The 144,179-nt window shown below is 42.0% G+C and overlaps 1 protein-coding gene and 1 pseudogene across 2 annotated transcripts; both read right to left on the reverse strand.

Annotated features, from left to right (window-relative positions):
* Positions 1–2,232: 2,232 nt before the first annotated feature.
* On the reverse strand, positions 2,233–107,692 carry FAM124A (family with sequence similarity 124 member A). 2 transcript variants are annotated; one of them, XM_047723338.1, is made up of 5 exons: positions 107,464–107,692; positions 98,914–98,945; positions 80,367–81,100; positions 41,714–41,785; positions 2,233–5,650 (listed from the first exon to the last, which is right to left on the reverse strand). In XM_047723338.1, the coding sequence occupies exons 1-5, from the start codon at positions 107,526–107,528 to the stop codon at positions 4,838–4,840; spliced, it is 1,716 nt and encodes a 571-aa protein (XP_047579294.1). In that variant the 5' UTR covers positions 107,529–107,692; the 3' UTR covers positions 2,233–4,837. The 2 variants fall into 2 exon arrangements, with proteins under 2 accessions (XP_047579294.1, XP_047579295.1); XM_047723339.1 differs by lacking the exon at positions 41,714–41,785 and having other exon boundaries at positions 107,464–107,691.
* LOC125096390 (ADP-ribosylation factor-like protein 8B) lies at positions 19,976–20,800 on the reverse strand (annotated as a pseudogene).
* Positions 107,693–144,179: the final 36,487 nt, after the last annotated feature.

Raw genomic sequence — 144,179 nt, forward strand, 5'->3', positions numbered from 1 at the left:
TGCCCACTCCTCCAGGTCTTATAAATTCCAGCCTTCCATCAAGAAAGCTATCCTCTTGGACCAAACCCAGTAACCTTTGAGACAAAATCCCTCATGGAAATCCCCTTCTGAGAAAGTAATTTTAGAAACTGTGCTAAGAAAAACGTGGTTCCCACTGAGGAATAACCTTGAGACAACGTTAAGTTAACAATGAGGATAAGACAATGTCGCTAGATCTTCAAATCCCACCGGGGAACTGCGTTATTCATGTTTCCCTTTTTGCTTTGGCTCTTGGGAAGGTCTTCCCCAGCAGTTACGTTTTTATCGTTGGTGTATTTATGGACTCTTTTCTCCCTAGCCCTGATTTTCTACTTCTATCTTCATTGTCTTAAGTCCTTGTGATTTCAGTTGCCTCAGTACCTTGTAGAAATAATTAAATGCAGAGTAATAAATGGAAGAAAAATGGTTCCTTTTTGTTCATCTGGGTGGAGCCGTCTCCAGGAAAAGGGGGGCTGCTTGACCCTTCCGGCTAGGGCGGCCACCAGGTGGCACCAAAGCCTCCCCACAGCTGGCCTGCACCGTGACTTGGCCCCAAAGTATTCTATTCACCAGGCCCTTTTTTGGACAGTGCCACGAACATGTAGAGCTGTTCCTGCCCAAAAGGCTCCGGGTTTTGTTCTGGAAATTGGGCAGGGCTGACCTAAGGAAGCCTGGCTGGCTTCGTTCATTCGACTTAAAAGACAAATGTGTCAGATGGGGTGGTTGTGATGATTCTTACCCAGACCACGCCAGTTAGGGGCTGTGCCCCATGTGTGGAAACATTTTTTCTATGCCATCTTAGGCAACAGGAGGTGGGACCCTCATTACAGATGGAGATATTAGGGAGCATGTCGTAAGGGCACAGAGAAGGGGCCTTTTCAGCTTCACCAAATACTCTGGTTACTTTTGTTTTGAATGGATATATTGATCCTAATTCTGAGCACATAACTGGATAATAGTTATCACATCTCTAAAACAGAAGTTGTTAAAAAAGAATCAAGTGTGCCGATATTACCATTAAGGTTTGCTTCTGTTATTCATCTGATGGGATTTAAAGACATTTTGTGTTTGGACTTCTGTTCCCAAAGATTAGAGAAAAGACTTCAGTGAAAGTTGGAAGAGTGTGATTATATAAAAATATATAAATTCAGCTTCTTTACCCTTCATGAACCCATTTTTATAATGTGATGTCAATTTCTCATGTTATTGTCTCAAACTTCTGCCGGATCTGATCAATTGTATTTCCAGAGAATTAAAGAGAAACAGAATCCTATAAATCCTAGGAGACATCTATGTTCAGACCAGGAACACAGAGTAATGTGGTGGGCAGGGAGGGGGAGGAAGACCATTGGGCTGTTCCCACTGCTCTCCTGAAATGCAGACATGAGATCATTGACCATAACTGGGTCATGTCCATCTGGGGGTTTGGGAGGCAGAAGCTCTCCACAGTTATATTTACCCTCAAAAGTCTCTTCCAGGAATTCTGAGTCTACTTAGGTGTTTCTTACCTGATGAATAGGAGAATTCATTCATCTACAGAAAGCCCTGGAGGAGGATAGATTTCTCCTGCATGTCTCCTAAATTAGGCGGACTGACGATATCAGCTGTGGGCTCAGAGGTCTTCCCAGTAAAAGTAAACATTTGGTCTCACCTGGAACACACTAGACAGTGTAGTCCAACTGGCTTCCATGTAACTATTCCCTTGTGTTGGGTCACAGGGCTCAAGGGACACCCAGCACTATAACCCATTTTGTACAACCACATGTCCACGCTCCCAGAATACAAGTATCTTTGGTAGCTCACCACTCCACCCCCATGGGTGACCCGAGATGACTTTTGCAGGGCTTGGTAGGTCAGTTAGGAACTGTCTAAGAAACATCTCATCTTTATAGTGGCTCCTTGGTGGTGCTTAGGCACCATGATGGGATCATGAGCAGTAACTTGGGAAGTCTTTTTGGAGAAGAGACAAGGGATGGGTTGTGAACTAGACTGGGACACTTAGTAGACCCCTTCCCCTCCCCCCTCCCCTGGGCCATGCTGGGGGGAGGTGTAAGGTCAAGATAAGAGACAGGGTTCCATTAAATGACAAAAAACAAAAAAACCCAAAAACCACAACAAAAAAACCCCCAAAAACCTAGGGCTAAAATCTAGATTTCCTATACCTCAGAACCCAGTCCAGGAGAGAAATAATTTGAGATAGCTTCATGTTTTTTTAATTGAACACATTTATTGAGCATTCACAGTAGGCCAGCCTCCATTACAACAACAGCAGTCCAAGAGTCAGGATCCCCCATTGGGTGTCAGGAGCCTTCCTGGATGAGGAAAATAAATACTAGTGGCCAGAAGTGGAAGCCAGGCTTTTGTCAGTATGTCTCTGTGACATTCTTCTGCACAGAGGGTACTGCCGCTCCCAAGCATAGCCTGGGAGGGAGGCGGGAGAATGCCTGAGTGTGGTCTATGCTGGGTTCCTCCATTCTCCCCTCATGTTCTGAGGGCATCTTGCATTTCCTGCTTTTGAATGGTGTCCCCGACATCCTTTGGGGCCCCTCAGTTGGTAGACTGGACTGTGCTGAGGGTGGGTTACTAAGAAGAGGTGGGACTGGAGAGCATCAGGGTTTGGGTTCCGAAGTAATCCTAGGGGTGCATGCAAGTATATTAAACTAAACTAAGGGCACGGATGGGGCACACCAGGAGGAGCCATCACTGGACGGTAGTCCATTTGTTTATGCCTCACTGACCTTTGCTGCTCACGAGCTGGTGTCAACACCTTGGAGTTATTTTTCTCCTTCCTAACACGAACCTGTGGTTTTTCATCCCCCTGCTGCCTTGAGTCACATTTCCGGATGGGAGGTGGATGGCTGGTGGCTTACTAAGAACCATCTCTGCACAAAGAAGCCCCTCAAGGCCCTGAGCCCTGTGCTTCTGGGGTCACCGGCATGACAGGAGGACCCCGTGGCAGCAGAGGGCTGCAGACGCAGATCCCTTATTGCTGGCTGCGCCCGAGGTCCTAGATCAGCCTCTCTCCAGCCCAGGGTTCCGTCTGTTCTCATAAATAAGATTTGATTGGAACCCAGCCACTCCCGCTCACTCACACATCTCCCCTGGCTGTTTCCATGCTCCAACGACAGAGCAGGGTCATTGCAACAGAAACCAAATGGCTGGCAAAACCTACCACGTTCGTTATCTAGCCCTTTCTAGAAAGTTTGTTTGCTCCTGGCCTAAAAGTAGAAGAGACCATGTTTTTATTTACTTAACTTGGAGAATCTTATCATTTGGATGTCGGGGGCAGGATCTAAGGTTCTCACTGCAGGAATGGCAAAGGCTTCATGGCTGCCTGGAGAGCAGTGTTGAAAGGGATCCTGAGGCCATTTCCAGACTGGTGTGGAAGCTTTCAGAGAGGGGAAAGCTGGACCAGGAGTCACGGAGGCAAGGAGCACCAGACTAGGAAGTGAGCAAGGCCAGGAAGTCCATGCTCCTGTTTCCCAAAGGGAGGTAGCAGGCAGGCACGGTGTCACCGTGCCCCGTGCTCGGCACTGCTGAGGTTGGGGCTGTAAACATGCCCTCACTGAGTGGGAGAGAGGTGCTATTTAAATATCATTCATGCTTCGACAGAAGCAGAAAACAGGCAGAAAAGGTTAAGGTTGGGCTAGAGCGCCAGCTTTAATTAAGGCTTCTATGCACTTGTGGAAGGCTGGCAATGAAACAGGGTCTGTCCAGGACAACGTTTTGTATAAAACTTCCCATTTGGAGAAGATGGGGGCCTTTATTAATTTGTGCCATCAAAGTGCCACTGAAAAAGTTTGCAGATTGTTTAGAAACAGAAAGATCAGGGTGTGTGGCAATACATGTTTACTGGAGAGAGCAGTATAAAGTGTGGCTCCTGTCCTTTATATACATACATATATACATAGCCCTTGGATGGTGGTTTTTAAAATGGAACTGTCTTAAGCCTAGCTACCCCTATGACCAATATCCTGTTATCCTGTGACTCCAGTGAGCGGTTCCTCAGGGAGCCACATAAATCCCGGGAGTGGAGTGGTCCTCTGTAGACTCCACTTGTTACAGGGAGGTGTTGAAAAGTGGATGCAAATCTCGTTTTTGGAACTCAGATCATATTTTGATTCCACCATGAGTCTGTTACTCAGGATAAATCCTTATAAAGTATATTAGCTACTTTTGCATAAATTCAGATTTTCAGATGCGCATGGCATCACAGCGAGGCATTACCGTAGCCTGATAGGTGTTTTGCTGTTTTATCAAGCTGACTTTTCGCACTGTATCAGCACTACTTGGAAATTCTTAGGGCCACCGTTGCCTGGTGATGCAAATATGTATGCAGAATCCAGTAAGCCGTATGTTGTTACTGTGCACTAATCTCTCATACAGGTCACTTAGTAGCTTTCCTACATTCAACATTTTGGCTTTAATTGTTTTTCCTTCACAGTATGAAAAATTGCCGAATCAGCTCCGGCTGACTAGGTTTTCTTTTCATTTCAAATAATGATATGAGGCATTTAAATTGTATTAAGTGCACTAAACCATATCTCAAAAGGAAATGGGTATTCGAAAAAAGTTTTACAACTTAAGCTCTAGAATTTATTTGCATAAAAATGCGAGCGTTTTTCCAGCAAGTCTTTAAAATGTGCCACCTCTCAGGTAAGAAAGGGTGGTGTGGCACCTGTGCTAGTGAGCCCGTGAGACGGATGGATTTCCAACAGACCTGGGGGAGCGGGCTGAGCGCACGCACAGGTGGTGTGCAGACCCCAGTGGGGCAGTAGGACCTGAGTCTGTGTGTCTGGAACACAAGAGCAGAGGGTGTTCAGATGTAGAATTCCTCCATGTCATTGTCCAGAGGTCCGGCCAGCATTGGGGGCAGCGGGGCGTCTCTGCCCGAGGTCTGCTCAGTGCGGGGAGCATCACAGGGAGGCTCTGGGGAGGACTCTGTGCGTGAGGAGGGGCCACGAGTTGGGGGAGCAGCAGTGGCAGCTGGGGCTGAGGAGCTGCAAGGCCCTTTGGTGAAGAAAGGGAGGCAAGCCCAGGCGGTCTCTGTGCCCCCCCCACTCCCAGTGGGCAGCGGTCCTTCTCTGAAACCCTTCAGCTTTGACCAGTGGCTGCTGCACCTTTCAGGCGGGAGGGTTGCTTCCACGGTGTTGCAGAACCGACTGGGCGCCGAATAGGCAGAGATCACAGAGAGGTCTGAGGAGGACAGCCGGAGGCCCGTGTCCACATCGGTCTCCTGGGCCCCCTCCAGGTCATCGATGGAGAGGAGGTGGCTGTGCCTCCCCTCCGTCGCCCTGTGCCCTGGGCCATCTGTGTTTGAAAACCACTGTGGTAGAGCTGAGGAGCCTGGGAAGGAGTCTCCTGTGGGCAGACAAAACAAGGACTTGCTTCTCTGGAAGGACCAGGGGAGGCTGGGAGGGCTGCTGGCTTGTCTGGCAGCTTCTTGTGGATGCCCCTTCGGCCGGTCTATCTGGCCAGGGCCCAGATGTGAGCTGTCCGGTAGGGGCTGCTGGCTGCTGCCAGGCGTCTGGCTCGGGGCGGTGGTGCTCGGGGAAGGCGTGGAAGGAGGTTTTTGCTCCGACACGTGGTGGCTTCTGCCAGCCTTAGGAAACCTCTTGTGCACCCTTTGTGCCTGTAGGGGAAGAGGGCACGTCATGTTAGTGTAGGACCAGGGTCACTGGCGAGGAGGATGTTAACTCGAAACTTCTAGCAGTGTCGTGGCAATCAAACGTTACCAGACATCTCATTCTCCAAACTCTAAAGCCAAGAGGTAGCAGAGTTTGGGTGAGTGTGGACCCGAGTTCTCAGCCTGAGGAGACCTCTCTGAACCTGGGAGGAGATGCAGGCCTTGGCTGCCATATGGGCTATTGTTATTTCAAGGACATAGGGAGGGCTGCTTGCTGCACGGATTCGCCACAAGCATGAGGGCCTGGCCGAGCGGAAGGATGCTGAGATGAGGATACCAGTAAATACAAAAAGAACATTTGAAGGGTGTGTCTCTCTTCAACCAAAGCAGCACTGTTTGAATGTAACTGATGGGAAGATGGGGGCGATCAGGGTAGGGTATCACAGTCTTAAGTCAGGTCAACATGGGACTCCATTCCAGTATGTGTGAGATTGCCAGGCTATATCGTACGGGCAGTGGCCCATGGCTCAGGGTGGTAAATCTTTGACGAGGGAGGGGCTATCAGGAAATTAGTATTTATTCTCTTGCTATCTGGAACCAGACTCTTCCATACACTCTGCCCTGCAGGGACTGGACAGGAGTGGGTGCTGCTGACTACTGCCAGATCCCACCGAAGCCCCTTAGGGCTTGGACAAGCATTGTCATCCTCTAACACCTCACCCTGTTCTGCTCTTCCCCCCGCCCTCCCTGCAGCGCACCAGGGACCTGCTTCTGTTCTGTGGAACTGGGGACCTCTATATGAGACAGAGTCTCCATCCGGTCTAGCTCAGTGCCCAAGCCTGCAGGCCAAACTTACTATGCAAAGTTTCCATTAAATAATGGATTTGGGGACAGTGGCTCTGGCCCTATTTAGTATGGATCATCTAATTTATGAATCCTTGAAATAAGGGTCCTGAGTATGGTTTACTATCAGGGATCTTTCCTGGCACCCAGCAGGCCCTTCCCTATACAACAGACACCCTTGCTTCCCTATTAAATGGGAACTAGGTTTTCCCACAGCTGCTTGAGAGATACGGGTGAATATAAAATACATTTATTTTGTATCTATTACAGGTGAAGGAGGGGAAACTAAAATGAGACTCCGTGTTTGACCACATGAAGCTTACATTTCATTGAAAGATAAGAGAAAGAAATCGCTTGGGCAAGAACCTGATGACAGGCACAACGACAGGGCTGTGAAGGAGAGACCAGGCACACCTGCCCCGTGGGAGCAGAGGAGTCTCCAAAGGAGGTGGCCCCTCAGGTGAGCCTTTGAGATGCACAGCTGGCCTCCTGCTGGATGGCATCGGTGGAGGGGAGGCTGTGCTGGAGAGAGGCCAACCCAAACAGGCTGACTGTTAGCAGGTAGGCAACAAACGGGGGCGGGGGGTGTGTGGGGCTGACAAGCAGCTGGCTTGATTACAGTCAAGGTGTGTGAAGAAAAGCAGTGATGAAGTTCACATTGGGAATGGAGTCTAGAGCTGTTCTGGTCAAGGACACCTTGACTAGGTAAGAAATCTACATACTCATTCTTACGTTGCAGTCTTAATTCTGTTATTTATGTATGACCATTCCTTCCATTGATTTCTAAGGTCTTTGCCTACTTGCAGATCTCTCCTAATCTTATACAGTCTATTCATTCTTTCAATCTCAACACTAACTGAGGGTCTTCTCCATGGGTGTGTTTGAGTTTTGAATGGGTTATTAAAGGTGCACCAAGATGCTGCTCTCTTTTACCAGCAGCCTCTTGCATCACAGAAATATTCTAGTTATCATTTTTTATGGGATCTTTGGTGAGAAAAAGGTCCGGAGGGCCAGGCACAGATAATTTTGAACAAGACATAATCTAAGCCCCTAACAATGAACAACACAGTGTTCAAGGATGATAAAGTGAGCCATGATGAGAAAGTGAGTGACAACATATGGACCATGTTTGGGCACAAAGGAGGGAGAGGCTGATTCTGCTGAGAGATGAGGCAGCATGGGGAGAGGGTACAAAAAGCTTGCCTTGGGCAGTCATACTTGGACAAAATCTTGGAGGTACACGAGGTGCCCTCCAACTGGAGGGCGACCAGTGTGGCATGGAAGCACACTCACGCACAAAAGCAGCCTGATCAGAGGCTGTAGGTGTGAACCAAAGCAAGAGATAAGCCCTGAGAGGTGAGAGGAGTCTCGTCAGGGTGGGCCCCAAATCATGTGTTCATGTAAGTCCCCTGCACTTTAAAACCGGAAGACTTGAAAGCAAGTTGGTGACACGGCCAAGTCTGTGGCTGTGGCATAAAGGAGAAAGGATTGGACAGAGAGGAAGACCGGTGGTAGAAAGCATTTTAGAAGATACTGCTGTAGTCTTTCACTTTGTAAGATTTGTGACAAGCCACATTCCCGGTTGCTTGCCCGAGTATCTTCCCAAACATCAATTCAGATATTCAGGTCTTTGTATGAATTATCTGTCCAACCTCCTGAGCCTTTCCTTAAATCTCAGTCTCTATATTCTGTGGTGTGTGTCCCCATGGCCTGATGATTCTAGTCTTGCCCTTTCTGTACAGCCCACTGAAATTCCCAAGTCATTCTGCCAAGGGTGGCTTAAGGAGCCAAAGTTGAAAGTAGCACTTATGGAGATTTTTGATGGTCCAAGTTATAGATCTTTGAAGAACATGGTGCAAAATGCTTTTGGTACAGCCTGTAAGTGGGTGCAGTATGGTTCTCCTGATGGTCTCAATCATTTGAATTTGGCTAAACAAGAAAAGATAAGTCATGACGCTCTTGAGAGAAGGAAGTCCTCCGGTATGGAGGACTCTTTGGGAGGGGAGAGGCAATGTTAATAAACATTAATCAAGATGTGAATCTAGGATTTTCCCCAAGGGCCCATTCCCCTGGGTGCCCCGATGTATTTCTTATTTGGTAAATGCACATGACCCTATAACTTCCATCTTTGGAGCCTTACTCGAAGAGCATGCATTTGGTAAGCGTGTTTGCATTCTGAATCTGCCTGAAAAAGGAAGCCTCCATGAGGATTGCTTCATGAGCATCAAAAGGCCAAGGTTGCCATGAAAGAAACTGCTAGGGGACATCTAAATCTTCCCAATATCAGGGGGCAGAATGGTGTTAAATTTGACTTAAAACCAGGAACGACTGGCACAGGACAAACAACTGCTGGTTTTGCAGGGATTTTCACCACTGTGCTTGTTCAATGGAAAGCTACCTGTGCTCTCTCATTTTGGCTCCCTCATGAAGGCAGGAGCTCAGATAAACCAGAAATTACCTGCCTTGAAGACAGAACACACCCCATGTTGGTTACTAGTGCTTCCACGGTGCACCTGGGCTGGTGGGGTTCCAGCTGGACCAGCACTGGCTGGTGGTAAAGGCAGGGTCGGGGGCAGGGAGTTGCAGGAGGGTGGCTGCGAGCCTCCACCCCTCCCTCCAACCCAGCTGCCACGCTGAGCGCATGGGGGATGTGTTTGCAGCAAATCTGGTGGTATTCTCCAGCTCTGCAGAGAAGTCAGCTTCAAAAGCAGCATCTGGTCTATCTTAAAGACAACTCACGTAGACACTGGATGGAGCTTCTTTATGTGCCCTGCTCCTGGCTGTGCCTCTGTTTCTGGCCTCTCTGGTCTGCTTGTCTAACTTGACCAGGAACACTACAGGCTGAGAATGAATCATTTAGATGTTTCAGGAAACTCTTCCCCAGGTGACCTTTCCAGAGTAAAACTTCACCCTGTGGGCCCTCCTTCCAGGGAAGCCTCTCTCCGCCTGGCCTCGGGCTCTCAGGGTTGCCTTCTGTGACAGCAGCCATGTGCCTTGGAGTCCCCTGCCTTTCTCTCTGAAGCAGTGCAGGCTGCTGACTCACTGGAAGCCAGTGGGTCCTCCCTTTGCTATTTATGGAACAGAATAGCATTAGATAAATGAATCTGCTTCAGGCAACTAGCCAGGGAGATCTGGTTATGTCTCTGAAATCACAAAGCAGTGACATGTGGCAGTCACCCCGGAAGCTTCTCCGGCAACTTTGAGCCTAGGCAGTTTGCAGTTAGGAACGTGAAGAAGTCTGAGTTGAGGCATCTCTTTCAGTGATCTGGGTGTCAGTAGGCTCATTTTCTGGCACATGGGTAGAACCCCTGGTGAAGGGGACTCTGCCCTGACCCAGTAACCCTGGGCAGTGTCACACTGGAATTCTCCCTCATTCTCACACCTCCTCTTTCTGAGAAGGGTCATTTCCTCTTGTGTCCTTGGTGCAAATACAACCAGGGTGGCAATGTGTGCTGAGTAATGAGACAGCAATCGAAATTTTAATCCAGCGACTAACAAAAACATTAGGGGCAACTCAAGGAAATTGGGCAATGGGTTCACATGAAAAATCAGATTTTTGTTCTGAAGAAAAACACATCTTGCTTCCCATTTCACTGTCCTCTGGGAAGTTTTCATATAGCCTATGTTCTCTTTGAAATTATTTAAAACATTAAAGTTGTTTAAAAACTTACTTTTTAAAGATTTTATTAGGGAGCATGAGCAGGGGTGGGGGAGAGGCACTGGGAGAGGGAGAAGCAGGCTCCCTGCTGAGTAGGAGCCCAACGTGGGGCTTGATCCCAGGATCCTGAGATCATGACCTGAGCCAAAGGCAGATGCTTAACCGAATGAACCACCCAAATGCCCCTAAAAATTATTTTAAATAGAAATGATTAAAATAATTCTTGAAATATAGTTGATACATAAAAAATAGAATAATTGTGCTGCACTAATATTACATACTGTGAAATGATCACCATAATAAACCTAGTTAATCACCACACATCCCCGATGAGCTCAAAATGGGAGCTGGCTGTGGTGGGGGGAGGCTTATGGCCACATTCCTGCAACCCCTTCCCCAGCCCTTGCCATTACCACCAGCTAGTACTGGTCCAGCTGGAACCCCACCTGCCCACCTAGCGCTTCCACGGTGCACCTGAGCCCCACTCTGGTGACCAACATCAGGTGCATCCTCTCTTCAAAGCAGCATAATTTAGGGTTTATCTGAACCCCTGCCTTCATGATGGAGTCAAAAATAAGATGGCACAGGTATTTTTCTGTTAAACAAGCACAGTGGTGAAAATCTCTGCAAAACCACCAAGTGTTTGTCCTCTGCCGGTCATTCCTGATTTTAAGCAAAAAAAAAAAAATTTTTTTTCTTGTAATGCAAACTCTTAATCTGCTCTCTTAGTAGTGTTCAATATACAACCCAGTATTGCTAACCAGTCATTAAGCTGTGTCACATCTCCAGGGCTTATGTATTTTACAACTGAAAGTACACCTTTTGAACAGCTTTACTCCCCAGCCCCCAATCCTGGCAACCACCCATCTGTTCTCTGTATCTGTGAGTTTGTTTGTTTGAATTCCACATAGAAGGAAGATCATATGGTACCGTTCTCTGACTTGTTTGCTTAGCATACTGCCTTTGAAGTCTATCTGTGTTGTTGCAAATGGTGGGATTTCCTTTTTTATGGCTGAAAAAATATATTTTTCTTTATACATTCATCCACTGATGGACACACAGGTGGCTTCCGTATCTTGGCCATTGTAAATAATGCTGCAATGTACATGCGGGCGGGTGCAAGTTCTTTTTGGGGGTTTTCATTTTCTTTGGATGAATACTCAGAAGTGGAATTGCTGGATCTTCTGGGAATTCTATTTTTAGTTGTTGAGGAACCTCCATAAGGTTTTCCATGGTGGCTGCAGCAATTTCCATTACCACCAACAGTCTTCACTCCACATCCTCGACAACATGGTATTTCTTGTCTGATACTAGCCGCTCTGATGGGTATGGGGTGGCATAACATTTGGTTTAGATTTGCATTTCCCTGATGAGGAGCGATTCTGGGCACCGTCTTATGGACCTGCTGGCCATCTGAATGTCTTCTAGAGAAAAATCTCTATTCAGATTCTCTGCTCATTTTTTAATCAGGTTCTTTATTTGCTACTGAGTTATGTGAATTCTTTATCTGATAAGCGGTTAATATCCAAATACATAAACATTTGCAAATATTTTCTCCCACTCAGTAGGTTGCTTTTTCATTTTGTTGATGGTTTCCTTTGCTGTGCAGATGCCTTCTCGTTTTGCCGACCCACTGTTTATTTTGGCTTTTATTGTTTTCCTTTTGGTGTCAAATTGAAAAAAAAATCACTAGGACTGATGTCATGCAGCTTACCTGTTTTCTTCTAGGGATTTCATCATTTTAGTTCTTATGTTCAAGGTTTAATCCACTTTGAGTTCATTTTTGTGTATGGTATAAAACAGTGGTCCAGTTTCATTTTTTTTAATGTGGCTGTCCAGTTTTCCCAGTACCATCTGCTGAAGAAACTGTCCATTCCACATTGTATATTCATGGCTCCACTGTTGTAAATTGACCAACCATGTATGTGTGAAATTATTTCTGGGATCTCTATTATGTTCTTGGGTGTCCGTATCTGTTTTTATGCCAGTATCTTTTTTATGGCTAGAGCTTTGTAATGTAGTTTGAAATCGGGAAGTGTGATGCCTCTGGCTTTATTGTTCTTTCTTAATTAAGATTACTGTATGGTGACTAACATAACACAGTAAAAAAAATAAAAAAATTTAAAAAATTAAGATTGCTTTGGCTCTTCAGAATTTTTTTGTGTTTGCATATCAATCTTGGGATTATTCTAGGTCTATAAAAAATACCACTGATATTAATAAGGATTGCACTGAATATATAGATTGTTTTAGATTGTATGGACATTTTTACAATATTGATCCTTCTAATCCATCAGCATGGAATATCTCTCCATTATTTGTATCTTCTTGCGTTTCCTTCATCAGTGTCTTATAGTTTTCCATGTATGGCCTTTCACCTTGGTTAAATTCATTCTTAGGTATTTTATTCTTTTGGTAAAATTAGAAATAGGATTGTTTTCTTAATTTCACTTATGGTTATTGGTGTATAGAAATGCAACACGTTTTTATATATTGATATTATATTCTGCAACATTATTGAATTCATTTACCAGTTTTGACAGTTTTTTGGGGGTTTGTTTTATTTTAGTATAGGCTTAAGGGTTTTCTCTATATAGTGTCATGTCGTCTGCCATTAATGACAGTTTTACTTCTTCCTTTCCAATTTGGGTGCCTTTTCTTTCTTTTTCTTGCCTAATAGCTCTAAGACTTACAGTATTATGTCAAATAAAAGCAGTAAAGTGGGAATCTTTGTCTTGTTTCTGGTCTTAGAGGAAAAGTTTTCTGCTTTTTCACAACTGTGTATGATGTTAGTTGTGGGCCTATTATATATGCCCTTTATTATGTGGAGGTGTTTCTTCTATATCCAACCTATCCAGAATTTTTATTGTACCTGTTGAATTTCGTCAAATTCAAATGTTGAATTTCTTTCTGCATCAATTTAAATGATCATATAGTGTTTATCCGTCCTTTGATAATATAGTGTGTAACCCTGATAGGTGGATGTTGAACCATCTTTGCATCCCTGGAATAAATCCTACTCAATCGTGGTGTATCGTCCTTTTGAAACTCTCTGGACTTCTTGGATCTGCAGGTCTGTTTCCTTCCCTAGGTTAGGAGAGTTTTCATCCATTACTTTGTCAAATAAGTTTCCTACTTTTTCTCTCTCTCTCTTCTCCTTCTGGGGACCCTTATAATGTGAGTGTTAGTCTGCTTGCTGTTGTCCCATAAGTTCCCAAAGCTCTCTTCGCTCTTGTTCTTTTTGCTTTTTGCTGGTCTTATTGGAGGAGTTCTGATGCCTTGTCTTGGAGTTTACTGATCCTTTTTTCTGCTTATCTAGTCTGTTGCTGAACCCCTCCAGTGCATTTTTCAGTTCAATTACTATTTCTTCTGCTCTATGACTTAATATATGGTACTTATATTTTCTTTTTGTTGAAATTCTCACTTTGTTTGTCCATTTTCTCCTGAGCTTAGTGAGCATCTTTATTAGGTAAATTCCTTACCTCTATTTCATTAAGGTCTTTTTCTGAGATTTTACTTGTTCTTTCATTTGGAACATGTTCCTTTGTTTCTGCATTTTCTTTCATTCTCTGTGTTGGTTGCTATGCATTAGAAAAAAAAGCCAAATCTCCCAGCCTGAAGGAGCGGGATCATGTGGGAGATGAAATTATTATTCAGTCTTGCTCTGGCTTTTCACTGTATCTCGGAGCTTTGCGTTTGTCCCAGCAGTCTATTTTATTCCTAGTGGCTTCAAATAATTGAGGGTGCTCTAAGACTTGTGAGTGTCCCAAAAGGAGGATATCAGTCAGAGCCTAGATTCAGGCTGGTTGAAAGCAAGACCCTCAGGCAGCAGAGTTTAAAATATGCAAATATAACTCTTTCAGGGGAAGACTGGGAGACAGGTGTTGTCTGCTTTCTCTGCACCAAGCCCCAGCCCGCCCTGGGATGATAGCCATTTAAGAAGCATTTCTTTGTTTGCTACCATCCCATTGACTCCGTGAACACAAGCCCTGCTGGGTACCAGGGTCAAGCTATCAAGGAATGTTTTCTCAGGGTGGCAGACACAAGAGGTGGGACACCAAAAAAAGTATATAAGCAGTTCCTTTCTTGCAACCTGGGGCTAGGAGGAGGAAAAGCATGAAGATGGAGAGCATAAGGATGGTGCCACCAGCCTTCCCAGTCTCTGGAGAGGATTATAGCTCCCATACAAGTATTGAAATAAAAGCATACCCCATAGGCCACAGCTATAAAGATACAGTAATAACCTGCTTTTATAGAGAGAGTGGGAATTTCAGTCTGATACCTCTTTGCCCTGTGGTATAGTTGGTTAAGAACTCCTTTTCAATTTGTTATAGTCCTCTGGAGCCTGCAAAGGTTCAGGCCTGCTGGCCAGCAGAGCCAAGCAGCCTCCCCTGGAGGACAGCGGCAAAAACAGGGCACAAGACAAATGCACAAACTCCTTTCTGGGAGATACTGGTGACCCGGAATGAGGCAGAGGGAAGAGCACAAAAATAGCACCCACAGGCAACTGTTTCGTAAAGCATTTCAGTAGGTCCCTGGATATGTGTTAAATTAGATGTGCCAGCCCTTAGGTGAAGCTTTAAGATAGGCAAACAGGGTGTGGTTGTTTTGTTTTGTTTTTTTAAAAGAAGACTTGGTGCTTTTTAGTTCACTGTCTCTCTGCTAGGTCCTGAGGGTGGGTAATTCTGGATAACCCTTTAAGAACTATTTCTAAAAAACAAACAAAACAAAACAAAAAAACTATTTCTCAGGTTCTGATAGCCTTGTGGGTCTTTTGGACAGGAGCCCCGTGGGTTTTCAAACCTAGGTGTTTTGGGGACTCATTTCTCAGGTACAGACTTTAAAAAGCTGCAGCACCACAAGAGGAGTTAAATCCCTTACTCCCCAGGGAGAGATCTGACTTGTGAGATCCCTCTTGATGGTGGGTTACTTTGCCAGGACCGAGTTTCATTGTGAGACTGTCTCAGCCTATCCTACCATTTTTTTTTTCTTAATTGAAGTATAGTTAACACACAATGTTTCATTAGTTACAGGTGTACAACATAGTGATTCAACAAGTCTAAATGTTATGCTGTGGTCACCACAAACGTGGCTACCATATGTCACCATCCAACACTATTACAACCACACTGACTCTTTTCCCTATGCTGTACCTTTCATCCACATGACTTACTCATTCTGTAACAGGAAGCCTGTACCTCCCACTCCCTTTTCCTCTGGCAACCATCAATTTGTTCTCTGTACTAACGCGTTTGTTTCTGGTTTTTCTTCCTTTTATTTCACTTAGCATAATGCCTCCTAGATCTATCCATGTTGTTGCAAATGGCAATATCTTATCCCTTCTTATGGCTCATATTCCATTGTGTGTATGTATGTTTGTGTGTAAACACACACGCTTCAATCCATTCATCTCTCAATGGACACTTGGGTTGCTTCTATATCTTGGCTAATGCTACACTAAATATAGGGGTATTACATCTTTTTGAATTTGTGTTTTTGTTTTCTTTGGCTAAATAGTAGTGGAATTACTGGATCATATGGTATTTGTTTTTAATTTTTTTGAGGCACTTCCATACTGTTTTCCACAGTGTCTGTACCGATTTGCATTCCCAGCAAGAGTTCACAAGGGTTCCTTTTTCTCTATATTCTTGCCAACACTTACTTATCTTTTTGATACTAGCCATTCTGATAGGTGTTGATATCTCTTTGTGGTTTTGATTTACATTTCCTTGATGATGAGTGATGTTGAGCATCTTTTCATGTATCTATTGGCCATCTTTGTTTTCTTTGGAGACGTTTCTATTCAGATTCTCTGCCCTTTTTTTAAAAATTTTATTTATTTATTTGACAGAGAGAGATCACAAGTAGATGGAGAGGCAGGCAGAGAGAGGGGGGGGGGGAAGCAGGCTCCCTGCTGAGCAGAGAGCCTGATGCGGGACTCGATCCCAGGACCCTGAGATCATGACCTGAGCCGAAGGCAGCGGCTTAACCCACTGAGCCACCCAGGCGCCCCTCTCTGCCCATTTTTAAGTTAGATTATTATTATTTTTTGGTGTTGAGTTGTGTAAGTTCTTCATGTATTTTTGGATATTAACTCCCTATCAGATATATCATTTGCAAATATGTTCTCTCATTCAGTAGGTTGCCTTTTCATTTTGTTCCTTGTTTCATTTGCTGTGCAAAAGCTGTTATTTTTTGGTATAGTCCCAATAGTTTATTTTTGCTTTTGTTGCCCTTGCCTTATAGGAGCCATACCTAGAAAAATGTTGCTAAGGCATGGCCATGTTCAAGAGATTACTGCCTGTGTTTTCTTCTAGAAGTTTTACGGTTTCAGGTCTCACACAGTTATTAGGTTCCTTAAAAAAAAAAAAAAAAAAGATTTGTTTTTTTAGAGTTGGAGAGGGGGAGAGAGAGAGAGAACCAATGCGCAGGGTGAGGGGCAGAAGGAGAGAATCTCAAGCAGACTCCCTGCTGAGCATGCCCACGCCCCCCACACCGGGAATGGGGCTAATCCCACTATCTTGAGATCATGACCTGAACCAAAATCAAGAGTCAGATGCTCAACCAGCTGAGCCACCTGGTGTCTCCTCACATTTAGCTTCATAATCTATTTTTGTTTATGGTAAAAAAGTGGTCCAGTTTCATTCTTTCACACGTAGCTGTCTAGTCTTCCCAGCACCATTTGTTGAAGAGACTGTCTTTCCCCTGTTGTATATTCTTGCCTTTCTGCTTGAGATCAATTGACCATATACGCATGGGCTTATTTCTGGGCTCTCTATTCTGTTCCATTGATCTGTGTGTCAGTTTTTGTTTCCAGTACCATCCTGTTTTGATTGCTATAGCTTTGTAGTAGATCTTGAAATCAAGGATTGTGATAGCTTCAGCTTTGTTCCTTCTCAAGATTACTTTGGCTATTGAGGGTCTTTTGTGGTTCCATACAAATTTTAGGATCATTTCTTCTGGTTCTGTGAAAAATGTTGTTGGTATTTGGGTGGGATTGCATTGAATCTGTAGATTACTTTGGGTAGTACAGACATTTTAACAATATTCTTCCAATCCAGCAGCATGGAATGTCTTTCCATTTGTTCATGTCATCTTCAACTACTTTCGATCAATGTTTTATAGTTTTTAGAGTATAGGAATTTCACCTCCTTGGATAAGTTTATTCTTACTACTTAAGTTAGTAAGTTTATTCTAATTAACTCTTCTTTAAGTGTTTGGTAGATTTGGTAGATTCACGGGTGAATCCATCTGGTACTAGACTTTTGTTTGTTGGGAGTTTTTTCTTCAACAATTTAATTTTGTTACTATTAATTGGTCTTTTCAGATTTGCTGATTTCACCTAATTCAGTTTTAGAAGGTAGATAAATTTCTGGAAACCTACTATTTCTCCTGGGTTGTCTCCCAGTTTGTTGGCATGCCTTTTTTTTTTTTTGTGGTAGTCTTGTATAACCTTTTGTATTTCTGTGGTGTTGATTTTCTTTTTTAAAGATTTTATTTATTTATTTATTTGACAGACAGAGATCACAAGCAGGCAGAGAGGCAGGCAGAGAGAGAAGGGGAAGCAGGCTCCCCGCTGAGCAGAGAGCCCGATGCGGGGCTTGATCCTAGGACCCTGAGATCATGACCTGAGCCAAAGGCAGAGGCTTTAGCCCGCTGAACCACACAGGCACTCCCGTGGTGTTGATTTTTACTTCTCTTTTGTTTCTGATTTTATTTGGGACCTTTCATTTTTTTTTTCTTTTGAGTCTGGCTAAAGGCTTACTTTATTTACATTTTAAGGAACCAGCTCTTGGCTTCATTGATCTTTTCTATTTTTTTTTTTTTTTCAGTTCCTATTTCACTTATTTCTGCTATGGTCTTTATAATTTCCTTCTTTCTACTAACCTTGGGGTTTGTTGTTTTTCTTCTTCCCTTGGTTGTAAAGTTATAGTTTGAGATATTTTTTCTATTATGTTCAATTAGCCAACATATAGTACATCATTAGTTTTTATTTATTTATTTTTTTTTTATTTTTTCAGCATAACAGTATTCATTATTTTTGCACCACACCCAGTGCTCCATGCAATCTGTGCATCATTAGTTTTTGATGAGATTTTTCTTATTTCTTAAGGTAGGCTTGTATTACTATATATTTCTCTCTTAGACATGCCATCACTGTGTCCCAAAGATTTTATAGCATTGTGTTTTCATGTATTTTTTGACTTCCTTTTTGATTTCTTCATTGACCCATTCATTGGTTGTTTAGTAGCATGTTGTTTAACTTCCACATGTTTGTGTTTTTTCCCAGTTTCCTTTTTTAAAGATTTTATTTATTCGAGAGAGAGATTGCAAGCACTCAAGTTGAGGGAGAGGCAGAAGGAGAGGGAAAAGCATACTCCCTGCTGAGCAGGGAGCCTGATGCAGGACTTTGAAATCACAACCTGAGCTGAAGGCAGACACTTAACTGACTAAGCCACCCAAGCACCCCTCCAGGTTTTTTTTTTTTTTTTCTCAATTCTTGTGATTGATTTCTATTTTCATACTATTATCACTGAAAAAGATGCCTGACAGCATGTTTTCGTTGATTTATTGAAACTTGTTTTGTGGCTTAGAATATGATCCTGGAGAATGTTCCATGTGCACTTGAATGTTACTCTACTGTTTTTAGATGTGGTGTTCTGTGTATATCTGTTAAGTCCATTTGGTCTAATGTGTTATTCAAAGACGTTGTTTCCTTATTTTCTGCCTGCATGATCAAACCACTGATATACGTGGAGTGGTAAAGTCCCTACTATTATTGTATTTCTGTCAGATCTTCTCTTTATGTCTGTTTAAAGATACTTTATATATTTAGGTACTCCAGTGTTGGCTACATAGATATTTATAATTGTTATATCCTCTTGTTGAAATTGGTCCCTTTATAATTATGTAATGACCTTCTTTATCTTTTGTTACAGTGTTTGTTTTTTGACATTCTTAACCCATTTTATTACATTGGCTGGAATGCTCTAAATCCATGAAAGCCTTTAAGAAAATCTTCAATTCCCAACCCTTTAAAAAAGTATGTTGATTCCCTCGCCCCCACCAAAAAAGAGAAAAAGAAAAAGAAGAAAAAGTAGAGAACTAATGATCTGGACAGATCCACAACAGCATGCCTTAGTTCCTCTCATATCCCCAACTGCTATCTGTGATGAAGAATTCTCAGAAAGCAGACGTTTTAAGAATTCATATATGATCTCACCAGTGTAAAAAACGATAACAACACTGATCTGGTGCCGTAGGTCACGCTTTGCAGACCATTTTTTTTTTTTAATTCCTAAGGTGTGATTATACATTTCACATGCATTTGTGAGATATGTAAACATTATGTTTATATCCCACATGAGTCAAGCTAAAGGTTTTCTAAATAATGTGTGGCACTAGAAACTTCATGTTGTTATCAAGTTAGTATCAGTATTAAGCGAATGGATTCTACAATGAATTATCATAGACATTTACTGAAAACTAATATAAATCTGGCCCAGAAAGACCAGAACAGAAATATGCAATTTTCTTCATTTAAGATGGTCAAGTGTTTTTGTTTTTGTTTTTTAAAAAAAGGCTCTATACATTGTTTAATACAAGTATGTATAAGAAGCTTTTGTGTGTGTGCTGACTTTATCATGACAACTCTAGCTGATTCTTTATGAAGGATTAGGGATACACATCTTCAGCAGTGCACAAGAGAAACTCTGGAAAAGGCAATTTCTTGGGTTTAGGAAGGACTGTATTCTGGCAAGTACTTCAGGGGAACGGACAGTAATTCTAGGATTACAGCCAGGAAGTACTGGAAGACTTAAGGAGATGCTTCAGCTTCTTCTAGGTTTTCAATGTTGAATAAGCCACTGAAGTGTGATATCTATGTTTTCCTTTTCTTTGCAAGAAATTGAATAACAGCAAATTCCTCTATACTGAATAACAGGTTCATTTTTTCAGTTTTCTGTTTCTCATCCAAGGCCTTAGGAAGCTCTCTCCTGCTTCCAAGTACTAGCACTGGAATTCCTTGTAACTGTGGCTTATCTAGAAGATTATGTAGTTCATTTCGAGAGTCTTCTATCTTTTCACAATCAGCAGCATCTATCATGTAAACAATGGCATTGACTCCCCTGCAGTACTGTTCCCACATGCTCTGGAATTGGAGTTGTCCTCCTATGTCCCAAATCTTTCTTGTGATGTTATCTTTAGTTACTTTCCTCATGTTAAAGCCCACTGTGGGTATCCTATCCTCACTGAACTGACCTGATGCGCTGACATGGAAGAAGATGGTCTTGCCCGAGTACTGCAACCTCACCAGCGTCAGGGCCATCTCCTCCTTCCAGAAGAGCGAGCGAAACCAGTCCAGCAGGTGGGAGATGAGTGCCAATATGATGTCTGCCGGGAGGTAGAATGGACGGGCGGGCGGGAGGACAGCAGCAGCGTCGGCTCTCATAAGAGCGGGCCTCAGCCCTGACCCCTCAACGGCTCCTCGGGGCCGCGGCACACCACTGGCCTTGTTTTAATGTCTATTATGTCTGATACAAGCATTGCTACCCTGGTTTCTTTGCTGCTGTTTGAATGGAATATCTTTTTCCAGCCTTTCACTTTCAGTCTTTAGGTGGCTATAGATCTGAAATGAGTCTCTTGTAGGCAGCCTACAGATGGGTCTTTTTTTGTTTTAATCTATTCTTTTACCCTATGTTTTTTGATTGGAGCATTTAGACCATTCATTTAAAGTAATTACTGATATGTATGTTATTACCATTTTCATTGTCTTCTGGTTGTTTTTGTTGTCTTTCTCTGCTCCTTTCTCCTCTTGGTTTCTTTCCTTGTGATTGGTGACTTCCTGCAGTGTTACGATTGGGTTTCTCTTGTGTGTGTGTTTGTGTGTGTATGTATTATAGGCTTTTGATTTATGGTTACTGTGAGCTTCATATATATTATCCTAAGTATACACTAGTCTATATCAATTGGATGGTCCCTTAAGTTTGAGCACATTCTAAAAGAATTTTTTTTACTCTCTCCTCCCCTTTTTATGTATATGTTGTCATATTTTATACTTTCCTTCTAATTGTGGCCTTTCCTTTTCCACTTAAAGAAGTCCCTTTAACATATTAAGGCTTGTTTAGTAGTGATAAACTCCTTTAACTTTTGTTAATCTGGGAAACTCGTGCTCTCTCCAGTTCGCAATGATAACTATGCCAGGTAGAATATTTTTGGTTGTACGTTTTTATCCTTTCAGCACTTTGCAAGCCAGAAGGGAATAACATGATACATTCAGTTTCTGCTGAAGAGTCAGCTAATGGCCTTATGGGGTCTCCCTTTTGCTTCTTTCTTGCAACTCTTTAACTTTCGGCATTTTTATTATTATGTGTCATGGCGTGGAATACTTTGGGTTCATCTTGTTCATCTCTATTATTTCTTCAGATAAGTTTTCTACACCTTTCTCTCTTAATCTTCTAGGACCCCCTATAAATTGAATGTTTGTTTGCTTGATGTCCAAGAAATCCCTTTATCTATACTTTTAAAAATTCTCTTTCTGGTGTTCAACTTGGGTGCTTTCTGCTACCCTTCCAGATCACTAATCCATTCCCACTCTTCTGCATCTGCTAATCTACTATTGATTTCCTCCAGTGTATTTTTCTTTCAGTTATTGTATTTTTTTTTCAGTTATTGTATTCTTCAACTCGGTTTCAATCTCTTTGTTGAAGTTCTCATTGAGTTCTTCCCCTTCTCCCTCCAGTCCTGCAAGCATCTTCATGTATCACTAAAGTTTTTAAGATTTTATTTTTATTTATTTGACAGAGATCACAAGTAGGTACTTTAAACTCTTTATGAGGCATATTGCTTACCTCCATTTCATTTCCTTTTCCGAGATTTTTTTTTTTTTTAAATTTGAAACCTGTTCTTCAGTCTCCTCATATTGCTTGAATTGCTGGATCTGTTTTCATGAATTAGGTAGGACAGCTACTTCAAAACTTGAAGGAATGGTCTTGTGTATGGTCATTCCCTGTGTAGACTGTGTGGGCCTGGTAACTTTGGCTGGAGCTGTGGCTTGTGTGGATTGGGTTCCCAGGGTGCTCTGTGATGGGGCTGTGGGGGTGAAGTGGGTGCAAACCAAGATGTCCTGAGGCTTTCCACTTGGAGGGTACCCGGTAGGGTCCCTGCTCTGGATCTGAGACACGGTACAGGCTGGGGGATCCTGGGGTGCTCTGGCAGTGTGGCTAGAACTGAGGCAAGCATGAGCACTCTGTGCTGGGGGTACCTTAGTAAGCCATCTGAAGCTGAAGTGGTATGAGTCTGGGGTATTCCAGGTTGCTTGTGCTACCTTCCTGCAATGACTGGAGATGTAGTAAGTGCTGCACAGGGGTATCCTGGTGTAAGCAGCACTGTACTGACGCCATCTTGGTGGGACAGCTGGGTGTGGGTTAGGGGCCTGGAGGTCACTGAGGTAGGCAGGCTGTCTGGGGCACCTGAACCCTGTTTCTACCCATACTGTCAAGCTTGGGGGTGGGGAATTTAAACCATAGTGCTTGTCCACTTCTTAGACCCAGAGAGTTCCAGCAGCTCCCCCACCTTCTGGCTGGTGTCTAGGGCTTGTTCCTTTATATTCTAGTTGCTCTGCTAATCTGTAGTCTTTTTTCTTCCTGTGCCCTTGGACATAGCCTCTTTGTGAACTCAAGTGGGAGAGGTAGTACATTATCAAGGGTAGGGGTTCCTGTCATACCTCCATCTCTCTTGATGTTCTCGGTCTTTTGTTGTACAGAAGCTGTTCATCCAGTCTTCAGTTGTTCAGAAGGAACTGCTTCATAAATAGTGCAGATTTGGTGTGCCCATAAAGGAAGGTGATTTCAGGGTCTTCCTACATTGCCATCATGGATCAACCCCCCCCACCCCACTTTGATGTGGATGTTTTTGGGTTTCCTGCAGAAGAATTTTTTTTTTAAATATGTAGCTGTAGATTCAGTGTGTCCATGGAAGGAGGTGAATTTGGGATACTCCTATGTCACCATCTCAAACTGAAAGTCCATTTTTTTTAATGGTCCTTAGAAATAAGGACAATTTAGAGGAAAAATGCAAGTTGCATAGTAAGGTAAAACCTGTGTACATTTGGTGAAAAGAGTGACATTTCTAGATAGGACACTTGAAAATTGTCAGAATGGTTTAAGCACAGATTTGCTTAACCACTCATCTGTTCATTTCTTATAGAATGACACACCAGGATAATGCAGAATATAAGAAAAGTACTTATTCTCCAGAACTGGCAAAATGGCAGCAAAGTGATAAACATCCATCTGACCTCCTGCTAACTGTTACATAGCCTCCCTAACTTCACTCCAATGCACCGATCTGAACAATCTTGATAAGTACAAATCTGACCACATCCCCTGGCAGAACAGACCCATTAGCAAGCTCTGCAATACTCTACTCCTTCAGCCTTGTATCTTTCTGGAATTGTAATCTATGTGGTCCAGCTGTTTGGAACTGACATTTTCCCCCAACACATCAGGTTGGCTTATATCTCCATGACTTCATGTTCTTCTAAATGCTTATCTGCTTACAGGACACCCTATCTTCAGAGACCAAACTCAAGGCGATGCTGTGAACCCTCATCTGGCCACCTGCCCTCCTTTGTGAACAATGTGCACTCACTTCTCTTGGGCGTATATCTAAGTGTGGAATTGCTGGGGCACAAGGCAAGTTTTTTTTAAGCTTTATAAGATTATATCAATGTATAATTGATATACAATTATACAATGTATAATTCTACCAGGAGTTTTAGTTGCTTCACATCCCCATTAACATGTGGCTTTACTGTTCTTTAAAATTTTTGCGATTCTGGTGGGTAATGATGGGTGGTGGGAAATTGGCATTTCCCAGATGACTGATTATATTGAGTATCTTCTTATATTTTTATTCTTCTTATATTTTTAATGGCCACTTGGATATCCTCTTTAGTGAAATGCCTATATATATATATATTCTGGATTCGATATATATACATTACAAATATCATCATTCATCTTTTAAGGCTGGTACTTACTGTGCTGCATTTTAAGAAATTGTTGCTACCCATCTAGCGGCTATTCTAAATCACGGGGGGGGGGGGGGGGCGCCAAACAGAAAAAAACTTGGAACCCTGAGGACTATGGGCTGCCATATAAGAGAGAGAACTAAGCTTGTATCTAATAAAGCCACTATTTGTCCTTTCATGAACCTGATCTTAAAGATTACCAAAACATAGACATTTTGCAGAAATGTACATTGAATAGTTAGAGGAACTGGGTTAACTGCAAAATCTTTACTTGCTGGTGTAAGGCTTTTAGCACCCTGGCTGAATGACTTCTAATACCTGCCCAAATGTTCATATTGGCACATACAAGCACACAACAAATTCCTACTGAATGAAGGAATACAAAAATACATGTCAGGTAAAAATACATCTCTTCTAAAAGTGCTTATTATCAAGGGAATATTAAGTATGTACAAATATCTGTAAACCACAAATGGTTTTTATAGGAAAAAAATCATGAGGACTGTGATATTTTGAGAAAGTGGCAGCAACATCTATGGTAAAAAGAAAATTTTCAAGTCAAGAAATGCCTTAGGGACCACCTTGTTCAGTCTCAGTATCAGGTCTTGGGAAAGTGGGGTAAGTATCACAGAAGATGCTAGATAGAAAGGGACTATGACCACCTGGAACTGTTAGTTCTGATTGACCTGGTGTATATTTAAAAAGCTATCCATTTGAGGATCAACGGACAAGGTCATAGATCTGAGAAATAACTTTAATGAGAGAATCTATAAATCTAAAAAACAATTCATGAAAGGAGCATATCATGCCCAATTTAAATTCTTCCCTAAGTTCTATGTTTTTCCCTGATTATTTTCAGTATGACTTATGCATTACTATACCATTGGCTATAAAATAAAAGGGTAGACTGAACTGATTTTTGCATTAACAAAGGGTTGTTACAATTTGCTAAAGTGTCACTGATTTAAGGAATTGCAGGAGAGATATATTCCTTATCATACTTCAATGAACAGATCTTAGAAGCAGCTGACTGAAATAATTAGTATCAACTTAAGAAAAAATCCCATTTTTGAAATTAGAATGAAAAAGCGTGAAGAAATCCTACTTGAACTGTGGAGCATGATAAAAAAAATATCTTTTGGGGACTTCCAAAATAAGGATAAGAGAGGGAGAAAGGAAGAGGAAACTTAAATGGCTGAAACTCCCCCAAACTGGGGAGGCATATGGTCATCCAGGCACAGGAAGCTCGAAGATCAATTTTCACCAAGACACCTTATAATCAACCTCTGAAAAATCAAAGACAAAGAAACTTTAAACCAGCAAGAGGAAAGAAAACCATTACATACAAAGAAATCCCAACAAGGCTTTCGGCAGAAACCTTACAAGTGAGGAGAGAGTGGGGTGACATTCAAAGTGCTCAAAGATAAAAAAAAAAAAAAAAAAAACTCAGAGACACAAATGATGAGAAAGAACTAGAGCAAAGCACTACAAAAAATGATAGCAAGAAAGGAACTTAAGACAATCAGAAAGCAATTAACAAAATGGCTATAGCACATCCTTATTTATCAATAACTATTTTAAAAGGACAGTATTCACAGGGGCGCCTGGGTGGCTCAGTGGCTTAAGCCGCTGCCTTTGGCTCAGGTCATGATCTCAGGGTCCTGGGATCGAGCCCCGCATCGGGCTCTCTGCTCAGCGGGGAGCCTGCTTCCTCCTCTCTCTCTGCCTGCCTCTCTGCCTGCTTGTGATCTCTCTCTGTCAAATAAATAAAATCTTTGGGGCGCCTGGGTGGCTCAGTGGGTTAAGCCGCTGCCTTCGGCTCAGGTCATGATCCCAGGTCCTGGGTTCGAGCCCCGCATCGGGCTTTCTGCTCAGCAGGGAGCCTGCTTCCTCCTCTCTCTCTGCCTGCCTCTCTGCTTACTTGTGATTTCTCTCTGTCAAATAAATAAATAAAAAATCTTTAAAAAAAAAAATAAAAGGACAGTATTCTCCAATTAAGGGACACAGACTGGCTGAATGGGGGGGGGGAAGACCCATCTGTATGCTGTCTACATAGGATTCACTTAAGCAGTAAAGGACACTCACAGGCTGAATGTAAAGGGATGGAAAAAGACATTGCAAGCAAATGGAAACCAAAAGAGAGCAGAGGTAATTAAATGAGACAAAATAAACATTATGTCAAAAATTATAACAAGAGACAAAGAATGTAATTACATAATGATAAAGAGGTCAATTATCAGGAAGATATACAATTCTAACTATCTATGCACCCAATATGGGAGCACCTAAAAAAACCCAATTGTTAACAGATCTGAAGGGAGAAATAGACAGCAATGCAATAATAGTGGAGGACTTCACTATGCTACTTCAACAATAGATCACCCAGACAAAAAATCAATAGGGAAATGGATTTGATAACCAAATCAAAGCTTGGTTCAAACTTTGGTTCAAACCCATTTCCCTTAGATCAGACATAATAGACATATAGAGAACATTCTACCCAACAGCAGCAGAATACATATTCTTCTCAAGTGCACACAAAACATTCTTTAGGATAGATCACAAAAAATAACTTAGCAAATTTAAGAGTAAATGATACCAAGTATCTTTTCTGACCATAATGGTATAAAACTAGAAAATAGTAGTAGGAGGGAAGATGGAAAATTCACAGTTGTGGAGATTAACATACGCATGAAAAACCAATTGGTCAAAAAAGAAACCAAAAGGGAAGTAAAAAATATATATATATGAAGACTACTGAAAATGGAACTACAACATAGCAAAACTTCTAGGATGCAGCAAGAGCTGTACTAAAAGTTCAGAGCCATAAATGCCCACATCAAGAAATGAAAAAGATCTCAACCAATGTCCCTCTAACCTCAAGAACTGGAAAAACAACAAGCTAACACCAAAAGCAGAAGGAAAGAAAGATCAGGGCAGAAATAAATGAAACAGTGACTGAAAAGTTAATAGGAAAAATCAATGAAACCAAGAGTAGTTTTTGTAAGATAAATAAAATTGACAAACCTTTGGCTAGACTCACCACAGAAAGAACTCAAAACAAATGAAAGAAGAGGTGTTAAAATGGATATATTACTAGAAATATCCAATCTACCATGATTGAATCATGAGGAAATTACTGGCAAGGAGACTGGAGATTTTTGATTAGTGATTCAAATAAAAAAGTCTGGAACCAGATGGCTTCACTAGTAAACTCTACAGAACATTTGAGGAAGACTTAAACTCTTTCAGAAAAGAGGAGAGGAGGGAACACTTCCAAACTCATTTTATGAGGCCAGTATTACACTGATACTAAATCAGATAAGGGCACTAGAAGAAAAGAAAATCATAGACCAGTATCCCTAATGAACATGGATAAAATATTCCTCAAAACTGATTTCAACAATACTTGAAAGAGTCATACACCACGATCAAAGAGGAAGAGATGGCTGATTTGGGGTTCAAATGCTGTATGTATATGTTATAACAAAAGTTTATTTACAAAAATAGGTAGCAGGCCAGATTTGGCCTATGGTTCTGCTTTGTTGAATCCTGTCATAAAAGCATTTCATACAGACTTTTAAACCAATTATCCAACTTTACTAGCCCCTCACCAAAGCCAAAAACACTGCATGCACTCTGGTTCATCTCCCTTGGTCATCTTCCTCCTGCCTCCTTCCTCAGGGCAAGACTGGGTCTGAAACAGCAAGTCTTGGCCATTCAGTGGCTCAGAATGATAAAAACAGGAGACTATCATCCATTAGGCAGGTAGGGAGTACAGTTAATGGACCCTTGATCTTGGAGGGAACAGAGGGGCTGTGTTGTCCCCTATTGACCTGACATGGCCCCAGTGCTCCTCTATGGAGATGGGAGTGGAAGGAATTCCAGTTCTGCTGAACTGGGGCACCCAGGATCCCTTGAAGAGGGAAATGGTTCATCTCACAGTTGGAGTTTCTCTGAACTTAAAGTGTGGGGTACTTCTTTCTCTTTGTTTTTTTTCTTTGTTTTTGGCCTGGACTCTAATCACCAATTCAGGAATAATTCTGTGTTATTCATAGATATTATTATGCGTTATTCATGGATAACTCTGTGCTCCTCACCACTTTCTAACATAAATCAGTAAGAATGAATTATTAAAACTGAAAGGCAGCGGTATTTCAAGTCTGACTTAGTTGCCCATATCTGACAAGGAACCACACCTAAAATAAGGCAACACGGAGTCATGTCTACAAACCATCTTCAAAACCTCCCAGTGGACTTGGCAATATATGTTATTGCCAGACTACTGCTGGTCATGTTGGTCCTCTCCTGGCCATTCTCAACTTTGCAACCCGCCCCCCACCCTGCCGCCAACCACCACAATCAGGATCACTGAATACATGTGTTTTCCAGTACAGATTTAAAAAAAACCAAACACTTATTTGACAGAATAGTCCTCAAAACCCAGGCTGTCTTAAAATCATGCTGAAAGCAACAAAAATGAAAGCAGAACTTACTGTATAATATAATAGGTCAGTTTAACCTGGCAGCTCATAAGAATTACTTGGGAAGCTTTAAAAAAAAAATCCCACTCTAGAGCAACTGAAACAATCTCTGGTGTGGGAATCAGTTGAAAAACTTCCTAGTTGATTTTATTATGAACCCAGATCAGGGACTACTGTTTTAGGCCAATTTCCTGATCTACTCTTATGCCTAGCTTTATGTTTTCTATGCCTGGGACTCATACTTATTTTTATGGCTACTGAAAGTATATATTTTCAGGATTCTGTGCTTTTCTATATACTAACAATGTAACTGTAGAAAGAGAAATTAAGGGATCAATTCCATTTGCAATCGCAACAAAAACCATAAGATACCTAGGAATAAACCTAACCAAAGAGGTAAAGGATCCATACTCTAGAAACTATAGAACACTTATGAAAGAAATTGAGGAAGACACAAAAAGATGGAAACACAGTCCATGATCATAGATTGGAAGAACATTGTTAAAATGTCTATCCTGCTCAGAGCAATTTACACTTTCAATGCCATCCCTATTAAAATACTACTGGCATTCTTCAAGGAGCTAGATCAAACAACCCTAAAATTCGTATGGAACCAGAAAAGACCCCGAATCACCAAGGGAAGGATGAAAAAGAAAATCAAAGCTGGGGACATCATGTTGCCTGACTTCAAACTATATTACAAAGCTGTGATCACCAAGCCAGCATGGTATCGGCACAAAAACAGACACAGACTAATGGAACAGAATAAAGACTCCAGAAATGGACCCTCAATTCTATGGTCAACTAATCTTTGACAAATCAGGAAAAAATATCCAATGGAAAAAAGACTGTCTCTTCAATAAACAGTGCTGGGAAAAATGGACAGCTACATATAGAAGAATGAAACTGGACCATTCCCTTACACCACACACAAAGATAAACTCAAAATGAATGAAAGACCTCAATGTGAGACAGGAATCCATCAAAATCCTAGAGAAGAACATAGGAAGTAACCTCTTTGACATTGGTCACAGAAACTTCTCTCAAAACACATCTCCAAAGGCAAGGGAAACAAAAGCAAAAATGAACTTCTGGAGATTTCATCAAGATAAAAAGCTTCTACACGACAAAGGAAATAGTCAACAAAACTAAGAGACAACCCAACGAATGGGAGAAGATATTTGCAAATAACACTACAGATGAAGGGCTGATATCCAAGATCTATAAAGAACTTCTTAAACTCAACACTCAAAAAACAAATAACCCAGTCAAAAAATGGGCAGAAGACATGATAGACATTTCTCTAAAGGAGACCTACAAATGACTAACAGACACATGAAAAATGCTCCACATCATTTGGCAACAGGGAAATACAAATCAAAACCACGCTGAGATACCACCTTACACCAGTTAAAATGGCAAAGATTAACAAAACAGGAAATAATTAAAGTTGGCAAGGATGTAGAGGAAGGGGAACTCTCTCACACTCTTGGTGGGAATGCAGACTGGTACAGCCACTCTGGAAAACAGTATGAAGTTTCAAGATGTTAAAAATAGGGCTTCCCTACGACCCAGCAATTGCTCTACTACATGTTTACCCCAAAGATACAGGCGTAGTGAAAAGAAGGGTCACATGCTCCTCAAAGTTCATAGCAGCAATGTCTACAATAGCCAAACTGTGGAAGGAGCCGAGATGCCCTTCAGCAGATGAATGGATACGGAAGATGTGGAACATATATACAATGGACTATTATTCAGCCATCAGAAAGGATAAATGCCCGCCATTTGCATCAACATGGAATGAACTGGAGAAGATTATGCTAAGTGAAGTAAGTCAAACGGAGAAAGACAATTATCGTATGGATTCACTCATATGTGAAACGTAAGCAATAGTATGGAGGACCATAGGGGAAGGGAGGGAAATCTGAATGGGGAGAAATCAGAGAGTGAGATGAGCCATGAGAGACTATGGATGCTGTTTCTCAGTGTTTCAGAGAGGAGGAGGGGGGAGGGGTAACAGGGTGATGGGTATCCAGGAGGGCACCTGTTATGATGAGCACTGTGTGTTATATATAACTAAAGAATCTTTGAATACTACATCAAAAACTAATGATGTACTATACAGTGGCTAACTGAACATAAAAAACTTTAAAAACCCTTTTCTATTGCTGAACAGTTGATAGAGTAGGAGGACCCTAAGCTCACCTTATCCACATTCACAATTAGATAACACTCACATCAGTAAGTAACCTAGAAAATGACCTGAAGACTGGCAGAAGAAACCCCACAAATAAATGTAGAGAATAGGCCACACTGAGGAGGGTAGGAAGGGTAGGAGACACACTGGGGAGCTAACTGAACTATATGGTCTATGAGAGGGAGGGACCCATGGACTCAAACCGGAGAAACTGATTATCACACCAGTGAGCCTGTGCTGGGAGGATGAAGATCCATAACATTTGGCTTTAAAAACAAGAAGGGCTGAATTTTATGAGTTCTTACAATCAGCAAGACTTAAAAACTGGAATTTTAAAAATCAGCAGGCTTAGCTATGGGAGAGCTGGTAGGGCAAGAGGAAACAGCACAAAAAACAGCCTGTGGAGATATAGCATAGAAGCAGCAGTTTGAAAAACACCTGGGGTATACGAGAGTGAGAGTCATTTACTAATTTCAGAGGCTGTCCTGGAGGGCCAGAGATCACTGGGAGATTCTTCCAGAAACAACGGAGCTGGAAGGTGCCCTTTTCCCCCTCCGCCCCCTCCCCAGACATAAACAAATGGCCACCTGCAGGAACCAGTGTGGCACTAACACTTGCCACCTAACTTGCTAACACCACACTTCCTTCTTTACTTCAATGGATCTGCCTGCTCTAGACAGGCCTGCTTCAGTCCCAGTGCTGCAGGTTTCCCTCCCTGAGACCAGTGCAAACCTTCCTAACACTGTGTATCCTTCCATTGCACATGCTGAAGATTTGTCCTCTTCCATAGACTCCTGGTTGGAGTCTATCCACAGCAGTGCTGCAGGCTAAGCTACTTAGCAAGCCTGAAAGCAGTCCTGATAGAGGCTAGCACCACTCCCAAGTCACTCTTACCCCAGGGAGAGGGAAAGATTATCACACACATCAGCCAGATTGTGGCTCCAGCAGTGGGTGGAAGGGCAGATAGCTGGTCTGACGATAGGCCCCACTCACCAACAAAAGCTTCTCAAGGGACATCACAAGGAAAGCACCCTGCAGTTTGGTGCTGCTGCATTTCTGGCAAATGCCTGGTCTGACTTGTCAAAGCCCGGCCTGGCCTACTAACACAGGGACCAACCCCTGCCCCAACAGGCAAAGAGAGTCATTACAGATGACTGAAGATTAAAATAACTCAGCTGCAAGAGGAGGGCACATGCAACACACAGAAGGGAGAGCCCTGAAGCACCACGTTCTAGGGAACAAAGGACATTGCACCACAGGGCAACACAGGACCACCACAGGCCACTACTTTCAGGAGTAGGAGTTGTAGCTCACTTACTAATACACAGAAACAGACACAGAGTCAGACAAAATGAGACACAGAAATATGTCCCAAATGAAAGAAAACAAAATCATAGCAAGAGACCTAAATAAAATGAAGCTAAGTAATATGCCTGACAGAGAATTTAAGGTAATGATCATAAAGATACTCACTGGACTTGAGAAAAGGGGAGGACATCAGTTTATGTCTTTAACAAAGACATAAAAAAACACATTAGATGGGATAAATAGACTAAAGGAAGAAGGAGAATGAATCAGTGACCCGGAGGACAGAGTATCTGAAAGTCACCAAGCTGAGCAGATGACAGAAAAAAAAGAAGTTAAAGGAATTCATGACCACTAAACCAGTCCTACAAAAAATGTTAAAGGGAAAAAAAAATGTTAAAGGGAACTGTTTGAGTGAAAGCAAAGACCATAAATAAGAGTAAGAAAAGCAGGAAGAACACAATCAGTAAAAATAAGTATATCATAAAAAGTGAGTCAAGGGACTCACAAAATAAAAAGATGTAAAGTATGATACCATATATCTATAAGGGAGTGGGGTGGGGGAGAGAGGTAAAGAATGGGTTGAAATTTAAACCACCATCAACTTCTGCTATATGCAGATGATGTTATATACAAACATAATGGTAACCACAAATTAAAAACCAGTAATAGCTATGCAAAAAATAAAGAGAAAGTAATCCAAATATGTCAATAAAAAGCCAACTGATCATGAGAGAGGACAGAAAGGTAAGAAAGGAACAAAGAACTACAAAATCAATCATAAAACAAGTAACAAAATGCTAATAAATACATAGCTATCAGTAATTACTTTCAATGTAAATGGACCAAACATGCTAATCAAAAGACATAGGGTGACAGAATGGATTAAAAACAAAACAAAACAAGACTCCTCTGTATGTTGCCTGCAAGAGACTCATTTCAGACCTAAAAAGACACCTGCAGATTGAAAGTGAGGTGATGAATAGGCATTTATCTTGCAAACGGATGTGAAAAGAAAGCCAGGGTATCAATACTTATATTGAACAGAATAGACTGCCAAACAACGACTAACAAGAAACAAAGAAGGATATTATCATAAAAGGAACAATCCAACAAGAAAATATGACAACTGTAAATATTTATGCACACAACATGGGAGCACCCAAAAACAAAGCAGTTAATAACAAACACAAAGGAAGTAATCCATGGTAATATGATAATAGTGGACTTTAACACCCCCTTATATCAATGGACAGATCATCTAAACAGAAAATCAACAAGGAAACAATGGCATTGAATGACACATTGGACCAGAGGGACATCATAGATATACTCAAAACATTCCATACCAAAACAGCAGAATACACATTCTTTCAAGTGCATATGAAATATTCTCTGAAACTAGATCACATGTTAGGCTACAAAATAAGTCTCAACAAATTAAAAAAGATTGAAGTCACACCATGTATTTTCTCTGACCACAAGGCTATGAAACTAGAAATCATCCACATGAAAAAATCTGAAAGTAACACAAATACATGGAATTTAAATAACATGCTGTTAAACATGAATGGGTCAACCAAGTACTCTAAGAAGAAATAAAAAAAATACATGGAAAAAAATGAAAATGAAAACACAATGGTCTAAAATCTTTGGGATGCAGCAAAAGCTATTTTAAATTTGTATATTATAGTAATACATGCCTACCTCAAGAAGTAAGAAAAATCTCAAATAAATAATCTAACTTTACACCTAAAGGAGCTAGAAAAAGAACAAAGAAAACTCAAAACCAATAGAAAGAAGGAAGTAAAAAAATTAGATACTGGTTGAGACCTGATTTGTGACCCAGGATATGATCTCTTCTGGAGAATGTTCCATGTACACTTGAGACGAATGTGCATCTGTTGCTTTAGGATGAAATGCTCTGAATATACCTGTGATGTCATCAGGTCCAGTGTGTCATTTAAAGCCCTTGTTTCCTTGTTTGATCTTCTGCTTAGATGATCTGTCCATTTCAGTGAGGGGGGTGTGTTAAAGTCCCCTAGTATTATTGTATTATTAGCAAGGTGTTTCTTTAAATTTCTTATTAATTTTTATTAATTATATTAATATTAATTATAATATCAAAATTATAATAAAATTAAAATTATAATATATTAATATTATAAATATTTATTATATTATGCCCAATTTATTAATTAGGCATAAATATTTGCAGTTTTTAGATCTTCTTGTTGGATAGCCCCTTTAATTATGATATACTGTTCCTCTTCATCTTTTATTACAGTCTTTGGCTTAATCTAATTTGTGTGATATAAGGATTGCTACCCCAGCTTTCTTTTGATGTCCATTAGCATGATAAATGGTTTTAAACCCCTTCCAGTCTGGAGGTGTTTTGGGGTCTAAAGTGAGTCTTTTATAGGCATCATATTGGTAGGTCTTGTTTTATCATCCAATCTGATACCCTATGTCTTTTGATTGGCCCATTTAATCCATTTACATTCAGAGTAATTATTGAAAGATATGAATTTAGGAACATGACAGGGATGTCCACCTCACCACTGTTGTTCAACATAGTATGAGAAGTATTTGTCTCAGCAATCAGATAACAAAAAGAAATAAAAGGCATCCCAATCAGCAAAGAAGTAGTCAAATTCTTACCTCTGACTCTTTGGAGATGACATGATACTCTGTGGAAAACCCAAAAGGCTCCACCCCAAAACTGCTAGAACTCATATAGGAATTCAGTGGCAGGGTATAAAATCAATGCACAGAAATCAGTTGCATTTCTATATGCTAACAATGAGATAAAAAAGAGAAATTAAGGAATCGATTCCATTTACAAATTCACCAAAAATCTCAAGATACCTAGGAATAAACCTAACCAAAGAGGTAAAGGGCCTGTACTCTGAAAACTATAGAATACATATGAAAGAAATTAAGGAAGATACAAAGAAATGGAAAAACATTTCATGCTCATGGATTTGAAGAACAAATATTGTTAAAATGTCTATGCTACCCAGAGCAATCTACACATTCAGTGCAATCCCTATCAGAATATCATCGACATTTTTCACAGAGCTGGAACAAATAATCCTAAATTTTGTAAGGAACCAGAAAAGACCAGTGATATAGCCAGAGGAATATTGAAAAAGAAAACCAAAGCTGGTGGCATCACAATTCTGGACTTCAAGCTCTATTGCAAAGGTGTAATCCTCAAGACAGTATGGTATTGGCACAAAAAAAACCAGACAGATCAATGGAACAGAATATGGACCCTCAACTCTATGTTCAACTAATCTTTGACAAAGCAGGAAAGAATATGCAATGGAAAAAAGACAGCCTCTTCAACAAATGGTGCTGGGAAAATTGGACAGCCACATATCCAGGAAAATGAAGAATGAAACTGTCGTAATTAGACTGGTGCCATCCAGCGAGAGGGGATGCCACTGATGGTGGCATCTAAAACCACTGCCAAAACCCAGGATTGAACCAGGGACCTTTAGATCTTCAGTCTAACACTCTCCCAACTGAGCTGCTTGTGGAAAGAACCTAGATGTCCATCAACAGATGAATGGATAAAGAAGATGTGGTATATGTGGTATAAATATATATATATGCAATGGAATACTATGCGGCCATCAAAAACCAAAATCTTGCCACTTGCAATGACGTGGATGGAACTAGAAAGTATTATGCTAAGAGAAATAACTCAATCAGAGAAAGACAATTATCATATTATCTCTTTAATATGAGGAATTTGAGAGACAGGGTGGGGGTTCGTGGGGGGAAGGGAGGGAAAAATGAAACAAGATGGGGGACCAGGGAGGGGGACAAACCATAAGAGACTCTTTTTTTTTTTTTAAGATTTTATTTATTTATTTGACAGAGAGAGATCACAAGTAGACGGAGAGGCAGGCAGAGAGAGAGAGAGAGAGAGAGAGAGAGAGAGGGAAGCAGGCTCCCTGCTGAGCAGAGAGCCCGATGAGGGACTCGATCCCAGGATCCCGAGATCATGACCTGAGCCGAAGGTAGCGGCTTAACCCACTGAGCCACCCAGGTGCCCCCATAAGAGATTCTTAATCTCAGGAAACAAACTGAGGGCTGCTGGAGGGTGGGGGGAGGGATAGGGTGGCTGGGTGATGGACATTGTAGGGGGTATGTGCTATGGTGAGTGCTGTGAATTGTGTAAGACTGATGATTCACAGACCTGTATCCCCGAAGCAAATACTACAATATATGTTAATTTAAAAAAAAAAGAAGAATGAAACTGGACCATTTTCTTACACCGTACACAAAAATAATCTCAAACTGGATGAAAGAACCAAATGTGAGCAGAAATCCATCAAAATCCTAAAGGAGAACACAGTCAGCAACCTCTTCAACCTAGGTTGCAGCAATTTCTTGCTAGATACGTCTCCAAAGGCAAGGAAAACAAAGGCAAAAATGAACTATTGGGATTTCATCAAGATAAAAAGCTTTTGCACGGCAAAGGAGACAATTGATAAAATTGAAAGACTCCCTACAGAATAGGGAAGATATTTGCAAATGTCTTATCAGATAAAGGGCCCATATCCAAAATCTATAAAGAACTTATCAAACTAAACACCCAAAAAACAAACAATCCAGTCAAGAAATTGGCAGAAGATATGAACAGACATTTCTCCAAAGAAGACATACAAATGGCCAACAGACACATGAAGAAAATGCTCCACATCACTTGGTGACAGGGAAATACAAATCAAAACCACAATGAGATACCATGTCACACCAGTCAGAATGGCTTAAATTAACAAGTCAGGAAACAACAGATGTTGGCGAGGATGTGGAGAAAGGGGCACCCTCCTACACTGCTGGTGAGAATGCAAGCAAGTACAGCCACTCTGGAAAACAGTATGGAGGTTCCTAAAAAAGTTAAAAATAGAGGTACCTTATGACCCAACATTTGCACTACTAGTATTTACCCAAAAGATACAAACATAGTGATGTGAAGGGGCACCTGCACCCTAATGTTCATAGCAGCAATGTCCACAATAGCCAAACTATGGAAAGAGCGGAGATGTCCATCGTCAGATGAATGGATAAAGAAGATGTGGGATATATATGTACACACACACACACACATACACACACAATGGAAGTTACTCATCCATCAAAAAAATGAAACCTTACCATTTGCAATAACATGGATAGAACTAGAGGATATTACGTTAAGCGAAATGAGTCAATCAGAGAAAGACAATTATCATATGATTTCACTCATATGTGGATATTAAGAAACAAAACAGGATAGGGATGCCTGGGTGGCTCAGCTGGTTAAATGATTGCCTTTGGCTCAGGTCATGGTCCCAGGATCCTGGGATTGAGTCCCGCATCGGGCTCCTTGCTCAGTGGGGAGCCTGCTTCTCCCTCTGCTTCTAAAGCTCTCCCTTCATGTGTTCTCTCTCTCTCTCTGATAAATAACTAACTAACTAAATAAAATATTTTGAAAAAAAGAAACAAAACAGGATCATAAGGGAAAGGAGGGAAAAATAAAGTAAGATGAAATCAGAGAAGGAGACACACCATAAGTAACTCTTAACTATAGGAAACACTGAGGGCTGCTGGAGAGAAGGTGAGCAGGGGAATTGGGCAACTGGGTGATGGACATTAAGGGAGGTATGTGATATAATGAGCACTGGGTGTTACATGCAATAGATAAATAACTGAACTCTACCGCTGAGACCAATGATACACTATATATTAACTAATTGAATTTAAATATGATTTAAAAAAATAAAAATATTAGAGTAGAAATAAATGAAATAGAAATTTTAAAAAATAGATAAATGAAACCAGGAGCTGGTTATTTGCAAAGATCAACAAAATTGATAAACCTTTAGCCAGACTTATCAGAGAGAGAGAGGGCATGCTCAAGCAAAATCAGAAATGAAAGACAAGAAATAATAACCAAAACCACAGATATACAAAGGATTATAAAAACTATATGCCAACATATTGGACAACCTAGAAAAAAATGGATAAACCCCTAAAAACATATAACCTCCTAAAACTGAATCAGGAAGAAAGATGAAATTTGAATTGATTGATACCAGCAAGGAGATTGAATCCATAATAAAAAAAAAAACTCCCAACCAACAAGAGTCCAGGAGCAGATGAATTCACAGGTGAATTCTACCAAACATTTAAAGAGGTCAAACTATTCCAAAAAATAGAAGAGGAAGGAAAACTACCAAGTTCATTCTATGAGGCCAGCATTACCCTGATATCAAACCCAGATAAAGACACTATAAAAAAGAACTATAGGTCAATATCTCTGATGAGCATAGATGCAAATATCCCCTAATATTAGCAAACTGAATCCAACAATACATTTAAGGGAATCATTCACAATGATCAAGAAGGATTTATTCCCAGGTTGCTTGGGTGGTTCAATATTTGCAAATCAATCAATGTGATATACCACATCAATAAGGAAAAATGTAAAGAACATATGATTGTTTCAAAAGACACAGAAAAAGCATTTGACAAAGTACAACATCCATTCATGATAAAAACCCTCAACAAAATAGATTTAAAGGGAACATACCTCAACATAATAAAGGCCATCTTGGAAAAATCCACAATTAACATTTTATTCAATGGTAGAAAACTGAGAACTTTCCCCCTTAAGATCAGGAACAAGACAAAGATGTTCACTCCTACCACTTTTATTAAACATAGTACTGGAAGTCCTAGGCACAGCAGTCAGACAAGAAACAGGAATAAAAGGCATCCAAATGGTAAGGAAGAAGTAAAACTTTCACTATTTTCAGATGAAATGATACTACATATAGAAAACCTAAAGGGCTTCACCAAAAAATTGCTAACACTGATGAATGAAGTCAGTAAGGTCAGGTCACAGGATACAAAATCAATGTATAGAAATCTGTTGCATTTTTATACACTAATAATGAAGCAGCAGAAAGAGAAATCAAGAAAACAATCCCATTTACATTGCATCAAAAAAAAAAAAATACCTAGGAATAAACTTAACCAAGGAGGTGAAACACTTGTACTCTGAAAACTATAGTACACTGATGAAAGAAATTGAAGATGACATAAATGGAAAGATATTCCATGCTCATGGATTGAAAGAATAAATATTGTTAAAATGTCCATACTACCCAAAGCAATCTGTAGATATAATGCAATCTCTATCAAAATACCAACAGCATTTTTCAGAGAACTAGAATAAACAACCTTAAAATTTGTATGGAACCACAAAAGATCCCGAAGAGCCAAAGTGGTCTTGAAAAAGAAAAACAAAGCTGGAAGTGTCACAATTCTCAATTTTGAGATACTACAAAGCTGTCATAATCAAAACAGCATGATACTAGCTCAAAAAGAGATACATAGAAAACAGAACAGAATAAAAAGCCTAGACCTAAACCCATGATTATATGGTCAATTAATCTTTGACAAAGGTGGCAAAAACATGCAATGGGAAAAAGTCTCTTCAACAAATGGTGTTAGGAAAACTTGACAGCTACATGCAAAAGACTGAAACTAGACCACTTAGTTACACTATGCACAAAAAAGAAACTCAAAATGGACTTAGGACCTAAATGTGACACCTGAATCCTTAAAAATCCTAGAAGAGAACACAGGCAGTAACTTCTTTGACATCGGCCAAAATAGCTACTTTCTAGATGTGTCTCCTAAGGCAAGAGAAACAAAAGCAAAATAAACGATTGGGATTACATCAAATAAAAAGCTCCCACACAGTGAAGGAAATCATCAACAAAACTAAAAGACAACCTACTCAATGGGAGAAGATATATGCAAATGATATATCTGATAAAGGGTTAGTATTCAAAACATATAAAGAACTTATACATCTCAACACCAAAAAAACCCAGATAATCCAATTTAAAAATGAGCAGAAGAAATGAACAGACATTTCTCCAAAGGAGATATCCAGATGGCCAACAGATACATGAAAAGATGCTCAACATCACTGATCATCAGGGAAATGCAAATCAGAACCACGAGATATCAGCTTACACCTGTCAGAATGGTTAACATCAACAACACAAGAGACAGCGAGTGTTGGTGCCACTTGCACTGTTGGTAGGAATGCAAACTGGGCACCACAGTGGAAAATCATATGGCGTTTCCTCAAAAAGTTAAAAATAGTATAATTGTATGATCCAGTAATCACACTTCTGGGTATTTACCTAGAGAATATGAAAACACTAATTCAAAAGGGTATATTCACCCTATGTTTCTTACAGCATTATTTACAATAGCCATATTATGGAAGCAGCCCAAATGTCCATCAAGAGATAAGTGGACACGGAAGAGGTGGCATCTGCATATAATGGAAGACTAATCAGACATAACAGAGAATGAAATATTACCATTTCTAACAACAGTGATGGATCTAGAGGTTATAATGCTAGCAGAAATAACTCAATCAGAGTAAATGAACACCTTATGATTTCACTCACATGTGGAATTTGAGAAACATAGTGAAGGAAACAGAAAAGAAAACAGACAACCTCCAACACAGACTCTTAACTATAGAGAACAAACTGATGGGTACCAGAAGGGAGGTGGGTAAAACAGGTGAAGGAGGTTAAGAGTACACTTACTGTGGTGAGCATGGAGGACAGTACAGAATTGTTGAATCACTATATTGTAAACCTGAAACTAAGATAACACTGTATGTTAACTATACTGGAATTTAAAAAAACCCCAAAACTCTCCTTTGTACTTTCTGTGAAATAAATGCTTACAACCTTTCAGCTCCCCCAAATCTAGGATTCTAAAAAACCATGGAAACCAAGACCCAGAATATTGGGCCTTATAGAATTTGCACCAAGGAAGCTAGTGGGAGAGTCAGAGCTAACACAAAGGAATATTCTTTTCTCTTTGTTTTATTCCCCTCACATATTAATAATCAGAACAGCATTCACTTTTTCCTCATTTTATACACCTATTTTGGCTAAAGTATACTGTGTCCTCTCAATTAACCTTTTTCTGGAAAATGATATGAACAATGGAAACCCTAAAGAATAACTTTCCACTGCCATCTTCCCCTCTCAATAATTTTTTACTTTGTTATCTGAAAATCTATGATAATAACAAAATGTGCTTTTTAGCCTTGAATCCTCATCAGTTCCTATCATTGCTGTGACTTACGTAAGTTTCTTCTTGAAGTATTATCTGTTAACTCACTTAAAACAGAACTACTGAATGCCTCCGTAATGCTTGTGCCAGAAACACAAGGCTGCCGACATCAGAAGAGATCAACTAACCGCTTCACAGAACAAAGACCAAGGCTGAACAACAGCTCCATCGAGTCCTCCCCAGAACACACAGACGTCATTGTCATTGTACATTCTAAAGCGCAAAGATGGACCTAATCTTTTCCATAAATCTTCCTCACTGGGGAAAAATGTTGATTGTTGAGATTACTCTTGGAATAACAATGCCTCCACTCAGCACACAGAATTTAGGACAGTACCTAAAAGTTTCATGGGTTAGTAATATGTCAAGAAATCACTATTATTTGAAAAGCAGCAGTACTCATTATGTCCTTAGGTACTCTTCTGGCTAGAATGGTGCGTGGGCTTTCCTGGGCGATGAAAAGTAAAAATATTAACTTAAAAAAAATCCTGTCTTTGGAGAGCTTACTGTTCAAGACACAGATGCAGAAACAGAAGGACCTAAAGATGGAACAACTTGATAGCTATGCAACAAATACATCAATTAAATAACCATTTTTACTGAAGATGAGATGGGATACAAGTATCTTCATATTTTGTAAATGATGAGTCATTTCAGGCTTGTGTTTTCAGAAATGGCAACAACCTGGCATGTATTCAGTTACAGGCTATTTGCCTGAAGAAGTACCAGCCACTTTAACCTGCTGAAATATCTGGGCTGGAGGACATATGGGGCTGGGGTCATTGCTCCAGGTTGGGCCCACCCTGGAGTTGCAAAGGACCATCAAGGGGATGGGCCAGAGCCCAATTTCTGTGAGATCTTGGGGAGCCCTAAGTAAACAGAACCTGTCCTAGAATGCCACAAGTGGAAGTGGGTCCCCAGAACTCTCTCATTGGTCCTAAACTCACCCCATTCAGTAGCTGGGTCCTTGGACTTTCTACAGTCTTGGGGACCAACCCCAGCTTCTCACTGGGATTAAACTAATTTTCTCACTGGGATTAAACTAATTTTCCAGTAGTTATTCACTTAAAATTCTAAAATTTCAATGTAGGTCTTATCTTCATTTGTGTACAGAAAAATAACCAAAACTACTTTTGAAAAATTAATATCCAATTAAAATCACAAATTTTAAACCCAATTTCTTATATTTACTGATTTGAGTTCAAATCCCAAATCTTATTCTAATCTATCAAATTTTAACAATTAACACTTATTTTTAAAGGAGCTCTTGTAGCTTAATTAAATAATTTCCTTTAACATCATAAACTGCATTTATACCTTTAATGTAATGATTTTCTAAGTTGTTCAGTGACTGCTGATTTGAATAAGAAAACCTTTAAAATGCTTTAAAAATTCTTATAAATCTGATCAATTAAACAAACACAATGAATATTAAATCCTCTTAAATCTTTCAATTTTATGAGTTTACTAAAACTTCATCCTATATTCCTCAAAACTTAAAATGCCAAATAAAAATCAATTCTAAACTACATTTTATTTTATTTTTTAAAGACTGATTTATTTTAGAGAAAGTGCACATGGGCATATGTGCATGGGAGGGGGCAGGGTAGGAGAGGAGAGAGGGAATCCCAAGCAGACTCCCTGCTGAACATGGAGCCAGACGCTGGGCTTGATCTCAAGACCCTGAGGTCATGACATGAGCTGAAATTAAGACTCAGATGCTTAACCAATGAGCCACTCAGGTGCCCCTCTAAGCTGCATTTTAAATTGGAATAATAAAGTTGATCTCTTATTCTAAGAGAACAAATTCTCTAAAACACAACTAATTCTTGAAATATAAAACATGAACAAATTATTTCTGAACCTAAAACAGAAATTTCAATATTATATGTTTTGTTTATTATTTATGTACATAATTCTACTTTTTTCTGGGATTAAAACATAAATAGCCTCTTTTTTTAAAAAAAAAAGATTTTATTTATTTATTTGACAGAGATCACAAGTAGTCAGAGAGGCAGGCAGAGAGAGAGAAGGAAGCAGGCTCCCTGCTGAGCAGAGATCCTGATGAGGGGCTCGATCCTAGGACCCTGGGATCATGACCTGAGCCGAAGGCAGAGGCTTTAATCCACTGAGCCACTCAGGTAGCCTCTTAAGGGATAACTATATTATTCCAAATAATTTGGGGTTGCTTTTCTAGCTGACTAAGGTTACACATGGATAGCTACTTGGTCAGGAGGTGTCCCAAAGGAGGGACAAGTAGGACCCTCTTTTATGGTTGCAATAACAGAGATTCCAGGACTTAAAGGGCCCATCTCCCCAGCTGAGTCAAATCATTATGCAAATCCTCTCCACTAACAGACTTCTGCAACCTTCTCTCAGATTGTGGCTAACTTCTATTACTGCTTCATTAGGTCTGTACGTCTTTGTTTCTCTGAGGATATTTAAATGTTATCCCACTGGATTCTACATTTTTCAAGGCTTTGCTGCCTCTACAGTCCTCTGATAACCAAATGTTCTTGGGTTCATGGAGTAGAAGGGCCAGTTGAGCCTGGAAGTCCCAGCTAGTTGAAATGTCCCTCGTGAAGCTGGTGTTAAAGGGATGACCCCAAAGCAGCTGGGAACTGAAGAGAGAAGTAGGATCAGAAAAGAAAGGTGCTAAGCTGTTCATAATTCAACTATCAACATCATAAAAACTTAAGGGGGTCATGGAAAGCAATGTGAGGTACTGACTTCCAGGGCCCTAAAACATGGCACCTTCTTGTGGCCATCTGTGGGCCCGGAGGCTTCGAGAGTCTGCCTCCTCCTGAGATCATGATTCTCCTCCCACTGCCTTGGTGGGTGACAGAGCCAAGAGTGAACACCTGACCTAAGGGAAAGGAAGCAAAACACTGGACTGAGCAACTGGATTTGCTCTTCTACAAAGACACACATTCTAGGGTGGTCACATCAACAGCGTAACAGGAGTCTGAAGTTATGTCTAATAGAAAAAATTATTAGTTTTGATCTTACCCCATTTATTCTGGTGAAAAGGACATTAAAGACCTTCTTTTTATAGCATTAGAGAAGGTTATAAAACTGTTTCTTTACTTAACAGTGACCAAGCTCTGGAAGCTTCCTCCATGATCTTGCTTACTATTTCTTTGTAACAGTTTTCATTGATCCTTTCTACAACCCTTTCAAAAGAGGGTCATCAAAATTGAATTTTTTCCTATAAGAGTGAAGGTATTACTTTTTCAGTTGTCAAGGACAGAAACTCATCTCTTACTTTTTAATAAAGAAAAATCTAAGCATACTGGAGACACAGCTGCAGAAGTGCAGTGAGTCACAGGAATTAGTGGAGCTTAGGATTCACACAGAGTAAGGACCATTCTCTTCTCTTCTCTAGCCTTTTCCCATAGGTCAGTACCATTCTTTTCTCTCATGGCAGTGTGGCTTTCTCCCTCTGGTGGAAAACAGTTGCTAGCTGCTCCCAAGCTTTACATGTTAGAGCTTCAGCCACCTGGAGGAAGACTAACTTTTCTTTCCCAACCAGTACTAATTCCCCCATACCAAAATGACATCAGTGCACAAGTAGTGTAAATACATCAACTACAGGGGGGAGGCAGGATTTGGTTATCCTATCATGGTGCTTTGGATGTGCCTATGTGAATGGGGGAGGAGGCTCTCAACAATGGAGTACTAGGAAGGGAATACCTTACTTGGCCACGATGTGGAGAGGACCAGTGCCAAACAGTAACAGGAGGACATCTTAACACCTTATACTTCTAATCATTACTTAGATGGTTCAACATTAGGCTTTTTCTTAAATAAATTACATTTCTCAATTACGTTGTTTGAATGTCTTTTGAATCGAAAGGGAGAACATTAAAAAAAATCTTGTTTATATTAAGGTTAGGTGACACACCACATTGGGATCAGACTAAAATGACATACAAACATACATTTTGAATTTTCAAAGTCATATACATATATTGTCAAGTACATATGGAAGATTCTCCAGGATAGGTCATATGTGAAGCCACAAGTCTTAATAAATTTAAGAAGTCTGAAATCATATTAACCATCTCTGACCACGATGATATGCAACTAAAAATCAATTACAAGAAGAAAATTGGAAAATTCACACATATATGGAGATTAAACAACATGGTATTGAACAACCAAAGGGTCAAGTAAGAAATCAAAAGAGTTAAAAAATTACCTGGAGAAAAATGAAAATGTAAATACAACATACGAAATTTATGGGATGTAGCAAAAGCTGTTCTAAGAGAGAACTTCATAAGAATAAATGCCTATATATCAAGAGACAAGAAAGATCTCAAATAAATAGCCTCACTTTACACCTCAGCGAAGTAGGAAAACAACAAACAAAACCCAAAGTCAGTAGAGGAAGAAAGTAACACAGATCAGAGCAGAAATACATGAAATAGAGACTAAAAAGACAATTAAGAAATCTATGAAACTAAGAGGTGTTATTTTTAAAATATTAATTCCAGTGCAGTTAATACATAATGTTATATTACTTTGGAGTGTACAGTACAGCAATTCAACAATAAGAGGTGGTTTTCTGAGAGAGAAACAAAATTGACAACCTTAGAGAGACCCACCAATAAAAAAAGAAGACTCAAATAAAATCAGAAATGAAAGCAATGTTAAAACTGATACCATAAAATAAAAAAGATCAAATGATATGGCAATAAAGTGCACAGGCTAGAAGAAACAGATAAATTCCCTAGAAACCTACAACCTACTAAGGCTAAATCATGAGGAAACAGAAAATCTGAACAGATCAATTACTAGGAAAGAGATTGAAGCAGTAATTAAAACCTTCCAATCAACAAAAAGTCCAGGACCAGATGGTGTCACTGGTAAAATCTACCAAACATTTATTTATGCCAATTCCTTCTCAAACTCTTCCAAAAAATAGAAGAGGAGGGAACACTTCCAGACATTTTATGAGTTCAGCATTGCCCTGATACCAGAACCAGACAAGGGTGCCAGAAGAAAAAGAAATTACAGGCTAATACCTCTGATGAACACAGATATAAAAATGCTCAACAATATATTAGCAAACTGAATTCATAAGATATTTAAAAGATCATACACTGTGTTCAAGTGGGATTTATTCTAGGATTATAATGGGTAAACATTAATCAATGCAACACACCATGTCAACAAAATGAGGAGAAAAACTCTCAACATACTCAGTATTGAGGGAATGTACCTCAGCATAATAGAGGCCATATGTGACAAGGCAACAGCTAACATCTTACCCAATGGTGAAAAACTGAAAGCTTTTTCTCTAAGATCAGGAACAAGACAAGAATGGCCTCTCTCACTACTTTAATTCAACATAGTATTGGAAATCCTAGTCAGAGTCATTAGATAAGAAAAAGATAAAAAGCATCTAAATAAAAAGGAAGAAGTAAAACTGTTCCCTATTTGCAGATGACATAATATTATATATAGAAAACCCTGAAGACTTCACCAAAAACTGTTAGAATAACTAAATTCAGTAAAGCTGCAAGATACAAAATGAACATATAAAACTTTGTTGCATTTATATACACAAATAGCTATCAGAGAAATTTTAAAAATCCCATTTACAATTGCATCAAAAATTAAAAGAAGATTAAATTAAAGCAAGGAAATGACAAACTTGTACACTGAAAATTATGACACTGATGAAAGAAATTGAAGATCACATAAATAAATGGAAAAAGTCCATGCTAGTGGATTAAAAGAATTAATATTATTAAATTGTTCATACTATCCAAGGTTATCTACAGACCCAATGCAATCCCTCTCAAAATTCCAAAGGTATTTTTCACAGAAATAGAATAAATGGTCCTAAAATTTGTATGGAAATACAAAAGACCCCCCAAAAGGTAAAGCAATCTTGAGAAAGAAGAATAAAGCTGGAGGCACCACATTTTCTGATTTCAAACTATATTACAAAGCTATAGTAATCAAGTAGTGGTATTGGCATAAAAACAGACACATGGATCAACTGAAACAGAATAGAGAGCCTGGAAATAAACACATGAATATATAGTCAATTAATTTATGACAAAGGAACAAAAAAAAGTGGGAAGATAGCCTCTTTAATAAATGATGTTGAGGGTTCGCCTTTCTCCACATTATCTCCAACACTCGTTTACTGCGTGTGGTGGGAATGCAAGTTGGTGCAGCCACTTTGGAAAACAGTGTGGAGATTCCTTAAGAAATTAAAAATACAGCTTCCCTATGACCCTGCAATTGCACTACTGGGTATTTACCCCAAAGATAAAGATGTAGTGAAAAGAAGGGCCATCTGTACCCCAATGTTCACAGCAGCAATGGCTACAGTTGTCAAACTGTGGAAAGAGCCAAGATGCCCTCCAATGGACGAAAATGGATAAAGAAGCTATGGTCCATATATACAATGGAATATTATGCCTCCATCAGAAAGGATGAATACCCAACTTTTGTATCAACATGGACGGGACTGGAGGAGATTATGCTGAGTGAAATAAATCAAGCAGAGAGAGTCAAATATCATAGAGATTCACTTACTTGTGGAGCATAAGGAATAACACGGAGGACACTGGGAGTTGGAGACGAGAAGTGAGTTGGAGGAGATCAGAGGTGGAGATGAACCATGAGAGACTGTGGACTCTGAGAAACAAACTGAGGGTTTTGGAGGGGGGTGGTGGGGGGTTGGGTGAGTCTGGTGGTGGGTATTAAGGAGTGCACCTATTGCATGGAGCACTGGGTGTGGTGTATAAACAATAAATCTTGGAACACTGAAACAATAAAATAAAATTACCAAAAAACCCCCCAAAATCTGTGACAACCATCTAAGCTAAAAAACAAACAAACAAACAAACAAACCAACAATCAAAAAGAGGACAGCTACATTCAAAACTGTCCCACTATCTTATACCACTCACAAAAATTAACCTTAAACAGAGCAAAGATTTAGATGTTAAGGTTTGAAATCATAAAACTCTTAGAAGAAAACGCAGGGAAAAAGATCTTTGACATTGTCTTAGTGATAATTTCTTGGGTAGGCACCAGAAGTACAGGCAACAAAAGCTAAAATAAACAAGCAGGCATACATAAAAATTAACCCCAAATAGATTAAAGACTTGAATGTAAGACCTGAAACTTAGAACTCTTAGAAGAAAACACCAGTAGTAAGCTCTTGACATCAGTCTTTGTGATGACTTTTTGGTTTTGACACCAAATACAAAAGTGACAAGGACAAAAATAAACAAGTAGGACTAAATCAAACTAAAAAGCTTCTGCACACAAAGGAAACCATCAACATAATAAAGGCATACCTACTGCATGGGAGAAAATATTTGTAAATCATTTATCTGATAAAATGTCTAAAATATATAAAAAACTTTACAACTCAATAGCAAAAAAACCAATCTGACTTAAAAGTGAGCAGAGGGTGCCTGGGTAGCTCAGTTGGTTAAGCAACTGCCTTCTGCTCAGGTCATGATCCTGGAGTCCCAGGAATCAGACTCCCCACTCAGCAGGATGTCTGCTTCTGCTTCTCCCTTTGACCCTCTCCCCTCTCATGGTCTCTCTCTCTCTCAAATAAATAAAGTCTTTAAAAAAAAATAAAAATTTAAAAAAAGTCTCAAAAAAAAAAAAAAAGTAAGCAGAGATCTAAATAGACATTTTTTCCCAAAGACATATTGGTGCGCCAACAGACATAATATGCTCAATATCATTTATCATCAGGGAAATGCAAATCAAAACCACAATGAACTGTCACCTTACACCAGTCAGAATGGCTCTTTTCAAAAAGACAAGAAATAACAAGTGTTAGTAAGAGAGGACATGGAGAAGAGGAAACCCTTGTACACTGTTGGTGGGAATATAGATTGGTACAGCATCTACAGTAAACAGTATGAAGGTTCCTCAAAAAGTTAAAAATAGAACTACCTAACCATCCAGCAATTCTTTCTGGGTAATTTATCTGAAGGAAACAAAAATACTAACTCAAATAAATACCTGCACTCCCATGTTCTTTGCAGCATTATTTATAATAGTCAAGACATGCACACAAAGTTTTTTATATATTTTAGACATTTTATCATTGCTTTGTTTAAGGTTAATTTTTGTGAGAAACAAACTAAGGGTTTTGGATGTTAGGAGGTACTTTGAGGGGAGAAATGGATTCATGATTTTTAAAACCTGTAAATCAAGGCTGATTCTATTTATCAAAACATTATTAAACCTTCAAAGCCTAAGAATTTTTAGTTGAAACTTTAGTCAAGCAGTATTCGTCCTCAGACATGCTAAGTTTCATTAGAATACAGACCAAAAACTTCTAGGTCTGTGTTGAGAGTAGTGGTGCTTCCATTCCTCACAGACATTTTTACAATGGCTATAACTGTACGGTTGTAAATCATTAATCTATGTTGCCCATAATAGGCCTCATCACCCTCTTTCTAGTTAAGTTGCCAAGTCCTGCCAGAAGCAAACTGCAGGTACTTACTATGCATTACTGAGCCCCATGAGCTCAGCTAGATTTGAGGTTGGACAAGAGGATGGTACTAATTAATGCACATTAAAATGCTGCTTTAGATATCTAGTTCAAGAGTAAAGAAGCACTGTATTTTGTTTTTTATTTTACCTAGTACATTATAGCTTTTATAAATTCTAAATACAAATCTTGCAATGTCTGTGCAGTGGGCTCTAATGAAAGGCCCCCCAAACTATCACCTAAAAATGGCTGAAAATATGTGTATGTTTCTCCAATGTTTATTACTTCTTTTCAAATATACAAAAAATGTTGAAGGAATAGTACAAGGGATACCCTACCTACAACAGTTATTTTGTGTTGTTTTCTTTATCTACATGTGTACGGATATATCCTCTATGTCTATATTTTATCCTTCAGTTGGTCTATATGTATATGCATATTTATGAGAATATATTTATGAGAATATGTATCTGTGGTAGAATCTATATATAGCTTTTTGCTGAATCCCCTGAAAGCAATTTGTGGCTCTCACAACATTTTACTCCTACATATTTCAGCCTGCATGGCCTAAGAATAATTTAGGCATATCCCATTTAGGTGGCTGAGATGAGCACATGTACATATGTACCAATAAAGCATCTTGAATTCTTGTCTCAGGCAGGAAGGTGCTTTGTTATAGTCTGGAGAGAAGCCCCGAAGTTGGAGGTCTTGGTAGTCACCAATTCAGCTACTGGAAGAGCCCCATCAATACCTGTGAACCCTTAGTGAGTGAGCCATTTGTTAGCTCTGTGGCCTGGGGCAAGTGGCTTACCAGCTCTGATGATGATAGTGCTGGTGGTGATAATGATAACAGTAGCCCAGCAAACACTCAGTAGACCTTACCATGTGCCAGGACTTACTTCTAGATCTTCTTCCTAGGAGGAGCATCACCAAGCTGGTGACTCAGCTTGTTCCTGCCTTTGCTCCCCTTCCTAAGAACTAACAACTATTCATGAACAAGACACCACTGAGAAAACCCTAGAACTGGGGAGGGGGGTAAGGCTGAAGCACCCCCTGTACCACAGAAACCAAGACAGATTGATTAGAAGAGTAAAAGAAGCAACTACACCTTGACCACATTGCCCTTCCCCCAGGACAGTGTAGCACCATGCAGAGAGGTCTCCCCTGAGCCTCCAGTGGGAAAAGAAAACTTTGGATGGACATCCAGCTCCCCTAGCATAGTGGGTTGCTTGTTGGGAGGCCCTACTCCTGTCTTACCTCATGAGGATCATGAGGGAATCTGTAAAGCTTGACTGGAAATCTGATTATGATGGAGAAGGTGGCAGGGGCTCGCAAACAATCAGCACTGAGATTCTGGCACACTGGGTTTCTACCTGCAGCATGTAAGTAGTAGTCCTAAACAACTTCGCTCATCTGCAGAGCCAAGATGGTGGCACAAGATGATCAGGGAACAAGAACACAGGTCTGCCTGATTCAGGACTTCAAATGAAAAGGTTTCACAGCTCTAGAGCCTGGTGAGTCCCCTCACACAGGCAGAGAGCTGAGTCATAGTCCTGTCCACTACCAAGAATAGCTCCTGGCCCTGCCTAACCAGGAAGTCAGGCTGGAACACCTTAAAGCCGCATAGTCCAGGAACACTTGAGTGGAGTTTGAAAGGCAGAACAAAGTCGGTGGCACCATTAGCCAGGGTACTTGAGGTGTGGGTTGACTTAAGTCAAGACCACAAAGAACCTTGACAGGCTTGGAGACAGTTCTCTTTTCTACCCAGGCAAAGGAGTTAATTCATTGTTCCATCCACTGGTGAGTATAGCTCCTAGCCCCACACAGCCAGAGAGCCTTCCAGAACACCTGGGAAGTTATATGAAGTTCTCTCTCCCGCTCTGTCTGGAAGAGGAGCTAATTCATAGCTTTGTTCACTGCCGAGGGTAACTTTGGGGCATGCCTGACAGGGAGGCCTGGTACTAGTCTGGCCCAGTAGCACTACAGCACACCCAGCCAATAGTTCTGCCTGTCTTCAGAGGCAAGCTGGTGACCCAGTCTAGACAGAGTTGGGTGCACAACCAGAGCAATCAGAGCTCTGGCTGAACAATCAGAGCAAGTCTGCCTGATTAGCTCTCCAAACAAGCATCTTATCAGCCTTGAGGTATGTGCTCCCAACCCCCTTACTCCTCTGGGACAGGGAAGCTAACCTATAGCCTTGCCCAGTGCTGAATACAGCCTCCAACTGTGCTAACCAGACACCTAATCAGAGCTCCTGGGAATCTCAGCAGTTCAGTCCACAGCCCTGATTACTGTGATATTTGAACAGAAAATCCAACTAGTGGCTCTGCATCCACAGAGTCAAGATGGTGACCCTATCTGTCCAGGGAGCTTAGCATGTAGGTCTGTGTGATTTCCCAAAGAACCTTGTCAGATCTGGGGATTGTTCTCCAGCCCCAACCATGAAGGGAAGGTAATTTATTGCTACATCCAAAGCAGGAAAGAATCTCTAACACCACTTGACTTGGAAACTTAACGAGACCTCCCAGGACTCTGTATGGCCCATTTTGCAATTCCTATTATAGAAGCACTGAGTGGAGAACCTAGCCAGTGGACCACCCATCTAAAGAGCTAGAATAGTGCCCTGTCGGGCCAGGGAACCTGGTGCATAGTTCATTCTAATTTGACCCCCCAAAAATGAGCCTTGGCAGTCTTGAGGCCCATTTAGGGCCCTGCCTTGGTAAAGAAACTAAATCATAGCCCCATCCACTGCTGAATGCAGTTTTCAGCCTACCTGACTAGGGGCACCAGAGCACATGAGAAGGTATATAGTCCACTCTACAGCCCAGCTTAGAGTGGCCCATGAATGAAGAGCAGAACACAGGGTTTTCCCCATTTGCAGAGCAAAACTGGTAGCCCTGTCTGGCCAGGATATTCGGTGCAAAGTCTATCCTGATTCAGTCCTCAAATAATGAGCAGTGCGGGCCTTGAAGCCTATTCTGCTACCCCACCAGAACAGGGAAGCGAATTCATAGCCCTGCTTATTGCAGAGTATATAACCACTCCCAACTATGTGGGAAGCCTGACCAGAGAATTCAGGTAATCATGGAGCCCATTCTACAACCTTCCTTGATCAGGGAGCCAAGAACAGTCCTATCCAGTGTTATCAGCCAGTGGCAGCTCTCCCTCCCCAACACCCATCATGACCTCAGAGCCTGTTCTGTGGCCTCATCCAAAAATAGACCCTGATAGCAAGTTCCACCTGCTATCTGTATATTATCAGATGACATGTTCTGACCCCGAGCTGAGCAGACTGGTGAAGGACTGCTTGCCATAGTGAACCTACAAAGTCTGGAAAAGGAAATAGCTTACTCAAATACACACACACTAATGTAAGGAATCAGGGATCATGAAAAATCAGATAAACATGACACCGCCTAAGGAAATTAATAAAGCTCCAATAACTGACTTAAAGAAATCCATGAACTATCAGACAAATAATTTAGAATATTCTTCCTAAAGATGTTTAATAAACTACAACACACAACTAACTGAAATTAGGAGAACAATTCATGAGCAAAAGGAGTTCAATAAAGAAATGGAAGCCATCATAAAAAATATATCAGCAAAATGTACAGAAATCCTAAAGCTAAAAACTACAATGACTGAACTGGAAAATTCAATAGAGAGCTTCTAAAGCAGACTCCACCATGCAGAAGAAAGAATCAATCATCTAGCAGATAGGACATTGGGAATTATCCAGTCACAGGAGCAAAAAGGAAAAAAAAAAAGAATGAAAAACAGAGAAGAAAGCCTAGAGAATGTATGTGACACAATCAAAAGCAACAATATCCACATTATGGGAATTCCAGAAGAGAAAGAGAAAAGGACAGAAAGTAGATTTAAAGCAGTAATGGCTAGAAACTTCCCAAACCTGTGCAGAGAAATGGACATCCAGAAACATGAAGCCCAAAAGACCCCATATAGGATGAACCAACACAGGATGATACCACCACACATTATAATTAAAATTTCAAAAGTTGAAGACAAAGAATTCTGAAAGCAGCAAGAGAGAAGAGACAAGTTTCACGCAAGGTCACTCCCATCATACTATCAGCAGGTTGCTCAACAGAAACTTTTTAGGACTTCTCAGGCCCAGTTAATACGATGATATATACAAAATATTAAAAGAAAATCTCTCGGAGGAGGGGCAGAAAAAAGTGTTTGACAAGATATATCATCTGTTCCTGACTAAAATGCTTCAAAGTATAGGGATAGAGGGAACATTCCTCAACTTCATAAAATCTATGAAAAACCCACAGTGAATATCATTCTCAATGGGGAAAAGCTGACAGCCTTCCCTTTGAGATCAGGAACATGTCAAGGATGCCCAGTCTCACCACAGTTGTTCGACATAGTACTAGAAGTCCTAGCAACAGCAATCAGACAACAAAAGAAATAAAATGTATTCAAATTGGCATTGAAGAAGTCAAAATCTCTCCCTTTGCAAATGACATGATACTTTATCTGGAAAACCCAAGAGACTCACCCCCAAACTACTAGAACTCAGCAATTCAGTAATGTGGCAGGATACAAAATCAATGTACAGAAATCAGTTGCTTTCTTATACAATAACAAAGAAAATACAGAAAGGGAAGTCAGAGAATTGATTCCATTTACTATAGCACCAAGAACGATAAGATACCTGGAATAAACCTAACCAAAGAGGTAAAGGATCTGTACTCAAGGAACTACAGAACACTCATGAAAGAAATTGAAGACACAAAAAGATGGAAAAGCATTCCACGTTCATGGATCGGAAGAATAAACAGTGTTAAAATGTCTATACTGCCTAGAGCAATCTACACTTTCAATGCCATCCTGATCAAAATTCCACCAGCATTTTTCAAAGTGCTAGAACAAACAATGCTAAAATTTGTATGGAACCAGAAGAGATCCCAAATTGCTAAGGAAATGTTGAAAAAGAAAAAGAAAACTGGGGCATCATGTTGCCTGATTTCAAGCTTTACCACAAAGCTGTGATCACCAAGACAGCATGGTACTGGCACAAAAACAGACTTATAGACCAATGGAACAGATTAGAGAGCCCATATATGGAACCATAACTCTATGGTCATATAATCTTTGACAAAGCAGAAAAAAATATCCAGTGGAAAAAAGACAGTCTCTTCAATGAATGGTGCTGGGAAAATTGGACAGCTATGTGTAGAAGAATGAAACTTGACTATTCTCTTACACCATACACAAAGATAAACTCGAAATGGATAAAAGACCTCAACGTGAGGCAGGAATCTATCAAAATCCTAGAGGATAACATAGGCAATAACCTCTTCGACATCATCCAGAGCAACTTCTTTCAAGACATGTCTCCAAAGGCAAAAGAAACAAAAGTGAAAATGAACTTTTGGGACTTTGTCAAGATCAAAAGCTTCTGCACAGCAAAGGAAACAGTCAACAAAACAAAGAGGCAACCCACAGAATGAAGAAGATATTCGCAAATGACACTACAGACAAAGGACTGATATCCAAGATCTATAAACAACTCCTCAAACTCAACACTCAAAAACAGATAATCATGTCAAAAAATGGGCAGAAGACATGAATAGACACTTCTCCAAAGAAGACATACAAATGGCTAACAGACACATGAAAAAATATTCATCATCATTTGCCATCAGGGAATCAAATCAAAACCACATTGAGATACCACCTTATACCAGTTAGAATGGGCAAAATTAACAAGACAGTAAACAACAAGTGTTGGAGAGGATGTGGAGAAAGGGGAACCCTCTTACACTATTGGTGGGAATGGAAGTTGGTGCAGCCACTTTGGAAAACAGTGTGGAGATTCCTTAAGAAATTTAAAATAAAGCTACCCTATGACCCTGCAATTGGTATTTATCCCAAAGATACAGACATAGTGAAAAGAAGAGCCATCTGTATACCAACGTTTATAGCAGCAATGGTCAGAGTTGCCACACTGTGGAAAGAGCCAAGATGCCCTTCAACAGACGAATGGATGAAGAAGATATGGTCCATATATATGATGGAGTATTATGTCTCCACCAGAAAGGAAGAATACCCAACTTTTGTATCAACATGGATGGGACTGGAGGAGATTATGCTGAGTAATTAAGTCAAGCAGAGAGAGTCAATTATATGGTTTCACTTACTTGTGGAGCATAAGGAATAACATGGAGGACACTGGGAGAAGGAGAGGGGAAGTGAGTTGGGGGAAATGGGAGGGGGACACAAACCACGAGAGACTGTGGACTCTGAGAAACAAACTGAGGGTTTTGAGAGGGAAGTGGGTGAGGTGTTGGGTGAGCCTGGTGGTGGGTATTAAGGAGGGTACCTATTGCATGGAGCACTGGGTGTGGTGCATAAACAATGAATCTTGGAACCCTGAAAAAAACAAAAAATAAAATAAAATAAAAAGAGGGGCACCTGAGTGGCTCAGTGGGTTAAAGCCTCTGCCTTTGGATCAGGTCATGATCCCAGGGCCCTGGGATGGAGCCCCGCATTGGGCTCTCTCCCCAGCGGGGAGCCTGCTTCCTCCTCTCTCTCTGCCTGCCCCTCTGCCTACTTGTGATCTCTGTCTGTCAAATAAATAAAATCTTAAAAAAAAAGAAAAAAGAAAAAAGAAAAACTCACAGCCAAGAATTGTATAGCCAGCAAAGCTGCCCTTCAGAAATGGAGAGAGAGATTTTCACAAATAAAAGCTGAGGGAGTTCATTTCCATTAGACCTGTTTTACAAGAGGCTAAAGGGAGTTATTTGAATGGAAGTTAATGGACACTATTTAACATCATAAAAACATAAGAGGATATATGAAATTCACTGGTAATGGTAAATATATAGTCAAAGTTAGAGTCTGCAATATGGTAATGGTGGTGTGTACTTCATTTGCAACTTTAGCTTAAAAGTTAAAAAAAATAAGCGTAGTAAAAATAACCACAACAGCAATAATCTGTTATGGGATACAAAGTATAAAAATATGCAAATTTTAACATCAAAAATCTAAAATGTGAGTGGGAGGAAAAGGGTAAAATTTAGAAATGTTTTGGGAGTTATTTGTTTAAAATAGGGTGTTACAGGGGAGCCTGGCTGGCTCAGTTGGTGGAGTATATAACTCTTGATCTCAAGATTGTGAGTTTGAGCCCCATGAGGGGATAAGATATTACTTAAAAAAATAAATTAAATAGGGTGTTATAATTTTAAGATATTTTGTGTATGCCTCATGGTAACCATAAGGGAAAAACCTGTAGTAATGACACAGAAGAACATGATACAGAAGTCAAGGCATAATGATTCTGAAACACATTAATATATTTAAATACATCAATACATTTGAATACATATATGTAATATATACATAAAATATGCATATAAAATATGTACATAAAATATATATAAAAGCATAGGAAATAAGAAACAATGGATTTACAAAATAGCAAGAAAACAGTGAACAAGGTGGAAATATTAAGTATTAGTAATTATTGTAAATTAAATGGATTAATTTCTCTAATCAAAGATTGAGAATAGATTAATATATTAAGAAAAACAACAAGATCTAGTGATATGTTGCCTACAAGAGACTGACTTTAGCCTTAAAGATACATGTAGACTGAGAGTAAAAGAATGGAAAAAGATATTCAAGCACATATTAATAAAAACAAAAACCAAAAACAAGGACACCTATATTTATATCAGACAAAACAGACTTTAAACAAGTAATGGAAAGAAGATACAAAAATGGCCATTATATAATGATAAAGGGGTCAATCCTTCAAGAAAATACAGCAATTTTGAATATTTATTCTCCCAACTTTGGTCCACTTAAATATATAAAGCAAAACCTAATAGCAATAAACCTCAATAACTAATCATTGGGGTCTTTGTAAAACACTCTCAACAACAGACTGGCTATCTAGACAGAAAATCAAAAAGGAAACAACAGTTTTGAGCAATATTATAGAACAAATGGACCTAAAAGACATGTACAGAATAACATACCTAACAAGTGCTTCAAGCACATATGAAACATTTTCTAGGATAGACCATATGTTAGGTCACTAACTAAGTTCTTAACAAATTCCAGAAGACTGAAATCCTACCAATATCTTCTCTGAACCAATGCTATGAAACTAAAAGATCAATAATGAGGAAAACTATAAAACTCCCTAATACATGGAAGTCAAATAATACCCTCTTGAACAACCAATGGATCATGGAATAAATTAAAGGAGAAATTTATAAGTATCTTTAGACAAATGCAAATGAAAACACAACATATCAAAACTTATGCGATCCAACCAAAGCAGTAGTAAGAGGAAAGGTCATAGCAATAAATAACTACATAAGCAACAAGAAAGATATCAAGTAAACCTAACTCTGTGGCTTAAAGAAGAGCAAACTAATCTTAACTGAGGGAAGGCGATAGTAAAGACTAGGATAGAAATATATGAAATAGAAGGAAGGAAAGCAATAGGAATGATTAAAAAAATAGTGCTGGTTCTTTAAAAAGAGAAACAAAAGAGAAAAACTTTAGCTAGACACACCAAGGAAAAAGGAGCAAGGATCCAAATAAACAAAATTATAAGTGAAAGAGTAGACATTACAACTGATATCACAGAAATTTAAAAGATCCAAAGAAAATACTATGAACACTACAAACTGGACAATCTAGAAGAAATGAAAAAAACCTTAGAAACATACAGCCTGCTAAGACTCAATCATTAAGAAATATAAAATCTGGGCGCCTGGGTGGCTCAGTGGGTTAAAGCCTCTGTCTTCAGCTCAGGTCATGATCTCAGGGTCCTGGGATCGAGGCCCGCATCGGGCTCTCTGCTCAGCAGGGAGCCTGCTTCCCCCTCTCTCTCTCTGCCTGCCTCTCTGCCTGCTTGTGATCTCTCTCTCTCTCTCTGTCAAATAAATAAATAAAATCTTTAAAACAAACAAAAAAAGAAATAGAAAACCTAAAAAGACCAATTACTAGTAAGGATACCAAACCAATAACAAAAAATCTCCCAACAAAGAAAACCCCAGAACCATATGGCTTCACAGGTGAATTTTATCAAACATTTACAGAAGAATTAACATGAATTCTTAATGCTTCCAAAACATCGAAGAGAAAGGAACACTCCCAAACTCATTTTACAAGGCCAATATTACCCTGATAAAAAGCCAGAAAAAGACACAAGAAAAATACAGACCTATCCCTGATAAATATAGATGCAAAAATTCTCCATAAAATAGTAGAAAACCAAATTCAGTGGTGCAATAAAAAGATCATTTGCCGTGATCAAGTGAAATTTATCCTTGGGATGCAAGATGTTTCAGCATATGCAAATCAATACATGTGATACATTCATAGAATGAAAGAAAAATCATATGATCATCTCAATAGATGCAGAAGCATTTGACAAAACTCAACATCCTTTCATGATAAAAATTCTTAACAAATTAGGTAAAGGGACTGTATCTCAACATGATAAAGGCATTTTACAACAAGCCCACAGTGAACATCACACTTGATGGTGAAAAACTGAAAGCTTTTCTTCTAAAATTAGGAACAAGACCATGGTGCCCACTCTCATTACTCCTATTTAACATCTATATACTCCTTTATCAAAATACTGGAAGCCTGAGCCAGAATAATCAGGCAAAATACATACATACATACGTATATACATACACACATACATACAAATAAATAATTTTTTAAAAATTAAAAAAAAGATAAGCATTAGCACTAGAAAGGAAGAAGTAAAATGGTCTCTTCTCAGGTGACATGATTTTATATATATAAAAAAAATCCCAAAACACTCCCAAAAAAGTGTTAGATCTAATCAATGAATTCAGTAAAGTTGTAGAACACAAAATTAATATACAAAAATCAGTATCATTTGTGTAACAGCAAATTTTCTGAAAAAGAAATAAAGAAAACATGCTATTTTACAATAGCATCAAAACCAGTAAAATAATCAGGAATAAATTTAATCAAAGAATTAAAGTTCTTGGGGCACCTGGGTGGCTCAGTGGGTTAAGCCTCTGCTTTCGGCTCAGGTCGTGATCCCAGGGTCCTGGGATCGAGCCCCGCATCGGGCTCTCTGCTCAGCCGGGAGCCTGCTTTCTCCTCTCTCTCTGCCTGCCTCTCTGCCTCCTTGTGATCTCTCTCTCTATCAAATAAATAAATAAAATCTTTAAAAAAAAAAGAATTAAAGTTCTTTACACTGAAAACTACAAGGTGGTGAAAAAAACTGACGAGGACACAAATAGAGAGGGGTTCAATGTACATGGATGAGAAGAACTAACATTAAAATGTCCACATCACCCAAAGAGTTGTGTAGATTCAATGCAAACCCTATGATGATTCTGATGGCATTTATTGCAGACGTAGGAAAAACAATCCTAAAGTTTACATGGAACCACAAAAGACCCCGGATATCCAAAGCAATCTTGGAAGAGGAACAAAGTTATAGGCATCACACTTCTAGATTTGAAACTATTTTATAAAGCTATAATAATCAAAACAGTATGGTACTTGCACAAAAACAGACACATGGACAAACGGAACATGCCTGAGAGATCAGAAATAAACCCATACATGGTCAACTAGTATTTGACAAGAGGGCCAAGCCAAGAGTACCCAATGGAGAAAAGACAGTTTCTTCAATTAATGATGCTTGAGAAATTGGATATTCACATGTAAAAGAAAGACATCAGTCTCTAGGAATGCATCCATTTCTTCCAGACTAATTTGTTGGCATATACTTGCTCATAATATGTTCTTAAAATTGTTTGTATTTCTTTGGTGTTAGTTGTGACCTCTCCTCTTACATTCATAATTTTACTAATTTGTCCTTTCTCTTTTGTTTTTGTTAAGTCTGGCCAGGGGTTTATCAATTTTATTCTTTCAAAGAACAAGCTCTTACTTTCATTGACCTGTTCTACTGTTCTTTTGGTTACTATTTCCTTGATTTCTGCTCTGATCTTCATTATTTCTTTTCTCCTGCTGGGTTTACGCCTAACTTGCTGTTCTTCCTCCAGCTCCTTTAGGTGTAGAGTTAGGTTGTGTATTGTGACCTTTCTTGAGTTTTGAGAAAGACCTGTATTTCTATATACTTTCCTCTTAGGACTGCCTTTGTGGCACCCCACAGATTTTGAAGAGTTGTGTTTTCATTTGTTTCCATGAATTTTTAAAATTCTTCTTTAATTTCCTGGCTGACCCATTCATTCTTTAGTAGGATGCTCTTTAGCCTCCATGTATTTGAGTTCTTTCCAACTTTCCTCTTGTGATTGAGTTCTAGCTTCAGAGCATTGTGGTTTGAAAATATGCAGGGAATGATCCCAGTCTTTTGGTACCAGCTGAGACCTGATTTGTAACCCAGGATGTGATCTATTCTGGAGAATGTTCCATGTGCACTAGAGAACAATGTGTATTCTGTTGCTTTGGGATGGAATGTTCTGAATATACCTGTGATATCCGTCTGGTCCAGTGTGTCACTTAAAGACTTTATTTCCTTTGTTGATCTTTTGCTTAGATGATCTGTTCATTTCAGTGAGGGGGAGGTGTTAAAGTCCCCTACTTTTATTGTATTATTGTCAATGTGCTTCTTTGATTTTGTTATTAATTGGCTTATATAACTGGCTGCTCCCATGTTAGGGGTATAGATATTTAAAACTGTTAGATCTTCTTGTTGGACAGACCCTTTAAGTATGATGTAGTGTCCTTCCTCATCTCTTATAATAGTCTTTGGTTTAAAATATAATTTGTCTGATGTAAGGGTTGCCACCTGAGCTTTCTTTTGATGTCCATTAGCATGGTAAATGGTTTTTCACCCCCTTACTTTAAATCTGGAGGTATCTTTGGTCTAAAATTAGTCTCTTTCAGACAGCATATTGATGGTCTTTGTTCTTTAACCCATTCTGATACCCTGTGTCTTTTGATTGGGGCATTTAGCCCATTTATATTCAGGGTAACTATTGAAAGATATGAATTTAGTGCCATTGTATTGCCTGTTAGGTGACTGTTACTGTATATGGTCTTTGCTCCTTTCTGATATATGTTACTTTCAGGCTCTCTCTTTGCTTAGAGGACAGGACTCCTTTCAATATTTCCTGTAGGGTTGGCTTGGTGTTTGCAAATTCTTTTAGTTTTTTATCTTTCCTTCTATTTTCAATGACAGCCTAGTTGGATATAGTATTCTTGGCTGCATATTTTTCTTGTTTAGTGCTCTGAATATATCATGCCAGTCCTTTCTGGCCTGCCAGGCCTCTGTGGATAGGTCTGCTGCCAATCTAATATTTCTACCATTGGAGGTTACAGACCTCTTGTCCCAAGCTGCTTTCATGATTTTCTCTTTGTCTCTGAGGCTTGTAAGTTTTAAACCATTAGATGACAGGGTGTTGACCTATTTTTATTGATTTTGGTGGAGGTTCTCTATGCCTCCTGGATTTTGATGCCTGTTTCCTTCCTCAAATTAGGGAAGTTCTCTGCTATAATTTACTCCAATGTACCTTCTGCCACTCTCTCTCTTTCTTCTTCTTCTGGGATCCCAATTATTCTAATATTATTTCACCTTATGGTATCACTTATCTCTCAAATTCTCCCCTTGTGATCCAGTAGTTGTTTATCTCTCTTTTTCTCAGATTCTTTTTTCTTTATCATTTGGTCTTCTACATCACTAATTCTCTCTTCTGCCTCATTTATCCTAGCAGTTAGAGCCTCTATTTTTTTTATTGAACCTCATGAATAGCCTTTTGGATTGTGACTTAGATTTTAGATCTTTTATTGCTCCAGAAAGGGATTTTCTGGTATTGGCTATGCTTTTTTCAAGCCCAGCTAGTATCTTTATAGTCATCATTCTGATAAACTACCAAAACTGAACCAGGAGGAAATAGAAAGCCCGAACAGACCCATAACCAGTAAGGAAATTGAAGGAGTAATCAAAAATCTTCCAACAAATAAGAGCTCAGGGCCAAATAGCTTCCCAAGGGAATTCTACCAAACATTTAAAGAAGAATTAATACCTATTCTCTTGAAACTGTTCCAAAAAATAGAAATGGAAGGAAAACTGCCAGACTCATTTTATGAGGCCAGCATTACCTTGATCCCAAAACCGAAGACCCCATCAAAAAGGAGAATCACAGACTAATATCCCTGATGAACATGATGCAAAAATTCTCAACAAAATACTAGCTAATAGGATCTAATAGTACATTAAAAGGATTATTTACCACAACCAAGTGGGATTTATTCCTGTGGGCTGCAAGGTTGGTTCAACATCCGCAAATCAGTCAATGTGATACAATACATTAATAGAATAAAAAACAAGAACCATGTACTCTCAACAGATGCAGAAAAGGCATCTAACAAAGTACTTTCCTTCTTGACCAAACTCTTCACAGTGTAGAGGGTACATACCTCAATATCATAAAAGTCATCTATGAAAAACCCACAGCAAATATCATTCTCAATGGGAAAAAACTGAGAGCTTTCCCCCTAAAGTCAGGAACATAGCAGGGATGTCACTGGTATTCAACAGAGCACTATAAGTCCTAGCCTCAGCAATGAGACAACAAAAAGAAATAAAAGGCATCCCAATTGGCAAGGAAGAAGTCAAACTCTCACTCTTTGCAGATGATATGATACTTTATGTGGAAAACTCTACCCCAAAATTCCTAGAACTCATACAGGAATTCAGTAAAGCATCAGGATATAAAATCAATGCACAGAAACCAGTTGTATTTCTAAACACCAAAAATAAGAAAGAAGAAAGAGAAATTAAGGAGTCAATCCCATTTACAATTACACCCAAAACCATAAGATACCTAGGAATAAATATAACCAAAGAGGCAAAGAATCTGTACTCAGAAAACTATACAGTACTCATGAAAGAAACTGAGAAAGACACAAAGAATGGAAAAATGTTCCATGCTCATTGATTGGAAGAACAAATATTGTGAAAATGTCTATGCTACCTAGAGCAATCTACACATTTAATGTAATCTCTATCAAAATACCATCCACTTTTTTCAAAGAAATGGAACAAATAATCATAAAATTTGTAAGGAACCAGAAAAGACCCTGAATAGCCAGAGGAATGTTGAAAAAGAAAACCAAAGCTGGTGACGTCAAAATTCTGGACTTCAAGCTGCTCTGTACAAAATTGTAATCATCAAGACAGTATGGTACTGGCACAAAAACAGACATATAGCTCAATGGAACAGAATAGAGAGCCAAGAAATGGACCCTCAACTCTACGGTCAACTAATCTTCAACGAAGCAAGAAAGAATGTCCAATGGAATAAAGACAGTCTCTTCAACAAATGGTGTTGGGAAAATTGGACAGCCACATGCAGAAGAATGAAACTGGACTATTTCCTTATACCACACACAAAAATAGACTCACAATGGATGAAACACCTAAATATGAGACAGGAATCCATCAAAATCTTTGAGGAAAACACGGGCAGAAATCTCTTTGACCTCAGTCGCAGCAACTTCTTCCTAGAAACATCCCCAGAGGCAAGGAGAGCAAGGGCAAACATGAACTACTGGGATTTCATCGAGCTAAAAAGCTTTTGCACAGCAAAGCAAACACACAACAAAAACAAAAGACAACTGATAGAATGGGAAAAGATATTTGAAAGTGACATATCAGATAAAGGGCTAGTATCCAAAATCTAGAAAGAACTTATTAAACTCAACACCCAAAGAACAAAGAATCCAATCAAGAAATGGGCAGAAGACATGAACAGACATTTCTGCAAAGAAGAGATCCAAACGGCCAACAGACACATAAAGAAGGCTCAACATCACTCGGCATCATGGAAATACAAATCAAAACCACAATGAGATACCACCTCTCACACCAATCAGCATGGCCAAAATTAACAAGTCAGGAAACAACAAATGTTGACGAGGATGCAGAGAAAGAGGAACCCTCCTACACTCTTGGTGGGAATGCAACCTAGTGCAACCACTCTGGAAAACAGCATGGAAGTTCCTCAAAAAGTTGAAAATAGAGCTACCCTATGACCCAGCAATCGCACTACTGGGTATTTACCCTAAAGAAACAAATGTAGTGATCCGAAGGGACATGTGCACCTGAATGTTTATAGCAGCAATGTCCACAATAGCCAAACTATGGAAAGAGCATAGATGTCCATCAACAGGTGAATGGATAAAGAAAATGTGGTATAATTATACAATGGAATATTATGCAGCCATCAAAAAAAGAAATCTTGCCATTTGCAACAATGTGGCTGGAACTAAAGGATATTATCCTAAGTGAAACAAGTCAATCAGTGAAAGACAATTATCATATGATCTCATTGATATGAGGAATTTGAGAAACAAGACAGAAGATCATAGGGGAAGGGAGGGAAAAATGAAACAAGATGAAACCAGAGATGGAGACAAATCAGGAGAGACTCAATCTCAGGAAACAAACTCAGGTTTGCTGGAGTGGTGGTGGGTGAGAGGGATGGGGTGCTGGGTGATGGACACTAGGGAGGGTATGTGCTATGGTGAGTACTGTGAATTGTGTAAGACTGATGAATCACAGATCTCTATCCCTGAAACAAACAACACATTATATGTTAATTAAAAAAAAAAGACATTAGAGCCTTATTTTACCACTCACAAAAGTAACTCAAAATGGATCAAAGACTTAAATGTAAAATTAGAAACCATAAAACTCCTAGATGAAAACATAGGGGAAAAAAACCTCCTTGACAAGGGTTTTGGCCCTGAAATTTTGGATATGATCACTAAAGCACAAGCAACAAAATAAAAAATAAGCAAGTGGGATTATATCAAACTAAAAAGGTTCTTTGCAGAAAAAAAATCAACAAAATGAAAAGAACTCCTATGGAATGGGAAAAAAATTGAAAACCATGTATCTGACTGCTTACATATAATGTATATTGTTTTTATGTAAAATATAAAATATTTATACATTATTATATAAAATATTACATAGATATATAAGGAACTTATTACTAAATAGCAAAAAGTCAATAATCCAACTTAAAAATGGATAAAGAGGATGCTTGGGTGGCTCAGACAGTTAAGCATCTGACTCTTGATCTTGGCTCAGGTCATGATCTCTGTATTGTGGGATCCAGCCCCATTTGGGGCTCTGTACTCAGTGAGGAGTCTGCTTATTCCTCTCCCTCTATTCCTCCCCCTGCTTGTGCTCCCTCTATCTCAAATAAATAAATCTTTAAAAATCTTTTAAAAAGGATCTGAGTAGTAATTTTTCCAAGAAGGTATACAAATGGCTAACAGGTACATGAAAAGGTACTTAACATCACTAATCAATGGGAAAATGCAAATCAAAACAGCAATGAGGTATCACCTCACACTTATGAGAATGCCCATCACCAAAAGACAAGAGATAACAAATGCTGGCAAAGATGTGGAGAAAAAGAAGCCCTTACATACTTTTGGTGGGATTATAAATTGGTGCAGCCACTATGGAAAATGGTCTGGTGGCTCCTCAAAAAATTAAAAATAGAATTACCATATGATCCAATAACTCCACTTCTGGATATATATCCAAAGGAAACAAAAAATCCCTGTCAAAGAGATATGTGAGCCCCATGTGTTATTTACAATAGCTGAGACATGGAAACAACCTAAGTGTCCACCAGTGAGTAAAGAAGCTGTGGCAAACACACACAGTAGAATATTACTGAGCCATTAACAAGAAGGAAGTCCCACCATTTGCAATGACACTGATAAATCCTAAGGGCATTATGTTATATGAAGTAACTCAGACAGAGACAAATACCATGTGATCTCATCTCTATGTGGAATTTAAAGAAGAGCAAGCTCATAGAGAAAAAGATCAGATTTGTGAATATCAGAGGTTGGGTGGGAGGTGTGGGAATTGGATGAAACCAGTCAAAAAGGATAAACTTGCTATTATAAGATAAATACTAAGGATATAACATACAACATGACAGTTAACATTGCTATATGGTATGTTTGAAAGTCATTAAGTGTAAATCCAAAGAACTCTCAAAAAAGGAAGAACTTTTTTTTGGTAACTATATGAAATAACTGGTGGTCCCTAAACTTCCTGCAGCAATCATGTCACAATACATGTTGGTCAGATAATTATGCTGTACACTTTAAAGTTAGAGACTGCTGTCAATTATATCTCAATAAAACTAGAAAAAAACTTAAAAATAAATCCTTTCCCTATATTTTATTGACTTTATCCCATAACCAACCTTTAGGGCTTTGTGTTATTGTCAACTTAGCTATGCCAAAACTGTTTCCCAGAATTCCTTTCTCCATAGGATTCTGTTTAAGATTGGTCACAAGAGGAATGTGCTGGGGATGTGAAGTGGAAAGAAAGGAGCAGCCATTTCTCATGCTCTACAGGTTGGAGCAGGGTGCCAGGCACTGTGGCAGCGTGTACGTGCAGCGCCCAGCTGCTGTCTCTCCTGGAGGGCACGTGGCTGCCCCCAGGCCTGTAGCCTCCAGCTCCCACTGGCCCTCCATGTTCAGCTGCTGCTGGCCCTGGTCAGGTGCCTCTTGGGTCCACCCCGGCTCACCTTTGATCCCTGTGACTTCCCATCAGCTTTTCCTCCTAACTGTTTATCAGATTTAGGGAGATCTCCCGTCCCACGCTGAGGGCAGAGCCTTCTCTACCAGCTCCCAGGATGATGTATAGTCCTTACTCTAGATCCCTCATGTGCCTGTGTGAACATGACTTGCCTGGGATCAGAGCTATGTATCGGGAAGAGAGGGTATCCAAATGCAAACTCTGGCTCAGAGGCCAAACTTGTGATCATCATTTTTGTCAGGCCAGCAGCTTTCAGCAGCAGATGGACAGAAAGCCCCGCAGACCAGGACTGGACTTTGTCTGGGCCCTGTGCCTCCTATTGCTGGTGCCACTCCCCATAATTGAACACTCGGCTCCTTCCTGCCTTCCTTCATGGCCTACTGTTTACCCTGGCCCCCCACCTTGGTCCACATGGTGGAGGGAGAGGTCACCTAGTGAGAAAGCTGAGGGCTCCTGGCCGAGGGCCTATAGCTTTCAGGCTCCCACTGACAAGAGCAGGGGCTACGGTGGGTCCAGGAGCCCTCTCTACTTTCCTATGGCCTGGTTGGGTGATTCAAAGCTTCCGAGGCCCATTGGTGCTGATGATGTGGGACTGTTTTTTAAAAGCAGGTGTTGGCCAAGGGCCAGCTGTAGGTGGGCGCTATGATGGCTGTGCTGGTATATGTTAACTGGCTCCTCATAGAATTCCCTTCCAGACCACCCCGGGAAGAAAGGGACTCCTCTCAGGCGACAAAAATCCAAGCTAGTGGAACCAAAATATCTTGGGTGGCAAAGCTGCATGGGAGTACAAAGAAGGGGACAGAAATTCCCTCAGCATAAAGTTTCAGAGGGTCCAGGGGCTCATTCTCCTGGCATGAAGGCAAGAATCAGGGAGAAAATTCCTTAAACTCAAAAGTAATGTTTGATTTTCCATTTCACTGGTAAAAAGGTTGGAAGTGAGAAAGAGAAAAGTAACCAAATGGTCTGAAGCCTTTTAGCAAAAGGCTCTTTTCTGACATTTTTTGGGGACAGGTGAAAAAGAAAAAGTAAACACAACATGTTTTTAAAGAAAACTGACATATACCGTTTACGTGACCAAAGAACAAAATGAAACAAAAACTAAGAACCAAAAGAAAATGTATTAAAATGCTCTGTTATGGTAGCAGTAACAGAGTTATTAAAAAAAAATTCTAAGTTCTGTATCCAAAAGCTATAAAGAACTTACCAAACTCAACACCCAAAAGAATAGACATTTTTCCAAAGACATCCAGATGGTCAACAGACACATGAAAAGATGCTCAATATCACTCAGCATCAGGGAAATGCAAATCAAAACCACAGTGAGATACCACCTCACACCTGTGAGAATGGTTAAAATTAACATCACAAGAAATAACAGGTGTTGGTGAAGACGCAGAGAAAGGAAACCCTTGTGCACTGTAGGTGGGAATGCAAACTGGCGCAGCTACTCCGGAAAACAGTATGGAGGGTACTCAGAAAGTTAAAAGTAGAACCACCCTACGATCCAACAATTGCACTAGTAGGTATTTACCGAAAGAATACAAAAGTATAGATTTGAAGGGGTACATGCACCCCGACATTTACAGCAGCATTATCAACAATAGCCAAACTATGGAGAGAGCCCAAATGCCCATTGATGGAGGAATGGATACCTATGTGGTATATATACACAATGGAATATCAGCCATCGAAAGAAGGAAATCTTACCATTTGCAACGATGTGGATGGAATGAGAGTGTATTATGCTAAGTGAACTAAGTCAGAGAAAGACAAATACCATGTGATCTCACTCATATGTGGAATTTAAGAAAGAAAACAGATGAACATATGGGAAGGGGAAAAAGAAAAAAGAGAGGGAAACAAGCCATAAGAGACTCTTAACGACAGAGAACAAACTGAGGGGTGATGGAAGGAGATGAGTGGGGATGGGCTAGATGGGCGATGCGCGTAAGGAGAGCACTTGTGATGAGCACCGGGTGTTGTATGTAGTGACGAATCACTGAATTCTACCCCAGAAACCAATATAGCACTGCATGTTCATGAACTAAAATTTAAATTAAAAATTCTAATTTCCAAAACAAAATTTGGGTGATTTGGCTTCATTACTTTCTAATAAAAATTAGAAAGTATGAAAACATCAAAGAAAGGCCAATTGGAAGGTATTAAAAATATATATTAACATGGGAGGAAAATTTAGTGGAGACTAAAGTAGGTGTTTTAAGGTTAGGCCAACCTGACAGAGCTGTCAGATCACCAGGCAAACAGGATTTGGTCCAGATCTGTGAAATCTATAGCTCAGATGCCTGGATGCTGGCTCCCAGAAAGCACTGGCTGGGGTCCCGTTGTCCCTGGCCCCGGAGGGAGGTGCTGCCTGGAGGCACACCTACCACACCCCACTTGGCCGCGCCATGCTTGCACACGTCATACTCCATGGAATGGTCTGGACCAGCTGGTGAACCTGGCGCATGGGACTCTCCTGGCCATTTTGTCTGTTTCCAGTACCATATGTAGATGAGAGGAGAGCGCTGACTAACTTGAACAGCTCCCGAGAGTGTGGGACTGTCCACTTCTCTTGCAGTTTACTTCCAGACACAATGTGGTTGACCTGCAGGGGACCAGCCCATCAGTTGTCACACATGGAGACAGCAGCACTTTCTTGCAGATCTGCCACTAAACGTGACTCCTTTGGTAGCAGAGCCCTGGGCAGACCACCACACAGATTCAGTGAGACAGAGAGGCCAAGGGGAAAGCTGTTCTGAGATTAAGAGCAGAAAACATGCTTAGGATTCCTCATTTTCCTTCCTCTGCCTCAAAGATCTGATTCCAAGTCTTGCCAAGGCCTATAATCACAGTTTGCTTCTTCTTCTTCTTCTTTTTTAATTTCCCTAAAAAAAATTACTCTTCCTTCCAGGCCTGAAAGAGCTATGATGTCACTTACACATTCTGCAGGAATGCCAAACCCAGATTATGATCTGGGAAAGGATTTTCTGGGGTAGACTTTCGACCACCCTGGGTAGTCTACACAGGAAAAATAACCCAGTATAGGCACAGCAGTTTTCTTCAGAGCCTGGACTGGGAGCCACAGACCTTATGAGTATAGCAAATTGGCATGCCCCATGGCCTCCTGTTTACATGGTGTCTTCCTGCTTCCATGACTGGATGCCCTGCACCTTGGGAGACTGCACCCCCTACCCTGAGAATATTAGAGACCAAGGGGCGGGGGGGAGGACAAACTAATGTCTACCAAGTAGCTGCTGTGCGATGGACATCAGGCTTAGTGCTCAGAACAGGGTAAGAAGCTTTAGGTTTTGCACAGTGGAGGAAACCAACCACAAAACAAAAAGGCAACCCACCAAATGGGAGATGATCTTTCCAATCATATGTCTGACAAAGGATTAATACCCCAAGTATATAAATAACTTGTACAACTTGGCATCAAAACAACAAACAATCCAATTTAAAAAATGGGCAAAGGACACAAAGAAGTGTTTCTCCCAAGAAGACGTCCAGATGGCCAGCAGACACACGGAAAGATGCTCAACGTCACTCATCATCAGGGAAATGCAAATCGGAAGCACAGTGAGATACCATCTCACACATGTCAGAAGGGCTACTTCCAAAAAGTCAAGAAATAACACAGTGTTAATGAGGATGTAGAGAAAGGGAAATCCTTGTGCACTGTTGGTGGGAATGCAAACTGGTGTAGCCACTGTGGAAAACAGTATGAAGTTTCCTCAAATAATTAAAAATAGAGATACCCTCTGATCCAGGAATTCCACTTTTGGGTGTTCTTTTGAAGAAAGCAAAAATACTAATTCCAAAAGACATATTTGCCCCTATGTTTATTGTAACAGTTTTTTTTTTTTTTTTACAGTAGCCAAGATACGGAAGTAGCCCCAGTGTGCACTGTGGATGAATGGATATAGACATGGTGCATACGTGTACACACACACACACACACACAGAAATATTATCCAGCCATAGAAGAAGGATACAATCTTGCCATTTGCAACAACATGGATGGACCTAGATGGTATTATGGTAAATAAATCAGACAAAGACAAATACTATATGATTTCACTTAGTTGTGGAATCTAAAAACAAAACAGATACGGACTCATTGATACAGGAAGCAATCTGGTGGCTGCTAGAGGGAAGGGAAGTAGGGAATGGTTAAAATCATGGAAGGAGATTAAAAGGTACAAACTTCCAATTATAAAATAAATAAAACATGGGCATGCACAGGGAATACAGTTAGTAATATCACAACAACTCTGTGTGGTGATAGATGGTAGCTAGATTCATCATGGCAATCACTTCATAATGCGTATAAATGTCGAATCCTTATGTTGTGCTCCCAAAACTAATATGTCAACTACATTTCAATAAAATAAAATAAAACAATAAAGGAAATACCTTCAACAAACAAATGGCCTCCAGTGGGTTTCTAGTCACTGGGGGGAGGAAAAGAATTATTATTCTTTTTTAAAGGAAGAAAAAAACTGGAAATTCCAGTCTGATGAACACAAAACGAAACAAAAAGTTTTAGGAAGCTTGGCTCACCTTTTAGACATGTCTTGTGATGTGACTTTTTTCCCCCTTTTAAAAAAAAATTTGATAGCACCCTATTAATTTCAGTTGTATGATATAATGATTGATTCAATTCATGTGTATACTGGGAAGTGATCACCACCGACTTGCAACCTGTGTTCTTGATCTATGCCAAGCCTGCTATTAAGTATAATGATAGTACATGTCTAAAGGTGGACGCGCGTCAGGCAGCAGTAATCAAATGTCAGGCAAGTGGGTAGTCCTGCCTGAGAATAGGCTGTGCCTGGGGAAGGTGCACAGAAAGCAGTGGGCAGCAGCCCCAGGAGCTGGGAGGGGGCCAGAAATGCAGGATCGGGCCTCCCTGCACCTGCTGGACCAGTGTCTCTGCAGGGGGACCCCAGGAATCTGCGATTCTCATGCCTGCTGAAGTTTAAGTGGCACTGGCAGAGGGAATGTCCAGGCCTCTACCGGGTCCCTCGGAAAAGCACAGGGAATAACCCAGCTGACGTGCAATCAAGAATCAGACGTGCCTAGGACCCCTGACAGCCCCTGCCCAACCCACCATCCACGGCTGGTGGTAACTGGCAGCGGCAGTTACCGGGCCTAAATCTCAGGGCATGTGTCTGCAGGGCCCGGGTGCGAATGGCCTCTCTGGGTAGAAATACCGAGGGGGTAAAGAGAGAAACTGGAGTACAGTTAACCCCAAAGCGTAGCACCTTCTAAGCAAGCAATTAATATTCATGATCACATCACAATTACTTCTTGGCTAAATTCTTCCCAGCTCAGCTCGTACCCAGGTAAAAAGCTGAGCAGCTGGAGGTAGTCTGCCCCTGTTTTGGCAGCTGGGAGCAAAGGAGCCAAACCTGGAGGATGGACTGGTGCTGTGTGTGTCTTTTGGCTTTCCCAGAGATGCTGGCTGGACCTCCTTTCCTCTTTCAGGTGTCCTCAGGGAGAAGGGCTGCTCCCATGCCTGGTGGAGGGGGAGCAGGGCAGAAGGGCTCCTGTCAGCACAGCCACTGCTCTCTGCATGGAAGAGAAGTGGGCCCTGGCATGAAGGGCTGGGAGCAGCCAGGGGAGGCTGTCCATGCTTCCCCTTTGCCCTCTGCCCAGTGTTCTGTGGTTTGAGTCCCATTGGAGTCGGCTGGCACACAGTGCTCCCCTCTGCACCTCCCGGCCTGGTCTCCTCCTCTGGGCCCTCATCCGTCTGCGTCCCCCCCTCAGTGCCCCATCTCCTCCTAACAGCCGTGCCCAGGTTTTCCACTGCCCAGTCTGCCTCCACCTGGCAGGCCCAAAACAGCCCCAAGCCTCCCACTTCTCCCCCTTCTGTCTTTCTTTCTTTTATTCATTTGAACACTGAGTGTTGGATCTGTGCCAGACACTATTCGGGGCATGAGGGACACACCAGTGGGCACATCAGATAAAGTCGCTGCCCTCAAGGTGCTCATGCTGAGCCAACATGGAGCGTGTTAAAAGGAGGAAAAGCAAGCATGAGTGCGCAGGTGACAGGGTGGCTGGTCAGGCCTTGCTTATGAAGGCACATGGAATGGGGACTGAGGGGCTGAGGAAGCAGCCACGTGGCCACTGGGACTGGGGGGCAGAGTGGGCAGTGGTGGCTCCAGCAGAGGGGACAGAGAGGCCCAGGATGTTCCGAAGGCGGACAATGAGGCAGGTGGCTGGACAGAGGGAGGCGGGAGAGGCGAGAACAGCAGGACGGGGGCATAGCATTGGGTCTGCCGGCCCCCCTGGGGAAGTGGCTTGTGTTCCACGTGGGACACAATGGGTGGCCCCTGTGGGCTCTGAGAGAGGAACTGCAGGCCTGCTTGTGTTCTGAAGGGCCCTCTGCCTGTGTAGGGGAGAATGGGCCTCAGAAATCAAGAGCTGCTCAGCGGCTCCGGGGGCAACACCAGTGGTGGGGTCAGTGGAAGCGGCAGTGGCGGGAAGCAGGGAGATTCTGTGTGTACCCTGCAGGGGGAACAAACACGGGCTCCTGGAAGGGAAAACCTCAAGGTGACTCTGGCATTTTTGTCTTGAGCATCTGAACAATGGTTTGCCTTTTCTTGCGTTGGTTTCTCCCCAGAAAAACTGGTGTCCTCTGATGGCAGCCCAGAACCCTGACCACTGCCCCAGGGTCCGGCAGTCCTGCTCGGCCCTTTGTGCCTATTGCTGCCCTCAGGCTCCCCTGGATCCCCCAGACCCACAGCCACCCTTAGTTCAGCTCAGCTCAGGCATCGGTTGCTACAGAACCTCTTGGGACCCTGTGACCCTGGGCCGGCATCACCCAACCCACCCTCTGTGTAACGACAGCTACCGTTCACTGGTTCCTGGTGCTGAAAGGCACCTCAGAGGCACTCTAAGTGTCTGAGTAGCTCTGCAAGGTAAGAATTAGTAGCCTAAATGTTCAGGTTAGAAAAGAGAGTCTCAGCAATGTAATCTCACCTGTCTGGCCTCGCTCAACTAGTAAGTAAAAGAGTTAGGGTCCGACCCCAATACATCTGGCTGCAAAGCCTGGGCCATACACTGCCCCATAGGAGTATTTTAAATCACAGAATCTTGGAACATTCTGTTGGAGTTTTGGTTTGCATGACTATTCCATTTCTATTTTATTTCTATTCTATTTCCATTCTATTCTATTTGCTCTAGGCCCTCTTCCCCAACCTTAAATTCATTCATTCATTTGATAATCTAGTAGTAGAGATCAATAATATACAAGAAAACAGATATATATACAAAATAATTTTAGATAGTAGTAAGTGAAAAAGAAGACAGATGATATAACAGAGAGTGCTGGGGCCAGAGAAAGGAAGCTACTTTAAGTGGGGCAGGCAGGGAAGGTGTCTCTGAAATCTGAATGATGGGCAGGAAACTGCTATGTGAAGATCTTGCAGGAGATCATTTCAGGTAGACAGAACAGTAAGTGCAAATGTCCTGAAGCAAGAGTGAGCTTGCTACATCTGAGGAACAGAAAGGAGGCCAATATGGAAGGCATAAGGGAGCAAGAAGGGAGAGAAGTGGGAGATAAAGCTTGAGTAAGTAGTGGCCAGCTGATGTAAAATCTTAGACCTTGGTGAAGATCTGGATGGGACTACAAGGGCCATGAGAAGCCTCTGGAGAATCTTAATCTGATGCACCTTTTCCAATGATGCATGTAAACACATGCACAAAAACTGTGCTTGGGGGTCCAAGAATGGTAGGTTCAGAATTTCTGCTATAGAGTATTGTTCTGGAGTGCATGGGGGTGAATCATAATAAAACAAGTCTCATTTCAATGTTTGCTCTATTCTTTCTCACCTCCTCAAGCAGAAAATGATGTGCTGTAGCTTCACAAAGGGCAAGCCTTTCTTTGCTTTCTTAAAAAATAAGTCTCACCCTGTGCATTGCTGGCAGAAACAGAAAATGGCTCACTTGCTGTGTAAAACAGTATGGTGGTTCCTCCCCACAAAAAAAGTCAAACACAAAATTACCATCAGACCTGGCAATTGCACTTCTGGGCATATGCCCCAAGGAAGTCAAAGTAGGAACTCCAACAGGTATTTTTACCCCCATGTTCACAGCAGCATCATTCACAATTGCCCAAAGGGGTAAGCGACTCCAGTGTCCATCAAGAGATGAGAGGATAAGCAAAAGGCGCCATGTTTATAATGGAATATTCGACTTAGGAGGGAAATCCTGAAGTGTGCTACAACACCATGAACCTTGAAGACATTATGCTAAGTGAAATAAGCCAGTTATGAAAAGGCAAATACTGTATGCGTCCACTTATGTGAGCGCCCCAGAATAGTCAGATTCACTGAGACAGAAAGTGGAGTGCTGGTTGCCAGGGGCTGGGGGCAGGGGGAGTGGGGTTTTTTTAACAGGTAGAGTTTCAGTTTTGCCAGATGGAAAGAATGCTGGAGCCCAGAGATGGTAGCAGTGATGTTTGCGCCAACAGTGAAATGCACTTTACTGAACTGCACATTTAAAAATGGTTAGGATGGTAAGTTTTACCGTGACGTGTATTTTAGCACAATGCAATATTTTTACAAAGTCTCTGAGGCCCACTCAGCCCCTCAGTTGCATCCCCATCAGCATCTGTCTCCCTGCCCTAAACAGCGTGGTGTCCCCGGGTGGTCTAGTTAAGCACCTTGCTGAGACTCTAAAAGCTCTCCAGAGAAGAAAGTCCTGGAGGCTGAGGCTTGCAACTCTTAACAATTCTCTGTGTCAGATTTCTTGCCTTTTAAGTCTTACTTAAATCCTTTTGTTTTGAACTAATTGCCCCTTTTGCCTTAATGCAGACGCAAAGAACAGCTCGTGACCATCCTCTATGGGAAGAGACTTCCAAAGACTTAGATGCCGTTGTTACACTACCTTGTCTCTTTGACGATGCAGAGCCACCCGCTTTCAACACCTCCCAGCCTAAAGCAGCAGTCCTAGTCTCTTTGTGGAACTTTGAGAGCTTTGGGTGCTCAGCTGTGCTTCCGTCTGTGTGTTTGGGGGGGGGGACCCCAAATCATTTCTTAAGAAGGACTTTGGCTCTGCCCATGACATTCTCATGGCAGGTCTCCAAAGGAGGCAGGTAGCCTTCCACTGAGGCTTGTGCCCTTATCAGGTTCCTGGGGGCTCTCTAAGAAGATGTCAGCACACAGCTCAGATTGGCTGAGGTGCAGGACCTCTGACCCTGCTTGACCGGCTACATGGTACAGGTGTATGATAGGCGCTTGGCTGGGAATAGGAAAGCCAAGCTCACGGTTACTCACTATGTACCAAAGCCTGCCTAAGAGAAACAAATCTGGAGAGGTCATCTGAAGATGCATCCCTCCCTCTGGGACTGAGCCAAGTCCCCAGGAGTGGTGGGGACAACTTTGTCGTGCCCACCCTTCTTCTGTGCAGTGGTTTTTCTGCACTACGCTTGGCCAGGCACCTTGGCCCACTCTGCGGCTCCATGTAAGAAAGAGGTTTGTGAGGGCCTGGTGCAGTTATTCTAGGAGTACTGCTGAAGGTGGGCTGTTGTGTGTGGGTGTGCTGTCCACCATGGACACGGGAAGGTGGGGGGCACTGCTCCCAGGACTCAGAACGAGGAGTACTTGTGTGTCTTAAACATGGCGTATTTGTACCTCATGGACTCTAAATCCTCTTACTGATGATTTTCTGCTTTGTTTCTCCTGCTAGAGAACTTTAAGTCAAATATGGGGACTACTTCTGGAAGAATATTGTCCAACAGAACTTTCTGTGATGATGGAAATTTTCTGTATCTGTGCTATCCAATATGGTAGCCACTAGCCACATGTGGCTTAGTAAGACAGAGAAAATGTCTTTTGTATTTAGTAAGACAGAGAAACTGAATTTTGCATTTTAATTAATTCAAATTTTAAATTTAAATGGCCACATGTGGCTAGTGGCTACCCATCAGCTCTAGACACGATATGGGAAATGTGTGTGTTTTGGATGTCACCTTTGGTTTTTCCGACTTCCCTATCAATATATTCCATCTACTTCAAGTCCCTTTGCTGTGTAATTATTTTTATTAATCTTCTTGTCAGCTACCTTAAATCTTTTTAAAATGTGAGATCTACTTGTAAATATGAAAAAAATAACATACACACATTCCCAATTTCTTTGACTAGGTATCTCTTCTCCCTTTTGTGCAAAATAGAGTAATTAATAGGTTCATTCAAGGGAAGGGCGTCACAGGAGTTGGGGAGAGACCCTTTCTTCTGTTTTTCTGTTCTGTTTTTTCAGCTGGGTGTTGCTTGACACAAATGTTCAGTTTGTAAAAATTCATTGAGCTGTTTACTTATATGTACTTTTCCATATATTATTTACACTATTCTTCAATAAACAGTAAAGGGAAACATATAAAGAGAAGGTGCTGTGTCCAAAGTACAATGTTAGTTTAGCTCCGGGGGATATGGAAAGATCCACAGAACATGGACCATGACTCCAGAAAGCTGTACTTCAGCATCACTGAGCACTAGTGCAAATGTCTACGATGCATTTTTCCAGAGGGATCTCGGGCAGCTTCTGATGCTAGCAACTCTCCACCCTCCTCTTCCCTGCCTTTTCCCCCTGGTCAAGCAGTACGAAGAAAGGAGGAGGAGGAGTTTCAGGAGGGGGAAGTCTTTCTTTCCCTCTTATCAGATCTTAGTCAGAAACATTCCAAGTTCTTATAAAAGGTTGAGTAGCCCCCAGAAAAAAAAAAAAAAACCCTTTCATCTTTTGTCTTCCAGAGGAATTAAATCAGAGGAAGAGATCTCTGGAATAGGGAACATTGATGGGGCAGGATGAGGAAAGAAAACTCAATCTGTATTTTAAGCAAGCCAACTAAAAACTACCCAACCAAGATTTGTGGCAGCGTACAACTCCACCCAAGTGAACAAGAGCATTTCTATTAAGAGTTATCATTGAAACGATAACTTGGGAAACATGTACTGCTGAGGACAATGTGGATAAAAGGCATTCTCTCAAGGGGTCCCTCTCCAGGACGTAAAGATCTTAATTCTGCTAAAGACTGAGACATAAATTTTTACATAGAAGTAAGTTAAAGAGCCAGGCAGCTCCTTATTTCATGCCAGAACAGAAGGTTGCTCTCTGCAGTGACTCAGTCACAGTAACCTGTAAATGGCCATCATCAAGAATTACGAGGGGGCCGTTAGTCATTTCTGTCCACATTAATTTACCTCCTTGATATATTACTATATTGAACAAAGGCCTGCATTCCTGAGACTGAAGATACAAATCTTTTTTCTTCCTCTTTTCACACTTCGATGCTCAAACTTCAAAAGCCTCCACCTGTACAGATTTTATAATCATTTAAATGTGTGAATCTTCTTTGAAATATCCTTTGAAATCAGTGGTTCCCGTTGAGCACAGTCCAGGCCAAGCTTTTGTACTTCGTTCTTTCATTTACATGATTACAGGCATGGAGCAAAAAAGTGTTCTAATTACTGCAAAAAAGGAAGAAGTCCCTTCAAAACAATCACATTCATTTTGGCCTTTGATTATAAACAAAACCCTTCCGTTTACTTTATCAACTGCACTATATTTTGCATACGACATTGGCCGCCTTCAAACACTGAAGAATTTTGTTCTCACGTTTCAAAAGAGATTACAGAGCAGATGCGAGCTAGCATTCAGTTCACTGAATAATAAAGCGATACTTAGTTTCTTATCTGTATAGTTCAAAGGAAAATCAGAAAATAACTTGAGTCCTATAAACAGTAAACGTCTCAGAGGTGACCTTTCTGACTTGAGCAAAGTGGCCTGGCTGTAGTTTTAAACAGGTTTCTGACATGTGCCAAATTCTCACTTCATTTTATGACGTGTGGATTACAGTTCTGATGTTTGATGTCAAAGTCAAGAAAACTAGGAAGCTTTACCTGTGATTTGAGTAATTGCGATCAGCACCTTTCAAGATAATGGCCCCTGATGCACTATCAACTTCTCCTTCCAGGTAGACAAATGGGAAAATGGAGATGCCTGAGCCAGAGGTTTTTCAGAAAAATAAAGTCCTATATGCTTGGAACTGATTTACATGTCAGTTCCAGAAAGCCTGGGTGTAGAAAGCATTTATCAGGCCGGGCCAGGTGTAGGGCATTCTTAAGTCTACGTGCTGCATTTTGAATTCTCGAGTATAGTAATCAATGATCCTAAAAGAGGGTCAAGGAACCACTGGGAGGACAGGAGGAGAAAGGGGTCCAACCACAGAGGAACAGGACAGTCTACAGCATCCGTTCCCTTAAGATGCATTCAATCACCCCTTCCCAAGTTTACTGAAATCAAGAGCTCCAAAGGCATAGGTTACTTCTTCAAATATTTATGAGAAAGTAATTTTTTAAGTGATCACTGGATTTTGACAACCTATTTACTGCCTTGCAGTAGAAGGGTGGATGGGGAGACAGTGGGGAGGCACAAGAGGAGACATCTATCTTCTCTCAATATAGTTTACAGTTTTCAAAGAGCTGGGTTTTCCTGAGGGCCCTTTGGGGAAGTGAAGGATACACTGGTAAAAACTCCCTAAGTGTGAGGGAGTAGACCCAGGAATCTGAAATAACAAGGTCCCGGGGATGTAAGTGCATCTGAAATCCCCAGGGGCCACACGAGCGAGCGTTTAGTGGCGGCTCAAACAGCAGGTGAAGAGGTACGCAGAGGAACTGGCAGTTGCTGGCTGAGGCTCACAGCCAAGGCAGCCAAGTGAAAACAACCAAGGCAAAGAGCCTCCTCTTCTGTTTCAGCAGTGTAGGGACACCTTGCCTTTGTCTAAGAGCCACTCAGGGGGCCACCGATCCCTCCTTTTTCCTAACTCATTGCTCTTTACTAGGTACTGGGGTAACGGGGGTTTCTGGCAGTGCCACTTATTTCTCTGTCCTCTCCCCACGCCCCAACAGGCGCAGACACACAGACTGCCCCCCGCCCCCAGCCCCGGCCAGGTACCTGCAGAAGGATCTTGTTCCCGTCGAGGTCCTCCGTCTGCCAGCGCCCCTCACTGATGGGGCTGCAGGGGTTGGGCAAGAGAGGCACGAGCTCACCGATGTCCTTGACCCGGAACTCCAGCACCGAGGAGTCGGTGGGGATGGGGGTCTGGTCACAGGGCAGTCTTTTCAGGGAGAACTGGATGTCCACATCCAGATTGGAGAAGATGGGGAAGATGCAGAAGTCCGTCTTCCTCTGGCTGGGGCTGCGCCGGAGGATCAGCTCGTAGAACTTGAGGATGTCGGCGTAGTTGTCATGGCGACAGTAGATGGTGAAGCGCACGATTTCCTTGCCGTAGTGCACCGGCCGGATGGCCCACAGCGGGGTCCCGGGCGCCAGCGTGAAGAAGTCCTGGCTGCAGGGCAGGTAGGGCAGGAACCGGCCGGGCACGCGCTCCGTGTGGTGGTGGCGCCAGGGCGGCCGCTGCAGCGCGCGGTGCAGCTGCAGGATCTGCTCCTCGCCGTACTCCTCCTGGAGGAAGAGAACCACCGCCAGCGCTGGCTGCGCCACCTTCCAGGGCTTCCGCCGCCGCCGCGACGCCCTCCTTTCCGACACCCGGAACAGCTGCAGGTCCGGGTGGATCCAGGCCAGGACCTTGTCGATGGCCTCCTGCAGGGGCTGCGATTCCCCGGGGTCTGCGATGATGTGGATGCTAACCAGGAAAGGGTCCTGCGCCTCCTCCACGGACAGCTCACCTGGGGGCACCACAAGAAACACAAGCGAACGGTGACCATGTCACTAAAAGGGTCCTGTGATGACACACCGTGGCGACAGGAAGAGAAGCTAAGGGCTAACTGAACTGCGTCTGTGATCATTAGGATTTTCGGATCCCATGTTCTCCCCCCAAAACCCTGGCCGCCCAAAGACTAGAGAAGTATTGCTAGGGATAGGCCCCAAACTGGGCAGGGCTAGGAAAACCCCCAATGGCATCAGTTTGATTGTACCTCCTGTTACGCCGTAGAAAGTCCAATCTCCACTGATCTGGAACCCATAACACGGCCATTAGAAAAGATGCTGTCGCCTTTAGGGGACACCATTTATTTAATACTTCCCGAAGCACCTTACCCCATAAATGATCCCTCTTCCACTGCACTCATTGGATTTGCTTGTTTCAATTGGCTTCTCTTGTTCATTCACCCCACAAACATTTATGGAATCCTTTCTTCACGCCTCACGCCAGGGGCTGTGCCAGGCACTACTTGGCTACACTAGCTCAGAGGGTGAACGGTTTGCTGGTCACACTGGAGTATTTCTAATTCAGAAATGCTCAGCATAGTATCTCAGACAACCTGATAGAGTTTTCTTTTAAAAGATGGCTCTGTTTGCATCTTTACAGGCTTTATGACTCATCCAAGGGAAATTAAGAAATCTTTAAGTCTTTGTGACTTGGGGGGTTAGATTCATCTAGAATGTAGATCTGTCATCACACACATGCCTCACAAAGTCCACTAGGGTATCAGGTAGAAGTCAATCATGCAGTCAATAGCGTTTGAAGAAGTGTGATGTGATCTTAGGAACAATAACCTACATCAATTTACAAGATGAGAAGTAATTTTCCTCTAGCTTTGCAAGATATGCCAAATAGGCTTGCAGGTATATTTCATCACATGCATCTGTGATAACATAATTTCTATTTTGTTGGCTCAAAACCTGTCTGAATTTTCAACCCAACTCTGTTAACTTATTTCACTTGGGAATAGTTAATTCAGTTTGTTGTTGCCTTTCTTATTTACTCATTTATTTTAACATTTGTTGAGCAATCAATATGTATCAGGCACTGGAAAAACGAGGAAGCTGATATCATTGAGGATTATGGCAATCTGTTTATGGAGACTCTTGTGTGAATAGCGTGCTCCTTTAGAATTGTGCAGTGTACAACCTGCACACTCACAGCAGTAGCCCTGTGAAGAACCATAAGCCACAAATAACTCTATAAACAGTCATTAAAAAAATTAACATTCAATCTGATACGTGCCTATAGGAAATATAGTAAAGTAGCATTTTAGGTAGGGGTTAGATTCTAAAATTACCCTGTGGTAAAAATTATCTAGAGACAGTATCACCACTGAAAGTCTCTTGAATTTCCAATATAGTACTGAACATCGTACTTGCAGCGAGACAACACAGCCAGATAGGTGTCCCTCTGGCTGTACACCGGATGAAACTGCAGGCTTGCTGCATGGCTTATGTTACAGAAGAATAGTCTTGTACCAGTAAGGCCCAGACCGCCACTCAGCAGGCTGTGCCTTTCACCCTGCAAGAGACTTCTGAAACATAAGGATGACCAAGGTAACAACAAAGTCAAGTCTCAGTACTTCCATGATCATGGATTAGAATGGTGGGTAGCATTGTTCAAGCCCTGCCCCCTCTGGCTGAGCATGTGGTCTTGAATTTGTACGAGTTAAATATAAGCATGATGTAATTCCAATTTACTACCGCAGGGCAAAGGAAGGAGCAATGTTTCCTCCAGAGTGTTTCTGGGGAGGTTTCCTGGAGGAGGCACCATGTGAACTGGGCCTTGAAGGGTAAACAAATCTTGCTCATAATAACCTCAAGTGTGGGGGAGATCACTGCAGGAAGAGGGAAGATGGTTAATGAAGGCACAGAACTGTGCAAAAAAACAAGCACATTTGGAAGGGGGTGGTGAGTAATTCTGAAACATGGCAACAGATGCAGTGGGAAAAATGGACTAGCGCCAAGTTATACAGGGCTTCAGCTCAATTTGATAAGGGGCAGTGGAAAGTTTTAATAAAGGGATGTGGGGAGCTAGACAGGCGGAGGCAAAGTAAGAAGTCAGAAGATGAGTAAACAGTCTAGACAGATCACAAGGACTTGGCCCTGGAGGAAACTGCATTATGGGCTCTCGTTCTTTATCTTGCCCTGTCTCCTTGCTCTCTGCCATATTTATAGTTCCTCCCATTAATGGATGAAGTGCATTTCCCCACCCTTGGACTTTGGACACCCTTGATCATATGCCTAACTGTGGCCAACAGAGACACAGTGGTGATGTGTGTTTGGGCCTGCCTTCTTGTGCTTCTGATGTGTCCATGAGAAGCTAGCCAGAAATCAAGAGGTGCCAGAAGGCAGGAGGAGATCTAAATGGATCCCAGCCACCCGAGGTAAGCCCAGCCTGTATCGGCCGATCTCAGACACCCACAGAGACATCATAAGGGCTAACTAGCTGTGCCTGGTCTAGATCACCTGGCCCAAGACCTGTGAGAAGTAAGGAATGACTGTTGTTCTATGCCACTGTTTGGGGGTGGTTGTTATATAGCAATACTTACGGGTGCAGGAGGAGTCAGTGGGTATACAGAAGAGGCACAGATTTGTAGGCTATTAAGGAGGCACAGGCCACTGGCCTTGGAGCCCACAGGCTGGGGCAGGGAGCAGGAAAAGGAGAGGAGTGATGTTTCTGGTTGGATTCTGATGCTTAAGGAAGAGATACAAAATAGAGGAAGAACAGATTTGTGGGTAAAGATAAGGGGTTCCACTTTGGCCTCGCCATGTTGGCATGAGATGGTGGATTGACTTCCAGGAGGGATGTCCTGGTAGCAATGGGACCTGTGCACTGTTGAGCTCATGGGCTGAATTTTAAGGATGGATCAGTTACCTTGAGATTGTATTCTTGCTCTTATGTGGTTCTCTAATCCATGTGTGCCCCCAATGTATACTTATATCCAATATAAATTTGGAATCAGTGGAAATTCATCATGATGGCTTAAAAAACAACCAGAATTCATAGACTCTTGTGGTCCTTCTCTTTGTTTGCTCTTCTGCTCACCTGACTGCATTCTGTTTCGTTGAACATTAGCGCCATTATCAGCAGAAGTGCAGTGGAAAGAAAAGCAGTGACAAGGCAAACCAGTGCAATTTTCCACCAGTCAGTAACTCCAGGAAAGGTAGAAGAAAGTACCACAATCAAATAAAATGCGTATTTCACTTTTTCACGGTGGCCTGATCTCCCAACAGTGGGGACATGTGACATTGCTGAACATTACTGAAAGCTCAGTACAAATGGAAAGAAGTAAAACGGCCTTGAAAGATTTGGAGGATGAAGAAATTTCCTTGAGAAAGTTATGATTTCTGTGAGAGAAAAAAAGGACATATGGAGTTGAAAGAATGTTTAGGAAAAGACATTGTCAGAGCAGCAAGGCAGTCCCGTTAAGACCCTGAACCCGCTCTTCAGGGGGTGTGCGTGGCTGCGAACACAGAGACACGTTAGCTGACCAGTGCATGGTGTTCAATGTGGCCTGGCACTTACTCCATGTTCTATGTATATGAACTCACTGAATCCTTAGAAAAATCCTAGAAAGGGGACGAGATGCTATTTTTGTTCCCATTTTAGAGAGCAGAAAATTGAGGCACAGAGAGGCGAAGCAATCTGCCATGGTCACACAGCGCGTGTGTGCACGATCACGATGGCTCTGCAGAGACGTGTGCTTACCCTCTCCGCTGTATTCATTTCCCAGCAGAATGAACGGCCGCCCTGCCCCATCATTTCTGGCCATGCTGATACTCCCTCACCCTCCTCTACTGCTTCTCCGTCACCAGCCAATAGCCTCCTGTCTCGGACACCCATTTACAGCTCTTTCGTCTGGCTCTGGGTGTCTGAGGAAGAATAACCCGGAAACCGCCTCCCCATGGCACACGCCCAGCTCCGTCTATCTGAGCACGCTGCCTGCTCGTGCTCGTGCTTGCAGACAAGCGAAAAGGCCTGGGTGGGGAGGGGCCCCTGTGGAGGTAGCTTCTGCGTCTTCGAGACAGAGTTGTCAGGGTGCTCCGTGCCAAGACCCCTCCATCAGCCACACAAAGGTTTCCCAGAGAGCAGTACAGAGGCTATGCAGAAGCCTACGCGGGTGAGTGAATGTCACCACTTTGCAGAAAGGCAGGATGCCCAGCCTCTGGGCAGGGTGGGGACACAGAGAAAGGCCTCTGACCAAGTGCCTGCTCGCCTGCGCAGCTTGGAATGGAGCCAAGAGAAAGCAAGGAAAGGAGATGAAGACCTGACCCCCAAGCTCTGTTTGCATGCGTGAACCAGGGTGATCAAAGTGGCTACAGTCCAACCCTGAGAAGGAGGAGAATGGGTGGTGGCGTTAATACACTCTGGCCATCGCCAACATGCGCCCACTGCACAAGGCCCTAAAATAAAGAACCACAGCATGCAGCTCCAAACTGGCATTGGGTGCTGGGGTTATACATGCCCCAAAGAAAATGGGCCTCCTGGAGCTAGACAGGAAACCAAGTATTTGAGGGAAGGAGAGAAAATGTGAATAATTCATTGTCATGGAAAGCCTCTCCGCCTCCCTGGAGAAGCAGAGACACCGTGACTGTGGGATATGTACTGACTTTATCATATCCATTACACGTCTTCTCGAAGGACCTCAGAGAGCACCTGTTCACTTGGGGCAAGACACAGACCAAAAACCAACTGGGCAGCAGACAGACTTCCCCAGGGCTGGGTGGGAGAGGGGAGCTGATCACAAATTCACAGGTAGTAACAAAGCTCTCAAGACTACTTTGTGCTGCCTGAGAAGAGAAGGAAGATTCTTTCCCAGGGGATTAGAGACAATTACATTTTTCCTTTGATAGTATGAAACAAAAACCAACTTCAAGGAAAGCACTGCTCGAGTCAGGCCTTCCGTGAGACAGGTGTACTGGGAACCTGGATATTGGTTACATTTCTCCCCAACGTGTCAGCTCTCCTGTATATCCCTTTTGTGGTCTCTTAAGTTTTAAAGAAGACGGTTTAGACACGAATAATCATGTGTTAAGCTCTTATTATTTGCCAGAGGACTGTCCTAAGAGCTTGACAGATATAACCTCATTTTATTTAAAACAACACTGGGATAGAGGTGTATCCGCCCCCTGTTGCAGGGGAAATGTTACCGGATCTGACAAGGGCCATGCAGCTAGAGGAGAGTAGGGTCTCTGCTGCGCGCACCAGTGTGCCTGTGCCTTCTCTGCCCTCTAGCCCACCATCTTCGGTTTGTGTGACGGCTCTGACACTGCGGCTTAGCTCCTTCAGGCCATGTGGGCAGGAGAGTCTGCTGTGAGTAGAGGACTCCACTCACAGTTGGGGCAGTTTCTGGCAACCGCTGAGCAGCAGGGACACCCTAAACTTCTGTCTGGTGAAGGTGTGGGTGGGGATTGAGGTGTTTCTGCCTGTGGACAGATGTCCCAATATCAGACCTCCCACTTGGCTGTCTCAAAGCTGCCTAAGCTGGGACTCCTCACTGCCGTTCCCTGCACCCCGGGGCTTCACACCAGCCCTCCTGTGCAGTCTCCCACTGCCTGGTTCCTGCCAGGCTGGATCTCCTCCCGGAACGGGCAAACTAGTGCATGTCCCCAAAGCATTTGCTTCCCAGCAGCAGGTACGTCTACTTGAAAGTCCAGATCTCTCATTCCAAACAGAGTGCCTGGCCAGCTCTTCAGATGCAGCAAGTTCAGAGACCTCTTTCCGGAAGTTCTGGGCAATGGTTGATGTCTCTGTCATTTTATCCAGAATGTATCAGAGACAATTTGCAATTCAACCGCAATCATTTATTTGATCAAGCAGTGTTTATTGAACACCTACTATGTGCTGGGCACCGTAGGATACAGTGGGAAATAAGAGAATCTCTGTGTTATTAGAACTTAGAATCTAGTAGGGGGAGTCAGAGCATGAGCAAATATGTTAAATGAAGTCAGGTAACTCAGGGCAAGACACTTCATTGAATAAAGCTGATTGAATGTGGTAAATCATGAGATTTTCAAGGCAGCAGCCACAACCATTAACCATTAGCTGAATAAGCTGCTATGTACCAGTGCCACCATAAGCCACCAGGAGGCTAAGAGAGTCAGACGGAGGGTACCTCCAGCCGCCATAGGTGCTTGGTTTAGAGAATCTGGCCCCAGATCTTGGCTTGAGATTCTCCAACCACAGGCATGAGGCTGAATAAACTCCTTATTTGCATTTCTAAAGCCCCGCTCTAGGGCACTGAACAATTCAGGGGCTTGGCTCCTTGGTCTGGTCAAGCAGACCCTCCTGACCAAGCAGCAGAACACCCAGGTGAAGTGTGGCTTGGGTATGCCGCAAAGACACGCCAGGCGCGGGCTGCTGCTGTGAAGAAAAATTAGGTCAGCGGGCAGGAGGCAAAGAGGCTTCAGAGTGGCAAACACAAGCCCCACTGCATTGTGAAGTGTCACAAAAGGGCCAGCCTCCCCCCATTAAGCTGCCCGGTCTTCCCAGAATGCCTGAAGTAAATGCTTTCAGAGAGGGGCTTCCAAATTCCTTCTCCGGAGAGTCTATTCATCCAGAGTGTAATGAATAACCTGCCTTCATCCCTTTTTTAAAGCAGCTTTTTTTAAAAAAAAAAACCTAGTTTCTTGAACCTCTGAACTAATGAAAAAATTGAAGCGATCCCCTTTTCCCCTGCGCACCCGAAAGATAAGATTTCAGACTTTCTCAATTCCTAGTAATTTTGATTTTGACAAGGCTTTCGGTTGAGCTGCAAGTCTGAGCTGTGAAAGCGGCAAGGCTGGTCCCAGTGCCAGCCCCGGCACAAGTCACAAGTAGATGCAGGGTGGGCCTGGTGAGACTCTGACGGCAACAAGGTGACAGGCAGAGTTTTAAATGCAGGGGATCCAAACTTCGCTCATAATAACGCTTCTCCTCTCTCAGCCTGAGTCCCCAGCGCTTTCTCGTCATTGAAGAATGGAATACAGGCTGACGTGGTTTAGCCAAAACCTCTATTTTCATTTGGCAGAGGAAGACAGTGTGGGATCTTTCTGATCCTTAGGCCTCTTCCAGCTCTAACTATGGTATTTTAACTGCTCACCCTGTTCTCACCATCTGTTGCAGAAACAATGTCAGGGATCTGGATGTGTGATACCGACACGCTCTTGAGCTCATCTGAAACCAGGACACTATTGAAAAAGAAATCATAGAGAAAGGAAGGTAGATTCTTGAGATACCCTGCATTTTTTTCCCCCCACTTGAAAATGGGACATTCATTTTATTTTGTATGTCTTCCTAAGTTTCATTCTGAAACAAACCTGTAGGTGGGAAGAGGAGGGGGAAGCCAAGGCCAGCCACTCGCCAGAGAGTAATGACAAAGACACTATGAATTCTGACACAGCTTGACATAAATTCTGGAAGGGGGCCAGAAGGTTTATATGTAATTAGAAGGTACAAAGCAGCTAGAAACACTTAAAATATCTAGCGTAGTTATCTAAGCCCTCAGGACTATAATGATTTTGAAAGTTTATGAGAAGGTAACTAAGGTCTGATGAATGCCAAAGTCCAATGCTTAATAGTGTAAGAATAAGAACTTTTAGAAAGTTGAAGGGCTCAAAGTGACAGAAGAGATGCTAGCACTTCACCCAGAATCCTTTCTTCCGCTAAGTAATTTCCATGCATTCTCTACCACTTCATATAGATCTTGTCATTTTCATCAGTAGCAAAGCCACGTCAGGGCTTCAGTAAAATTCTACAGATTTGGAGATGAGGCAGCAGGGCATGCAAATAAGATTAGTATATTCATTGCGTTTTGAGATGTAAAATATATTGATCAAAACAAAACAGACAAAAGAGGAGGATGGTAACCAAAAACTATCCCAAGGATTTGTTCGTCAGTGAACCCAGACCTCTAATACCACTAGGGCTGGGTGCAGGAATCCTCCCAATTACAGTAATTAAGTTTCATTTTACAAAGGGATTTATTCTGGCAGGATGCTGAGAAATCAAACAACAAATAGCTATTACAACTGTTCTGGGGAAAAGCGTTCCATACATCCTTCTAAAATACATTCTGAATGCCACAGTAGAAAAACCAATGCTGAGATCTGGTGCTGGCTTTGCTCAGGATCAAACTAGCAATGTAGGAAATGAAGCATAGGGACTCTTTTTGTGGCTGAAAATTTGTAAAATATTCAAATTCTTGACCAGTCTGAATAGGACACTGACACGTTCCTAGTCCCTTGTTTCCGTTTCCTTAGAAATGATGTAACTTACAGCCCTTAGAAGAACAAGCTAATTGCACAGGACTAGAAAATTAGAGGTGGCAGAGGCATTTAGTCCAGCCTCCTCATGTCACAGATGAGGTCATCGACCGCGACTCAATGGCAGATCTAGAAAGAGATTCACCCATTTGGGCTGTCCCTTACCTCTCAAGCGCCTCTTGCTAAAAGCCCCAAGGACTGCAAAGCAGGAGACATGGTTCCTCCCAGAGCTCACAACCTAACTGAGGGAGCAAGGTGTTCACACAGGAGAAATGTAAGAAAAACCTAAAGTGGGAGACATATTCTAAATGACATAGCAGATGAATTTCAGAGACGATAGCCAAAGTTCCCCTTTGCCACAAATTTTCTGACTGTTTTGTGGCCCTTCACCTGTAGAGTCTGGGCTATTCATTGCTTCAGGGAAGGTGGAGGCAGATAGATCCACTAATCAAGTTTTTAAATTCATGTCTACTTTTCAGATCGTGGCAGAGAGAAGAGTCTTGAAGAGCAAGGCTCTCTATTGCAAGGGCTTGGGTTCCGGAGACAGAAAAGGCTTTCTGAGCTAAGGAAAGCTAAAAGCTTAAAGCAGAGGACTTGCCCCATGAATTGCAGCACCAGAAGAACATGTGATGCTGCAGGATGGTACTTCCAGCTCGGGAGATGCCACGTTTTGGCTTCTGGTGGAAGGAAGAAGACTGGGAGGAACCTGACCAAAGTCTAAATGCCAGGTTTCCAAGAAAGGGTGATGTGCCAACACCTCTGGGCTCAGCGCTGCATGGTTGTGGGTCCCAGAGCAGAACACACCTGTGCCTTCACTTCTAGGTGTGAGGCCGGCTCAGGAGTGATGTTGCACTTGACTATAAATACAGCAGCTCTACTGCTACGCCTGAGCATGGGACTGTGAAAATTCCCACCACAATAGGAGGTTCATACAGAGCTCTCCACAGACAGTACAAAGTGTTAGAGTGTGACTCTATAAGCATGCCAGCTCGTAGAAAGACGTGTCTGGCTTCTGAGTCTAGGTTATCTGTGATCCTACATTGTGAGGCTGCATGTGAGGCTACACACATTGTGGCCTCACTGTGCTCCAGTGTGAGGTTGTGAAACAGTAAAACTGAATCACGGAGGAAGCCCAGCTCTCTCTGTAAGGGACAAAGGGAAGACTTCTCACAACTGCTCTTGTTCCAAAGGACAGAGGAGCCTTCCAGGAGCAGGCTGCACAGCTAGAGGCACTAACAATACTGACAGTAATGTCAGAAGATGCCAGGCGCCATAAGAACACAAGGGGGAGTCGAGCAGGTGGAATATTCCTTCCCTTCCATAACGAATATTATACAAAAGAGAAGTCTGATTGACATAGTAGAAGGAAAGAAGGTTTACAAGGAAGGAAGGAAGGAAGACAGGAAGGAAGGTAGGCAGGCAGGCAGGCAGGCTGGCTGGCAGGATCCTCTCTGCTTCTCTAATCAATTCTGAATATTGCAACCTTTAGTGGGTACGACCTGGCTCTTTGCACAATATTCCCCAAATACTTCCAACTTGTTACCTCATCAGAAGCTAATGGCAACACTGCTGATGTTGAATAAAGATAGAGGTTGTCCACCAGAATGGGAAATACTTTCCATAAAGCCTACACAGAGTACTGATGGCTTTTGCTGGTTGGTACCACTCGTTGCCTGAGGTCACATTTGGAGTGTAACTGATACCATACTTTTCATGACAAACAAACACAGAACTTCAAGTTGTGGGTTTCCAAAACGTGAGAGTCTCCCGTTTGTCACCTACTCTTCAGAGAACTTTTGCCCACTGTTACTTTGTGTGTGTGTGTGTGTGTGTGTGTGTGTGTGTATCCACCCATATTGTTTTTCACTCACAAAAATCACCAGTTTTATGAGACCCTGGTGCTCTCATCCATGCAGTGGGAGAGTGAAATGGTAGCTCTAGAGAATGACTTGGCAGGAAGCATCAGAAATTTAAAAAAGTAAATAACCCGTTTTACCTCACAATTCCACTTAAAGGAATTTACCCTAAGGAAATAATGAAGGACACACACACAAGAACATAGCATAAAAATAATTCAGGCAATTCTCTTTGTAATTGTAAAAAAGTGACTATAAACTATAGTACCAACAACAGGGCCCTAGTGGATATACAGAAATGCAATGAAATACTGTATATTCAAACTATTATAGTTTACTGATATCAAAGAAGTTCACATACGGTTAATTAGAAAATGGGACGATAAGACTATACAATACTATTTTTGCTAATAATACATATCTATAGTAATGCAGATGCTCAGAAAAAAATCGATAAAGGTAGACACCAAATTAAGACTACTGGTCATTTCTAGATGGCAGGAATCTGAGCTTTCTTCTTTTGGCTAATCATTATTTTCCGATTTTTTGACAATGACCATGTATTATTTGAGTAATAATAACCATTTTAAAATTGAGAAAAACACCAAGCACATCAGGAATGGGGGATGGAAGCTATTCACTTGTGTTCCTTCCTTTGGTGGTTGGGGGGTCAAGGGAGTGTCCCCATGACCCTGGTAGACCAGCTGTCCCTGACATGTCATATTAACTTCTCAGGATGGTTGTGAGAAGTCTTCCTTCATTTTTCTTTCATATCTTGGACAGAAATTGGCACTCTCTATGTAGTTGAAATCACACAATTAAAAACTTATCTTTGGAGCCAGTAGGACTATATCATATTTTGGGGGGAATGGATGCCAGTGGAACAGCATCAAAGGAGTTGACTTTGTGGTATATTGTCTTCACCCTTTGATTTCCTGATGTGTATCTTTGGTTATTGCTTTTTTCTTATCAACTGCCAAATACCGATATTGTTCAGCCTTTCAGGTTCCTGTGCAGAGGATTTTGGCCATACAGAACCCACACTGTCAAATAACTGTCTAAGTTCACTAGCTTTCAGCTCATTCATCTCAGGCTTCATTTACTACTCTGTGATCTTACAGATAAGGCTGCTGCCTGCATCTCAAAAAAACACTTCCAAACCCATACCTCTAGCTTCCCTGATAAAGGACAAATTCTGTTTTCAAATAAACCACTCAGTAGAGGAACACAATTTTCTTCTTTTAAATGACCAATAATTCATAATTTAAATATTTGTCAAGTGAAATTTTTTTCTCATCTAGATGTGATGCAAATCTGAGGGCCTACAGATTATGTCCTTAAAAATTAGAATCTTAAAGAAATGTGGACAGACCATATCTACTAGGGATTTAAGAGCAATCTTGCTAACTGGGGAGAGGAGCTAGATTAATGCTCCTCAGCATTTCAGTACAAACAACTCACATGACTCAGGAGGTCTGGGGTGGGGCCTGGAATTCTGCATTTCTAACAAGCTCCAGGGTGATGCTGATGGAGTGCTCTGTAGACCACAGTCTGAACAGCAAGTTTTCCAGTTTGGTGATTTAGGTGCTCTACCAGGCCAAGGATACCTTCTCTGGGCAGCTGACAAAATGCAAAGCAGACCCACACTGTGCCAGTTGGTATTCTGTGGCTCTCAGGCTGTGGCTAAGCCTCTACCTGACTGGCTTTAAGACCCAGACTTGCAAAAACTGACAAACCCACACCTGTGGCCTTTTCATTAGAGTCACCTACAAGCTACATGCTACATGGCTCCAGCTTGAGGAGGAAAGCCCAGGAGCATAATGAGCATCTCAAACCTGAAGCCATACTTGCCACAGTAAGCTTCAATGGTTGAGGGCATGGGAAGAGCCACCAGCACCAAGGCCCTTTCTCCAATAGTCAGGGCAAGCACGAGTGAAGCCAGTGCATTCCAAGGAGGAGGGAAGAAGCCTTGAGGGTTCTTTCCCACATGGCGACTGGAGCAGCGGCTCTACCAAGGTGCAGGTATACCAGATGCCTATTGCCAGGGAGTATGATAGGGACTTCTGAGTAAAGGCTTTAATCCTCTAGTTACTGTGGAAGGGAGGGCCACAGAGGAGGACAAAATGGACAAGGAAGTCAGACTGATCCTTCCACGTGCAAAGCATCTTAATGATTTCTGGTTGGTCTCCGAAGCCATGGCCACATATGGAGGCCACCGTGGTTCAACAGAAGGCCACTAACAGAGAGCCTACCTAAGGCAGCAGATTCATTCCAGCTGTGCAGCAGGTCACCCTGAATCTCTTTTGAGAGAAGCTCTGCACATGAACATGACTTGTGCCAGAACATGTTTAAACATACTAAAAATGGAAAATCGTTCTTATCCGGGGTTCCTTTGCTGGATGCAGCAAAGTGAAGTGCTCCTGGCTCAATGGAGTGACCAAGTAGAGATTCAAAACCCTGATTTTCCTCCACTTGGAAATCAGTTTCCCCTAGGCTTGGATTTGTTTTATGCCAACTGTTTGGTCTATGAAAGTAAATCAAGCATCTTTAGTATCACTAATGAGCCCTCTGCACGCCGGGCAAGTAGGAAATGGGTATCAGTAGTGACAGGCCTGAACTGGGCTACTTAAGGTTTGTCCGATCTACCTCACAAACCGTATTACCATCCACAACTAACTTTGCCTAAAAGGCTGTACTCTAAATTAGAGAAAACTGGTGATGTTTCTTGTGAAGTTTTAATTGCAAAAGGAGTGGGAAGCTGGGGATGGATAGATGGGTGTTTTCGTCCTTTTGCAAACCTGCATCCATTGCCAACTACATACTGGTCACAGAATTATACACATGCAATGGCTAAATTGTTTTCCGTAAGGGTTAATGAACAGATCCAGGTTTTGCCTAGATCTTATGAAATAAGACCCTAAAAGAACATTTACTCTGAAAATCATAATGGGGAAAGTATTGTGAACAGAAGAAAAAAAAAAAAAGACTATGAAATTTACAAACAGATCAATGTTAAATTGGCTACTACCACCTCTTCCAAGATATTGACCTACCTTATTTGGACAAGTGGCCTTAAAACGTCAATCTGTCAGTAAGTTATCTCCTTTCCCAAAAACAGAAAGAAAATAATGACTATTTCACTATCCCATCTGAATTTAGCTCTTGGATCTACAGACAAGGGTCATTTTTATTTAAACGTTCCCCCTCAGCGACGAGTTCTACGGAATGCGGTCATGTCTCTTCGATGGGTTGCTTTCAAAGCACCTTACCTTTGTTTATTAATTACGTAATAATTAATAAGCTCACAAGGAGCTTACCTTTCCTTCCACACCGAGGCACAGATATGGCTAAAGACAAAATTCAAAACATACAATGCTTTGATATCCTAAAACTTCAAGGAAATGAGACTGTGGAGAAATGAAGGGGAGAAGATGGCATTTATGTGGAAAGATATACCTCTGAGACAAGGCAGCCTTGGGGAGGGATGAGAGGTCGTCCCACACAGCAGTAAGGCAGGACCCGCCAACTCCTGTGGTGGCTCAAGACCAATCACAAGGGCTTGCAATTAACTAAGACACCTGACTTTCCTATTTGAAAAACACCTGCAATTCACTTGGCCCCTTTCTCTCAAGAAGAGAACATGTCCAAGGTCCCCCAGCATCAGCTGGGCCTGGTCAGGGCTGCCCTCAAGGGCAGGTCACAGACATGGCAGGCCCGAGAAAGCGGAGGGGACAGAACTCCACTGGCCCTACAGCCTGGCCCAAGCAGCAAGGAGAATGCAGGCAGGACTTGGGGAAGCTACCTGAGTCACTGGAAGGACAGAGCAGGAAGCTAGGAAAAGTAAGCCAGGGAAGCAAGAGGAGGGCAGGAATCTGAGGCCCGGGTGGGTGGGAAAATAGATTCCATGACTCCCACCCACCTGGGAGGTGTCCCTGTTTTGCACAGCTTGGTATGTGGTCCTGGGCTTGAATCAGTAGAACACACCGGTCATGGCCATTTCTCCATAATTTCAGATATGAGGAATTCCTCAGGGCATTGCCAAGGGCCCCTGTATCACTGTGACTCACTTTGATCATTTGCATTTCGAAAAGTACGAAGGGGCACAATACTGCAAGGCATCCCCGCTGCCACTGGCCATCTGTAAGGGCCAGGTAGAGAGTTAATGATTGTACCTGGGTTTTGAGGAGGCACATGAGGCACAAATTAGGAGGGCAAATAGAGTAACAATATCCAATAAAGAGAACTAGTTAATTCTTTGACCTGCCTCCTACTGGCATTATCCTGGGGATAGAGATCCTCAAGAAATATGACACTGTCCTAAAAATATCATTTTTCAGCTCCCAGGATCTTCTAAGAGAAATTCTCCAGGTATGATTATAATCTTCATTTGAATGAGAATATTCAATCATGCATGAGGGGAATTTATCATCACGTGGCACACTTGATCTTCTTCCCCTTGACATGATTACTGCTTTTCTTTGATCCTGTTTATAAAATTTCTCCTTTTTATTTAAATCACTTAAGAATGCAAATTGTACATATTGCCTTGATGATCTTCTACCCAGGTTTCTGGAAAAACCACCTAAAATTCTGAGAGTATAAATTAAATTCATCTTTCTTAGGAAATATTATGATTTATTGAGATCTGAGTGTTAACAGTGTGTTTAGCTCTGCAGAAAACATAAAAGGAAAGCCTGTCAGCCCTGTCAATCTCAAAAAGGCAAAGGGACCCATGGCAAGTAGAAAAAAATTTTACCCAAATTTACGTTTACCCAATTTATAGAACAAAACCATCCATTAAAGAAGCCCCCTCAGCCACTTCCCCTAGAGTTGAAAGTGACATCAAACACAACCAATGGGAATGTGATTCTGGGACCCAGGAGGTCGAGGAAAAATAGAATGCCCAAGGACCACCATGGCCTCCCAGATTCCATACCAGGACTAGGACCTAGGGGACCTAACTCCTACACCACAACTCTTGTACTTTCTCTAGGTGATGACCTTCCTTCTTCTCCCATCAGGGGTGGGCAGCATGAGGAAGCAGTCCCTGCATTCTCAGGGAAAAGACACCTAAAGAGCAGCTCTTGCTTGGGGAGGAAGCTTTCCTGTCAGCTCTAGCAGTGATGAACTCCAGCTGTGGACAGACTCCAACCCTGGCTCAACCCAAGGAAGTGCTTACGGCCCCGTGAACTCAGGCACAAACGCATAAAAGAGCATCATGGGAATGCTGAACAGGAATCACTAGTAGACAGAAAAATCCATTTCCTAACAGCGAATAGATAGGACCAATGCTAAGATGCCAACCAAGAAGCATTCAGAAACAAGCCATTCAGAGAGGGGCGGTGGGGGGGGGATTGCAATGACAGGCAGGAGCTGCTCACAGGACCCACAAGAAGAGGGAACTAGGACCAGTCAGCTCCGTGGGTTCCTGCTGGTCACATAGTGGGTGCTGGCACAGCTGGGTTGTGACAAGGAGAGTGACCCTGGAACAGCCTTATTCAGGATGGAGAGTAAGCTTCTTAACCTTCTTTCTACTCAGTCCTCTGAGTGTGATTGTGTAGTTTGTGGGGAAATGTGGTTTTAAAAATCTACTTGGAAAATAACTCTTTGTGATTGTAGCCTGTCAAACCTATCTTTTAAAGGACAGATTGAAGACTTCAGACTTTTTTTTCCTTCTTCAGAAAGGGTCAACTCTGTTATCTTTACTAACTGCTAAAGGGGCCTTCTCTTGCATCTGGGTATGGTCAGTGTTTATCCTCCTGGCAGGGAAGAGAAGCAGGCCAGGCAAACACTAGACTAAGACAGCCAAGGGCCCAGCAGTACCCACTCAACCCTTCTTCCTGCCCAGAACAAGGACGTGCTGCCTGTGGTCGAGGCAGCCATTTTGTAACTCTGAGGCAACTCTAAGAACAGAAGCCAAAAGCCAAGCAGAACAATGAAAGGAGCTTCCACTTCAGACCTGCATGGCCGCCTTCTTCTTCTTTTTTTTAATGTTAGAGGAAAACGAATGCCGACTTGAGTCATTATTTTTCCTCTATTATTTATAGCCAAATACATTTCCTAACTAGAATATGAAACACATACCCATCCTCACCAAGAGGTCCCAACACTGAAGATTGATGCAGGAATCACCAAGTATTTAAAGAGAAAAGGAAGAGCAATAAAAGGCTATTGATCCCAGTTGCACCAAGAGAAATTTCAACTCTGAGATCGCAATTAAAATAATGGAGAGGAAAGCCTCCCAAACCAAATTACCAGTTTCACTGACAAGAGAGATGCTTTGTTGTGACCCAGAGGACTGATGTGAGAGCTACAAATTGAACAAAGGCTTTGGGCAAGTATTTCACAAAAAATCATTCTTAAAGAAATGTAGCTTCTGGGCAAAACTGAGTGGAATGAAAATAGCAGCAGAGAGAGAGTTCAAGAGAGCTTTCCTGGATTTTTAGGAAGGCAGAAGCTTCAGGGAGGGAATGCAAGTCACTGGAGCATTATTCTCATTATTACTAATGGTTCTTAATAACTAAGGGGCAATGTTGGGTCTCCAGTTGGCTAGAATGATCAGAGATTACTCACTGCAGTTATACTAATAACTAAATATAATTTGACACTAAATTACAATTCTAGAAATACAGCTTTCTGCACAGTCTCTTATTGCAAAGGAAAACTAAGCCAGAACATCAATAAATAGAATAATCCAATTAAGTGTCTTTCCATTGGGGTACTACTTAGAATTGAGAGTTTAACAGGAAAGATAGGAAAAAAAAAAAAAAAACCAGTATCTACTGAATCAAATAATCAGGGCTTTTACTGGAAGAAGTTTTTTATGTTATTTTAAAATAGGTGTTTAATTAATCCAAATGGCTTTGTTCATTTACACAGTGATTTTTTTTAAGATTTTATTTTTTTATTTGACAGACAGAGATCACAAGTAGGCAGAGAGGCAGGCAGAGCAAGAGAGGAGGAAGCAGGCTCCCCGCTGAGCAGAGAGCCCGATGCGGGGCTCGATCCCAGGACCCTGAGATCATGACCTGAGCTGAAGGCAGAGGCTTTAACCCACCAAGCCACCCAGGTGCCCCACACAGTGATCTTAAACACTGTGAATTGTTCCTAGATATAAAGCTTCATTTCCCATGAACAGATTTACCTGTCAATTAGTATTTAATGCAGACATCTTTTTCTATGCTTACAGTATGTTTATGAACATATTCCCAGTCACCTTTCTTAAACCATATTGATAACTGCCTATGCTATCCACCTGCAGATGCAGAAATACAAGGGAGGACATTGGCCCAGCAGATGAGCTGGGTCAGCCAGGGGTCTAATGAATGTGCTCTGAGCTGTTAGCCTGCAGGCAGTGGGTACTTGATAAACGTCTGGTGATTGAATGAGTTACCTGGGATTATTTGGAGAAGCTATTTTAGAAGCATCTGCCCTAACAAAGCCTGGGCTGGTTCCTCTAGGCTCAATTTCCATAGGGAAAGTAGTGGCATAGCTAGTTCTGAAATCAAGGGACAGTTAAATTCTCCAGGAAGAGCCACAGCTTTCAGAGTCAGAGAATCCAGCATCACACACTTTGGCAAGTATCCATTGGGTGATTCTTCCATTAAAGCATGGGTTCCCCAGATAGACAGGATTGAGAAGCCAGTGCCGAAGGACATTTAAGCCATACTTACTGCTGGTGGAGGACATGTGGCTGTAGTCAGACCTGAAACACAAAACCTTAGTATTAGTAGGATTAGACACTATTTTTCTGTATCCAAATGAGTTCTTCAAGCTAGAATTTTTTAAAAAGTCAGGGTAAGTAGCATTTACATGGTAAGGATCTGTGGCAAATGAAAAACCGTAGCGCTGGGGGCTTCAGTGCAAAATAAAGTTATGTTCAAATTTGAAGGCAACACGTTCGAGGCACGTTAGAAATCAGGGGTCCTTCAGATGGGCTCTGTGTCTCTCCAAGACGGGAAACTAGCTAGGTCCTGAACCATCTAAATTCGTTGGCGAGTTCTCGAATGGAAGCTAATTCCTCTGGGGAGAAGGCTCGAAGTCTTCAACACATTCTCAAAGGGATTCACGATACCCCCCCAAAGGTGAAATCACTGAAAATGAGCACCCTTCAAGATAGAGTGCGTCGTGGGGATGTGTTTCTTTGCTGACACGGCGCAGAGTGGTGATGGACCTTGGCGGCAGCAGGAGGGGACCCTGGCTTGTGAGGGCTTGCTTCCACAGGCAGGGTCTGGCTGGCCATCAGGAAACAAAGGCACAGTGATGTTTGACTGATTTCAGTTCCAGCTGAGAAGAAATCCTGCTGCACATTATAGTAACAGGATGTGGGCTGTGATAGGGAAAGGGAAAAGGCAGGGTTAGGGCCAGGGTGAAATTACCCATCAGTTTCCAGGCTGAAAAACCAGCTGCTGGCACTCAGCCTCTGTGAGAATGGGCATCTGGCCAAGGATCTGCCTGCTTAATCTCTTCGAAGTTTCTGCTCTACTTGTGTGGCTGGGAAGCCTTCCTTCTCTGGCAACATATCTGGTATAGAAGCTCTTGGTTTTCTCCCCACAGTGTCCCAAAGTCATTCTCAGTAAGGAATTAATCTCTCAGGCACAAAGGGATTTATTCTTCAAGGTGGTGGTCAGGGGACATGGTTATGCAAATAAAGTAGTTAATTATGTTTAATTTTCCACAGATACACTTTTATTTACTTAGCCTCATGTTGTTTTTCTTAAATCATTCAATTTTCACTCCATTGACTTTGTTACCGTATATACAAAACTTCAAAAAAAAATCATAAAAAGCACACCTCTTACTAGTTAAAATAACCTATATTGCTCATGCAAAATGATGCACTGATTTATTGGTAGGGGAACAAAATGGAAGAAAAACAGCATGCGGTTTTCTCTTTTCAAATGAACTGCCTAAGTAGTTACAGAATGACTGAATCTTAAGGCTGAAAAAAATAGCAACTATTAACATTTACATATCCCTTTATGTATTACAAACTGAATCTGCCTATATCTAACCCACTTTTTTATGTTATCAGTTAGGAAACTAAAGTGATACCATTCGCGAGGAGACCGGGAGGTGGCCAGTGGACCTGAAGTAGGAGTGCAGGGTGATGGCAAGGCAGGACCTGGAAGGTAGGACGACTGGCTATAGAGCATGGCGACATGCTGGCTAAGGGAGATGCAAGACAGGATCAGGATGGTCAGGATGAGTCACCCCCAGAGTGGATACATTCAATTCTTTCTCAAACCAGGCAGGGCATAAATTAACTTTAGGACCAAACTTAGGAATGTGGTAACTGTGTGTTAATATTTTAGTTATTTATTCGACACAGAGAGAGAGAAACAGTGACACAAGCAGAGGGAGAGGCAGGCAGAGGGAGAAGCAGGCTCCCTGCTGAGCAGAGAGCCCAACATGGGGCTCAATCCCAGGACCCCGGGATCATGACCTGAGCCGAAGGCAGACGCTTAACCGACTGAGCCACCCAGGCGCCCCTGTTTGTTTTATTATTAGAAATTTGTCAGTATTTTCAGCTAGGATATTCCAATATTCCCGAGGCAGATGGGTTTCACAAATGCATGTATTTTAAAGATCCGCATACAGATGGAGATGAATGTAGAATGAAATTTACATGTGAAACCTATTTTGAGAATCTTAAGGTGTAATGGTAGTATTTTAGGGCAGGTGCTAGCAAACGAACGTCCCTGCCATGCATCTCTCCGTATGTATTTCTGGTCACTAAAGGCACTGCCTGGGTGAAGCCTGGCAGCTGGTCAGTCTCCTGCCACTCTCGCTCCGCTCCAGTTCCTTCCCCAAACAGCAGCCGATCTTGCAAAGCACAAATCTGATCATGTCACTCTTTGGATGAAGTTCAAGCACAACATAAAACCCACTTTTCATGAATGATGGTCTCTGCCCAGCTCTGCAGTCTCATCCATCACCCCAACTTCCATCCCTGTCCCCCATCAAAATGGAAATCAAACAGGAAGAAAATCCCCTAAAACCTTTTGTTGCTTTCCAGCCTCTGATTCTGTTTATGAAATTTGTACACAGCTGCCATAATGATGGAGATAGAATTTTAAACTGCTCTTTTCACTACACACCATCACAACATGCTGCTACCTAGTTCTTATTATTATAATTTTAGATAAAGTGATGTACTATAATTTATTCAACCATTTGCCTTTTGTTTGCTATATGATTGTTTCTAATTGTTCACTTTTGCAAACCACACAATGATGAGATACTTGCATATATATATATATATATATATCACACACACACACACACACATATGTATATACATATACATTGATATTTACTTTCTTTTCCTTAGAAAAATGATCAGGAACTGAGTCAATGTACAAACACTTTTATAGCCCATAAAATACATTTCAAATAACTTCAAAAGGTTATTTATGGGAAATATTGTTAGTGAAAGACAAACTGTAAAGCTTAAAACAATTTTGTGCTTAAACAGGTTCAAACAATTTCAGATATTGACTGTATGAAAATGTATGGGCACATGATACAGATAAGCAGAATGATGGAAGGATTAGAAACTTTCACACGCCTGACACATAGAGTAAACACATTTATAAACATTACATTTATTTGGTATCTCTGCCAATCATGACCAGAAAGTTAGATGCAGTCCCTTGACTCCCTTTTAATTACAATTATACATACAGGGGTTAAGTGTAAAGGGGTCTGCACTTAAGATAGTTTATCACTGTCAGCAGCCTACTTGCCCATATAGGTATAGGCTACCACCTTAAATTCTCTTTTTCCAGGAAAATCTTGGAATAAGAATTGATCTTGGCATTTCAATAATACTGATTTTGACGTTTTGGTAAAACGTCAGCTCAGTGCATCACGGACCGCATCTGTTAACTCTCAGTCCATTGAATTAGATGCCATGGTAGCTCAGAGCTAACTAGCTCCACCTTGAACACAAAGATAATCAAGTACCTAATAGATCATCCTGTCTTCTTTGCAAGATTTCCCCCTTTACTGTTCTCTAAACCTGTCCCGTTATCAAATTTATTCCCCCATTCGTTCCCATTCACCTGCTTATAAACTCCAGCCCTGTGAATTGTGTGCTATCTCTAAATCACAGTAAAGTATCAATTAAAGGTCACCAAAGGGTATGGTAGGAGTATTTTTTCAGAAGCTCAGTGACTAGTGACAGGGAAGGGGAGGCTCATTAGTGCCAGACAAACTTGTGAATTAAAATAATGCACCAAATATGGTCCTATTTGAAAGAGTGGCTCAGATGCCATATTTGGGAGACATCACAAAGGAAACACCCACTAAAAAGCATTCATCTTACTTTTTGTCTTTTATTTCGATTTGCAAAAACACAGCTTGTCCCTCTGTTAAGGGATTCTGTTTCTTAGGGTAGTTTACCATACTCAGTAGCTGGCTTGCCAGTTTTTTCTAATGAAAAATACACAGGAGCACAAAACTTGCCTTCAAGTGCATTTGGAAAAGAGGAGCTCCAAAATGACATCAATTGCCATAGAACAATACTAGTTAGCTTTTAGCCTGGCCTGTACTAGGTGGGTCAGACAGCAAAGACATTTCAAGCAAAAGAAAATGTCTGAGTAGGAATCAAGAATTAATTGCCCATCAGTGGTTCCTGGAGAGGCAACTCCGCTAGGTGGGAAGCATGCCGGAGATGCAGGCTTAAACTGAGACCACCAACTAGTCATGTACCTTCTGAACCTCCATTTCCTTATGGGTAAAATAATTATATTGAGACACATCCTATCATCTCGCAGATGTTCTGAAAGGTGTTCAGATTGTTCATGGCATTTAAAAACATCAGAACATCTACTGTGATGAGTATAAAGAACATAAGATCTTGAGTGCACCTAGAAATATACATTTTTATTATACAAAGCTCTAACTTTGTCATTCGGAGTCTTCTTCATAATAATACTAACAGTACGATGAGAAATAATTTTCTGAGGGTTCACTTATGCCAGACTTTAAATGTATAGACTAATTTAATTCTCACAACCACCCCGTGAGGTGGGTACTATCGTTGTCACATTTTACAGAAAAGAAAACTCAGGGCATGGAGTTGAACCCCAGCAGCCTGACTCTCTTGACTGTCACTTTCTTTCTTTTTTTTTTTTTTTAAAGATTTTATTTATTTATTTGACAGAGAGAGATCACAAGTAGACAGAGAGGCAGGCAGAGAGAGAGAGAGGGAAGCAGGCTCCCTGCTGAGCAGAGAGCCCGATGCGGGCCTCGATCCCAGGACCCTGAGATCATGACCTGAGCGGAAGGCAGCAGCTTAACCCACTGAGCCACCCAGGCGCCCTTGACTGTCACTTTCAAAGCGATCAGCACCACCTGCCCACTGGCAGTAGGACCCAAAATGTTCTTGGAACCTTTGATCACGCTGCCAAAAGGATCCATAGTCAGCTCCACATATACCCCCAAATCCTTTGCTCCTATGTTTTGTTCACGCCTGCCTGGCAACAGTCCCTCTCTCTCCCTGACCATCTCGACCACTCACCATCTCCCTCTGCCTGCCCCTAAGGTAGTTGAGTACTGCTGCCAGAAATTTGATAGCAAGCTAGACTGGGACCTTCATATATTTATAATCATTAATCTCAGTTGGTTTCTCACTCAACATTGCCCAAGCAACTATTTCAAATCTCCAATTTCCTGGGGAGGGGGCTGCATTTGCCCAGAATGGAAACCTGTCTTCCCTGCTAAGCTGTAAGAAGAGAGCTGTCCCTCCTTCTACCCAAAGCCCATTGAGCTGAGAGGTCTGAAGTCCATCTGCCTTCACCCTTTCAGAAAGTGGACATTACAAACCATCAGTTTTTCTCCTATATCTTTATCTGTGCCCCCCCTTTTAAAAAGGTTTTATTTATTTATTTGACAGATGGAGATCACAAGTACCCAAAGAGACAGGCAGAGAGAGAGAGGAGGAAGCAGGCTCCCTGCTGAGCAGAGAGCCAGATGCGGACCTCAATTCCAGGACCCTGGGATCATGACCTGAGCCAAAGGCAGAGGTTTTAACCTACTGAGCCACCCAGGCACCCATATCTATGCCCCTTTTTATAGAGTCTTTTCTATAAGCATCTCTTTACAGGAGCCTAATTATTGCCTATGCTTTGGGAATCCTTCCCGCATCCCACTCTCCCTTCCAGCTACCGCCTCTCCTCACCCTCCCATTCTCAGATAAAGGGCTCTGTCTACCTTCTCTTCCACACAGTCCACTCCCTCCTGGAGCCAGGTGGACCTGGCTTCTGCCTCCACCTGCCACTGTCCACGGATCCACCTTTTCCTTCATTACCTGCATTTGCAAAAAAGGCACTTCACATTCCTTTAGCTTAGTGAGTTTCTCAACCGCACAGCCGATGCCTTTCCCTTCTTCCCCTTGGCTTCTAGGACACCTCATCCTTCCTCTTGTCTGTGTCTCCTTTTTCTCAGGCCCCTTTCTCAGCTCCTCCAACTTCACCTGGCCTTTAAGTGTTGTCATTTCTCAAGGCCGGTCTTAAACAGTATCTGCTTCACAGTCGTTGAAAAATCAAATGTGTTAACAAAATATTAAAGGCTCAGTCCCCAGCACAGAGTAAGATGCCGGGTGTTTACTATCTTTACTATCTTTAGTTGATCTCATCTACTCCTAGGACTGCAACGGCCATTTTTTGGCTGACCATTCCCAAGCACACTGTCGTCACACCCATATCCTCTCTGACCATCTCTCTAGATAGACTCAACCACTGGCTCATCATCCTTGCTTGGCTCTCTTTTAATACCTCGGATACAACACGTTGAAAATGAAACTTCTCCTACCCTGCCCAAATGTGGTGGCGAGGGGACTCACAGACTACTTCGAGAATCTGGTGAAAAGTAAGTCTCTTCTTCCCAAAATTCACAAAGAATGTCATTTTGTATGTGACTTCAAGCCATTCATGGGCCTCAAGTTGAGGACCCCTGCCTTAGCCGACGGGTCACCTGAGCTGAGTCTTAAAAGAAGATAGAGTTTCACCTGGTGGGCAGGCATGCCAGGTGAGAAGGGCAGAGCTGGGGAAAAGGGCAGTTTGACAAAAGCAGAATCAGAAACACCTTGCTGAGGTGGCTTGGGGCAGGATACAAGGGTGGGGTGCTGAGATACAAAGCCAGAGAGACAGAAGGGGACCCTATCACATTGAGACTTGTAGGCCACACTAAGCTCTTTGTACATTAGAGATGACAGAGCCACTAAAGGTTTGGGAGAGAAGCATGATCAGATTTGTATTTTGAAAATAATAGTGATAGCACACATGTGTAAAGTCTCCCCAGGCAGCTACATGAAAGCTGGGGGTGAGTTCTGGAAAAGCCAGGAAATTATGAACAGCTTTTTGATAATCAAACCAAAGTGCACGAGATACACAGATAGGTGGCAAATACAAGATCAGGAACTATATACTGAAACTCCTTAAGCACGTACCATTTTACCTTCATCTTTAGCTTAAGGATGCTACTGAGGCAATACGGAGTCTTTAAACAATTCTATTCTGTCACAACAATACACTTTAGGGCAGAGGCAGTGAAGACAAGCTCTGGTGTCAGTATGTTCAGCAAACCCCTCCCAGCAACCCTGGCAGCTGTCATGCTTTTTCGCTGGGATCCAAGGGTACAATTGCTCCTGGGTCAGGGCTTCTCCTCCACTTTTCCAAGAGAGAAGCCTTGGAAAAAATACCTGTTTTAGGTGAGCTCTGCAAATTGAAAATGAATGGACCAGTTGGAGCCTTATTTTATGCAGCTGAAAATGAGCCGGTTAATTTAACTTTGTTTCTTCTATTCATGGTCTAGCTAGCTAACTGGGGGTGGGGTGGGGGGGTGGATCAAGGATCTTCAATTTCAGTTGATAAATGCCACATACACCAAGTGTGGGGAGAAAACAAGGGAGTTCTGTATTTGGAATCAGGTTACCACTCCAGAATGTAATTGGGTTCTATAGGGAACCGTAAATAATCTCAAGTTTGGACAACAGCGAAAGCCCATTGCAGAGTACTTACTGTAGGGTGTAAAAGTGCCAGATTTGGGCTAGGAATGGGGGAAGGCTGCAAGGAAGGGTGAGCCTGGGCAGGCAAGAGTGACTGTGTCACTCAGAGGGCAACCCCTTCTGCCCATTCTAGCCTTGGGCCCCCATCCTGTCTTCTCAAGACAGACAACCCCCGAGATTAGTCTAAATCTCCCCCAATGTTCCATGGAAAAGGGTTTCTGTAATCTGGGCAGCTCCAGCCCATCTCCAGGGTTCTCCAGAGAGGAAAGGACACCCTTTCCTCCTGGATCAGTACCGGCATCCTGGATGTTTGCTGACTCTGCACAGGAAAATCCTCTAGAGATAGGACCTGGGTGGAAACATTTACAATGACGTTCATCTCCTAAAAGATACTCCATCTTTTGTCCCACTCAGGAAAATGGTGTCGTTGGGAGAAGGCTAATTAGTCTCCAGAGGTAAAGGTTTGGGCCAATTGTTTGAGTCCGTTGAAGCGATGAGCACATTTCTTTAAGCAGGGCTACATCATAGCACCAACTTCATCCCACCTGTACCCAAGGCTGGGACAGGTGGGCAGAGAAGTTTGGCGGGGAAAACAGGAGTTGCGGAGGGAGTCTCAGCAAGCACAATAAAGCCATGAAATGAAAAATGTCATCCTCTTATATGATTTCTGAAAGACTTTTAGGTGCCAGGTGTCCTATCCTCTTCTCATCCCCAATCCCTCATCCCGGACTCCGGGAGCGGCGGGGCTAGAGGAATAAAGTCCTCGCGGAAGGCTGAAACAAGTGCAAGAGCATCTGTTTCTCTAGCGATGATCTCGGGGGGACAATGCATTCGCCTGGTATTCCACATCGTCTCAGTGACAACGGGGGCAAGAAGGGGTGGTGTGTGGTGGTGTGCGCGAGGTTTACTCCGAACCCTGAGTCCTTCCACTTTTCTCCCTCCCCACTCCCCCGGGGATGGGGCCCGCCCCACCCCGGGTAGCTACGGACCACCGGGCTCTGCCCTCGGAGCCTGCCCAGGTGACAGCCGGCCCGCCACAGCCCCTCTACCTTCCACCCGGGACCAGGCAGGTGGGGGAGCCCCCGCGGCCCCATCCGGGCGGCAGCGGCTCCGGCTCCGCCACGGTGTCGGAAAAGGTCCCGGCCGGGGACCCGCCGCAGCGCAACTCGGAGAGCGCCCCCCGCCCACGGCCCGGCCCCGCGCGGCTCACCCTCCGGTCTCGGCGCCCGAGTCCACGCAGTCATCCTCCTCGCCACCGCCCGCTTTGGGGTCCATGGCGCGCTCCCCGCCGCGCTCGGCTCGCGGGCGCCGGCGTGACCAGGGGCGTGCTCCCTGCGGGCCGCCCCGCCCAGCCCCGCCTAGCCCAGCTCGAGCTGCTGGCCGGGCCCCCGCGGAGCCTCTCGCGGCCGGGGCTCCGGGAAACAACTCTGGCGCGGGCCGTACTCCCCCGCGCCGCGCCGCGCCGCGCCGCGCCCTCTCCTGGCCGCGCCCGGCCGGTCACTGGCGGCCGCTCCCGCCCCGCCCCGCCCCTCGCGGCTCGGCGGTGGGAGTGTGTGTGTGCGCGCGCGGGGTGCGCCCGTGAACTAGGGCTTGTGCGCGCGCGCGTGCCGGTGAGCGAGACCGCGGGCGCGCGCAAGAGGGTGTGTGCGCGGGGCGTGAGCGGGTGCGCGCGGGTGTGTGCAGGCGAGCAAGGGCTTGGGCGCGCGCAAAAGGGTGTGTGCACGGGGTGTGAGCCAGTGCGCGAGCGTGTGCTAGCTTGGGTGTTGCGCGCCAGTGTGTGGTGTGAGTGCACGAGTGGGCGAGGTGTGTGAGATCGCGTGCGCCTGTGTTGTGGTGTTGATATAAGTGGGTGGGTGAGGTCGATGTTTGTGCGGGCGCTGAGCGTGTGTGCCGTCTGTGCTTTGTGACCACGTGTGGTGTGTGAATGGATGTGTGTGTGCATAGAAGCCGCCCCTCTCTCCTGGGCCCAAAGCCCCAGGATTCTGCGTCCCATGGATTGACAGGATGTTCCAGAGCCCCAGAGCTGGGAGCAGCGCCGAGAAATGGGGCTGCACCTTGAAAGCAAGGAGGGATCTAGTTCACTACTGGGACTAATGGGAACCTCTAGGTGTTTTCCCTCAGTTCCCTCAGAATTGGCAACACTGAATTCATTATCACCTTTCTTAGTGCAGGTCTGATGGCTTCCCAGCACCCAACTTGACAGTTTACAGTGTCATGCATTCTTTTGCTATTAAAAGAAAAAACAAAAAAAAGGCTTCAGAAATAAAGACCATTGGATGTACCTGCATTCAGGAGCCTTTCCAGTTAAGGGGATAATGGATGTTTGCAAAGGACTCTCAACACCCCCCCCCCCGCCCCCCCCACCCCACCCCTGTTCCTTGGAGTGAGGTTATGATCGCTGTTGGAGGGGCACACCTCTTTTTAGTGAGGTGAGGCTGAATAGAAGCTTGAGGAGAGGCAGAACAATACAACTCACATTTAATTTTGACAGCCCTGTCCAAGCCATTGGAAGGCACTCATTTCTACTTTCTTCTGTTTTCAGGCCAAGTTACTTAACTTCTATGACCCTTACTTACCTGTAAGATGGGGCTATTGATATCTACTCTATAGCCTACTGGGAATTTAACGAGATTTTAAAATTTAATTTTACATACATGTAAAAATACTTAGCATTGGTCCTGATAATGTCAAGCAATTGTCACAGGCAGCTGTCATAACATTTAAGGCACAAGCTAGCTATGTTTCTAATTTCAACTTGCAAAGCAGTGACAAGATATGTCTTAAAGAGGAATCTATTTTCTTTTCTCTCCTTCTCCCCCCTCTTCTGTTCTTCCTTCTTTACCTAATTATCGCTCCTTTTTTATTCGTATCTTAATTAAATTGCACTAAAAGAGGAATCCAATGAATAAAAGAATACAAGCACAATCTCATCATTAAGAAAAAAAACACAGGAGAAGATGCCAACCTCAAATCTTAATGAATTATCTTTACTGAGTGTAAGATCCTTGCCATGCAAAGCAGAAATGGATGTATTATACTCAGTTTGTGCTCATTAGCTGCAAGAAGGAAGTGTGTCAGTTCCTTAGGGGAGATTCCCCTAGCCCCACCCTGTATACTGATTTCTAAAAGGAAATTCTCACACAAGGCAAAATTACTGCACATTGCTATTAATGACCATTTGAAATTGATCGATTCATCCAGTAACTATATAAATACCAGACCAGAGGGTGAACTCTGGATACACAAATAAGGGAAAATGGGAACAGATATGATGCCTGCCTTCATGGAGCTTGTAATTCAGAGGGGGAGACTAATTAAATTACATACACTAAGATATAAAACATAAATGAAGATTAAATACTCCAAAAAGAATGGTGTGCCCTGAGAAAGAGATTATTTAAAATGGGGTGTCAAGGGGAATGCTTTCTTGGGAAGGGATATTTTAGCCCTTCTCTGCCTCCGGGCCTTTGCACTTGCTCTTCCTTCTTCCTGGAATACTTTCTCCCAGACTTTCTATGAGATTCCTGCCATATGTCCTTCAGGACTATGTTCAAATGGTCCTTTCCTCAGAGAACCCTTCCCAGCTAAACCTAAATCCCAGCATCCCCTTATTCTATTCTACTCTTGGTTATAACTCTACCAGGCCCTGGCATATGAGAGATTTATTTACTAATTACCTGCTCTTCCCTCCCTGTAGAATGCCAGCTCCACAACAGCAGGGACTGTTGGGTTCACTGCTACATCCCCAACATGTGGGGCAATAAATGTGTTCATGAATGAAAGGGAAGCAGTCCCAGGGAGGAGGCAGGAGTGAAAAGAGCTTTCCAGATGGAGAGACCAGCATTCAGTTAGAGTGGAAGAAGGCTGGGTGACGAGAACACAAAGTGACAAAGATAGTGAGAGATTTCTATATAAATGTGACATCTCCGGGAAATGAATAGACCATTAGAGCCTATTTGGAAAGTAGAAGGACACATAATGTCAGTGCAATCAGGTGGAAGAAATTGATAAAGTGTAACAAACATTCTACCATGTTAGTGTCCTTACCACGATGAGGAAAGCTACTTTGTCAATCTTGGGTAGGGACAATTCATATTTGTCCCTTCGCTGAATGCTCAGGAAAGGTCGATGAAGCAGGCTTATCTTTTCATTTTACAGTCAAGGAAACTAAACCTCAGTGAGTCCAAGTGCCTTGCTCCAGGCCACCCAATGCACAAGCAGAGGAGCCCAGTGGATCATTTACCGTGCGTGGGATCTCTGTCACCTACCTGGAAGGCTAATGTGTGGCCCAGTCACATCCCCAGGAGGATTGCACAAGAGAAAGGGTGGAGAAAAATGGTAAACTAAGTGCAGCCCTTGGAGGGGGGGCCAGGGAAAATGGATGCTACTTTAACTATTTCAGGTCTTCTCAAAAATCCAGGAAAAGGTCAGTCCAGACCAAAAAAAAAAAAAAAACAAACCAACCTGGACTGCATCTCAGAATGATGCATTGATTCACGTCCCCTCAACCAGAGGGGACTCAGGTGTTATATTTATCATCAGCACAATGTCCGATGGCAGCTCAGTGATGCACTTGTTATTGGGGAGAGAAGTTTGAACAATAATTATGGTCCCTCTGAACAACAGATCTCAGTTATAGGAGGGCTCCTGCTTCAGTCCTTGGAGCTTAGGAGCCTCACATTATTTGTTATGTATTTGGTGGAAGAGCTGCCAGCAGGTAATCACCACGAGGACCTTGTGGCAATCACCATAAGGTACACTGCCCATAACATTTGCATGGTTCCCAGGCTTGACTTCCAGCCATTTAGCGCTGATTGCCGTAATCATGGGGTACAGTGCCCCCATCTCTTTCCCCAGCAAGATGGGGGCAGAGGAGTATCAGTGGTCTTCTTAAGGTGTCATGCCGGCTGCCTTCAAGGTGTTCCCATCAGTCTGAGGATGGCGTGGGAAGAACACTGAGGATGCTGTCACAGGCCAGGAAATGCAAACCCTGGGTTCTGGACCTGAACCTGTCATGTCACTAGCAAAGAAGGGGGCCTCTCCGCTGTTTCTAAAGCTCTTGCTACATTTTGGGCATTGTAGTAGCAGCTTTACATACACGATCTCTGGAATCCTCACAGAAAGCTGGTGAGGCTTTCTTTGTCCTTCAGACATGCTTGTTGGTACAAATCTCATGGGAGACTTGAAGCCCTCCAGAGACTAGGAAATATATCAATCCTAGATGTCACTGATTTTTTTAAAGATTTTATTTATTTATTTGACACAGAGAGAGAGATCACAAGTAGGCAGAGAGGCAGGCAAAGAGAGAGGGGGAAGCGGGCTCTCCGCTCAGCAGGGAGCCTGATGTGGGACTGAGATCCCCATCCCAGCTGAAGGCAGAGGCTTAACCCAATGAGCCACCCAGGTGCTCTGTCACTGATTTTTTAGTCACTTGTTCTCAGATGCACTGACAACATTCTCATGTTCTGTTTCACCTACCATGCTCATTTCAGTCTCTGCTGATGTTTTCACATGTGTTGGTGTATTAGAAAATAAGGCCATTCATCCGTCTATTTATTGAGCTCTCACTGTGCACCCAGTACCAGGGACACGATGGGGAATGAGCCAGAGGCAGTGGCTGGCCTAACAGAGCTGTCGAGGTCAGGAGAGGACAGTTTATCATATTCCAGGCCCCAAGGGCAGGACTGGCTTTCCCACCAAGACTTGCCTTCCTTAGATGGCTCCTCAAAGCTCTTGACAGGTGTACAGTGTGTTGTGGTCCATTAGGGTAGGACTGGCATATCAGAGTCCTTTACTAAAGGAAAGGAAGAAAAAAAAAAGGAAAACCTTGAAATAACGTGATGGTAAATAAAGAGCATCAATTTTACTGATGAAAGAGATTAGTAATTAAGAAAGACATAAGTAATGGGGAGGGGCTGAGGGTTTTGAACAACCAGAGGATAAGTAGCTTGAAGACTAAGAACTTGAAGCATTGGAGATTGAGAAAGGTAGAAGTTAAAATCTCCTGAGCATGGGATTGGCCTGGCTTTGAGATTCAGTTTGGATGGAAATGGGCCACACCTTGCATGAGTGGACCCTCTGGACCATTTGCTGAGAGGCCAGACTAATCTAAGATAGTTCTTTAAATGAAATACTAGTTTAGGGTATACAGAAGCAAATAGAATGGGAAAATATGTTGGTTTGGGAAGTTTTGCTCATTCCCAAAATCCACGTGTCCCAGAAACAAAAATTTCAGGTTAAAAAGAGATGGCAGCAGGGGGACTCTCTTTCTTCCAAGTCTCCAGAAGAGTTTATCTAATGTGAAAAATAAATATTATGATCATGACAAGAAAAATTATAAACTATTGACAAATCTACTTAGACAAAGAAAGCCACTAGCCTTACATGCAAACATAAGGGGACCAGATGGCAAAGGGATAAATGGAACTAAGGATAAATGGTTGAGTTGGAAAATAATCTCATTAAAGTATGAATGACTCGGCTTGGATAAGAGGGAGCAGGGATGGCGGTCCTGGCTGGGAGGCTTCCCAAGACTCTGAGCCTATGTTTCCTAGTGTGAGATCTGGAGTCCAAGACCAGACACCCCACAGTATGCCCACAGTTACCCCTCCAACCTCCAGGGGTGGGCCAAAAGAGAGAGGGGAACAGGAAAGACCTCTGGAAAAGTGCTGTGGAAATTTAAGAATACAATGAAACTTTAGACTCAGAACACTGAGGATAGCTGAGCCTTCTGGGAATTGTGTCCAGGTCACCCACTTGTCATCACACTGATGGTCTAGACTTGGACAGGTGAGCTCTCTGTCATCCTCACATTCTGACACTTTCCTTCTGTGACCCAATCTTCCACAGCTTTGTCCACCTGCATTAATCTGCTAGGACTGTTATAACGAAGTCCCCCAGACTGCATGGCTTAAAACACAGGAATTTATTTTCTCACAGTTCTGGAGGTGGGCAGTCCCACGTGGTGGTGGTGGCGGCGGGTTTGGTCTCTCCTGAGGTCTCTCCCCTTGGCTTGCAGATGGCTGGCTTGTCTCTGTTCTCACATGGTCACTCTGCTTTGCATGCACATCCCTGGTATCTCTTTGAGTGTCCAAATTTCCTCTTTTTATAAGGACACCTGACAGACTGGATTAGGATCTACCCTACTGCCTCATTTCAACTTCATTATTTCCCTAAAGACCTTTGGGGTACTGAGGGTTGGGCTTCAGCCTCGGGATTTGGAGGCACACCATTCAACCCATCACACTGCCTTTGAAGGCATCTCATGTAGAAGGTAAGGTGGCATGTAATGGATAAGACGGACCTTTGATGCCAGCCAGACTACCCACATTTAAACTGTTCCTCTCTCACTTTCTAGGTTTGTGATCTGGGGCAAGTAAGCTCTCCGAGGGGTGGATCTCTTGTTTGTATCCCCGGCATACCAAGGGCTTTGGGAGGACTGAGAAGTTACCACATACAGGGCTGACATAGGGCCCAGCATGTGGGAAGCATTGGGTGTTATCATTCTGCTCTGCAGTCAGCTTCCAAATCGCTCGCTCTCTCTCTTTGTGAGCCCCTTGAGTTCTGTGTCTGACCATCCTAATGCTCTTGACCCTCTCCATACGAATGCCATGCCCATGCACTCACGGACTCCTCAAAATGACACTGACCTGATGATCCTGCTGGATCTGCTCCACATGAGAGAGAGACCCTGCCTTTGAATGCTGACAGTCATTAGTGGGAGATCCAGGCAGGTAAACCCTACACCTCAACACCATGTGAGAATGTTATGACAGATGTCTGTGGGGTTGTTTAGAACGTACAAAATGTTGTTTGAGCCAGTGGAAGTAAGGAAACCATGCATCCTGAGAAGCATGGGAGGGAAGTGGGGAAGAGCCGGATGAAGTGACGGGGAAAGGTTTCACGGAATAGACGATGTGGCTGGCAAAACAGGTGATGGGGGTTAAGGAGCGCACTTGTCGTGATGAGCACTGGGGGATGGACAGAAGTGCTGAATCACTATATTATACATACACCTGACACTAACATAACACTGTGTGTTAACTGAACTTGAAATAAAAAACTTTAAAATAAAATAAACGTGCTTTCTGTTGTAAAAAAAAAAAAGAAGAAGAAGAAGAAGAAAGAAAAAGACAATGTTTGTTGAGCTGAAGGAAGGACTCAAGTTCACCAAATACACAGAGAGAGGAAGGGCAGAAACCTTGCTTCTCTGAGGTTTCACTCCCTTCTGGGGAGTGGACATTACAGACATCTTGTTTCCTCCCTTGGCCCACCGAGGACCTCAATGTTTGCTCACGATCATCCCTTCCACCAGAGTCTTGCCTTCGTTTTCCAATTGCTCCAACTACAGTCGACAACTCCCAGATGCAAACCTCTGACTGCCAATTCCAACCTTCCCACTCTCATTCCTGTCTCCCGACCTGTTCCCTAGCCTCACGAAGGCTTCTATTGGCACACCTCCAAGTAGAATGTGTCTAAATGTCTAAAATGTGTCTGGATGGATCTGCTATTGCCCGACAGTACGGCTGACAAATTTTCATCACTACCACCTACTCACAGAATACAGGCAAACACCTCCCCACAGCATGGACCTTTTTGGCTTCCTTTCCCTTTCTCCCTTCTTTCTACTCCCTGTGACGGATCCTTCCTGGTCCATCAGCTGCTCTGGATCAGGGACAGCACTAGGTGCTGTGGACAGACATAGGGTCCCATCCCTGCCTTTAATAAGCAGCTGCTTATTAAAGTTATTAAAGAGTTAGAAAGTGACTAGACAGTTTGCAAACCATGTGATAACTTCTCTCAAACCCAAAGAGAGGGCTGAGGGGATTCTCCTTATCTCTGCCAACTCCTGGACCTTTTATATAACACCTGTTGGTGTACTCACCTTGTCTGGTTTTTTGTGTGTGTGTGCCAGAACCACGTCTGGGCCCCTGGAGACTTCTTTCTGTGAGGGAGGTTTACAAGTACCAGGAGCCACAGAATGAGAAGGTTGCCCTATTGGACAGGTGGTCTCCGTGGGTTGAGCCAAGCCTCAGGCTTAGATTACCACTGTGCTGGGTGGACCCTGCCTAGACCGGCCATCCTCAAGATGGCGGCTGGAAGAACCACTGACAGTATCTTTGGGATACTGGCTCTGGTAATGTGGTTGTTAGTTTTTTATAGTTTAAGAACCTGACTTTGTCAACATGCACAATGACTACCTTCAAAATAAATCCTTTCCACCTAAGGCTCCTATCCCCAGGAAATTTTCCCTATTGCTTGCTCCTTCTATCTACTGTATCTTCAGCCTTTCACAGGTCTCTCCACTGACATTGAAATACACTCACCTCTCTCATGTTCAAAAAGTAAAAACCCTATGTTCTCTATCAACATCTGCCACTCCTTCACACAGCACATTTTCTGAAAATGTGGTTTCTGTTTGTAATCCCTGTCTCCTTTCCATTCCGGGCAGGTTTCTGTTGCCTTCCATACTAGTAACTTCTTCTTCCAGGGACAGGCTCTTCCCTTGGCTTCCATGGTATCACATGCCCTGGTCTTCTTTCCAGCCCCCTGCTCACATCTACTTTGTCTCCCATGTAGTTTCCCCTACTGTCTTTATGGATAGGAGTCCTCAAGGCTGTCACTAGGCCCCCTTCTCCTCTTTCTTTGCATTCTCTCCCTTGGCCTGTGATTTCAGCTGCCACACACAGGACACCCAACATGACATGTCTATGACCTCTCCAGCTCTGACACCTCCTCTCTGCCTTGGGCGGGTCTGTCCACCTTATTATCTCTATGACATCTTTCCTTGAAGGTTTCAAAGGCACTTCCAATTAAAGTGCTATAAAACTGAGCTCATGATCACCATCCCCATCCTTCCTGCCCTCCCACCCTCATACCTGCCATGATTCTCTTCTCCATCCCTCCTCCAAGTGAATGGTACTATCATGTGTCGTAGTTGCAAGCAAGAGATCTAGGTGTCATCCTTGAAAACTCTTTCTTCCTTAACCACTACCAATGCATCACCAAGTCCTGTCAAAATCTTTGTCTTGTCTCCAACTCCACTGCCATCATGGTAGTCCTTTCTTCCCTCTCTAGGCTAGCCTATTATGCTAGTCTTCAAATGGCTCTGCATATCCTTTCCTACCTTTCTCATCTAGACACCATATTCTTCCTGAAAGACAAGTCTGACTGTGTCATCTCTTCCACAGTCTAAAGGATTGTGATAGCTTTCAATTGCTCTTAGAACAGAGACCAGAATTTTACCAAACCTCCAGCCATGTGTCATCACAGCCCCTCCCCCACCCCATTCTCCCTGCATTCTCTGTGCTCCAACTACACTGGCCTTCTTTAGCTCCTCAAATGATCTACTGTGCTTCATCTCCAAGCACATTGGCTTATGTTGGTTTCTCTATCTGGAATACTCTTGCTAGCTCATCTTAATCTACTTGGTCATCAGATCACCTCTCAATAATTATTTCCCCCTACTAGAAGGATCCCTCTATTTGCATATTCAGAGGCTCTTAACAAAGAGGTCATCTCATATTTGTTTGTATGGCTCTTTGATCATTCCCTTTTTCCACCTGTAAATTATAAGTTCCATGAAGACCAGACTGTTCTGCTCACCATTTTACCTTCAGTGTCTAACATAGGGTTTACATATGCTGCATGTTATTACAACAGACACTTCTCTGCCTAGCATTTAATCCTGAGTCTGGCACATAGTAGGCATCCTGCAAATGTTGCTGAAAGGGTGAGAAACACATGGGCTGTGAATGTTCTAAGCTCTTGGAGGAAACCAGAAAATTCTCAAAGATATTCACCTTTAAAAAAAAAAAAAAGGACTTATGGTCTTATTAAAGCATTCATCATTCATCATGGCAGAATATGTAACTGAGCAAACATGGTTCAAATAATTAAGTTTTATCCCGCTGGGAGATTTACTTACTGGAAGAAGTAAGGGAAAAGGGTAGAGTGAGTGACAGTGGTTAATTCTCACAACCTCTCAAGAGTTGACCCAAGTGACCTCTGGACTCTTCCAGGCATGAGTAATATAATGTGGAAAACATTACATTATGAACTGGCTCTGTTTTGATGTTTTCATTTTTCCATAATATTTTCCAGAATTCAAAGTATTATTTCAAGTCATCACAAGGTAAATTAGGTCATTTTCTTCCCATTCTATCTTTGACAGGCAATCTTCTACTGTGACGGTCATTTTGACCTGTTACCCAGGATTCTCACAGGGTAGAGGTTACTAAGCACTGAGAACTGTTTGCTGGAGGTTGTAGAATCTTCTCTTCTGGAAGGGAAGGGAGCTCTTTTAAATACAAGGATTTCTTAGTTCCTGAGGGTTAGGTTAAATGTTCTCCTGCTGAAGGGGAGTGGATTGATCCCATGAGTTCCCCAGGTCTCCCTTTGCATTATGATTCCATGATCCTATTAATGTTTGACAGAAGGGCAAGTCTAAATGTGCAATTCCATATAACCCTTGAGTTTTCTCTGGGGGATGAAATTGAATAGAAAATGGAATATATCATAGTGATGGAAATCTAGCTGTGTGCTTTGGAATAGTAACTAGCTGCACAGCTTTATCACCTTGGAAATATGCAAGGCCTGAGACGGTGATCTTAGAGGGCTTATGCTACTGACTCCAAATTTATCTGGATTTGGCTTCATGGTGGGAGGAAACACATGTGATACTTTATCTGTGAGTCTGAGAACACTGACAAATGGTGTTCTAAGTGATTTAAGAAACCAGTAGTGCATAAACCAAATGGATCAAGGTGCAACCCGTGGTTTATGCTAAAAAGAAGGGAATGTGGGGTGCCTGGGTGGCTCAGATGGTTAAGCATTTGCCTTCAGCTCCGGTCATGATCCTGGGGTCCTGGGATCGAGCCCCACATTGGGCTCCCTGCTCAGTGGGGAACCTGCTTCTTCCTCTCCCTCTGCCTCTTCCCATGCTTGTACTCTCTCTCAAATAAATAAATAAAAAATCTTAAAAAAAAAAAAAGAAGGGAATGTGGGTCAGGTTGTTTCACACATGATGCTAAATATCAAGATGATTCATGAGAAAAAAAAAAAAAAAAGACTGTCAAACATCTGCCCATTTGGTTTATATGATGCCAGACACTGAGATATTTGGAAACACTGAAATGTTTGACATTGCAATGATAAACTTTCTGGATGAACAATTATGTGGGTTATTTCTTGAATTCCTTATCTTGAATTCCTGCATACATCATTTTTGAAAAGTTGCTTTACTATATGTAAGTAGGATTTACATTGCATTTCAAAACATAATGTACAGCTATCCAGAGAGGTGTTGTTGTTGTTTTTTGAATAAGTGTTTCCCAATTCTAGGATACAATTTTTCCCAACAGAAAGATTGTAGAAACTTCCATTTGCCCTCTGATCAGCAACACACACAGGGAGCCGCACCCTCCTCCCTAGAGTACTTCTTTCACTTGGTATCACCCCTGTTTGTTCTCTTCCCACATTTCTGGACGTTGCTTCTCAGATTTCTTTGCCAAATCCTAAAGATCAATCTGACTTTTTGTATTGGAAGAATACAATTAGAAGGCAGTTGGAAGAGTACAGTTCTCTTCTAATGTCTCTCTCCTCTTTCTCCACTCATTCCCTTGATGATCCTATGCATACTTACCAATACAAGCACTATCAATATGATGACTTCTACACTTACAACTTTGACCCATTTCTCTCAGCTGAGCTCCTACCTTAAGTTCAATTCCCTCCGTGGTATTCTCTTTTAAATGTCTCAGAGATGTGTCAAATGCAACATGTCCAAAACAGAATTTATGATCTTCCTCCCCAAACCTGCTGCTTTTCCTCCCTATTTCTTAGTGTATGATCCCACCATCTACCAGAGATCAGGGAGTCATCTTTGGGACCTCCATCTGTCCCACTTTTCTCATCTGATTATCAGAAGTACACCTGGTAAGTGTCTCTTGGATTGTCCCCTTCTCTTTATTTCCAATGGGAAGAACTCAGTCCAGATCATGGTTGCTAACCTAGATGACAGCAATGGCCTGCTAACTGGCACTGCTGTACCCATTCTTGCCCTCTAACAATATATTCTATATACCAGGTAGAGAACTTTTACAGAAATGCAAACCAAATCATGTTACTTCTCTGCTTAAAGCCTTTCCATGATCTCCCAACATCCTTAGGGGCAGTAGGAAGAATGGGCTTGCAGGACAAGACTATACATTATATCTTAGAAATGCTGACCTTGAAATGCCTGTGGGATTCAGTTAGAGTCCACTGGGCAGATACAGATAGAGGTCATAATAGGAGATATAGCTACGGTAGTTGCTGCAGGAACAAAGAACTGAATGGAGATGTCATAAAGGTAAACTAGGAGGATCCCCATTAGGGCTTACAAAATGGCAATCAAAGTTGAATGTGGCCACAGCATTCAAGAGGCTTTGGAGGATGAGGAACTCTACTTTGCAAACCCCTCCTCCCCCCCCCCCCCCCCACTGAACCAACCAGTGTTTTAGGAGCTGTTTCATGTACATCGAACTCACACGGGATTGATGCACAACCAACATGTCAGTTCATTAATTTAGAGTAGAAACAAAACTACTACGTTCTTCCAAAGACTTTAGTTCACTGCTAAGTACATTCTCTGCCTGAAGACAAATTACTGTAAGATAAATTATAATCAGAAGGCTGCTTGGTGAGCATAACATGTAAGTTAGGGAAGGGAGATGAATGACTCTTATTGAATCGCCGTTCTGGGATATTCATGTACATGTTTCTAGGCACCGTGGAGTCGGTGTCTTGAAATTTGTTAGTGCTTAGCTAAATCTGAGGTTGGGGTTAAAATAATGAAACCATTTCTACCCACACACGAGAATTATTTTCTACAAATGGTTTTTGCTCCCTTATAAAAACAAAACAGCAAACCACCAAAGGAAGATACCGGGTTGTGGAAATGTTCAGCATTTAATAGCAATATTTAGTTCAAAATATGTCATAATTCGAAAGGTAACTTTGTACTCTCCACAGGAACCAGCTGGAAGAATGTTCTAATTTATTAAACTTCTTACCCTGAGGAAGATAAAGCAGTTGAACGAAGAGTCATTTGATTCCTCTCTTCTGCTTGGGTCTTAGAAAAAAACAACCAGAGGAAGAAGCACCATGCTTCTGATGTAATTGCCTTGGGGGAAAAGAATCAGCGAGAAGCAAGCTCTGCTCTAATGAGCAGAAATTAGGAGATGCACAACGACTGTTCTGAGCACAGGACTGCTGAGGTTTGTGGTATTTCTCCTGCCCCTCCCTAGCCATTAGGAGGACACTGAGAATTTCACTCTGAACCAGGCACTGTTCAACACCCTTCAAACATATTAACTCTTGAACGCTTAAAACCCTGTAAGCTAGATGCTCTATTTATCCCCATTTTGCAGACCAGAAAAATGAGGTACAACAATGCATGTAACCTGCTGAAGGCATATAACCAGTAAGTGGCTGAGCTGGGATTTGAGCCTAGGAGGTTTGATCCCTGAGTTAACAATCTCCAGATCCTAGTCTCTTCCTTTTGCTCTTCCTGGAAATGGGAGTGTCCCAAGTTGGTGATCTCTGGTCCTGGGAGAGCTTACTGTTTGCAGTAAGCCACAATCAGCTTGAGGAGACCTATGCCTGTACCCATGGAGGGGTTCCACCAGAGGTTCAGAAGAAGAGAAGGGGCTGAAGTAGGGACATGGATATCGGTGTCTTTTCTATTTTTTTCCTTCTTACCCATATACCAAAAGTTGAGATTCTTAAGTAGCCTGGCTGTGGAATGCTTGTTTAAGGCAGACTGGGGTAGGGTGTTGGGAAAACAGCAAAGGAACCATGGCAGTGAGCTCTCAGGTCAGGCAGCAAGGGCTCCCTCTCCTTTGGACTGTGTATTGGACACGTAGACAGGCTTGCAGTATCTAGTGGCTTTTTCTTTAAGCCGCCTGCTGACCACATCCTTCTATTTAAGTCTTCCTTCAGGAAGAGCAAAACACAAGGGCAGTTTACTGGGCTTGGACAGACACAAATAGCTTCAGTTTTGTGTTTCTGCATGATCTCTCTGTTTTCTTCTATATATGGTTAATATTATTCACTGTGTTATTAGATTTTCTGTTTAACATTGAACAGGTGACATTACTCATGAGTTACAATGGCAATGGTAGTGGGGATGGGGCGGAAATGGTCTCATTTCTCCCAATAGATTAATATAGGGAGAATGTTATAAGCATTTAACTGACAGTCAATGCCAGGAATAGAAAGAAAAGAGTCAAACAGATCCTGGGAACATCACTCTTTAGGGAAGAGCACAAGAAGAAGGAGACTGGGAAAGATCCTAGATTAGTGGAAAACTGTTAGAGAAGCCAAAGTAGAGTTTGGGGGAAGCGTTTTGTCATCAAGAATGTCGGACAATTTACAATAGCCAAGAAGATACACAAGCAGCCCAAGTGTCCATAGATGGATGACTGAATAAGGAAGATGTGATATATATTACATGAATATATTACTCAAGCATACAAAGAATGAGACATTACCCCTCCTTATAAAGAAGGAGATTTCGCCATTTGCGAAAGGATAGACCTAAAACATACTATGCTAAGTGAAATAAGTCAGAATACCACATATTTCACTTATACAGGGAATCTAGAAAACAAAACAAAGAAACACACACAAAAAAACTAGAAACTGACTCATAAATACAAAGAACAAACTGGTAGTTGGTTGCCACAGGGGAAGGGGTTTGGGGGATGGGCAAAATAGGTGGAGGAGAATAAGGGGCACAAACTTCCAGTTATAAAATAAATAAGTCATTGAGATGAAAAGCACAGCATAGGGAACATAGTGAATAACATTGCAATAATTTTGTATGGTATGGATGGTGACCACGCTATGGAGAACACTGAGTCACATACAGAACTGTCAAATCACCATGTTGTATGCCTGAAACTAACACTGTATGTTAACTATGTTAACTATACTTCAAAAAAAAAAAAAAAGAGAGAGAGAGAGAGAGAGAAAGAGAGTGTCAAATATTATGAGGAGGTCAAGTAGAACAAGATCCTGAAGTAGTTGATGAGAATCAGAAAGCTCTGACAGAAAAGTGAAACAAGGTATCATCACGATGATGGCAAAACTCCAGCTCATAATCAGACATGCTGGAAATCAGGTGATGGAGAGGTTTATTGATTCTGGTCCAGGACGTTGCAGACCCAAATCAGATTGAGAATTAGGCAATGTGACCCTAAATCCAGGGAGGAGCTAAGAGATTACTCCATTAGACAAGTATGGACTGGGTGTCCATATTGGGAGAATGTCCATTAAAAGGTGCTTAAATCTTATGGCTCAGGGTCATTTGCAAAACTGCCCTGCATATCTTCAACTGTTAAGAAGCAGTTTTAGCTCTCAAGAATCATGCAGGATTTCTCAAAGGAGTCACCCCAATTCTCTTGGGCTAGTAATCTCAGTTCCAATTCCCTTAGAACAACAGTTTCTATTTGCTTAAAATAACAAAATCATTGATTTGGTTAATGTCTTTAACCCTAGAAATCAAAGAAATGATGAAATAGATAAAATCTATTGTATTCATACTCCTGTGTTAAGTTCTGAAATGATATCATATATTTGGATGTAAAATTTAGAAGAAATTCAGCATATGATTTGATAAGTTCTCCCACCTCAGGGCCTTTGCACTTGCTACTCTTCTGCTGGGAAATCTCTTACTCCCAACAGTCTTGGGCCTTGCTCTTCTAAATCCGTTGTCTTTACTCAAATAACAACTTACTGATAAAGCTTTTCCGATTCACCTTTTAAAAAACTGAAACTTATCCCTCCCCACCTCTGCTCAATTTTCTTCACAGAACTAGCTACAATCTGACATACTATACTTTTTCATTGTTTATTTGCCTTCACTGTGCACAAGGTACTGTTCCAGGTGCTGGGAGATACAATGATAAACAAGTAAAACAGACTTATCTTTTTTGAAAGAACGTTTCAGTGAGCTGCTTGAGGTCAGAGTGAATCTATAAGGGCATGGTTCATTAGCAGATGATAACTGCAAGATCTTCTCAGGCACAATAAAAAATGAAGAGGACAGAATTGTCTAGAAGGATCTCAAGTATCTTAACCCAAAGTAGGTTATTTTAGTAAGTTACATTAACTTATTATTGAGTCAGTATGTGATTTCTTAAGCTTTAAAATATATGCATGTGGTAAAAATTTCAAACAGAACAAAACTATATAATTGAAAAGTCAGACTCTTTTCCGTCTGAAACTTTTTTTTTTAAGATTTTATTTATTTATTTGAGAGACACACAGAGAGAAAGAGACAGAGAGAACAGAATAAGAGTGAGGGGCAGAAGGAGAAGCTGGCTCTCCGTTGAGTGGGGAGCCCAACACAGGGCTGGATCCTGGGACTCCAGGATCACGACCCGAGCCGAAGGCAGATGCTTAACTGACTGAACCACCCAGGCGCTCCACCATCTCAAATTTCTTGTCCTTTTTTTTTTTTTTAAAGATTTTATTTATTTATTTGACAGAGAGAGATCACAAGTAGGCAGAGAGGCAGGCAGAGAGAGAGGAAGGGAAGCAGGCTTCCTGCTGAGCAGCGAGCCCGACGCGGGACTCGATCCCAGGACTCTGGGATCATGACCTGAGCCGAAGGCAGCGGCTTAACCCACTGAGCCACCCAGGCGCCCAATTTCTTGTCCTTTTAACCCAATTCCCTCCAACAGTTTGTCTTGTTTCCCTTCAGACATTTTTCATGCACAGACCCACATATATATTTTTTAGCCAATTTGCAATATTATATACAGCCTGCATTGCTTTGGTTTTTGTCACTGAAGGTATTTTAGAGATGTAGCTATATAAATATACACAGGCCTGACCTCTTCTAAAAGAGCTTTTCTTTTAATATTTCATTACATGGGTTGCCTTTTTTTTTTTTTTTTAAGAGAAAGAGCGTGAGCAAGCAGGGGGCGAGGGGCAGAGGGGACATGAAGAGAGAGACTCTTAAGCAGTCTCCCCACCCAGCGTGGAGCCTAATGCGAGGCGTGATCTCAGGACCCTGAGATCATGGCTGGAGGCAACGTCAAGAGTCAGATGCTTAACCAACTCAGCCAGCCAGGTTTCTCATGGGTTGCTACATTTTAAACTAGTAACCTGTTGATGAAGCCAAACAATATCTCGAGGAACATCCTTATAGCACCTCTTTGTTAATTTGTCCACATACAAATGTCTCTGCAGGCTCAGCTGTTAGAAACAGAATTGCTGATATGAGTATGTGAGGGCATACGGTGCAAGAGTTGAGAGTATTTCCTTCTCAAACCCTAGTTTGAATGAATGCAAACCTTGGTTTTACTTCTAGCATTCCCACTGTGTTAGTCGACCATAGGACTTAATACTCCATCCCTTGCTGCCCAAGTTCCTATCCCAATAATGAAGATACTTAATAGCTATGCAAATAATACATCAGAGATGTAATTTATTAGAGTGGTACCAGAAAGTACCACTTATGCACTGGGAGATTTGACTTAATAATGCAATTCCACAAGCCTTTATTAAAGGCTCAATTCATAGGCCTGATTCATCCTTTTGTGTTTGTCTCAGTCATGTGTGTGGCCCTCAGCCACCACAGTGGGGGGCTGGAGGGCCCCTGCCGTGACTTACCATCTGAAATGGCAGCAGCGCTGAGCTTTCTGGCCAGGCTTTGAGCGGCTCAGCTGTCCCTAGCAGGAGAGCTTTCTATGAACCCATTAAGTGGAGGAGGAAAACCCCTCTCGCCTAAGGAGTCATGGGGCATTCAGCCCATCCCAGAACACCTGGGCTTGCTCAGATGCTGTCTGTAACTTTGTGTCAGGGGCACCACAGGGACGATGGGACAGCCCCTGCAGAAATCCTCGCAGAGAACATTTGACTGGGGGAGTTGACCCTCGAGTTTTAGGTTCACAAGCAGCTCTTAGAAAATCACAGACAGGCTTTTTAAATTTTTTAAAAAAGATTTTATTTATTTGAGAGACAGGGCAAGCTCATGAGCTGGGAGGGAGGGGCAGAGGGAGACGGAGAAACAGACTCCCCGCTGATCAGGGAGTCTGACAAAGAGGATGCAAGGATTTGGGACTCGATCCCAGGACCCGGAGATCATGACCTGATCCAAAGGAAGATGCTTAACTGACTGAGCCACAGATGGGCTTACGAGCAGCCTTGGAGGAAAAACTGCTGGTAAAGTCACACTTAATTTTTTTTTTTTCAATCAGGCAGAAATATTAGTATCAACAAAACTGAAGCAACACCTTTCTAGTGGTACGCTGGTAAGCCAGTTCTCTGGAGGGGGCTAAAAAGCCCGAATTATAGTGCCTGCCAGTTTCTGTGGTGTAACTATTTCCACTAGGCCAGCTGCGAAGATCTATACAGACTGGCTCTGTGCACCTCCGAAGCCACTGTGAGCTGGCCCTAGCTCACCACAGCACCCTACCTTTATGCAGAAATGAAAGAACGGTTCGTGTCTCCAAACAGAATCCTTGTTTGCAGTTTCACAATTGGGGCAACACTGCCATTTGTCCAACTGACAGAGGCTAGGGACTATTTTATAACTAACAACAAAGAATACAGTTTCTGTTGCTGCTAACAAAACCCTAAAAAAACAATGGCTTCAAAAACCCATTTTATTATGCTCACAGATTTTTGTGGGTCAGAAATCTGGACAGGGGAGATTGGGGGATGGTTTCTCTCTGCTATCCGATGAGAACCTTGATTAGGAAGATTCAAAGGCCATGGTTGATAACTGGAGGACTGGAATCTTCTAGAAGCTTTCCTCAAATGTCTGGTGGCTGATACTGGCTTTTATCTGTTACTGCAGCCGAGGCTATTGGCCAGAACGTCCATGCATGTCCTCTCCATGTGTCTCCTTGGGCATTCGCAGAATGATAGCTAGGTTCCAAGAGCAAGCATTCCAGGAGAGCCAGGTGAAAGCTGTTACTGCCTTTTATGAGGTAGACTTGTTTATTTGTTTCTTTTTTCAAGGGAATGTCACTGCTAAAATTATACGCCCACCCGGGTTCAAGGGGAGGGAATACAGATCCTACCTCCCAACAGGAGGAGTATCAAAGACACAGAAGAGTTAGTGGAATAGGAAGTATTTTTATGGCTCTTTTTGGAAAATATATTGTGTTAGAAATGGCATTTAGGGAATTCTTCAGAGAAGTAAGTGGGAATGACTCCCAACCAGTTCTTCCCCCAGTCACCCTTGAAGCTTTCATCCTTCAGGGAGACATCTAAGAGCTCTGTTAACTATCCATTTCCTTGGGGTGTTCCAGACTCTCTGCTCTAGACTTGACTACCGACAAACGGTGTGAAGGGACTCTCTTAGCTTAAGGAACCAAAAGAACCACATTCATCTATCCAATAAAGATTTATTGGCACCTGCTATGTACCTGGGACCATGCTGGATACTTGGGAGAATAGGCAGATATGGCCTTGCTCTCTAGCAGCTTGCCTCCTGAGGGAGAAGGCAAACAAAGAAACAAATAAGAAATATACTGATGGCTTGTACCAAGTACTAAAAAGACAACTAGGGTCCGTGATTGAGAATGACTGGCAGGGTGCTTACGTTGGAGGAAGCAAGTCTAAAGTCCCCGAGGTAGGAAGGAGTGAAGTGTGTTCAAGAGTCATAGAGAGAAATGGGGAGTCAGATAGGACCAAGGGACTGAGTGGAGATAACCTTGAGTGGAGCCATGAGCCCAAAGATGGCATTTAACACTGTGGGGAAGTAAAAGATGACCCATGAGAGAGTCCCAGGGGGGACTCTCAGCTTTTTTTTTTTTTTTAAAGGTTTTATTTATTTATTTGACAGACAGAGATCACAAGTAGGCAGAGAGGCAGGCAGAGAGAGAGGAGGAAGCAGGCTCCTTGCTGAACAGAGAGCCTGATGCGGGGCTTGATCCCAGGACCCTGGGATCATGACCTGAGCTGAAGGCAGAGGCTTTAACCCACTGAGCCACCCAGGCAGCCCCTCTCAGCTTTTTTATCTTTAAAGGTTTTTAATGTTTTCCTTTAAAAATTTTTGATTACATTTTTTAATTCAAAATTTTAATTTTAATTTAAAAACATAATTTTAATGATATCTTGTAGAGCTGATGAAATACACTTTAGGAAATACTGAGTTTACCTTTCTTTTTTGTCCCAAAGTTTTATAGAAGGAGGATAAAAGAAAAGCTTACTAACTGTGCATTTCTGTCTCCTTTGCAGAATGATAGTAAGCAAATTATCAGTTGAGTTAGTCAATGTGCCTTATATAAAGAACTTTGTGACAAATTCATATGAATCAATACCAGGAAAAATAAACTGCTTCTCTGAATGAACTGGGGCAGTTGAAAATCCCTATCAATGAATCAAAGATGAATCACAGCATTCTAGAACTAAAAAGGACCTTAAGTTAACCTAGTCAATCCCACTACTTTTATGGAGGAGAACACAGACCCAAAGATGTTGAAGAAGATCCCTGGACCCTGCAGCAGTAATCTCCGATCATGCCCAGTGGGGGAATGCGAGGAGATGTTGCTTCGCCACACTGAGCCCCCAGGCGTCTTGGCCGTAGATCTTGTCCTCAACCACGGTAACCAATTTACCATAACCAATAATCAATTACCCCAACTACCTGATAACATCTGCTATCCTCTCTTAAAAATGATTGTTTTTTTTTCTTACTGTTTTTAAAGAGTATGCTTTACCTGGCTTCTAGTTAACAGCTCCAGATAGTCCCAGAATGCATAATCTTAAATTATGTTAATTTTTAAAAAGAATGAGTACACAGAGAAATTTATAGATTTCAGGTGTTTGGAGCCTGGAAAGTATTTTCCTGTGTAAACCACATTAAACATGGCAGTTAGTTTCTACTACCCAAATCCTTAAACTGTAATGGAGATGAAGTTTATTCATCTGTTCCTCCTTGCGTTGGTCCATTATTGCCCTATGGGGGCTTATATGATAATCCTTTATGCTTGCCTATTAGGGATGAACCTTCTGATGGAAGCAGAATGGGCACAAAAGACCTCTCTGAGGGTCACACTCCAGCAGGGAAAGCTAAGATTTGTATATTCCTGCTGACCCGCCTTCGCTTATACAGTTTTTTAAAAAGATTTTATTTATTTATTTGACAGGAAGAGATCACAAGTAGGCAGAGAGGCAGAGAGAGAGAGAGAGAGAGAGGAGGAAGCAGGCTCCCTGCGGAGCAGAGAGCCTGATGTGGGAATCGATCCCAGGACCCTGAGATCATGACCTGAGCCGAAGGCAAAGGCTTAACCCACTGAGACACCCAGGTGCCCCACTTATACAGTTTTAAGGCATCTTAATTTGTATAAAATAACCAGGTCTGCCATAGACCACCATTAACAACCACAGTGTTTTGATTTGGCATTTAAATGACTTTTTGGAGTGAAATTGTCTTTATGATTCAGTATGCTATACCACGGGCTGGTTATGTTAATAAAAGAAGAAGAAGGAAGGAAGGAAGAAGAAACAGTATTTGAGGAGATAGTGGCTATTTTCCAGAGCTATGGAAGGACACCAATCACATATTTAAGAAGTTGTATGATCTCCAAGAAGAAAAGAAAAAGGGATGCACCATGGTGAAAATTCAGAAAGCTAAAGAATAAGGGGACATCTTAAAAGCAACCAAAGAAAAAGACATATTACTTTTAAGGAATCAACAGCAATACTTTTTATGAGCAATATAAGAAGTCATAAAGCTGTGAACTTACTTTCTCAATGAATTAAAAAAAACCCTAGATGTCCATATCTAACTAAAATATCCATAAGCAAGGAGTCTCAATAAAGAGAAGCTCAAACACACAAAAAAAGAGTTTTTTACTGGCAGCCTTACAGATAAGATAGACAATCTGTTATATGTATTATATACTGTATTCTTACAATAGAGTAAGCTAGAGAGAAGAAAATGTTACTAAGAAAACCACAAGGAAGAGAAAAATACATTTACAGTACTGTACTGAAAAAAATCTGTAAGTGGACTCACACAATTCAAACCCATGTTGTTCAAGGGTCAACTGTATTCATTCTTTTTTAAAAGATTTACTTATTTGAGAGAGAGCAAGAGCACAAGTGGGGCTGGGGCAGAGGGACTAGAAGAGAGTCTCAAGCAGACTCTGTGCTGAGTATGATGTCCAAGGAGGAACTTGATCTCAGGACCCTGAGATCACAACTCTGAGATCTAAGCCGAAACCAAGTGTTGGATGCTCAATCAACTGCAGGACACAAGCATCCCTATTTATTTTTTCTTAGTGGTTATACCAGAAACCACAGCATGCATTGTTACTTTACCAAGGTCTAACAAATACTTTGCATCTCCTCTTGGCTAATATAAGGACACTGGAATACTTGAAGTACATTCACAATCCTTCTGACTTACATGTTAGTGTTGCTGAGTGGAGGTGGGGTGGAGCCCTCTTTGGGAAGGTCTGGACTTTGGAGAACAGTAATATTGGGCCTTTTGTGATGTGACCTTTCTGTGTGAGTCCACGAAATCTTTAGCAATGACCTCATAATCATGACATTCTTAGGTAATTTGATTTCCTATGAAAACTACAGTAAGGCTCAGCTCATGTTCTGGTTGATTTCACCTGAATCAAGGTCAACAGCATGGATGAGTGAATAAAGTCTGACCAATAAGCAGTTTTTGATCAGACAGCGGGGAGTTGGCCTTCAGTGTGCCAGAAATGGACAATTCCTGATGATGGCCTGGTCCAGGGTCTAATCATGGGAGAGGTTATTGAAAGGGTATGGCTGCAAAGTTTCTGGAAGTGAGGAAGTGAAGACACAAGGGCAGACTTCATTCATAACAACCTTCATGTTCTGATTATCATTGCTTACTTTTTATGGCTGTTATTATAATAAGCCAATCACTTTTTTGTATGATTTTCAATCTACTGCATCTGTATGACATCAAAATATCCAGATGAAAAGTGAAAAATTGAGAATCCTCAGGTGGTGGTTTGAGGAACACCAAGCATCTGGCAGTGGGAAGATAAAATGTCACCGTGATTGATGAATCACATTTATCCAGACATTTTGAAGTCAAATCGGAACAGCCAGAAAATGGATACTGACAGACAATTTCCTAAAAATGAAATTTAGAACTTGGAATAGGTCATTGCATCTCACCTGACAGCCTACAGAAAATGGGGTCTCCATATTAGTTAAAATTAAAGCTGACCAGAAAGATGAAAGGCAACAGCCTGGGAAGTCTGTCAAAGGAAAGATTTTGAAAATTTAGTAGCAGAAGATGAAAGACAATGTCACGGCCAAGATAAAATAGCCTCGGAAGTAAAACCTACATGGGAAGCAAAGGTCAAGAAATACAAGAAGATAAAGCTCTGGACGCTTTCGCGGTACAAGCAGACAGGGAATACACTTCTGAAAATAAATGGAATGAGACATTAAAGAGGACCTTTACAAAGTTTAAAGTCTACCCTTACTTGTGGTTTTGGATAGGATTTAAGTTTTGTTGGAGCAAGGTCCAGATGAAGAATAAATCAAATTTAAGTGTACTATATAATGTTCTTAATTAAGTAGAAGTCAGAATTTTTGATAGAAGGAATGGAGAAGAGAAGGACCAGTTCTGTTGACCATGTTCTGTAGATGCTTCTTAGATACTAATGTGCACTGAAACATGTGGGGAATCTTTGTTGTAGATTTTGATTCAATATGTCTGCTGGGGAGCCAGAGGTATTGCGTTTCTAGAAAGATCTCAGGTGAAGCCAGTACGGTTTGTCCTAGGACCATACTGTGAGTGACAGGCTGTAGAGCAGAGGCTCCCCACCTGGTCTCCCAAGAAAGCTCCCCGGGTAATACGGATATGCAGCAGGTGCCTGGAACCAAAGTTAATGAAAAGCTTGGAGATTAATTAATATAAGCACTGGGGGAATCAGGACAGTCACAAAGCTTCTTCAAAGAAAACTTGATTTTTTTCCCCCAGCATGTGAAAAAAAATGTTGTAGATGTTTGTATGAAATATCTAAAGCAGCCATTGGAAATTTGGAGGGGGCTTAGGTATGTTTTTAATAAACCATACACTGTCTGCTTTGAAGAGGTTAAAGGCCTAGAGTGGATGAAAGAGGAGAGATGAAATGAGTAAGTCTGTAGCCACATTTACATTTTTGTAACTTCTTTATACTTTTTAACTGTTTGGATAATAAATGTACCTAGTAGCTTCTTGTGTTTAAAGAGCCAGGAATGGAGACAGGGAGAGAGAGTATCTGAGTGCATGGGTGTGCAAACGTACGTGTGTGTGAATGTTGTGTGTAAAAGATGCATGTGTGTGTGTGTGTGTGTGTGTGCGCGCACGCATTTAGTCAGAGAAGCCCTATGTTTACTGGGAACCCAGAGCCGACAAATGCTGACACCCCACAAGAGTGTCATACCTTGTATTACATTCAGATGGTGACAATATAATGCTCTTCACACACCTACCATCTTCCAAATTCACCAGACTGCTAATTTCCGTAGCCTCCCTTACCTCTTCAGGACTCAACAGGATTCAGTCTCTGCTACATCCAATTTTGTCCCTTTTAGTGGAATGTAATTAGATGCAAATATAAATCACAACTATTGTCAGAATTCAAATGGGTTCTGATGAGAATTAATATTTCCCATTCATAGAAATACTAATTCAGAACACACAATAAGACAGAAATTCAGAATTAGTCAGAAACCACTCATTTCTCAAGCAGAAATAGCTATATTATAGTCATCTTATAGAGATTAGAATTTTGCAATCGAGATATCAGAGCTTTATGCTATAAATGATTTCTTATCCTCCTTCCCAAATTTACCCTTCATAATGACAAATGAATAAATGAATATGTGACAGAATTAATTGAATGCTATTATCTTTACTTTAGAGTTTTAATTTCAGATCTTGTCTCATTAACACAATTATCCAGGAAAACATTATGTCAAACAAACACACAACTGTGATGTACTGTATATATTAATCAGAATTCTTGGTTTGCAAGCGACAAACTCAACTCACACAGATTCAAATCAAAGGAGAATGAATGTATTGATTCATGTGACTGCAAAATTGAATGCACTTTAAGTACATTTGGACCCAAAGAGTCGATTTTTCAATTTTTTTCTCTGTCTTCTTCTTCTGTTTCTTTTGAGTGTTGGCCTTCTTCTTCCCATAGCAGATAGCTTTTTCCAATCAAGGAAGGTATCTCAAAGCAGCTTGAATTTTTTTTTCTCTTTCAACTAACATCTTTTTGTTTTGTTTTTTATTTAAATTCAATTAGCCAACATACAGTACATCATTAGTTTTTGATGTAGTGTTCAATGATTCATTAGTTATGTATGACACCCAGTGCTCATCACAGCACCTGCCCCCCTTTTTAAAGATTTTATTTATTTATTTGACAGACAGAGATCACAAGCAGGCAGAGAGAGAAGGAAGCAGGCTCCCTGCTAAGCAGAGAGCCCAATGTGAGGCTCAATCCCAGGACCCTGGGATCATGACCTGAGCCGAAGGCAGAGCTTTAACCCACTGAGCCACCCAGGCACCCCTCACCTGTCCTTCTTAATGCCCATCACCCAGTTACCCCATCCCCCCACCCATCTGCCCTTCAGCAACCCTCAGTTTGTTTCCCAGAGTCAAGAGTCTGTCGTGGTTTTTCTCCCTTTCTGGTTTCTTCCCATTCAGTTTTCCCTCTCTTCCCCTGTGATCCTCTGCACTATTCCTTATGTTCCACATATGAATGAAACCATATAATTGACTTTTTCTGCTTGACTTATTTCACTCAGCATAATCCCCTCCAGTTCCACCCATGTTGATACACAAGGTGAGTATTCATCCTTTCTGATGGCTGAGTAATATTCCATTGTATATATGGACCACATCATCTTTATCCATTCATCTGTTGAAGGGCATCTTGGCTCTTTCCACAGTTTGGCGGTTGCAGACTTTGAAAGCAGCTTGAACTTATAGACTTTAGAACCCAAGATCCCAGAAGAAGAGAAAGAAATTTTTCCCATATCCATGGCACAAAAATCCCTGGGAAGATTGTGATTCCACCTGGCATGTAAGGTCAGAAACCGTCCCTATGGCCGTGGGGCTGGAGCCCTCTAATGGTCCTCACTTGGGTCACATGCCCATCCCTGGCACTAATGTGTGGTCACCACTGTCCACACTTGGACAACCTTGACTGTAAGAAGAATGCTTCCCTTGAAGGAAGAAGTGATAGGTAGGTTGATAAGGTATTTCCACTCCTTTATGAGCCTAGCTTGAATGCTAGGTAAGCGGAGACTCACGTGGCTGCTGCCAAAGACAGGAGGAGAAGTATGTGGAAGAGGTTCAGGGAAGGTTAAAGGACAAGACATATAAAGGACTGAAGAGTCTCAAACTAGCTATTAATCATAGTAAGATTTCTATCTAATGGTAGTAGACTTCAGAAGAGCTATCAAGGCTATAGTGACTATAATATAAAAATAAAATTGTCTGGCCATAAGCTTCAAAGTGTGTATTATTGGCGTATGTGGGTGGTTCAGTCAGTTAAGTGACTGTTAATTTCGGCTCAGGTTATGATCTCGGGGTCGTGAGATGGAGCCCCGCGTCAGGTTCCCATGGAGTCTGCTTGAGATTCACTCTCTCACACTGCCCCTCCTCCCATTCACACTCTCACTCTCATTCTCTAAATAAATAAATAAATAAAATCTTTAAGAAGGGAGCATGTATTATTAAATACAGGAATAGTTCATAATGATGTGTGATCTAAAATTGACCTCAAATATCTTTAAAGCATGACTATCATGATTGTGTGTTTTCTGTCAGGAGCTCAGCTGAGCTGTGGGACGTGGAGTAGCGGACTAAAGCCCCCAGCTGAAATGACAGTAACTTGGCAAAGGCTTTAATAACTCACTGTGATAGTATAAGCAAGAGGCCCAACTTGGAAAAAGCACCAACTCCCCTTGTTCCCCTTTTCCCATGGAATGTGCTCCTGGCAAGGGTCAGGTGGATGGATGCAGATGTGGCGGGTCGTGGCACTGTTGAGGGAGGCCTGAACACAAGGCTCTTGCAGTTTAATGGCTCCTGTGGTTTTATGGATCATCTATAGACATCATCTGTCTCATGTTTAATCTAGGGGCTACAAGGAGGGGAGGATGGAGGGCTAGAAATGGAAAAGTCCTCAATAGGGAGGCAGCGTGGGGAAATATATCTTCAAGATTTCCAGTAAGGAGACATCCAAATCAAGGTGCCTGGGCTAGGAATGCCAATAGGTAGAAGAGTGTGGTCAGCCTGGGGAGCTTGAGTCCTTAACTGCAACTTCCTGCAGAGCCTTTGGCGGCCCCCCTACCTGCCTGTGAGCTGTGTAGGTGGGTTGGCCTCCCCCAGGAGGCCTGCCAGGGAAAGCCTTTGTAACTGCTTCTGGCTGGGCCCAAACAATCACACAGACGTTTTTAGCCAGGAGCCCAACTCCTCAAATTCACTTCTATTAAGTAGTATCAAGGGTAGAATCTTGGTAGCATTTTAACATAAGATGACCAAACAAAAAAGGTGTGTTTTTCCTCATGGCTCGTTCTTATCAGGTAGGGAAATCAAGGGAGAATTGACAATGAATGAGGCTCTGTTACTTCTACGGCTCCTGGTCCCCGGAGGGTTTTGCGCTCTGCAGAATAATAAGAATTCTAAAACCTGCAGGGCTAACTGGACCTGTAGACTTCATTTTATATAAACTTTTTTTTTTTTTTAAGATTTTATTTGAGAGAGAGAGAGAGCACGAGCAGAGTGAGGGGCAGAGGGAGAAGCAAACTTCCCGCTGATCAGGGAGCCTGACGATGATGCAGGGCTCATTACGGGATTCTGGGATCATGACCTAAGCTGAAGACAGACGCTTGACCTACTGAGCCACCCAGGTGCCCCAACGCAAACTTAATATGTATACATCATCCATCACCAAGTGATCATCCCATTTGTGACTAAATCCCAGTGACAAGAGCCTTGTACTTTTTAAAGGAAATCATCACATTTGCTCAGACTTGGTCAGAAAATTCTTTGAGACAGAATTTGTCTCCCTGTCTCTTTACCCGCTGATCTTGGGGTCGGGTTGAACAACGATGTTCCCCTTTTCAACAGGCTATTCTGCAGATGTTTGAGGATAACAGTCACATAGTCACATGTCTTTCAGACTAGTCTTGTTAGAGTGAACAGCCTTCATTGCTTCATCCCTTGTATAATATGGTTTTGAGAACCTCCACTCTGTCCATGCCCTCTGAGCAAGTGGAGAGGGCCTTGCCTGCCCATGTCCCTGTGAAGTATAGAGCTTACCACCATTCAAACGTGCAGAGCAGTCATAACCTCTCTTGCTTTAGATTTTGTATTTTTATTAATGTAGCCAAAGACCAAGTTCACTCTTAGGAATGTTTCTATCACAGGTAGCACACACTGAACTCCCAAGTTCTTTTCTTTCTTTTTTTGAAAACTCCCAAGTTCTTTTCATGCCTGGTTTATATCTCCTTTATTTCTACTTGTTCAGTTGGTTTGGGACTCAAAGTTATAGTGTAAAAATGCAACCTAATATATTCTCAATTTGACATTTATCCTATGGTCCCCATGCCTGTCTTAATAGCATAATAGGGAAGCAGTAAAAAATAGTGGCTAATGCATAGACTTAAAAAAAAAAAAAAAACAACTATATATTTTGAAGCAAACCTGATGCAAAAGAACCTGCAAACAAATGTTTGCTTAATGAGTTATAAGGGAAACCAGCAGGTCCAGAAACAGAACTCTCTCAGTCATTCCAGGAGCCCCTCTATTGCAGCTAATCTAAGCCTCAATACCTGTCCCCCGATCAGATAGGACTATATAATATAAACTAATCTAGTAATCAATGTTTGTGTCACTTAAATATTTTTGGGGTGCCTGGTTGGCTCAGTTGGTTAAGCGTCTGCCTTTGGCTCAGGTCATGATCCTGGGGTCTGGTTCTGGGATGGAGCCCCACGTCGGGCTCCCTGCTTAGTGGGAAGCCTGCTTCTCCTTCTGCCTGCTGCTCCCCCTGCTTGTGCTCTTTCTTTCTGTCAAATAAATAAATAAAAAATTTTTTTTAAAGATTTTATTTATTTATTTGACAGAGAGAGATCACAAGTAGACGGAGAGGCAGGTAGCAAGAGAGAGAGGGAAGCAGGCTTCCCCGCCGAGCAGAGAGCCCGATGCGGGACTCGATCCCAGGACCCTGAGATCATGACCTGAGCCAAAGGCAGTGGCTTAACCCACTGAGCCACCCAGGTGCCCCAAACAAAATATTTTTAAAAATTAAAAAAATAAAAATTTTCATTGTACAGATACATCATTAGGCCTTATCACTTAGTCTTACCCATTTAAAAAAATTATGACTACGTCTCTCTTAATCTCTAGCTCTCCCACCCATCTCTTTATTTCTCTTAAGAGTTATCTGTTGCAGTTGACCTGAAGAGTTACCCACAGTGTGGAATTGTTCATTGCATAATCATTGTGCAATTCAGCATGTCCCTCTGCCCTTTGTATTTCCTGCCAGTTGGTGGTTGGATCTAAAGTCTTGATCAGACTCATGTTTAATCCAAATGGCAAGACCACAGGGGATGCTGTGTGCTTTTTTTTCCCCTTCCAGCTTTATTGAGATATATTAATATATAACATTGTGTAACTTGTTTTCCTCATAAATTAACTTTTGAGTATAATTGATACAAGATGTTATATTAGTTTCAGGCGTACAACATAGTGCTTCAGCTTCTCTGTATATGTTACGTTGTGCTCACCCCGAGTGTAGCTACCATCTCTCATATGGTGTCTAACATATGGATATGTTGACTGGATATCCTTATGTACTGCAAAATAATTACCACTATGGCTTCAATGACTATTTGTATGACTACAAATAGTCATGTAATTACTATTTGTGTATGTGTGATGAGAACACTAAACACTTTGGTAGCAACTTTCAAGCATATTATACATATTATTAACTATAATGGCTACGCTCTACATTAGATCCCCAGAACTTTTTCCTTTTATAACTGGTGCTCTTTGGGTGGTACTGTGTTCTATCACAAAGAGACACATCATGTCTGGCATGTCTGGTCATTTTTTTGTGTGTGATGTTAGCAGCTGAGGCTCAATGCCTAGATCCATTAATTCACTGGGATTTAGAGATTGTGGCATTTCTATCACTTCTTGCAAATTATTTATTGTAGGACTCTGGAGACATTTCTCTCATTTACAATTTGCTTATTGAGTGCTATAATTCATATAGAAAGACAGGATAAATATTTTATCTTTCCTTTTGGTTACTAGTTTGAGGGTGCTATCATTCTTGGGAGGTAAACAATTTGATTTTTAAAATGTCATTATGAACCTATTGGTTTCCTGGACTTAATCATTGCAACGATCCATTTAAAACTCAAACTGTTTCTCTTTGGCCAATAAGAGCCTCTTCAGGTTGGTTTCTGAGTATTTTTGACAAAGCTCTCATGGTCTCTCATAGCTTCCTTACTATCTGATACTCCAGGTTCATCTTGTTCCTACCCTAGACCTAGAATCAGTCATTTTCCCCAATAAATTCTAGGCTATTTTGGTAGAGAGGGTATTTTAAGACCATAATCTAGGTACTGTAGGATAAACAATGATGTGTGATAGAACTCACAAGTCAAAATGAAGATGGATTATCCAAGAGAACTCCTTTATATTGAAGGTTATGTGAATTCCCAACCACTGTCTGGGATTTACTGAATATATATAAAGATTGAATTGGAGATATTGATTCTGAGATGAAGATTATTTCCATGTCACCAAGAAGTTGCCCATTTAAAATGCAATCAAAGTTAAAGTAATTACACATTTTGGAAATGTTTGTTGTTCATCCAATCATTAATTCAATAGGCATTTATTAGCCACTTACTGTGTGCCAAAATCTCAGAAGAGAGAACTAAACCTGCAAATATATCTGTGAAGTCTCCGGCATGTATAGAGTAATTGAAGATATAATAGGGTTCAGAGAGAGTTTATAAAGCAGGAAGAGAAGGGATGCAAGCTTCAAGGAACACCAACATTTTGGAGAGTGAGCAATATAGAAGGAGCTGGCAAAGAAGACTGAAAGTTTCGGCCAGGGAGAGGGGAGCAGGGGAGCATAGTACCATAGGAGCCTGGTGGACAGAGCTTTTCTGGTAAGGGTGAAATTCTGTTACGAGTTCGGCCAAGATGAGTATTAAAAAGTGTCTACTAGATTTAGCATTAAAGACATCACTGGTGACTTTGGTTGAAGCATCCTTGAATTAAACTCTCTTGTGGGGAGATGCTGGTAACTACATTTTGACACATTTCACAGATGATATGAGAGCCACTGGTCTAGCCTTTTCACACGATTCCTCCTTTGGAATCTGCCCAGCCATTTGATTGACTATTTCTTAAACCACCCCTTGCTATCCCTACCACAACTGAGTCCCCCTATCTGAGGCCAGTTCAGGTTTCCTGGGTGTTCTACCTAAGTCAGCATTCCGAGGTCCCACCTGGCTGGGAGTTGAAACCAGATACAAGAAGAAGTTAAAGATATCTTAGGATCCAGCTAGGCTGGCTGAGTAGTTGGTGATGCCCTTTACGAAGATTCAAAAATAGATTTAAAAAAAAAAAGAGTGACCCGACAAGAACAAGGAGAAGGGCTTGTGGTGCTCAGAGCAGGTAAATTGGAGGATAAGTACTTTCTAGTATGTTTCTATGTTTCTAGTATGTTTCCAGGGTAGAGGATGTCATGATGAGTAAATGAATCTATTCTGTGAAGGCAGGATCATCCTTGTAATGAGAAGGATGATGTGCTAGTGACTGACAATTTGCAACTATCACATACGTTCATATACTACCTACTTGTGCTCTTTATATTTACCAAGTAACATTCTGATGGTTTAATTTACTTTTCTATAATTAAAGCAACAGTTACTCATATTAAAGAACTTGAAAAATAGGAAAAAGAATAGGAAAAGACAACAACACCCACATGTAACCACACAACCCAAATAAAAGGAAGGTATATTACTTTGAGCCTTTTGATAATATATTTATGATATTTGGATATACATGTATAATTATACTTTAGACAATATATTTTAGTGACTACAAAATATTGTATTTTAGATATTAAGATAATTTCAATGTTCTGTTGTTGTAAATGACATTGATAGGAGCATTTGTGTAACAAATATTTGTCTGCTTTTGCAGTTGTTAAGATAGCTTCCTAAAAGCTTAACTACTTGGGCATCACATTTTTTAACCCTTTATTGCATATTGCCAAACTGCCTTCCAGAAATATTGTTATCAATTTAATTCTCAATAGCAGTCCTTGAAAATGCCAGTTCTTCAGCATCCTTGCTAGGAAAAGACATTACCTGGTTTTAAGGTATTGGCAATTTGGGGAAAAATAACATTATACTATTATTTTAATTTGTATTTTTTGGGATCCCTAGATAGCTTGAAAATTACTCATGTGCTTATTAGTCATTTTTATTTTGCTTACCACAATTACATGTTTATGCTTTATGTCCATTTTCTATATAGGTTTTCATATCATCCACAGTGATTGATTTCAGAGCATTTATATATTAAAAATATTAACCCTTGCCTGCCATATCAACTGTCAGTATTTTTCTTGCTTGTTTATTGCTTAATTTGTCATTCTTTTATATTGGGTTTTGACATTTTTATACAGATGAGTCTATCATGTTTTTCTTTGTATTGCAGGGTTTTAAGCTTAGAAAAATAATTTCCTCTTTACAAATAAGATACATAATGACCCACTATTTATTCTCATTATGTTTACATTTTAACACTTACCCTGATTCATCTAGGACTTATTTTAGTGTGTCTTGCAAAGTGATGACAGTTATTTTTTTTTCCAATCATCTACTTTTGTAAGTCATTTACTAAATATATCCTTTCCACACTGTATGGCTGTGGAACAGAAGCAAATGACACAAAACGCCATTTAGAAGAGCAAAACCAATGAACACACAGCATCTACAGGGAAAGCCAGGTGAGAAAACAGTCACATGAACACTCAAATACAAGTGGGTTGGAATGAATTATGTAGAGTCACCAAACCTTTTGGTATCAGCAACTACAAAGGCAGAAATGGAGGGAAAGCAAAGGGGTTTCTGGCAGATCTGAGAGCTAAACCCCTCAAAATTGCTAACACATTTTCAAAGGAAAGTGCAATTGGTCTGAGAACAGAAACACTTGGATGGCGTTTTGTAACTTTCAATGTACAGATGAGTTTAGAGTGGATTGGACCCTAGGAACCCTCAAAACTAAAAAGTGACATCTCTCTTGCAGGACAAATCTATAGGCTCAGGACAAACTCTTAGGAGTAAAATCTACTTTTTGGGTGCAAAAAGTGCAAAAGAGCGAGCTTATTCTAGTTTTGGTTCCCTCTGAAAACAAAGCCCGGAACCAAGAACTGTGAGCAGATGGTTTATTTGGGATGGGATCCAGGGAGTAGGAGAGTGGCTCCCACCATGAGAACGAGGAAAATCCAATCAATATAAGGATGACTTGTCTAGTTGCTCACCCCCTGGGAAACTGGAACTCAATTCCGCCAGAATTTACTAAGGAATTTCTTGTGATTTGCTATGTGGCCTATGATATATAATCAATTTTCAAAAATGTTTCATGTGTACTCTACACATATTTGGAGTGATAATTTGTTTCTCAAAATTCTTCTGTTCATTTGTTGTAAGCATCTTTAGCAACTGACATTATAGAATTATTCGATCAGATTTATTTTTTCCATGAGGGTTAACTGAGAATACTAAAAATAAGTTCCAGAGTAGATTTGTTTTGGCTGGTGGGTGTGGGATGGGGAAGGCTCGGGATGGGATGCCAGAGTTACAGAGATTGCAAGATACCACACTTGCTCTCTGATAATTAAAGCAAGCAAAGGGTAACGATTCAAATAAGACAATTTAAAAAGATGGAGATGTATATGATGTAGATAAATTCAGCATATTATGTGTTAAATTAAAAATTAATAACAAATGTCCCCAGTATTGGTTTTTCAAATGTATTTTAATGGAATTTGGAAAGTGAAATAGATACTGCCTATGAAATCACAACTGCCTAATAAAGTATTGATTTTTTTTTAAAGTATTGATTATTAATTAGGTTGCCAGGGCTGGGTGTCAATGCTAAGAAAAAATTTGCCTCGGCCTCACTATTGCACATGACAGCCAGATGTAGATACAGATATATATTATTATGCATATGTATGTAGGATTCTTATATATGTTATATTATATGTATTATAAATATATATGTGCATTATATAATCAGATTATTGTATATACATATAAATTGTTATATTATTCAGGTTTACAGATTTATCCTGCCCACATATGGATATTGTGAACTATTTATCACAGTCACATTCTCATAATCACCCTGAGGCATTAATCCTTGAATTCTGGATACCTTCTGGAAGGCTCCCCTCCTTTACCATTACCATGATGGTCATGCCAAGGAACCACCTCCTTATCTGTTTTTGTTTTTATCTCTTTCTTATATGAGTACTCTGTTGTGGAAACCTAACACTGAAGGCTCTCGAGACCTGATTACAGATATCATTTAAAATTGTATTGACAAAGAACAAACTGAGGGTTCCCGGGGGGTGGTGGGGTGGGGAATGGGTAAAACAGGCAATGGGGGTGTTGAATCACTATATCGGACACCTGAGACTAACGCAACACTGTAAATTGACTATACTGAATTTAAAATAAAATTCAAAAAATAAAATTCAAAATAAAATTGTATTGATAAGTGGAAAAATAGAGCACAATCATAAAATCCTGTTTCAGTACAGGTGCATGATTTCTAAGTAATTTAATTTTCAGTCCTTTCAGTGCAGTTTCTCTTCATTTCTACTTGTTTCAGCTAGACATAGGGTTGGCTTTGGTCATGAGTGGTCATGGAAATGTAAGTGAGTGTAGTCCTTTCCCAATCTCTTATAAAAGATGCTGTTTATTTTATTTTTTTATTTATTGGTTTTTAGATAGAGAGGTGGGGGAGGGGCATAAATAGAGAGCTCAGTGGGGGGCACGGGGGACTCTTACACAGCTTCCACTCTGAGCACAGAGCCCAATGCAGGGCTCAATCTCATGACCCTGAGATCATAACCTAAGCCAAAATCAAGAGTCAGATGATTAACCGACTGAGCCACCCAGGCGCCCTAAAGATGCCTTTTAGCATCTTCCATATTTCAAGTGAAGCAAAGCCAGTTGACTGGATGTGTTTTTATGGGTAATTCTTCCCTTCCTCATTGTGCTTAGATCTTGAGCATTCAAACTCAGTCAACTGTTCTTTTAGTAAGAATGGCAGAGGAACTAATTGAGGAGACAACTGTTTTTGGGCAAGAAGATGAACAGTTCAGTAACAAGGACTCAGATGGAGGGGTTTGGCACAATCTTCTGTTGGAAGATGATTTAGGTTTTATACAACAATCTGAACATGACTTGGGTTTAAAATGAAGATCATAAATGGACATTTAGAGAGGCTTTGAAAGAAGCCGGCACTGTGTGGCAGAGACCTCCCTGCCTGAGCAACAATGATAGTCTTTACTGGTTCCATTAAACACAGAGAGCATTGAATTACACTGGGCTTCCAGCCCTATAAGCCTCCATATCTTCTGGAGGCTTCTGGCTCATAGTTCCCCTGGGCCACTCTCCCACCTGTGAAGAGGAAATCTCCACCATGGCTCACACATTGAGGGGTGGTAACCAAAACATTTTTCAGAGAGGCCACAAAGGTCTTTGACGAATTAAAAAAAAACTAGGATGTGAGAGAATGCTTTCTTGTCCTCACACCCAGGATTCAGCCGCAGGGTGGGCCGAAAGAAAACACGGGCGCCAAGTACGGAGTTGTCTCCTGACCTGAATTGGTAGATAATTCTGCTGGGAGAACAGGCATTCTGAGCCAGCGTTTGGGGAGATGGTCCAACAATAATAATGGAAACATCAAGGAGAATAACAGTTACCATTTATTAAGCACAGTCCAGGTGCTAAAGTGCTTTACAGAAATCACCTCTAATCCTCTCAACAAGAAGTACATTAGTTTTTGTTAATACTTTCTAGACACAGAAACAAACTCAGGGAGTTAAACAAATATTTCCAAAATCGTAGTACTGGGATGAGTGCTAAGCCAAGTCTTCCTGGCACAAAAGCTGAGGTTCTTAACCTCTTCTGTATTCTGTCAGGATAAAGAATACTAGCCTCTACTTACTGAACTAATATCAAGTACTACATATCTGGGCATGGTGGCTGGTTTGGCAAAGTAGCATTAACTCCATCCCCCTTTTATAGAAGGTGCAACAAAGGCTCAGAAAAGATTAATAATTTGCCAAAGTCACACAGCCAGTAGGCTGGGGCATTTGAATTCAACTCAATTCAATTCAGATCTGGAGGATTTGAATTCCGGTCTGAAGGCTCTAAGACTCATACTCTTCCCACCAAGCCACTCTGACTTCTGGGGTCAAGAAACCTTGAAAAGAAGAAGTGTGCTCAGTGAGGGCAGAGTTCCCCTGATCTGCCAGATGGGGCTGGAATTAAATGTCAACTTTATTTATCTAGGAAAATTGATACAAAAAAAGAACGAAAAAAATGTAGCATATGTCCTTGGAAATAGAATGCCTTGGGCTTAACGTATCCCTCGTGAATGCAGAATTTATCAGCCAAGACAGATGGTTGGCCTTGTGAAGTCAGAGAGTGCAGGGAATTTTGAAAGCCCAGCATCATTCAAGGCGTGGGAAGTCAATTCTAGGGGCAAAATTTCACAGCTTGTGAAGGGAACATTTGGAGGAGTGATGGAGAAGGCAACTTGCCTTCAGAAACAACAGGTAGCTGTGTGATTTCAGGATGTTG

This window comes from Lutra lutra, chromosome 3 (genome assembly GCF_902655055.1).
Source record: "Lutra lutra chromosome 3, mLutLut1.2, whole genome shotgun sequence".
Lineage (NCBI taxonomy): Eukaryota > Metazoa > Chordata > Mammalia > Carnivora > Mustelidae > Lutra > Lutra lutra.

Bases quoted from the DNA above. Each gene is read 5' to 3' on its own strand.
- FAM124A (XM_047723338.1), bottom strand. From the start codon at position 107,528: ATGGACCCCAAAGCGGGCGGTGGCGAGGAGGATGACTGCGTGGACTCG. The intron at 81,101-98,913 runs GTAAGTATGGCT...TGGTGCCCCCAG, and splicing joins CCACATGTCCTCCACCAGCA to GTGAGCTGTCCGTGGAGGAG. The intron at 41,786-80,366 runs GTACCTGGCCGG...TTCATCGCCCAG, and splicing joins GGAACAAGATCCTTCTGCAG to GAAAGCCCACGCACCATTCT.